We start from the raw sequence: 144,179 nt of genomic DNA on the forward strand, positions 1-144,179 counted from the left end.
GACATCATTTGTTAGGTGCCAAGAACACTATCACAGTACACACAGATCATCACAATCTCCAGTTCATGAGTTCAGCTAGACGTTTGACTCCTCGGCAATTACGCTGGATGCTGTTTTTTGCAGAGTTCGATTTTGTGGTAACTTTTCATCCTGGTAAAGACAATCGCAAAGCAGACGCCTTGTCCCGCCAAGAGTCTACCACCTTATCCACAGTCTACCGTTCCAGAACTATCATTGCTCCAGAAAAGGTCCTCTGCATCATAAGGACGGAAGAATTCTTAGAAGAAATCCATAATTCCTTCACCATTGAAAAATGTTAGACATGGGCTCAAGCAGATCCCAAAATATCAATCAAGCAAGGGCTACCTTTCTATGACGCACGTTTGTTCGTGCCCACTACCAAGCTTTGCAAGTTAGTATTTCATTGGTTGCATGTTATACCTACGGCAGGTCACCCAGGTACTCCTAAAACTCTTGAATTGATCCAACGCTACTTTTGGTGGCCTACTCTGACAAAAGCTGTCAAACAAATGGTCACTAACTGCGAAGTCTGTGCTCATATCAAGACAAGTCACTCAAAACCGAAAGGTTTGTTGCATCCACTCCCAACCCCACTTCGATCTTGGGAACACATCTCATTAGACTTCATTACAGGTCTACCAGTTGTTCAACAGCACTCAGTCATCCTTGTGGTGGTAGATAGTCTCACAAAATATGGACATTTCATTGCTTGCAAGAAATTGCCCACCTCCAGTGAACTGGCAACTATCTTTCTGAATAGAGTGGTCCGTTATCACGGGCTGCCGAGAATGATTCTCTCCGATCGAGGATCGCAATTTGCCTCCAACTTCTGGAAAACATGGTGCAAAACGCTTCAAGTTACATCCACACTATCTACTAGCCATCATCCTCAAACAGATGGTCAAACTGAGAGACTGAATCAGACATTGAAGTAATACCTCCGTGCTTACACTGAGAAAGCACTTCATTCTTGGACATCAATGCTCTGGTTTGCTGAACTAGCCTACAATAACTCGTTTCACACCTCCACTGGTGTCACACCCTTTTTCGGTTTGTTTGGCTACCATCCTGATACCTTGCCTATCACGATTCCACACGAAAGTTCTCTTACACCAGCTGTGTCAGAAACTATTCAACAATTCCATCAAACCCAGAAACTGATGCAACAGCATCTAGAAAAAGCCAAACAAAAATACAAATAGCACTACGACAAGAAACATTGTGAAGGACCTCAGTATCAACCAGGTGATAAAGTTTGGCTTTTTACATGACCTATTGACATAAAAAAAAGCACATGTTTAATCCCAAATTTATAGGTCCTTACACTGTCCAGCAAATCAATCCAGTGAACTATAAACTGCAGTTACCAGTTCACTACATATTCATCCAGTGTTCCATAATTCTCTCCTGAAAAAAGCAATCCAGAAGGTTTGCTCCCAACCAGCTCCAGTTCTAGTACAGGGGAGACTGGAATACGAAGTAAAACAGGTGCGGGATTCCAAACTTAGAGGTTGTAATCTTTGGTATCTGATCTCTTGGAAACGTTACGGTCCTGAAACCAACTCATGGGTCTCCGCATCTGACATTCATGCTCCACGACTAGTGAGGCATTTTCATCGTCTCAACCCAGGCAAACTAGGCCCTAGAGCACGCTTGGGAGAGGGGAGTACTGTCAACATCAGGACAGTGCGCATTCTACGGGTGACTAAAATGCAAAAACCCAGTCTTTATGCAAAGGCATAATTCATGCATTATATCTCTATGCAGTTTGTTAACCTTTTGTATTGCAGAGTTTAACCTTGAAAAACACTATTAATGATGTTTGCAATAACTGTTCATTTGCAAGATATTGCTGCAGGCTTACCGAGTGTGTCAGGGTGTGGTCCCTTTCTAGGACCTTCTAGAAGCTTTCCCTGCTGTATGACTGGGTGTGGTATGTGGGCTGTGCTTGACTCTATATAATGGAGCCAACCCAGCTCCACATGCTCACTATTCAGAGGTCCCGTTGCAGAGCAGCAGCAACCTCCCTGAGCTCCTGTTCCGGAGGCCTACAATGATATTTTCAGGCCTGCCCTCATTATATTGACGATCCTTCAGCAGGGCGGTATGGCGAACATCGGGCTGGGCCCCCGACCCCCGTTTTCAAAGGCATTCGAGTTTTTGGGCCTAGTTGTGAAATTCCTTGTGTGCGTGATTGTGTTTTCATGACATTTACATATTCTTGTTTTGAATCAGTAGTGTGCGCGATTCATTTCTGGCCATGATTCTTGACATTCAGATCGGGAACAGTGTGCGCGATACTTGCATGATATTTGAATTGTGTATTTCGAAGCGGCAAGGTGCGCAATTCATTTCCTGGCATTTAACCTTGACATTCAGATCGGCAGCAGTGTGTGCAATCATTTCTTGGCATTTGCATATTCTTGTTTGAATCGGCAGCAGTGTGCGCGATTCATTTCTGACATAAAAACCCTTGGCATCCAGATCGGCAGTTTGCGCAATCATTTCATGACATTAGCATTGTGAAACTTTGAATCAGCAGCAAGGTGCGCAATTCTTTTCTGGCAGTGATTTTCGGATCGGCTGTGCGTGCGATCTTTTCTTGCCATTGAATACTTTGGTGTGCAGTGTTTGTGAGGTGCATAGATTTATCCTGAGTTTTTGGTTTTCTCAAAACGCTTAATTCAAAGTGCGGCATTCTTTGTGCTAATTAAGCTCCAAGTACATTTCCTGTTGTTTTTTTTCATGGAATGTTCAGATAGCCTTTGCCCTCCTGTAAAAATGCAATGTTTATTCTGAAACCATTTTGAAGAAGGTTCTTGTATTCTAGACAGTATATGATATTTCATGAAAAGCTCAAATGAAACATTGTATTTATCCATTCTTGATTTTTCCAGGTACCTAGATTTCTTGAGGCCTAGTTATAGTCATGTCCTAGGTTATCTATGATTACAGTATAAGAATTCCTAGCACCAAAGTCTATTGAAATTCAATGTGATTATATCTTGACATTGTGTTGTTTAACCTCTTGCTTCCTTCCCAGCTGTTCCCTACCTAATCCCCTTTTCCCCCATTTGGACTCTCTCAGGCTCTGTCGTATATCTATTGAAGTTTTGGAGCTGTCTAGTGGTGGACATGTTGGGAACGTGCGCAGGCCCTAAAGGATCTGGTCTCCCTGACAGAACCATTATAATGAGGCACATGGGCGAACCACAAGAATAATTGAAAGGACCTTTGGCCTCCTGAAGTCCAGGTTCAGGTGCCTCCATCTGACAGGTGGATCCCTGTGCTACTCACCCGGGAAGGTCTGCCAGATAGTAGTGGCATGCTGCATGTTGCACAGCCTGGTCCTCAGACAATATGTGCCTTTTCTGCAGGAGGAGACTGGAGATGCCCCTGTGCCAGCAGTGGACCCTGAGGACTGTGAGGATGAGGAGGCAGAGGATGAGGATGTGGACAACAGGACATCAGTTATACGTCAATACTTCCAATGACACACAGGTGAGACAGTGGAAGTGATCATTGCTATGACTATTGATTTCATCTGTGTGACTGTAGCTTGATGGCATTCACTTCCTTTGCATCTCAACTTACTGTCACCTATGGCTTGTCATTTTACAGATGTTGGTGATATGACAACAGTGTCCTGATGTGATCACTACAGACAGTTACAGGTCATTAATTGTATGCTAGCACAGTGTTGACACATTAAATACTATGGGGGTTATTCTAACTTTGGAGGAGTGTTAATCCGTCCCAAAAGTGACGGTAAAGTGACGGATATACCACCAGCCGTATTACGAGTTCCATAGGATATAATGGACTCGTAATACGGCTGGTGGTAAATCCATCACTTTTCCGTCACTTTTGGGACGGATTAACACCTCCTCCAAAGTTAGAATAACCCCCTATCAGTCAAGTTGTGATCAAGGGTATTTATTGTAGTGCTATACAATTTAGGGAAAAGTGTAATGGAATGGGGTGATGGTAGAGGAAAGTCCAGAGTATTGGTCCAGTCTGTTTGTAGCACAGGTCCAGTGTCCAAGGGGCCTTAGGAAGGGGAGCAGAGGCAGTTCAAAGTGGACATGGTCACAGGGTGGGACACGGGGTGGACAATCAGGAGAGTCTCATTTCCTGGCGGTGGTCTTGGCAAGTGTCTCTGGCTTCTGTCTGGGTCGCAGGGAACGTTGACGGGGTGGTTCACCTTCTGAAGGAGGAGGAGCGCTGGTGGTCTGTGGGTACTGTGGTGGGACCTCTTGCCCACTAGCTGCAATGGAAGTGGTAGGCTGGTCAGTAGGCTGGCTAGTGGTAGGGGCCCGGTGATGTGCTTTCAAATCCCTCATGATGTTGGCCATGTCTGCCAGCAACCCTGCTATGGAGATCATGGAGTTGAGAGCCTGCAAGTCCTCCCTGATCTCCTGATGGTGTTCCTCCTGCAGCTGCTTGTTCTCCTGCATGTTGTCAAGGTTCTGGCCCAGTGTGTTCTGGGATTGTTGGTAGGCCCCCAGGATCTTGGTGAGTCCCTCGTGGAGAGTCAGTTCAATGTGGCCTGCCCTCCCCCTGGCATACAGCGGTCCTCCCAGTGTCCCCGTTGTCCTGTGCCTGTGTCGTCTGAACAGTGTGCCCACTGCCACTGACCCCCGAACCCTGATCTTCTTGGGTTTGAGGTGTGGACTGTGGTCCCTGTACATGTGGGCACACTGCTGATTGAGGTGCCCTGGGGACAGAGGTGTGGGGATGCTGAGTGGCTGCTATGGTGTTGGATACAGGTGGAGGTGGCTCTGTGGTGGACTGTGAGTGGGCTGGTGTGGCTGACTGTCCAGTGGTCCCTGATGGGCCAGGTTGTTCATCCATATCCAGAAGTCCAGAGTTACTGTCATCACTGGGGGCATCTTCTGTTGGGGGACTGGTTTCTTGTGGCACCTCCTCTCCGCTGACATTGGCTGAGGCACCTGCGGGGATGTAAGTGATGTATTATGCTTCACGCCTGTGACATACTGTACATCCCTAGCTTCCCCTCTACTGTTGGCGTTGCCCTGCCACCTTGGTTTGTGTATGTTGATGTATTGTGGGATTGGTAGCTCCCCTATGCTGTGCATGCTTTAGTGATGGGTGTCCATGCAGGGCTGGGAGGGCTGTCCATGCATCGGTATTGCATGCAGGGTTTGGCATTGGTGAAGTTGCATTGTGTGGGGGTTGAGTGGAATGATGGGAGTGAGGGTGAGGATGTGTGATGGCATGCAGGTATGGGGGGCGATAAGTAATAAATGTTGAGTCACCAATGTCCAGTCCTCCGGTAACTCCACTGAGTCCCTCAGGATGCAGGATTGCCAAGACTTGCTCCTCCCATGCTGTGAGTTGTGGGGGAGGAGGTTGGGGTCCACCGCCAGTCCTCTGTATGGCGAGCTGGTGCCTTGATGCTATGGAACGTACCTTCCCCCGTAGGTCATTCCACCTCTTCCTGATGTCGTCCCTTGTTTTTGGATGCTGTCTCAAAGGCGTTCACCCTGTCCACGATTCTCCGCCACAGCTCCATCTTCCTGACAATGGATATTTGCTGTACCTGTGCTCCAAACAGCTGTGGCTCTACCCTTATTATTTCCTCCACCATGACCCGCAACTCCTCATCTGTGAAACGGGGTGCCTTAGTGGGGACATGGGTGTTGTGTGGTGTGTGTAAGTGTGTGGGTGTTGGGTACTGTGGTTGGGTGTGCGTAGTGGGGTGCGTGAGCGATGTATGGGTGAATGTGGTGTGTGTGTGTAGTTGTCGCAGTGGTCTTGGTGTCAGTCTGGTGGCAATAATTTGTATTCGTAAAGGGTTGTGGGTGATGTGTGTGTGTGTTTTATAGTGCTGTGGGTGGGTGTGTGTGGTGTGTGTATGAGTGTCAGGTGTGTGTTTTTAGTATTGGACAATGTTGTGTTGTTTTGTATTTGGGTGTCCATTCTGAGTGTGCCAGTGTGTACCACCAATGGTTTACCGCCATTGAATGTCCGCCAGGTGATTTGTGGGTCATAATGTGGTGGCCGTTGTTTTGTTGACCTAATGGTATGGGTTTTCGTACTAACACTTTAACACTGACCTTTGGGCTGGTGGATATGTGTTTGTGGCAGTATTCTGTCGGTTTGGTGTGTGTGTCCTATAATATGGCGAACGGATGTTCGTCACTGCGGAGGTATGTTGGCGGCCGTCACTGTGGCGGGAAGTGGCATTTACCACCAATGTCATGATGAGGGCCATTGTGTCCCATCAAAAGGATCCCCATGCACCACAAGAGGGTCACTTCTTGTGAGGCTCGTGGTGCTCAATGGCCAGCATCATGTAAACAAAGTGATGACAAACCACATGTAGGGCCATATGTGACTAAGAATGACAGAGTGCAACGCTGCGAGAACATTGGCAGTCGGGCACTCCATCATTCTCACAACACAGGAATGCACCATTTTGAACCCAATTTGGTGCATCCCTTTATTGTCATGAAGATGGAGGACTGGGCTGCAAATTGTCCCCCAGCATGGCGTTCCGTATTTTGCACTCCATGTATGTAATACTTATGTGGAATGTAATTGGCGTGAATGCAGGTCAAGGCCAAACGTGTGCTGGCATGGAAATGGGTGTGTAAGGAATTGTATTGGCAGATCAGGTATTGATGTGTGTCTACACCTGGACAGATTAATGTAGATGTGATAGACCTATGGATACCAGCTTTCTAGTTGTCAGCCCTCTTAATACATGGTCCACTCCCTGCCTCCATGTATGAGTAGGCAAGCCTAGGTGGATGACCAGGACAATTGAGATGATGGATTGCATGGCCATCACCCCTTAGGCACAAGGAGAGAGGAATACCAAATTTGTAGGTAGATGTGATGCTCACAGTATAGGTGACGGTCATATTGATCAGGCTTGCATGTGTACCTATCAGCCTTGACTCTTTATGGTTACCTACATCATCCCATCCTCCCAATAACATGTTCAAGCTACTGGTGATGTATAGTTGAAAATTGACACAGATGATGAGGAAGTTTGGGCCTGATCTATGTGAAGTTCGCGCTGCTTTAGCATTATTACATATTATGCAAAAGCAATGTACATCTCCATGTGTTTGGTTAATATTCTTGTATTGTGTCGCTTTGGTGTCATACTCCACACAATTTTGACACTGATGGTTGCCTGTCTCCATTTAACAGTTACCAACATGACCAATGAGGAACTGTGGCCATTCCAAATGAGGGCAGTTTGGTACCGTCACATCCTGGCAGTGGAATCTGGGTCCGGAGGATGGCTCACCACTATTGTGCTGAGAAATCAACGGGGGAATGGCGAGCATTCATACAAAGGGGCCCCACACTGGCAGAGGCCACACAGAAGAGACCCAGCTCCACAACAGTGCCAGGGGGGCACAGCTGCCACCACGTCAACACCCACAACTGCAACACCTTCGGCGTCAGTGCAACAGCCCACACCACCTGCTACCATAGACCCTAAAATGCTGCAGGATCTGCAGAGGGATGTGTCCCTCATGTTGCAATGGTTGGACAGTTTGAAGAAGGAGGTGGCTGCCAATAGAAAGAGATTGTAATTTATCAAAAAACCTTCATGAAGGCCAAACTATGAGTGTCTTCGGAACTGTCACCTCCCAGTTTTGTCTCCTTTTTCCTCATTTTTATTAATTATTTTACTGGGCCTTAGGGGGTTAGTGTTAGGTTAGTGCAGGTATGTAGTTTAGATAGGCTAAGTGGCTTTTGGCGGTGGGTTTTTTACTTTTTACTTGTTAATTGGTAGGTGAGTGGGGTGTCAAGTTGGGGTATATATGTGTGTGAAGAAAAGAAAAATCTTTATATTTGGTTAGTATATGTGTAGTATGAGTATATGTTGTCCTTCATGTGTCTCGTAACTTAAGGGGGTGGGGAGCCAATGTTTAGAGTTTGGTGTTAAATGTGTTAGGTAAGTTTAGCATAGGGTAGTTAGCTTTAGTTGTTTGTTAAGTATAGTTAGAATAGGTTAGTTTAAGTTAGGATAGGTTTTCTTGATTTTTTTTTGTTTAGTTTCATAATTAATAAACATTTTTCGGTACTCCTTTTTCCTTTTGTGTCATATGCTTGTGTCTCAGGGTCTTCTCATGAGTGCACAGTGCAAATTGTGTGTTGGCCCAGGGGTTCCGTCCTGCCTCCAAATCCCTCTCCTGACATGTTTATAACGGTTAGAAATGGGGTCTTTAGTTGGCAGCGAGGTTACCCCCTGTCCAAGCAAGGACCCTCACTCAAGTCAGGGTAATGGAGAATAACTCTTGGTTAACCCCCACTCACCGCCTTAGTAGCTTGGTACGAGCAGGCAGGCTTAACTTCAGAGACCAGATGTAAGGTATTTCTACCAACACACACAGTAATACAGTAAAACACCACAAAATGACTCTTCACAGGTTTAGAAACATAGCTAATATTTATCTAAACACAACAAGACCAAAACTACCGAAATCTGACATACACAAGGCAAGTTATGAATTTTTGAAGATTAAACTTAAAAATAGCACTTAGAAACACAAAATGCTTCGATGAGGTGATAACACAGCATCTTGACGGGGTCGTTGCCAGCAATCCGACGCCAACGGCGCAAGATACGTATTCAAGCAGACCCCCAGGTACAGTACCTTAGTAAAGTGTGAAAACAAGCAGGCATGCGAAGTCGGAGACTGTGGCGTCGCTGGATCCGAGGTGGCATCAGTTCTAGTGCTACGGGGGAAAGGAGCGGAGGCGCCACAAATAGGTTCCGGGTTCTTGCTACAGAGTGGTGGAGGTGAGGAGGCATCGGTGCAAAGCGTTGAATCCATGCACTTTGGGCAGAGTCGGTCACGACGTGGTGTGGCAACTTCCACGGAGTCGCAGACTTCAGCAGGGTTGCAGCGATGTGCGGCCTGCAAGGGTCGTCGCACTACAGTGAAGACCACAAAGTCGGTTGCAGGTGGAGTCACAGGATTCAGCAGCAGTGTCAGTCCGGAGTCATCCGAAGTTTGTTTTCTTGGATTTTCTCCTTTCAAGGGCCCAGGAACTGGATAGGGCGCCACCTGTCAGGGCAGGAGTCTCAGCAGAGAGTCCAGGTCCTGATAGAGGGAGTCTTTGATGGCCCTGAGACGTCAGAACAGGGGGCAAGCTCAGTCCAAGCCCTTGGAGATTCTTCTCAAGCAGGAATGCACAACAAAGTCCAGTCTTTGACCCTTTTCAAGCAGCAACTGCAGGATAGCTCCAAAAAGTACAATCACAGACAGGGCATCACTTCTCTTCAGCTCTTCAGCTCTTCAGCTCTTCAGCTCTTCTCATTGGCAGAGGTTCCTCTTGATTTCAGAAGTGATCTAATCTTCAGGGGTTTTGGGTGCTCTTCTTACACCCCTTTCTGCCTTTGAAGTAGGCCTACTTCAAAGGAAAGTCTCTCTTGTTTGTGAGATCCTACCTTGCCCAGGCCAGGCCCCAGACACACACCAGGGGATTGGAGACTGCATTGTGTGAGGGCCGGCACAGCCCTTTCAGGTGTGAGTGACTACTACTCCCCTTCCTCCCAGCACAGATGGCTCATCAGGATAAGGAGGCTATACCACAGCTCCCTTTGTGTCAATATATACAGAGAGGTGCACTTTAGTAATATTTAAAGGCAGCCCCCATGTTAACCTATGAGAGAGATAGGCCTTGCAACAGTGAAAAACGAATTTGGCAGTATTTCACTGTTAGGACATGTAAAACACATAAGTGCATGTCCCTCTTTTAATATAAACTGCACCCTGCTCATGGGGCTACCTAGGGCCTACCTTAGGGTCGCCTTACATGTATAAAAAGGGAAGGTTTACAGGGTTACTTATGTGGGTGGCACAACCAGTGTTGCAGCTCCACTAGTAACATTTGATTTACAGGCCCTGGGCACCCCTAGCGCACTGTACTAGGGACTTACTAATAATTCAAATATGTCAATCATGGAAAGTCAATTTCACATACATTTTACATAAGAACACTTGCCCTCTAGCACTGGATAGCAGTGGTAAAGTGCCCAGAGTAACAAAAACAGCAAAAACAGAGTCCAGCATTCATCAACAACCTGGGAAACAGAGGCAAGACGTAAGGGGAGACCACACCAAGGATGCCAAGTCTAACAATCAACTGTTTACAACTGAGCTGTCACATTGGCAGCAACAACACATCTACTTGTCTATGCATTTTCCATCCAGTGTACCCACCACTCAAGGTAACTATGTTTACTTTGTATTAGACAGGCAGGTGTGGTAATTTAGCTGTCAGTGTTAGGTGCCTGTGTAGAAATTGTGGGCACTGTAGCACATCTGACAGCAGCATAAATTTAAAATCTATCCTGCAAAACTGACCAGTGGCAATTACAGATGAGGTTAAGTATATCTGTGTCACACCAATGTGTTCTACTGGTACTCCCAGCTGACGATATTGCCTGATAACTGTTTCACAGACATTTCCTGCCATATGTAGTGAGCGAATCATACATGTGTTCTACATTTTTGCCATACTCAGTGAATTGTTTGTAGGGGATAAGAGCAGCATTGTCATTTATCATGCAGGAACCTTGTGTGTAGATATGTGCCCCAATATTCCTGCACTCTTGTACTGACACTCTGTGACTAATGACATGTTTACACACATCACAATTCCTAAGCGTAGTAGATGTGTCACAATACACAAAGGCATGCTGTTTGTGTAGAAGGTTACAAGTGTCATAGTGCAATATTTACAATGTCCAGGTCAGTGACCCCATTAGTAAAATCCATACAATTGTAACAACACAAGTCCAGGGTTGAGGGACATGTCATGGGACATGCTTGGGTGAAGTGTTGTTAAGTGTGGAGGAACATGATTTGCCAATTTGTAGGTGAGAGACAATGACAGTCCATAGCAGACAGGTCAACAGTGTGTCTTTGAAGAGTGCACATATCCAACTGTGCTAACACTGGCATTATTTCACAGGAAAAAGGAAAACACTGGCCATGTGCCAAGGGGTGGTGCTACCAGGAACTCTTACGAGTGAAGATGATCTGTTCCACATCTTCATCCTCCGATGTGTGTGGTGTCTCCTCTTCCCTTGATGGTGGTGGTGGGAAGGTAGAGGGGACCACTTCAGTGGTTGGAGATGTGGACTCCCAATTCCCATTCCCGGCTGCTGCCATCTGTGGAACAACATATGGCATCACTGCAGCAAGGAGGAACTGCTGATTTTTGACGATAGCAGCAACATCCCTGTGGTAGGCAGCCATGTCTGCCTTGAGGGAGGCCACTTCCCGGTGCATGGAGTCCAGATTGTTCTCAATCATGCTGCTGCCAGTTTGGGAGGGCAGTTCTTGTGGCTCTCCCTCATGGCAGCAGCTATGTCCTTCAGACACTGCTGGACTCCATCTTTGGGGAGTGTGTGCCTCGTTTAGCTGCAGTCGGTTCATTGGCTGTAACAAGGCACATGGGCATACACTCTAGGCTTACTGCCATAGTCTGCATCCCCACCCACACCACCTTGACCAGCTCCAGCTGAACTCCTACCATTGTCCTCCCAAAGCTGGTCCCTGGGTCCTCGGAGTACTCAGCTGTGTCGGTGCTGGCAGGTCGTAGTATTGGGGTGTTATGTGGGGCATCTGGGAATGCGGCTATATTATTACTCCTCCTTGCGACTGGAGGTGGTGTCTGGAAGGATACGAGGACTTCTTGAAGGGTCTCTTGGCTGATGGCTGTCAGCTGGTCATCCAGGTCATTGGGGTACTCCAGGACAGGCGGTCAACAGGAGAGCCATCATCCTCTGCAATGAGATAAAGTAAAATGAATCTTTCTGTGTTGTGGCAGTTGATATGTCACGTCACTGACATGCTATTGGAGGCTCATTGTCATCTTGGTTCCCAAACATTGTTCCTGTACATCATGGTTGCAGTTTATCAGCCCTTTGCCCCACCTGAGTGTCAAATGAGGGGAAGCTCAGGTGGCTCAATTAGCTGTGTCATATCTACTAGGTGTGATGTATATCCATTTTGCAGCTTGACACCATGTCGTCTTTGTCAACCCTCCCTATGCATCCATTTGCATGGTGGGGTCTTGCTATGGGTGTTGCAGTGCTCAAGCCACAGCACCACACATAGCAATATGTCCCTGTCCCAGTCTCACATGTTTCACATACACCCATGCAGTACTGAAACCTTACACCACCCCAGGGATGGCATTGCCCAGACACTATGTTGTTACCTTTGATAGCTCCTCATGTTGATGTGTGTGTATGTGTGCTACATTACACAGCACACATGGACCTAGCAGAGTTCAATTTCATCTTCTGTCTGTGCAGGTAGGTGCGCCTTCCAACACACCTATGCTCTCCCCCTAAATGCAGCCATCCTTGGAGTATGATACAGGAGATGCAGCATGGTGGCAGTGCAGCTAATTTGACACAGGCGCAGGGGTAGAACCAGGGATGGCTAGCATGGGTATAATTTTTTGCTGTGTGCATCATTATGTATGTGACAGTGCCTGATGATAAAATAGTTTATGGACATAGCCAGTTAACTGGAGTTGAACTTAGGTCAGGGCCTCAAGCTAGTTTGATGGTGATTCTGCAGGTAGTCATACTGGACCCTCATTATAGGTTTGGCAGTCCTATGACCATTTGACTGCCATTATCAGGTCACAGCTCTCCTTCTACACCCCAACCCAACAGCTTTGCTCTGCCGACCTTGCCCTCGCCACCATCCCACGCATCCGCAGAACAACCGGCGGCGGCAGATCGTTCTCCTACCTTGCCGCCAAGACATGGAACACTCTTCTCACCCACCTGCGTCAGACTAAGGAACTACTTACCTTCAGGAGACTTCTCAAGACATGGCTGTTTTGAGCAGTAGCAGCCCCCCCACCTCAGCGCCTTGAGACCCTCATGATGAGTAGTGCGCTTCACAAATCCTATGATAGATTCATTGATTGTCTATATGACCACCCCCAATAGCGCAGATGGTAGTGGCAACTGTTGTCAATGGGGAATGCCCCATGGGCCAATGGCCTGGCACTGGCAGGTTTCCAGCAGATTACAGACTGGCAATGCCACCTGTCTTGTGACACCAGACCAGTATCACGTTAAATGCTACACTCCAGGTCTGTTCCTGCTTTTTCACCAGCCTTTGCATGGCAGTGAAACCCCGATTCAAAGGTTGGTGGTGATGTGGTGTGGTGTGCCCCTGGGTGCCCCCGCACAGCCTATACACCTGGCATGGGCACTGCAGGGGGTCCCCTGCCCTGCCCCATTACCCTTTCCACTACCTGATTTGCAGGGCTAAGTGGAGCGTGTCCTGTCACATCCAATGCACCCTAAAACTGGCACTGACTCTATTTGATCCATCAACAATGTGGTGCTAAGTGCCCCACAAAGTTACCATGAGCAGACAGATTTCTACCCGCCATCCCAACGTGTGACTCATAATGCCAACTGCAAAGGGTACACTACACTGGCAGTCTTACCAACACCAGACTTGCCCATGCCCCATCCCACAAATTGCGATACAGCCCCCATTCACACCTGTGGGCCTGTAGGCCCATATTTGCGATTTGTTTGCATTTCCCAAATAGCGAATTCCTAACTGTCATTTGCAATTTTGGAAATGCAAAACTCCATGGTGCTGGGGGCCTAAGGCCCCCTCTGCTGTACCCCAAAAAGTTTTTGGGGACATGTAAGGCGCACACATGCCAAAGGGGCATGTGTGCATTACATGTCAATTTTAAAAATGCATTTTTAATGCATTTTTAAAATTTGCTCATGGTTACCACCAAGTTTTACTTGGGGGTAATTGCGATTCCTTAATGCCAAATTTTCATTAAGGAATTGCTTGATACAGGTGCTTAAGAAATCGCAAATAAGGATTCCTTATTTGCGATTTCTTATTTAGAGAATCGCAATTTGTGATTCTCTAAACAGGGTCGCAAATTTAAGGAATCGCTATTTTAGCGATTTCTTAAATTTGCGTTGTGAATGCCTTTCATAAATACTGAAAGGCATTTTTGCATTCGCAAATGCAAAAACCTTTGATACATCTAGCCCATAGTGACTTGCACCTAGGCTGTATAGAGTCAGAGCTGCACATACACAAACCTTCAGGGGTCATGTAGGAATATACCCCTACACCACACTCATCGCCACTTACCAGAGCTAAAATTAAAAAGAATAATACAACAAAAAAACATGATTTAACTGCACTATCCAAAACAGAAAAAAACGTGGACTTTGTTGTTCGTGTCCAGAAGAACTGGAGCTCTGCATCAAGGAACCTGCCTTTACAAACCTGGAGGATTCTGCTCATTTGCACAGAAATGCAACCAAAAAAATTCTACTCGTGAAGAAAAAAACATGGCGGTCAGCACCTCATTTTCGTTTTTGAATACTCAAGCACAGGCAAACACCAGGCGGAGTCATCCTGAATCTGCAAACCAAAATATTTTTCTGTAAAACTATCAACCTGATTAATACAATTCTGTACACCACAATGTACAGATGTATTGATATCACATCAGCATTTTAGTTTCCTTTCGGCATTTGGTTTTTTAGTGGTCCGGTCTCATATTTTTCTTATTTTAACACACAATTTTGCAAAGAAGACCGACGGCCTGGTCACAAAGGGTGGACCTAACTTAAGACATCCTTAAGACAGTTTAAAGATTGTGTTTGACAAACAGTCTTAAGCAGTGCTTAATTTGTAAATAAAAACGTGCGGGTGCCCAAAGCCCTCCTCTTAAACACGCGGCTGCTGCACTTAAATGTGGGAACACGGAATATTGAGGCAGCGTAATCCTGCAGCTATTTCGGGCCTGTCAATCCATTTACAGCCACTCCCTGCTCCTTCAGCTCACTCTAGCAGAGTTCTACTTTCTCCTTTTGTAACGCTTTTTCGTTTTTCTCTTTCTCCGTCTTTCCCATGTGTGACTTTTTCTCGCAGCAAATGATTGAGGCAGAAGAATAAGCGCCGGCCCTCAAAAATAAGTGCTGGTGCTCAGCACCGGAAACCACAAGCACAAATTAAACACTGGTCTTAAGAGAAAAAAAAGCTGACGAAAAAACTGTGAAAATCGGACTTAATATCCTCATGCCTCTCAATAGCCAGGAAAGACACTTGTAAGACTGTACTAAACCATTTGCCACCAATTCTTTGCCTGATTAACATTGACTATCCAATGAGCCTCCCTATAATATGGTGACAAGTAATACCTATTGGGAAAAAAAGAAACTGGCTAAAACTGACATTTAAAGTACAAGTGACCAGATTCAGCCTTATGTACTTGTCAGTCCTGGAAGTCTGAAAGACACTACGTGATTGGTCCTTAGTCCGGCCACTAATATTTATGCAGGTGGCCATCATCTTTATTGTGAGCCACCACTGTAGCTTTATCTCACATTGCTCTTTAGCTGTTTTTGCCCTAAAAGTTTTTTGGTGTCCATTCTAAGTTACCCACAGTATTGTGTTGTACTCAGGCACCGGTCCGGTTCTAGCACTTATGGAGCTCCTGAATTTGCATGGCTCCGGGCAGAGCAGGAACATGCAAGGCCCCTGTAAGATGTGACATCACAGGAAGTGACATCTTAGGAGGTACATCTGTTAGCATTAATATTCTGGCATTGTTGAAGCAGCTTTGCAAAGCTAGCTCTATTACGTGGAAATACATTACATTACATTACATTATTCAAACTGGATGAAAAAGCTAGTCCTAGTTCATTCCAAAGCTGATATAGTTACAACAATGTTCACTAGCTGTTTCCATATTAGGGCATGAGTAACATTCCAAATCAGATTGTCCTTGAATGTGTGCGTGAAAAGTTTGAATTGAGTGTTTCTGTATCAGGAGCCAATGGAGTTTCCTGAGTTGTGGTGTGATGCAGGGCTATAAGTGGGTTGAAAAAAATGAGGGGTCTCCATAAATGATCGTGCCCTGGACGGACCCAGCCCACTTAAAGCTCTGGTGTAATGTGAGATCTGGGTGGGAGGTTGACAATAAGTTTGGCTGCTGAGTTCTGGATGGTTTGTAGTCTTCTAGTCAATTTGTTTATTATCCTACGATAGAGGGTGTCCCCATAGTCCAACTTGTTGGAGACTAGGGTGTCTTGTGGGGTGACTAGGGTTTGAGTGACCGTTTTGCTGGTATTGTTTAGGAGCAATGTGAAGATTTTCCTTAGTATCTTCAGGGTGTGGAAGCAAGATGCAGTGACCGCGTTGACTTTTGCAGCCATGTCGGGTGTGTGCTCTGAGTGTGGGTCAGAGTTCGGCCGGCCACAAGTTGGAGATCCCTGGTGAGGTGTTCTTGTTATCTTTCCACTCAATGCTCTACTCCTTCCCTCTCATCTTCAAACTCTGTGACCCAAGGCAAATGCTTTACTTCACTAACATACATTTTATTCATTATCACACATCAGAGCATCTTCAAATATGTGCATTCAGGAGATGCACTGTACAGACACCTATTGTGTTTGAAGTAATATTCTATATTTTGCTCCAAATTTAATAAGAATTCAGCCCAAATATAGGGTACACATGAACTCTGGCACGCCTCTTAGTCAGGGTCAATGGAATTTTGCGATTTTGCTATCAATGAATTTTCCACATAATGATGGATTTGCAATTGCCACATAATCTGTAGCTTTGAACAAAAAATGTTTCTAGCTCAAATGGATGAAACGTTACTAAAACACATCACCCCTTGTTGCTGCACAGTGAAAAGCCCTACATAATGTTTGACTGCCCATCTTTCTTGTTACTTATTATAGGAGGCTGGTTCTCTATCTAGTGTACACAAATGATGTACATTGTGCAGAAAGTCCAGGCAAGCCCACCTTGGTAATCAGAGGTAACAAATAGACCACCTAATACTCTATTTTTAATGATAGCTGTACTCTATTTTGAATGGTAGCTTGGTCAAGCAGTTAGGCTAATCTTGGAGAAGTGCTAAGCATTTGCTGTACTCACAGTATCAATAAATGTGGACACAAATGTGGACAAAAGAATATCTCAGGAACAATTTACTAAAATACTTCCGATTGTTATTAAAATTTTAAGACCAAGATCATCAAAATCAGTTACGTACTTTTTAAGTTATGATTTTTCAAAGATTGCCAAAAGTATCCTTTTGTGCATAATTAAGCACCATAGGAATCAATAGGAGAAAAATGCATAACAAATCAGGCAATGTTCTCACAAGGGTCACCTTCTGTTTCTGAGGTTGTTGAGATATCCTGTAGGCCAGCTGGAGAAATGCGAATGGTTCCCAGTTTGAGCGGAAGCGGCGGCTGAAACTCTTGGGGCTGGAGCAGAACAGAGAGGTGGACCACTTGGAAACACACTGCACAGGTGGACTTAAAGGTAAGTCTGGTGTGTCCCCTTGGAATGTAAAGGTTGCAAAGGGTTAGGGATCACTAGAGCACGGCTGGTTTTCTGATGCAGGGGCTAGGGAGGCCAGGTGCAGTGCAGATAGGTCAGCCAAGTGCTGTGCATGAAGAGAGGCTATGGAGCCACAGGCAGGTCATTTTGTAGTGTGGTTTGCAGGTCAGCAGGGCCACTCTGGAGGGTGGTTCTTTGGTGTTCTGATGTCCCTCAAATGGTGCTTGCTTCTGGTACTTGGAGAGTCCAGAGAGGGCTTTTCTTCTGGATGTCCAACGTTGGGGGTCCAGTACCCCGGGCTATGGCATGTCTCAGCCACTGGAGGATGCAGTGACACCAGACCTGGTACACTGGCAGGGTCTGTCCTCGGAGTCCTTTCAGTGGAACTTCTGGGTCTGGTTCATTGGTCAGCGACCGGTCAGTGAACTGGACTTCACTGGATCTTGCTTGCTGGTTGCAGAGAGTGATGCCTTCACCTTGAAGGGAGGTGTTTCTTAGAGTCCATCTGATGTCCAGTAGAGCCCTCAGTGGTGATTGTCAAGTCCTGGGTGCAGCAGACAGAGTTTGGCTCCTTTTGTTCCTGCAGCAGGACTTCTGTTCTCAAGCCTTGGGTCTTCTTTGTAGCTGGTCTTTTCTTGTGTCAATTAAATCTGATCTGCAGGTCTAGGGATGCCCCCTAAATAATGCATTTATTGGGCATTTAGGGGATTACATGGTAGTGGCCAATGGACCCCTTACCTCAGGGTGGCTACACCCACTATGTGACTACTTCCTGTGGGAAAACATCACATCCCTAACCCTGATAGGCTATTTTCCTACATCCAAGATGGATGAAAATTAAATGGAGTGTTCACCTCACCTGCCAAAGCTACGGTGTGGTGCAGGCTGAGTGGGGCACTCCTCCTACACTGACTAAGTTTTCCTGCCATATTTCTTGCTCAAAATGGGGGAAGAACCATTGTGCTGCCTTCTGCTGCTAAGAGCAGAGTCAGAAGTCAGATTTCAAAGGTGGTAAAGTCTTTGAAGCTGACCGCTGGACCTGTGTGCCTGCTTGGAGGAGGAGGTGTAACAACTCTGCCCAAGAAATACTTTGTGCTCTGGCTCCTGAGAGCAAAATTCCCTCACCCCAGGACTCCAGATCTGTGTCTGGTGGTGGCAGGCTGGTAAAAACCAGACAGCAACCATGCCAGAACTGGAAGATTTTGCAGGGTGCACCTCCAAGGTGCCCTCTGGGTACCTGTTATAATAAATACAGCCCTGGCTTCAGTGTGGGTTAATTATCCTAAGGAGCTGTTAGATACCACACAACCTAGTATTCAGAGAGTTCATCATGTAGCTGGAGAAATCCTAATGACCAGTGTATAGCACATGTATTTGCTATGGCTTACTGTACACTATGTCTTAAGGATTTGTAAACACACAGTAGGGGCATATCTGCTCATGCAAGCATTTGACATCACATGCATTATAGTGCACCCTGCCTTAGGGCTGTAAGGCCTGCCAGAGGGGTGACGTACCTATAGTGCATGCAGTGTTAGTGGACAGGGACACTCTTGGTGAGTTCCATGTTGAATTTGTAACTTTTAGATACACCTTGTCATGCACTTGCAATGGCAGTCTGCATGAGACTGTGGTTCTAGCTCTGGGGGAGGAGGAGCTCTTCAATACCCATGCCCTCTGTATCAGGGGTACCATTTACTAGGGACTTACAAGAGAGGCTAAAGTGCCAATACATAGTATAGTTTTCGGGAAAGAGACCTGGCCCTGGGAACCTGTTTAGCAGGGCCCCAGGGCACTTACAATTTTGAAACCACATAATTTCCAAGGCAAAAATTGGGAGGGGTCTAACCATGCAAGAAGAGACCTTTTCTTACACTCATTGATGTATTAGGGTGTCAGACTGACACTAATGAGATAAAACCATTGCTCAGATGTTACCAAAATAATGAGGCAATAATATTACCATGTGTGCTGCATTATGCCTCATAATGTGTCTTCTTTTGCTGCATAAGTTAACAAACTCTTCCAGCTGATATGGTCACACAATTCCAGTGGCCCTGCTTTTACTTCACTAATACCATTGCCATAAGGGCTGAGGCAGGATTGTTTCTCAGTTCCTGTTTAAAAACTCTAACTTTTAATAAATAAGACTCAATTGAGTGATATAATCTAGAGTCCTAAGGTAAAGCACTTCTGTGTGTTAAGGAAAAAGACTTTTTAAAATTTCCAGATCACCCTTTCCTCCTAGGTGAGTAATGCCTATTGGTGATGCAACATGATTCTTTCTTTTGTTGTGAGCCCTGCAGGACACCCTGCTTTGCATTCACACTTGCAGGGATAGAGCTCACTTCACACCGAAGGGCACTTCAAGCACCCATCTAATTGCTGTTATCAGGAAGATACAGTGGTTAGATTTCAGAAGACATTTCAGCCCTGGGCCTCATAGTGTTCCATCTCTGCCTGGTAACACTGGAGCCTTTATAAAGACAGTGCTCTGATTAGGTTAAATACTGGTGAGCAGTATTGGGGCCTCGGACAGCTGCCCACGCTGCCCATGCCTAGCACCAGCCCTGCTCAGACACGTCCCTTTCCAAATGGTATTTCTAACGGTTTTTTAGTGCTCCCCTATCATTTTTAAACATATTAATGTAAATATTAAGACCCTTGTTCAGTTCCCTGAAATTCCCAATTCAGAAAATAACAAGCATTAACATAAAGAATTGCTAATTTTAGTTTTCAGGAAACCCGTGGCTCAATTTTGCTCCTGCACATTTCACTTATTGAAGCTGACAAAACATATGAATGAAAAAAGGGCCTGGAGCAACAAATATAACATGAGAACTGGTGTGGAAGCACTGGTTCTTACTGTAGTTCATACTACTTAGAGATTAACTAGGAATGGATCAGTAGTTCCACGTTCCAGAATGAATGAATGAGGGGATTTCTAAAGTGCAACAGCTATTGCAAGAGTGTCCCAGTGCTAAGGCAGACGCCCAATAGAAGGTATCACACACCCTTCACCTTAAACAAATGAGTTTTCTAATGCTTGCTGAATGATTTATTTTCAGAGATTCATCCTATACTTGGCCGCAAGAACCAAGCAGTCTGATCCTCCCCATTTCTTCAGTTTGGTGATAGGGATGGTTAGCAACCTTGCAGATTGTGAACGTATAGTTATTTTAGGACACTATTGAACCATCCTATTGGACAGTGTTGGAGCGTAAAATTTAGTAATGATTTTAGTGAACCAGACGTCAGCATTCAATACATTTATATTCATGTTTTAAAAGCCTAAAATAGAGAAAAGGCTGCACTGTCACATACTTTGAAAGGGTTCACATTTTATATTGTGGTGGACATTGGACTTACCAGAATTGATAACGTGCTAACTGAATTAAAATAATGTTGAAGTATATTTTTAATCATTAGAGTAACTGCTAATAGAAATAATTAGATTTATAATGTTTGATGTGATTTATTAGTATAAAGTTACATGTGTACAGAAAAATAAATGCACTTCTCTGTCATACTTAATGTGATGCTTTAATAAAGAATGAAATTATTAGTGCAATATATTTACATATTCTGATGATAGTTTTCATATTACATGTATTTTATTAATAACAATATTAATGCATTATATTGTCTTGTGTTTGTGTAACTAGGTCTGAAGTCTTCATTTGCAGCCATATGAAAGTGTTTAATCATTTCTTATCCTCTAACATAAATGTTTCCATCAAGTTGTTTCTCATGAATTGTAAAAAGCCCTATTGTTCAAAGTGTAAAACTTATTTACCATTGACCTTGATTCTGGTACACTGAAACCTAGAGACTGAAAACAAAAGCAGTTGCCATTGTTTAATGGAACTTTTCTCATGTGATCTGTGGAAGTCATCTTGTACCATGAGAAGGAATGTGTATTGCAACAAGTGATGTACAAAATTATTCAACTATTGGATTCACACGGAAAGGAGAGATGAAGTCTCACCAAACCTGGGAAATTAATGTGAATTTGCAAATGTAATTTGTGCTATAGTTCCAATTGGATATTGGCGCTTTTCTGTAATGTGGACTCATCAGACTGACCAATGGAACTGTTCTGAGTATTCCCAAGTAGGGATGGGCTTACTTTGAGCAGTCTCCCTTAGAATCTTTTTCTGTTAACTTGCCCATTGGATGTTTCCTGATTTCCATGTGCAGCCCGTGTTCTGCACTTCCACCTGATGGTGCTTCTAACGCACATTGCTGATGATCTACATGTGTTTCTGATTAAACTGAATTGAATTTAACCCTAGCTGAGGTATATTCAAATGCAATGTTATTTTCCCCTGACCTGCTTTTCTTTAGTAGAAGTTAGGATGCGGACACCAGCCTATTTAATTTTGCTAGTTAGTTTAACTTAGCCCAAAATACATAATTCTCCAAATTCTTTTTGTCTTTCTTTTTTACTTTTACCTGCATGTGCGAGCCCTTTTATAATTTGGATAGCAGTAGGTTGAACGTATGTCCAAATCCTGATTTCTGAATCTTTGTAATCTGATTTGACTAATGTAGTCACAGTCTGATTTAAAGCATGTTTCTGTCCCACAAGTGATTGCTCTATTAAAATGCATTATTCTTCTTGAATGTCTAATGGTGTAGAGAAGAATAAACGTATTTCCTAGATTTGGTCGATGGTGTTTATTTACCTTTACAATTGATTTTGCACACTATTTACGTGACTTTGGCATTGTGGTTATAAAATAAGCTTTTGAAACCTTTTATTGATTGGAGTTTTCTTATGTGGCCACATGGATCATGGTGTTTAAATTTGTTCTTTGGGTTTGAATTGATTGTGTATAGTTACCACACTCTTTACTGGGCCAAAATGTCCCATCCACCTCGGGGAAGCATTTTTGAATCCTGCCCAGGATAAGAACAATGTGTTAGCAACTCTGGTAGCAGAGTGACAGGTTTGTCCCATGAGGAGGGGAATCATATATTTGTGGAATGTTAAAAGTGGCAAATCTGGCAACAGAGTGAAGTAGAGTTGTTCTATTGCTAGTTTAAGAGCTTGATGAAATTCCAGTTTTACAAGTGTACAGTGTCAGAAATGGGGTCTTTGGTTGGCAGTCAGGCTAACCCTGTCCAAGCAAGGACCCTCACTCTAGTCAGGGTAAGTCACACACAATCCAACTTATCCTGTGCCTCTGGTAGCTTGGCAGTGAGCAGTCAGGCTTAACTTAGAAAGCAATATGAAAAGTATTTGTGCAATAAATCATGCAATAACACAGTAGAACACCACAAAAATACACCACACAGTGTTTAGAAAAATATATAATATTTATCTGATAAGATGCAGGTCAAAACTATCAAGATGCAATACGTGTATGTTGCTAGATCACTGTGAAAATGATATAAAGTGTCTTTAGTCTCTTAAAAAGCAGCAATTGTCTCTTGCAAGTGCAAAGTACCTGGTTTGCGTTCAAACTCTCCGCAAGGGACCACAGAGGAGGAAATGCGTGGAAAACATGGAGGTGTGCGTCGATTTCTCCAGCCACACACAGATGATGCGTTGTTTATTTTCCATGCAGGGAAGACTTTGCGTCGATTTCCGGTGCGCAGACTTGGATCCTCTTCTGGTTGCTGGGTTTTTGGACGTCCCGGGGATGATGCATTGAATCCGGCACTTGCAGGACGAAGTCACAGGGGCTGCCTCGACCCGGTTGGCAATACATGGAAAATTCTACAGCAGGTGCTGCGTCGATTCCTTGCAGGAAGTCGGGCTGCGTCGTTATGGCTCGGCTTTTTGTCAATCCAGTGGGCAATGCGTCGAATTTCCGGTCGCAATGCTGGCACTGCATCAATCTTCTCCTCGCAAAGGTTGGCTGCGTCGTTACGGTTCGGCGTGCAGTGATTTTCTCACCGCGATGCAGACTGTGCATCATTTCTTGCAGGCTGTGCATTGATTTCGGATGCACAAGGAGATCTTTTGCAGGTCTTTCTGGTCCTGAGACTTCAGGGAACAGGATGCAAGCTCTATCCAAGCCCTTGGAGAGCACTTCTCAGCACAGCCAGAGAGCAGCAAGGCAGCACGGCAATAGCAGGGCAGCGGTCCTTTGCAGAAAAGCAGCCAGTTTAGTCCTTTGGGCAGCAAGGCATTTCTTCTTGGAAGGTTGCAGGTTCTTGTTCAGGTTTTCTTCTCCAGGAAGTGTCTGATGAAGTAGAAGTGTCTACTTCAGAAGTGTCTAAGTTGGTAGGGTCAGAGACCCTGCTTAAATACCCAACTATGCCTTTGAAGTGGGGGAGACTTCAAAGAGTGGCTTAGAAGTGCACAAGGTCCCATTTCAGTTACATCCTGCCTGCCAGGGTCCCAGTAGGGGGTGTGGCAGTCCTTTGTGTGAGGGAAGGCTACTGTCCTTTGACATGTAAGTGTCAGGCCTTCCACCCTCCTAGCCCAGGAAGACCCATTCAATATGCAGATGTGTGCAAGTGTGACTGAGCATCCTGTGTTTGGGGTTGTTTGAGTGAATGCACCAGGGAGCTGTCAACTAAACCTAGCTAGACATGGATTGGAAGGCACAGAAGGATTTAAGTGTAGAGAAATGCTCACTTTCTAAAAGTAGCGTTTCTAAAATAGTAATATAAAATCCAACTTCACCATTACGCAGGATTTTGTATCACCATTCTGGCCATACTAAATATGACCTGGCTACTCCTTTCAGATCAGAATCTACTACTGAAACAGTATATGAGGGTAGCCCTAATGCTAACCTATGAAAGGAGCAGGCCTCTCAGCAGTGTAAAATGAATTTAGGAGTTTTACACTACCAGGACATATAGAGCACACATGTTCATGTCCTGACTTTTACCTACATAGCACAATGCTCTATGGGCTACCTAGGGCCTACCTTAGGGGTGACATAAATAGAAAAAGTGGAGTTTAAGGCTTGGCAAGTACTTTTAAATGACAAGTTGAGGTGGCAGTGAAACTGCACACAAAGGCACTGCAGTGGCAGGCCTGAGACATTGTTAGGGAGCTACTTATGTGAGTGGCACAACCAGAGCCCACTAGTAGCATTTAATTTACAGGCCCTGGGTACATACAGTGCACTTGACTAGGGACTTACAAGTAAATTAAATAGGCTAATTGGGTATGAGCCATTGTCACCATGTTTTTAAGGAGAGAGCATATGCACTTTAGCACTGATTAGCAGTGGTAAAGTGTGCAGAGTCCTAAAGCCAGCAAAAATGAGGTCAGAAAAAGAGAAGGAGGAAGGCAAAACGTTTGGCGGTGACCCTGCAAAAAGGCAATTTCCAACATACGGTATACGTATAAGTAGGGATTTGCGCTTGCAGAGCTTTTTTCTATAAATTGCGGTGAAGTATGATGTTGTGAGGTGTGTGTGGAGTCATCATACTCAAAGTGATAGTGGCATTCTGTGCTAAAAAATGTCAGCGGTTTTTGTTGTTGTTGATGGGTCCGTCGCGGACTAAGACACCAGAGTAACTCACAAGTGTATGGAGACACTTGGCTAATTTATTGTCTGCAGTGAGGTATTGGTCACAATGCGCCATTTGACAGTACTAGTAGTTTTTCTTGAGTGAATGGAGTTGTTGGTTGGTATTAGGTGAATTCTTAGTGCACATGGAGGATCCATATCAACCTTGGTGAGATTTGCTGGTTAAGTTTTAATTGTGTAATTGTGGAAGCCACAGTTGGAAGTGTAGCCCATACAGCTTCAAATTGTTTGAGTTCCTACCTGTAGTGACCAGACAGATTTGTTTTTCTAGTGCTCACAATATTTTGCATTTAGTGTATGTGTGAGTAATTGTGTAAGAGACAGTTGTGAAGCGATTGCAGCTGCTGAGTGAAATGAGTGTGACGTCAGTTGTACCCCGCTGAGTTTGGTTGGTTACGAAGAAAGCTGCGTACGTATTTGTGAACAATACTGCATTGCCATTGGAGAACAACTTGCAAAAAGAATTGTTGGATTGAATTTACTTCCTAGTTTTGTCGCAATTGGTATTATTGACTGAAAATGTGTGCAAAAATGAAATTTGTTAAAGCTTTAAGAAGTACACTGAGGGGAGATGTGTTTATTCTGGTTAGGGAGGGTACACAGAAAGCACCCAAAGAAACATCAGTATATGAAGTGGCAGAAGCAAGATCACAGAGAAAGAAAGTTCATCAGCTTTCCATGTTACAGAACTTTTAAGTTGAGGATTTTAGACAATTTGACAAGATAACTGTGTGAGTTAAAGCCTCCTCCAAGACCGGCACAATTTTCCTTTGAAGTGGGGAGACTTCAAAGAGTGGGTTAGAAGTGCACAAGGTCCCATTTCAGTTACATCCTGTCTGCCAGGGTCCCAGTAGGGGGTGTGGCAGTCCTTTGTGTGAGAGCAGGCTACTGTCCTTTGACATGCAAGTGTCAGGCCCTCCACACTCCCAACCCAGGAAGACCCATTCAATATGCAGTTGTGTGCAAGTGTGACTGAGCATCCTGTGTTTGGGGTTGTTCGAGTGAATGCACCAGGGAGCTGTCAACTAAACCTAGCTAGACATGGATTGGAAGGCACAGAAGGATTTAAGTGTAGAGAAATGCTCACTTTTTAAAAGTAGCATTTCTGAAATAGTAGCCCATACAGCTAATTTGAAGCTCTTGCTATTTGGGAACTCATTGCTGGACAAAAAGAAAGGGCAACATTTCAGAATAGAGTGAGGAGAGTATAGAATAAATTGGTGGAAGCTAGATGGAAAAAGGAATAGAAAATGTGGAGAAGAGAGATGTTAGATGGGGTGAGAATGTTTCCAGCTATTACAGAAGAAGGAGATGTAAGTACAAACCCTAAAACAAAAAAGAAGCAGATAGAAAAGACAGAGCAGACAGCAGATGAGGGTAAAAAGATAGCTACGCATGAGTAACTCAAAAGATGAATTTGTGAATCAGCTTTTACTTAATTGTCCCCCTCTATATCATTCAATTGAAAGCCCTGAAGCCTGACTGTGAGTGGTGGAGGAGATTGCAGATAATCAGGTAAACTGACAATCTTCTCAATAATCTTAGAGAACCCTGGGAGAAGAAAGATGGGTCTAGCTGGGGTGCAACTCCGGACTTCCAGCCTTCACAGAAACCCAAGCCAGTCCCACCTCACCGACCACAATTCACCGGAACCACTTTGATGCCTTCTGCTCAACACCTGATCTCTCAAAAAGCATGCCACCAAACTCTAGCACACCATCTCCATCCTCGCCCCTGATTCAATTTTCATCACAGAAACCTGACTTAATCCCTCCTCTGCCCCAAACATTGCCACCACAATGCCCATTAGATACCAGATGACACACTGAGACCACCCTAACAAACAAGGAGGAGGTGTCACCATCATCCACAAGGAAACAATCCGATGTAGCACCACTGAGGACGACCCCACACCAATCATGAAACACCTCAACTGCCAGCTCCACACACATGACAGAATGATCATCAGAGGCACCCTCACCTACATACCCCCAGGACCATGCACCAGCTTCTGCAACACCCCCACTGACTTTATTGCCCCACTAGCCATCAAGTCCAAGCACTATATCTTCCTCAGAGACCTCAATTTCCACCTGGACGACCCCACTGTTACAAACTCCCTCAACCTCAACGAATGCATCAGCAATATTGGCCTGATGCAGCTGGTCTCTGTCCCCACAGATAGAGCAGGACACCCACTGGACCCAATTTGTATGGCAAGAGAGAGTCAAATACAGCCAGGCAACAGAACTCACCTGGACTAACCACTCCATTGTCCACTACTTCACCATCGCAGAATCGTGCTGCACAGCCACTTTCCGTAGCTCAAATAAAGTTAGATTGATCCAATAGATGGACTTCCTCAACACCACCAAGCCCGACCCCACAACCAACCCGGAACTAGCAGTTTTCCTCACACGTAAAACAGATACCAGTGAGAATGTGAAGAAGATTTAAGAACAATACCTAAGAAGTGCAACGTATATTGCAAGACAAAAAATATCACTTAAGAATCGCGGCTGCAAACCTCCCTCACACACAGAAGATACCATATGGACATCAAAAATGCAGCTTCTTAAACATAAACATACAGAACAGGATGATGCAAAGCAGGTTTTTCACACAGAACATGTGCCACATGGGCTTCCTGAGTTAGGCAGATACTGAAAAAGATCCCCTTAAACACATGACAGACATGGAACATGAATCAGAGCTAGCTGTCTGCACTTTCAGAACATACGTAGCATGGAAAGCAGCAAAGCAAGCTTCACAGAGAGGCAGAACAGGAATAACTCAACCAGATACACTCCAGGACCATCCCAAACGAATTTAGAGCCATTGACAATAGTGCAGTACAAACTTGACAGGTACAACATGGATTACAGCTGATATAGGTATGGAACAGGCAGCATCCTTGCAAGACACACACAACAGGTATTTTACAATACTCAGGACTGGAGAACAGATGCAGCATAAGTAGAAGTGGTCCAAACTATACACATACAGAAGAAAAATCAATGCACATGCAGGGACAATGCACCTTTGGCCAACTCATTGAACAACCACTGTTTTAACAGCATCAGTGCACGATTTCTGCAACACCGACAAAAACCCAGAATGCAGAATTCTCTCACATAAAACATATGTAGCATGGACTCTTGAAGTTCAAGAAGCAGATGCATGCGTACAGAGTTCCACCATAGACAGACGTGGTGAAAGGAATACACTCACACACATAGCACAAGCAAGATCAGTATATTATACAAACACAAGATACAATATAATTACTGTGCGCTTCCCTCAGACAGGGTAGCTGGGACCTATGAAGTACCAGTGCAAACCTACCAAAGAATGGCAAGGAACGGGCAGAGCAAACCACACTATAAAGAGGAATTACACATGCTACAATTCCTCTCTGTGCTCCACTCATATCGGCCCAAGGTGTCAGTTTAAGCCCAAAGAAGTGATTCAAATGAGCAGGAATTGCCAGGGACAGAAGTCAGAGTTCGGTTTCAGGTGTGCGCTGGCACTGGCTGGGACCCAGGTCGTGTTGAAGAGTCCCAGCGATCAGTGTAAGCCAACGGGGCAAAGAGCGGCCACAAAAAATAACACAATTATCACACAGGCACAGGGTGAGAGGGTCTCAAAGGCAGACCATGCTCACTGCTGTAGGGGAAGGGGGAGGCAGAGTCCACTCGGAATGAGCTTACCTCAGGGAAGAACTCATTTACTGAAACCAACCCCAAGCTAATCCGTTGCATCGTTTCACATGATCTGTCTCATGTTCCAGCAACGTTTTAGGATCACAGCCACTAGAGGTGTGTGCTTATCCGTTGCCTGTACAGAGAAAAATGCATCCAGTAGGTATTTCCCAGTCCGTCCTCTAGACTATTCTCATTGAAATCTTGGGGTGCTAAACATTTGACAGACCTATTCGAGGGGCTCTTACCGGTTATAGAGGGGGAGCTTCACCACAAAATCTAGATCAATAAACAGACGACCTTTGGTACTTAAGAATAGTTAGTGCTTTGCAAAAAAAAATTAGATTAAGCTCGTGGGATCTTGCACTTAAAATTGTGCTAAACATCCCTTGGCAAGCTGTGCGACGAGTCTGCTCTATTTTATCCCTATTTACGCGCGGGGTGAAGAAGGTACAGAGTCAATCTGTTCTTTACTGGGGATGAGAGGAGTCCCAACCTATGAGAAAAAGCAGTTAGTTATCTTAAGAAAGCAAATTGGTATTTATAAATTGGATGAGCTTTGTCTTAAATGGCATTGTTTACATCTTTTATGTACATAGCCCGAGTTAACTAATAAAGAACAGGATGTTTAAAACAAATGTTTAAGAGAGATTCCATTTGTGTCCTGGAAGAAGTTTACATGTTGACCTTACTGAGGCTTTCCAGCCATGATGGCACTTGTGTTACAAAATTCTTATTCTTTTACTTATGTTAACATTACAGTGGTGCTGGTTACAAATTGGCCCATCTGATTCTGCAAATACGGGCCCACTGATAATATCTGATGATGTAGTTGAGTGGCTTACTAGTTTGTATATTATGAGCGCACCAACTCTTCGCAGTAAAATGCAGCATGATATTATTGTACCAACTGTTATTGAAGGTTCACATGTGATAAAACATCACCTTTCCATTTAGGATCATACCCTCATTTTAAAATGTTTTGATTTTGTTGCAGGGAGTCTGCTCTTGCTGAATTGTGCCTTGGGACACCAGAACGTCATAATGCAGGGGCTGTGCTACTTCTGCCAAATCAATACTGTTTTACCAAAATACCTGATTAGCTCACAGTGCCTTATTTGCTCTCCTAACCTTACAGAGAGAGAAGTAATTGTGGCAGCCCAAAAGCCATGACAATCTAGCCCCCTCTCAGGTAACAGTGTAAAAACATGTCAGTCCTTTTCATACATTATCTCAGTCATACATATCCATAGCAACAATAAAACAGACACAATGAAAGTACACAATACATTTATTACAACTAACATAGTCTATTATGAAGCAAATTAGATGTGATCAAAATACTGGCAATAATTATAAAAATCATAATAGCAGTTAGAAAACTGTATAACACAAATAGCGCCACCATAATGCAAATCTAGTGGCCTGAGCTTACCCTGTAATTGTATGTGCAAAAAGAGTATTATAATTTGTGATCTCTGGGAGCAGAGAAGCCCAAACTTCTATTAGCGTAGTCAAGCAGTCCTCATAGTGGAGTGTAAACCCATGTAACACAGGCTGCATCCTCCTGAGGGCATCTGTTCAACAGACAAGCTACAATGAAAAGCTGAAGTGTTATGTCTGTAGAATCCTGGGAACTATTGCTGAATGTACAGAAAACAACACCTGCCACTTTTTGTGCCCACTGAACAGTCAGAGAATGTACAGACCAAATCCCAGGCAAGTGGCTGCACAACAAAACATGGCACAAAATAAAAAATGTGCAATGTATGACAGTGCAAAGGAAAGACATCATGATTTGTAGAGTGCTAAGAAATGAGGCAGAACTAAAGTGAGTCCATGAATAGGCCTCATGAGAACAGTTTAATATTATAACGGTAGTGGTGATTAATGATGTTTTTAGATTCTGTGGAGGTGGACCTTCAATTCCATTTTGTATTTAAGTGACTGACTCTTATCACATTATGGATGCTTTGATTTTATCTTGTCACATGCATCATGATAATGTTTAATCAAATATGCTGAAAAAACATTTAACACACAAAAATCAATGATTACTCTGCACAAGAGAACTGATAGACACATCCCTTGCAACGGCCTAGTGCATACCTATGTTACAAGAACACAATCTCAAGCAAAAATAGAAATAAATACAATGTTAATATATTTCAAAGCTTGTAAGGTATATTAACATCATCATGTTGTAGAGCCATTTTAGTAGTGTCTGTGGGCATGCTATTTTAACAACTAGGCCTCCTGCTTGTGCCATTTATCCTGGTAACGTTTTATTTTATTTCATTTTATTCTTTTAGAAATCGGCCCCACTCGTGGTGGTGTTTTATTTTCTTTATCTTATTGTCGTTTCACCTAGGACAGCATTAATTAGCATGACATTCTTTTCAATCTGTGCTTTCCTCAAGGCTGCAGCGAGATAGAATTGTCAGCACAAGTGGTACACTGGGTCTCAAACATTCACAGAAACATACATATTTTTGAACGGGGACACTTTCTCAGAACATCAGTAGGTTTATTATAAAAACACTTCCCTGTCCCATGCACATTAGTGAAAGGTTCCAGCTAGATGACCCTGACTGCAGGCTGTTTGACTCTGCTCAATTAGGCTACTGGTTCCCTGGCCTGCATGGGGTTTGGTGTCTATACATCTAACATGCTTCCCAGTCAGGTATGGGGGATGATGTCTTCTCATGGGAAAACCATGAAGGGGGGATTAGGGCTTAACTTGATGTGTTCTAACACAGCTTAGGCAGGAATTGCAACTATTGTGCATAGTGACAGTATGGTGAGACTTGTCCTGTGTTTCACTTTCCATGTCACAATTTTTCTTCTAGCATGTTTCATCATTCTAATTATTGCATTTCATGTTATTTTATCTAAAACACAGCTGATTCAATAAATCTTATTGAACCATTTCCTGCCTCTACTGTATTTGTCTTTACATGTGCTTTTAACTTTGGATCTAGGTTGCTTTACCACTTCCGAACTGACAAGAGGAGGGTGTTGTAGAGCCATTTTAGTGATACCCGTGGGCATGTTACTTTAGCAACTAGGCCTGCTGCTTGTCCCCTTTGTCCTGCTAACATTTTTTTTATTTTTTTTATTTTATTCTTTTAGAAATCGGCCACATTTGTGGTGGTGTTTCATTTTCTCTATCTTGTTGTCCTCCAGCCAAGGAAAGCCTTACATTTCTTAGCACGAAATTCGTTTCACTCTGTGCTTTCCTCAAGGCTGTTGTGAGGTACCAGTGGTACACTGCATCTGAAACATTCTCAGAAACATACATATTTTTGCATGGGGACACTTTCCCAGAACATCAGTTGTTTTATTATGAAAACACTTCCCTGTCCCATGCACGTTAGAGGAAGGTTCCAGCTAGATGACTGTGATGGCAGGCTGTTTGACTGAATTACAGTTGCTTGCTTAGACTCCCCATTCCCTGGCCTATATCAGGATGGTGCCTATACAGCTAACAGGCTTCTTCACTCAGGTATGGGGGATGATGTCTTCCCAGGGGGCAACTCTGAAGGGCGGATTAGGGCTTAACTTGATGTGTTCTAACATAGTTTAGGCATGAATTGCAACTATTGTGCATAGTGACAGTTTGATGTGACTTTTCCCGTTTCACTTTCCTTGTCAGCATTTTGCTTCAAGCATGTTTCATCATCTAAATAATGCATCTCATGTTATTTTATCTAAAACGCAGCTGATTCAATAAATCTTATTGAACCACATCCTGTCTCCATGCTTCCATGTGTGAGACTAATGTAACTGAAAGAAAAATATGAGATCTGATCCACCACAATTCCCCTGAAAAGTAATAATCAATCCTTATCTTGGGCAGAGATGAAGCACTGCGAGCTGGCCAGAAACGGATTTGGTCGACAGTTGTCACATGGTGTGGGACTGGACTCAGTTCCACATGATTCAGGTGATGCTGCTGCCCAAATCCAGCAGCCTCATTGGTATAATGGGAGCCAACGCAACACTGGAGGGTTTCTATCAGCTTAGGTGTGCATGAGACCCACCCGACAAACAACAGTTTGTGGCAATATAACCACCGCCTTATATGCAAAGTTGAGGAGGGAGGCATGCTCTTTGCAATTTATACAGTGATTTGAATTGTGTTTATCACTAAGGTTCAAAAAGTGTATAAATGGAACTACTGGAACAAAAATGTTGTTAACTACTTCAGACTGGTGAAATGACCACAGAAACAACAATATTGATTCTAATAAAACAAAGGTATGACAAGTTAATTTATTCTTAGGCCCTCATTATGACCCTGGCAGTCAATGGACTGTCTGCCGTCCCAATCCAGTAACCACATTAGGATAATTAGAACCTACGCGACATGGCACCACCACGTTTGGTCAGGCACTAATTTTCAGAACCTCCTAAGTATCTCAGTCTCACTAAAGGCTAAAGTCACCTCCATACTATATACAGAGACATCTGTGGTATTAAGGATTTCCTCCTCAGCTAAGTAAGAACACCTATCTAACGCTGTAGGTTGTCCAAGTTTGAACCTTAAAAGGCTTAATCCCCACTTGGTGTCCTTATCTCTGAACAAACACCTTTACTATTAACATCGCAAATCCACAATGGGTAGCAATAGCAGTAAATATGCAACCGCCCCTTAATTCACACTTGTTGGCAAATGGCCTAACAGCCCAGGGAGGTCAAGTTACATGGGTTGTTGAGGCTCATCCAACCTACTGAACAGAAACATTTTATTCTTGGGTCACTTTTACATTACTTAATGGGAACACAAATACATTTCATCACTGTAAAGCTACAAACATAGCTGCACAATACGGAGCTTTTGTATATTTAGAAATACCCTTACCTTATCAAGACCATAATAATTGGCTTGATGCCACCCTACCACATACAATATTATATGTTAGGTTAGGTCCCCTGAGCAATAATGGACCGACCTGGCATTTATTGGCCACATGTACGCCGCACCCTGATGCAGCAACCTTAGTGGTAGCTGAGGTTCGCCGCTTATATGCAGAGCTCACTGAAATATACAGACTGTCAATGCAGTTTGTAATGCAAACATTAAATACTAAGCCAGCACGCGTTGCCCCAGCGCAACCACATGCAGTTATGCCAGGCATTAATTCTGCAACTGTGCAATCGATCATGGGTAAAGCACCCGCCAAGCAGGAGGAAATTCTATTTTGGCTAGCTCAAAAAATAAATGCACTGGAAGCAGTTTTCCCCCATACGGGTCCTCAAGATAAACATAGAATCCTCACAATGTGCTTGCCATTTGGCATGTTTCCCACTGTAGGTAACTGCAAGACATTGGGCATGGTATTTGCCACGCTCTATACTGCCACACACGGTACACCAACACTTGCCAATCTTCCAGAGGTGTTAAAACAAATCCAAGATGAATACGGGGCTGCCCTGGCCCTGGATTTGCAGATGTAATTAATGGTCAATTTTGCCACTGTGTCTTCAATTATATTAAGTAACCTTAAAGGGGAAGCAGTTGCACTAGCAGTGCGCATGGGGCTCCGGGACGTTCCAGTACGGGATCAAGAAAGTGAGCTGCCAAGTATTATCACTGAGACCTACTCCAGCATAGGTCGAGATAGTCTGGGGGCCAGAACCATGGGTCCCTTTCCCCTGTTACACGGACCATGCCAGGTTCCAGACACAGATCACAGCAGCACATACAGTGGAGATGTTGTTGAGTGCAAAGTCAGGAATCAAATGAAGTGGTAGAAAGAAAATGGTGGTCACAGCAATGGCGGTGAACACCCTCACGACCTGCTTTGATCATCATTGGTTTCTGAACTCCACAGAACCCCATGTTAGCCAATGAGGAATTGCACAGCAATGCAGCCGCTTTCCGCCATGACACCTAATGCCGGCAAAGTGAGGTCACTTCCACCTGTCCCTGCATACAGGACAGGCAGTTGCCATTTCCTACTGCTAGTACTCATGTATTGAATTCAAATGTGCATCATTGGTGTCGACTGTACACACCTAGACAATTCTAGTGTCCTTAATTCATACATGCTTTGTGTATTCTGATGTTGTGTGTCCATAGGTCCTGTTGTCACACCCATTTTACTTTTGGCTTACTTAGATTGCAACCACTGTGGAGGAATAGGAGGAGGAGGCAAGCACCCGTGTACAAACCCCTTGTGGACTTGGCTACAGTGGAGGACAGGCACATCATATTCACCTATCGTCTGGACAGGGCCACAATAACAGAGCTGTGTGCACAATTGGATCCTCATCTGCTACCTGCTATCCGTTGCACCACAGTAATTCCCCCTCTTGTGCAGGTACTATCAATGCTCCATTTCCTGGGATCTGGTTCTTTCCAGGTGACTGTGGGCTTGGCTGCAGAAATGTCACAGACAGTGTTCTCAATTGTGCTTGGAAGGGTTTTGGCTGCCTTGCTCAAACACATGTGCAGCCACATTGCATTTCCCCATGTTGATGATTTGCCCACTGTGAAGGCTGGATTCTATGCCATGAGACACATATCACATGTGATCGGGCCACTGATGGGACCCATATAGCCTTAGTTCCTCCCAGGGCAAATGAACAGATACACAGGAATAGGAAGAGATTCCACTCTCTCAGTGCCCAGATGGTGTGCCTTGCTGACCAGTACATCTCCCACATCACTGCCAAGTATCCTGGATCTGTGCATGATGCCTTTGTCTTGAGGAATAGAGGCATCCAACAGGTGATGGCACGACTACAGAGACAGAGGCGGTCATTACAACATTGGCTGTAAATGCCACTTACCGCAATGCAGAAGACCGCCAACACACTGCCGCGGCTGCGGAAATCCGCCACAGCTATTATGACCCACAGCTCGGAATCCGCCAAAATTCAGACACCCACACAAGTCCCCCACACCAAAGGTCAGTGATAAACTGCCGAAAACAAAACCTCCACCGTCACACCAACAGAAATATGCCCACACTATCACGGCACACAAATCCACGCAGCAGTCTTTCAACCGCGGTATTCCATTGGCGGTACACACTGCCGCGCTCAAAATACACACACTCTTACAAAACACAGCCACATTGGACAATTCAAAATACACACACCTGATACACATAGACACACCACTCCCACACACCCATTACAATATAAAACACACACCCACATCACCCACAAACCCCTACAACCACAATTACCAAGAGAAGGCCAGAGAGAGACACTATAAACAACTACCAAGCATCCACAGGCACACAATACCATCACCCACATAACTTCCACGCACCTCACACAACACACCACTAAATACCACCCCACTTATCACTACACACACTACCCCACACATCACATACACCACCCCATGGCACGGCAATGACACCCCAGGTTCTTTGAGGAGGAGTTCAGGGTCTTGGTGGAGGAAATCATCCGGGTAGAGCCACAACTATTCGGATCACAGGTGCAGCACACCTCCATAGCTAGTAAGATGGAGCTATGGCGCAGAATAGTGGACAGGGTTAACGCAGTGGGACAGCACTCAAGAAATAGGGATGACATCAGGAAGAGGTGGAACGACCTACAGGGGAAGGTGCGTTCCGTGGTCTCAAGACACCACCTTGCGGATCAGCGGACTGGCGGCGGACCCCTACCTCCTCCCCCACAACTAACAACATGGGAGGAGCAGGTCTCAGCGATTCTGCATCCTGAGGGCCTCGCAGGAGTAGATGGAGGAATGGACTCTGGTAAGTCAAATCTTAAATATTACATCCCCCACCCTGCCTGAATGCTATCACATACCCCCACCCTCGCCCTCACCCTCATCACTCCAACTCCTCACAAATATCCCAATATCACAAACCACACATTTCAACACCAAGCCCTGCATGCAACAACAAAGCATGGACACCCATCAACAAAGCATGGCCACTGCACATACCCATACACCCACCTAAACCACCATCACAAGGTCCCACACAGGAATGCAAGCACTGGAGTACACGGTCACCTACCTATTGCACACCATGGCACACACAGATGTAATAAACATCCTTTTATACCCCTGCAGGACCCCTACCCAATCTCACCGGACAGGAGGGTCCACACATGTCCACACCACCAACAGAAGAGGCCCACAGTGATGACAGCAGCTCTGTCCAACTGGGTCTAGATGACCAGCCCGGCACATCGGGGACCTTGGGACAGTCGGTTCCCCTGACACAGTCACAGGCCACTACAAAGCTTCCCCCCTCTGGAAACACCAGCACAGCACCCACCCAGCGGGCCCATACCTCTGTCTCCAGGACACGTCAATCAGCAGTGTCTCCACCGCTTCAGGGAACCCAGGCTAACCCACCACCCCAATAACAACAGGGATCTGGGGGCAGTGGTAGTGGGCACACGGTCCGGGGGAACGGAGGCCCAGGAACACAGGGCAACTGGGAGGGCTGCTGTGCTACAGGGGGAGGACAGGCCAAGGGAACCCACTCTCCACGAGGCCCTCCCCAACATCATGGGAGCTTACCACCACTCCCAGGAGACGATGGCAACGGTACTGGCCAAGTTTCAGGAGACCCAGCGGCTGCAGGAGGAACAGTATTTGGGCTTCAGGGAGAAGCTCAGATCCATCAATTCCACCCTGGGCACCATCGTAGGGGTGCTGAAGGAAGTACTCAACACCAGGAGGGACACTGTGGCACAACAAGGGGCCCCTGACACTAGCCTGGACGATGAACTTCCCACCACCTCCGCCGGCACTAGTGGACAGGAACCACCGGCACAGGACCACCACACCAGCACCCCACCGCCTGAAGAAGGAGAACCACTCCGCAAATGGTCCCTGAGATCCAGGACAAAGACAGAGAATGATGCCAAGACCGCCACCAAGAAATGAGACCACCCTGAATGTGATCCTTCTGTCCCACTTTGTCACCCTGTCCATCCTCAAACTGCCCCAGCTCCACTTCCTATGCCCATTTGGGCAATGCACCTGTGAGAATAATAGACAGGACTCTGCCGTGGACATTCCTCCACCATCCCCCCTCACCATTTTACAACCCCCTCCAATAGTGAGCACTTAATTAAACACCCTTGAAGCACAAAACAATCTGGAGTCAGTCTGTGATTTCGAAATAGTGTATTAGCAATTACAGTGACAAAATGTTCTTTCAAATGTAATGTCAACATACCTATGTCACACAGCTCTAGTCCATAAGGAAACAAAGCAGATGTCACACTGTGGGACCCACATCTGTGAAATCGTAAGGGAAAGTGACAACTCAGTGACCATCCACTGGGTGAAAACGACAGACAGTAGAGAGGTAGTAGTGTTAAAGTACATGTATGAGGCAGGTTTGTCTTCTTACCTGTGTCTCACTGGAAATATTGCAGGATCACCGAGTTCCTGTTGTGGTTGTCCTCTTCTTCTGCTTCCTCGTCTTCACTGTCCACAGGCTCCACAGCTGCAACAACACAGCCATCTGGACCATCCTCCTGCAGAAAAGGCACCTGTCATCCCAAAGCTCAGTTGTGAAGCATACAGCAGGCCACGATTATCTGGCACACCTTCTTTGGTGAGTAGAATAGGGATCCACCTGTCATATGGAGGCACCTGAACCTGGCCTTCAGGAGGACTGAAGGTCCACTCTATTATCCGATTAGTTCACCCATGGGCCTCATTGTAGCGTTCCTCTGCCCTTGTCCTGGGATTCCTCACTGGGGTAAGTAGCCATGACAGGTTGGGGTAACCAGAGTCACCTGTAAATGGCGAGGGACAACTGTTAGACACACACTAACCTGTAGGGATATCCCCAGACCCAGACAACCATTCTCACTGACTTGCTCCAGGTGCTTACCTAATAGCCACACACGGTGCCTCTGGATTTGACCCATCACATAAGGGATGCTGCTATTCCGCAGGATGTAAGCGTCATGCATTGAGCCAGGGAATTTGGCATTAACATGGGAGATGTACTGGTCTGTCAAACACACCATCTGCACATTCCTGGAATGATAACTCTTCCGGTTTCTGTACACCTGTTTACTCCTGTGGGGGGGTACCAAAGACACATGTGTCCCATCAATGGCACCTATGATGTTGGGGATATGTCCCAGGGCATAGAAGTCACCTTTCACCGAAGGCAAATCCTCCACCTGAGGGAAAACGATGTAGCTCCGCATGTGTTTCAGCAGGGCAGACAACGCTCTGGACAACACGCTGGAAACATAGGCTGGGACATCCCTGATGCTATGGCCGCTGTAGTTTGAAAAGACCCACTTGCTAGGAAATGGAGTACTGACAGCACCTGCATTTGAGGGGGGATTCCTGTGGGGTGGTGGATAGCTGACATCAGGTCTGGCTCCAGCTGGGCACACAGTTCCAGGATTGTGGCACGATCAAGCCTGTAGGTGATGATCACATGTCTTTCCTCCATTGTCGACAGGTCCACCAGCAGTCTGTACACCGGAGGATGCCGCCATCTCCTCACATGTCCCAGCGGACGGTGCCTATGAAGGACAACAGCGAGCACAGAGTCAACCAACTCAGAGGTACGTACCCACAGCTTACACAGAACACAAATCATAATCTGAAATTTTGGCCTGTGTGAGTTTTGAGGCAAGGCCTAGGTGTGTGTGATGCAATTAAAAATTAAGCCATGTGGGCCCATGAAATGGCGGCTGCCTGACTTGTAAAGTGGGACAATGGGATGTGAGGTAACTGCGCTGGTGTTGTACACGTCGCTGTAGGTGGTTGAAGACCGCGGCGCAATTCTGTTTTGGTTAACATTGGACCCTGTGGGTCCCAGGAGCCAATGACAATGTACACCGGCGGTGACAGTACGCACTGCTGCGGATGTGACCGCCATTTTCTATCTGTGCAATCACTCAATACCTGATCTTCGACAGGAGAGGACCTACACTGCAAGTGCTGCTGTGACCTCGGTCTCGAAGAGACATTGGCTCGTGCGTCTGGGGAAAGTGCCACTGCCTTCACATCGGAGGAGTTGGAGAAACTCGTGGATGGGGTCCTCCCCAGTACACGCTACTCTACGGTCCTCCAGAGAAACAGGTAAGTACACTGGGAGCATGCTGTATGGGCTATGCCTGTGTGGAGTGGGGTGGATGAAAGATGGGGGGGAGATTGAGGCGTGCATGAAACAACGGTGAGTGCATGTGCATCATGGCAAGGGTAGGGATGGGGGCCAATGACTGTGATGGTGCATTTGGTCATAACTTTTCTTTTACCCCTGTACAATTCATGTATCTCAGCGCCCACCAGAAAAAAGATATTTGGTGTGCCATCGCCAAGGACGTCCAGACCCTGGGGGTCTACCACAGACGGAGCACCCACTGCCGTCAGAGATGGGAGGACATTCGCCGCTGGAGCAAGAAGACGGCGGAGGCCCAGCTTGGGATGGCCTCCCAATGTGGGAGGGGTGCCCGTCACACCATGACCCCCTGATGTTCAGGATCCTGGCGGTGGTGTACCCGGAGTTGGATACACTCTCATTCTGCTGACTTTGCACACAGTGGAGATGTCTGGGTGGGGGAGGTCGGCTGTGGGTTTCCCTAGGCCAGGGCGAGTGTGCTAGTTAGGTCCCCTTGTTCTGGCAGACCCTGTGGCAGCCCACCCCACCTGTGTACAGTGAGAAGTACACCTAGTCAGGCTCCTGTGTCATCCATGTGTGCAGATGTCGGCCATAGCCTTGTAGGCCATGTCCCAGTGATTGAACAGTGGAGCCCAAGTGTGCGGCATAGTGCAGGGGGCTTCTGTGTCTGTCGTGTCCGCCAACGGTAGCGGTAATGCATGCACTCAACATGTCTTTCTTCTGTCGTCCCCCCTCTTTTTGTGATCTCCCTGTTTTTATGTGCATTAGCATCATCAGGCGGGGGAGCAGTGGCACCAGAGCAGGAGTGAGCTACATCCCACATGGCCCTGGAGGGCGACACTACGGACTCAGAGTTCACCAGTGGACGGAGGGCGAGGGGAGCTCCACGGCGGGGACAGGAGCTGACACCAGTGACACGGACTCGTCCTCTGATGGGAGCTCCCTTGTGGTGGTGGCAACATCTGTGCCACCGCATCTACAGGTACAGCCGCCACCCCCCCTCCCAGCACCACCCTCCCAGCAGCACCTCAGCCTTTGCCCTGTGCCGCTCACCCAGGAGGGTGGGCATCACCTTCGCCCCAGGCACCTCATGCCCTGCCCCAGTCAGCCCTGCTGCCCTCAGTGAGGAGGCCATTGACCTCCTCAGGTCCCTTTCTGTTGGGCAGTCTACCATTTTGAATGCCATCCAGGGTGTAGAAAGGCATTTGCAACAAACAAATGCATTCCTGGAGGGCATTCATTCTGGTCAGGCGGCCCTTCAGCGAGCTTTTCAGACTCTGGCCTCAGCACTGATGGCAGCCATTGTCCCTGTCTCTAGCCTCCCCCCTCTAACTTCCTCCACCCAGACCAAATCACCTGTACCTCAGCCTATCCAAAGCACACATTCAGACCAGCATGCCCACACGTCAACACACAAAGGAAGCTCTGGCAAACATAAGCACCACACATCCCACAGGCACTCACACATGCATCACACACATGCAGACACACCAACATCCACTGCCTCCACTGTGTCCCCCTCCTCCTTGTCTCCCTCCCAGTCTCGTCTACACTCACACCTGCATGCACTACATCTACAGCCACTACTTCCAGCACACCCACCACCACACCTCGATCACGTGCAGTTACCACCTCCACTGCCATTCACACGTCCCCTGTATCCTCTCCCAGCCTGTCTGTGATGCCACCTCCCAAGTTTCACAAACGCAGGCACACACCCACCCAACAGCCATCCACCTCACGACAGCCTGCAGCGCATGCACCTTCACCTAAAGTCAGCAAACAAACACCTCCTACAAACACAACCTCTTCTTCCACTCCCAAACCCCCTCCAGCTACCCGTCCCAGAGTTCCCAAGAAACTTTTCCTGTCCAACCTTGACCTCTTTCCCTCACCTCCCCCACCCCGTCCGTCTCCTATGGCCCAACTCTCCAGGTCCCAACCTAGAACCTCAGCCACAACATCTCCGGGACCAGTGGTGCCTGTAGTCACAGGAATCTGAAGTGCACCGGCCACCAGGGCAGCCAGTATAGCACGGAGCCACAGCATGGACAGTTCCCCACCTGTGAACCATCAAAAGTTGGTCAGCACCCGGCGGGAGAGGGGGAAGACTCCAGCCACCAATGCCGCTCCCAGGGGTACAGGTGGGAGTGTGGAGTCAGCTGCGACACCTTCCACGGTGGGGAAGGGCGACAAGAAAGTCAGCAAGTCTGGGAAGAGCAGCACGGCGGAGAAGACCGCCATCATCCCCGCTGCCCAGGAGGCCACCGCCAGCACCAGCCCAGCTTCCCAGGAGGCGACCGCCATCATGCCCGCTGCTCAGGAGGCCACCGCCACCAGCCCTGCTGCCCAGGAGGCCACCGCCACCAGCCCTGCTGTCCAGGAGGATACCGCCACCAGCCCTGCTGCCCAGGAGGCCACCGCCACCAGCCCTGCTTCCCAGGAGGCCACCACCACCAGCCCTGCTGCCCAGGAGGCCAACGTCACCAGCCCTGCTGCCCAGGAGGCCACCACCAGCACCAGCCCAGCTGCCCAGGAGGCGACCTCCATCATCCCCACTGCCCAGGGGGCCACTGCCCAGCACCAGCTCCGCTGGGCCAGACAGGACCGCCAGCACCAGCCCCGCTAGGCCAGACAGGACCGCCAGCACCAGCCCCGCTGGGCCATGAAGGACCGCCAGCACCAGCCCCGCTGGGCCAGACAGGACTGCCAGCAGCTGAGTCACTGCAAAGGACCCCGCCACCACAAGCACCGCTGAACAGGGCACCGCCGCCACAAGTACCGCTGAACAGGGCACCGCCACAACAAGCAGCGCTGGCCCATGAGCGCCAAGGGCACTGACGCGACTGAGTCAGTCACGAGCAGGATGAAGCACTCTGGGCACCAAGCCCCCCCCAGAACCAGTGGTATATCACATCCACTACCTCTGTCCTTGGCAGGATGAAGCACTCTGGGCACAAAGCCCCCTCCAGAACCAGTGGAGAAAGGCATCCACTACCTCTGTCCTTGGCAGGATGAAGCACTCTGGGCACAAAGCCCCCTCCAGAACCAGCGGAGTATCACATCACCACCTCTGTCCTTGGCAGGATGAAGCACTCTGGGCACAAAGCCCCCTCCAGAACCAGTGGAGTATCACATCCACTACCTCTGTCCTTGGCAGGATGAAGCACTCTGGGCACAAAGCGCCCTCCAGAACCAGTGGAGAAAGGCATCCACTTGAGAAACTGTGGCTTTGCACTCCCCAGGATTGCACAGTGGGCAAACCACCCACTGTAGAGACTTGAGAGACTGTGGCTTTGAACTCCCCAGGATGGAACAGTGGGCAAACCACCCACTGTAGAGACTTTAGAGACTGTGGCTTTGCACTCCCCAGGATGGAACAGTGGGCAAACCATCCACTGTAGAGACATGAGAGACTGTGGCTTTGCACTCCCCAGGATGGAACAGTGGGCAAACCACCCATTGTAGAGACTTGAGAGACTGTGGCTTTGCACTCCCCAGGATGGAACAGTGGGCAAACCACCCACTGTTAGAGCCTTGAGAGACTGTGGCTTTGCACTCCCCAGGATTGAACAGTGGGCAAACCACCCATTGTAGAGACTTGAGAGTCTGCGGCTTTGCACTCCCCAGGATTGAACAGTGGGCAACCTACCCACTGTAGAGACTTGAGAGACTGTGGCTTTGCACTCCCCAGGATTGCACAGTGGGCATGTGGCCCCCTCCTGGATTTGGCATTGTGCACTCAACCGGCTGAGATGCCCCATTTCCCTTCCCCCTGAGGTGCCTGTTTTATTGCTATCTGATGCCCCTGCAGTGTTCTCTCCGTCATGTTCGGCGATTGAGTGTGGGCCTCGCCCATACCATGTGGGCCCAGAGTTCCACTGACTTCAATGGAGCACTACCTGGGCTACTATTCTTGGTGTACATTTTTTTTATAGTGTATATATATATATTTTTGCGTATTGGATTTTAATATATTGGTTACACTCATTTTCTTTGGTCTTTGCATTCTTCTGGGGGGGTTGCTGGGTGTAACTGTAATGTATCATGCTGTATTAGTGTGTGTGTTGTCGTGGGGAGGGTGGGGGTGTTGCATAGTGTCCCTGTTTTTTCCCTCCCCCTCCCCTGTGTCGTAGGTGCAGTACTCACCATTGTCTTCGCCGCCGGCGTTTGTGCTCCTGGTAGAGGAGCAAGAAGTTAAGGGCTGGCAGGATCTGGAGCTTGGGTTCCATGGCATCCGGATTTCTCGTGGGGTGTGTAGAGGTGAGCATTTTCCCTTCGAAGTCCTGTTTCCGCGGTGTTTTTGTCCGCTTTGAATCCGCCCCAGGAAAATGGCGGATTGGTAGGTTGTGATGCTGTGGGCGGTACATTGTCCTCCGCCTGTCTGTTGGCAGTGACCGCCAATCTGTTTGTTTGTACCGCCGTGGCGGTCTGAGTGTTAAAGTGGCTGTCTTTGTTGGCGGTCTCCGCCACGGTCGTGATTCCATTTTTGTTCCGCCGGCCTGTTTGAGGTTTTACCGCTGCTTTAACACCGACCGCCAGGGTTGTAATGACCACCAGAGTGTTGCTTATAGGTGAGCTTGAGTTCCCACCCAATGTATGTCAGTGTATGCCTACTGGAGTCATACCCCATGCCATTGTGCATTGCTAATGTGTGTCTCTCACTCCTTCCAAGTGACTCCGACTACCCAAACCTGTCCTGGCAGTTGACCCCTGTTAGGAATCTGAGAACAGGGGCTGAAAATTGGTACAATGATGCTCATGGGCGTACCAGGAGGATTTTGGAACGCACCATCGGTCTTCTGAAAGCCAGATTCAGGTGTCTCCATTTGACTGGTGGATCCCTGTGCTACTCCCCTGAAAAGGTCTGACAGATTGTGGTGGTCTGCTGCCTGCTGCACAATTTGGCCCTCAGATGCCATGTGCCCTATCTGCAGGGGGGAGAGTGACAATACACCTGTGGCAGGACAGTGAGGAGGAGGAAGAGAAGGAGGATGTGGATAACAGGACACATATCATTCAGCAGTAATTCCAATGACACTCAGGGAAGACTGTTGATCTATACATGTGTCCATTTAAGTGATGCGCTGTGTGGCTGTAGTATTATGCCAGTCACTACCTTTGCATCACAATTGACTGTCACCTATGCCTTCCCTTATTGCAGATGCTGATGTGGTGACTACAGGCCGCTGATACACATTTGTTGGATGGATTCACACATTACAGGGCATTTGCACAGGATCATGCAGTTCAATACAGTTCAATACATTGCACATTTCTTTCTGATAAAACACTATTACTCCAATAGTGTTCAAGGGTGTTTATTTGTAAATAAGATATTCAATGCAAAGTGTATTTGAGTAGGTTGTGAAAAGTCCAGAGTAGTGGGCCATCCTGTTTGTAGCACAGGTCCAGTGTCCAAGGGGCCATAGGAAGAGGAGCAATGGCAGTCCAAAGTGAACAAGGTGACTCAGTGGAACATAAGGGGGAAATTCTAGAGGGGCTTATTTCCTGACGGTGGTCTTGGCAACTGTCTCTGGTATCTGGCTGGGTCGCAGGGAACATTTGCAGGGTGGTTCACCTTCTGCGGGGAGAGGGGTGATGGTGGCCTGTGAGTTCTGTGTCCACTAGCTACAGCTGATGTGAAGGGCTGGTCAGTACACTGGCTAGTGGTAGGGGCCCGCTGGTGTGCTGTATGCTATCGCATGATGTTCGCCATGTCACTCAGCACCCCTGAAATGGAGGCCATGGTGGTATTCCAAGCCTGTAATTGTTGCATGACCTCCTGGTGGTGGTCCCCCTGCAGCCGCTGGTTCTCCTGCATGATGTTGAGCACCTGACCCATCCTGTCCTGGTATTGTTGGTATGCCCCCAGGACATTTGTGAGTGCCTTCTGGGCAGTCGGTTCCCTGGGCCCATCCTCCCTCTGTTGCACAGCTGTCCTCCGCCTGCCCCTGGCTCCCTGTGCCTGTGTTCCCTGAACAGAGTGCCCACTCCCACTTACACTAGGACCCTCATCGTCTTGTCTGTGTGGTGTGGCCTCGATTGCCTGTACAGGTGGGAACACTACTGATTGACGTGTCCTAGGGACAGAGGTTTGGGGGTGTTGGCTGGCTGCTGTGATGTTTCAGTCTGAGGAGGGACCATGTGGTGGACAGACTGTGGGATGTGGTAGCCGACTGACCAGTAGTCCCAGATGGGCCAGGAACTTCATCCAGATCGAGACCTTCAGAGTTGCTTCATCACTGAGGGTATCTTCTGGTGGGGGACTGGGTTTCCGTGGCACCTCCTCCCTGCTGACATTGGCTGGGTCAACTATGGGGATGTAAGTGATGTGGTAGGGTAATTGTCTGTGACATATTTCAAATTTCTAGCTTTCCCTATGATATTACTCTTGTCCTCCCACCATTGGTAGTGTATGGTGATGTATTGTTGGATTGGTAGTTCTCAATGCTATCCATGCATTTGTGGTGGGTGTGCATGCAGAGCTGGGAGGGGTGTGCTTGCAGTGGGTATGTTATGCAGGGGTTGACATTTACGTGTGGTAATTGGGATAGTGCACTGTGTAGGATGGAGTGGGATGAAGGGAGTCAGGGTGAGGGGTGAGATGGCATGCAGGTATCAGGTGGTGGTAGGTTGTTAATGGTGACTCACCAGTGTCCAGTCCCACAGCTACTCCAGTGAGTCCCTCAGGATGCAGTATTACCAAGACTTGCTCCTCCCATGCTGTAAGCTGTGGGGGAGGAGGTGGGACCCACCGCCAGTCCTCTTGATGGCGAGCTGGTGCCTAGATGCAATGGAATGCACCTTCCCCCGTAGGTCGTTCCATCTTATCCGAATGTTATCCCTTGTGCATGGACATTGTCCCACGGCATTCACCCTGTCCACGATTCTCCGCCATAGCTCCATCTTCCTGGCAATGGAGATCTGCTGTACCTGTGCAACAAACGGCTGTGGCTCTACCCTGAGTATTTCCTCCACCATGACCCGTAACTCCTCATCAGTGAAACGGGGTGCCTTTGTGGGGACATGGGTGTTGTGTGTTTGTTGTGCAGAGGGTGATGAGTGATGTGGTGAGGTGTGTGGTGTGTGGTGCATGACGGATGTATGGGTAGTTGTGGTATGTGTGTGTGTGCATTTGTTTCTGGGAATGGCATGGCAAGGTGTAGCAGTCTTCTCATATTTGCAAATGGTTGTGGGTGTTGTGGGGGATGTTTTATAGTGCTGCTGGTGGGTGTGTAGGGTGTGTGTATTTGTGTCAGGTTTGTTTTTCTGGTTCTGGCCAATGTTGTCTTGTTTTGTTTTTGGGTGACCATTTCTGCCTTGGCAGTGTGCACCGCCAATGGTTTACCGCCGTTGAATGTCCGCTGTGGTGATTCGTGGGTTATTATTTGGAGGGCGTTGTTTTGGTGGCATAACGGTATGTGTGCTAGTTCCAACAGTTTATCAGTTCGTCGGGTCTGGCGGTTTTGTGGTTGTGGCTTGTTTCTGTTGGTTTTGTGTGTGTATGTCATAAATTGTCAGACGGATGTTCACGTCTGCGGAGGTATGTTGGTGGCAGTCACCACAGCAGTATTCGGAATTTACTGCCAATGTCATAATGAGTGTCATAGTGTCATGCCACTTGCAGTTGATGGCATCTCTGCCGTTCGACCAGGGCTTTATAATCAACCAGCCCAAAGTTCACCTGTGGCCCTCCCAGTGAATATTTCAGAGGGGCAGTACTGAACACCGCCCTTAATACCTTTCCTCCATTACAAAAAATACAGAACACTCAGGAAATGGTTCCATCCTTTCAGAACAGTACAAGAGTTCAAGTCCAGAGAGTACTGAGATTCCTGGGACTGCTGGCTTCCTGCATCCTCCTAGTCATGCATGCACCTTGGTACTTGATGGGTCTACAGTCGTGCCTCCTCAGGCAGTGGTTTCAGCATGGGGAAGACCTGTCGGCCTCCATCGTTATCTACTCCAGCACAACAAGTGGCTTAATGGGGAAATGAGGAGAACCTGACTTGTGAGATAACCTTCATTACCCCTCCAGAGGTAACTATGGTAGTGATGGATGCTTTCACCCTATGGTGTGGAGCCTATTTGCCTATTTGCCTTATCTAGAGATCAGGGGCATCTGGTTTCTGGAGGAGCAGGTGCTTTACATCAATCTGCTGGAACTGGGGGAGATTCAGCTGGTGCTTAAGGCCTTCCTTCCTTCCATCTTGGGTTGGTCCACTGAGATCTTCACTACCAACACAACTGCAATGTGGTATGTGAACAAGAAGAGGGGAGTAGGGTCTCACCACTCTTGCCTGTAAGCATTGAGATAATGGACTTGGGCACCACACTAAAAGATCTAGGGGCATCCTTACATGCTTTACCTTCTTCTCTAAAGTGTGAACACCATTTAGGGGGTTATTCTAACTTTGGAGGAGGTGTTAATCCGTTCCAAAAGTGACGGAAAAGTGACGGATTTACCACCAGCCGTATTACGAGTCCATTATATCCTATGGAACTCGTAATACGGCTGGTGGTATATCCGTCACTTTACCGTCATTTTTGGGACGGATTAACACTCCTCCAAAGTTAGAATAACGCCCTTAGTGTTCTTTTGGATCTAGCAAACTCTACACATGTGCCACTATTTTTGCCCTTCCAACTGGTGCTGTTCAGAGCTGTACCTTCAAATCTATCTCACCACGTGGATGCAGCGCTCTGCTTCTCTGCACCACAACTAATGTCCTAGATGATGCCACTTCTACCTCCACCACTTCTGACACCTCCTCCCTCTGTGCCAGATTTAATTTTGCTGGTGCTGCATTCAAGTGGTGAGCCCCAGTTCACTCTTGTAGAGTGGCCCAGTGATTGCTGGAAGAGGAGGGTTACAGATTTAGGTGGTCATTACAACCTCAGCGGTCTTTTCACAAGACCGCTGAGGGACCGCCGTGTGGAAGACCGCCAGTAGTGGCGGTTTGCCGCTCGGCGTATTATGACTGTTGGCTGCTCACCGTCTGTTTTCTGACGGGGATCCACCAACAGCCATACTGGCGGCCGGCAGCGAGGTGGAGGTTGCTCCACCTCCACCGCCACGCTAACAGAACACCGCCCCACCGAATCACGTCCTGTGATTCGGCGTGGCGGTGTTCTGTTGGCGGTGTGGTGTTGGCGGAGCAGTTCCCATGGCTCCCGTCCCCTCCCGGAGGATCTACGGAACAGGTAAGTCGATCTTCCGTTAGGGGAGGGGGTGGGGGGTGTTGCATGGGTGCATGGGGGTGTGCATCTGTGTATGTAGAGGGGGTGTGTGAGTGCATGTATGCTTGCAGGGCTGTTGCGTGTTTGGTAATGGGTGCGTGTATGTCTGTTATGGATGTGTGCGTGTATGTTTGAATGTGGGTATGCGTGTCTGACTGTGTGTGTGGATGTTTGCATTTATGTCGGTGTGTTTGCATGTATGTGTGTTGGTGGTGCCTGCGTGCGTGTCGTGTGTGTATGAATGATGTTATGTTGGGGGTCGGGGTGGGGAGGGGGGTCTTGGGGGATGGCAGCAGGTGGTGGGGGGGTAGGGGAGGGAGTCGGGTGGGGGTAGGGGCCGGGGGAGACCCCTATCAGTGCCAGGGAAGGTATTCCCTGGCACGGATAGTGCTTACCGCCTTGGATTTCATGGCGGTTCAAAGCGCTGGAAATCCACGCCGGTAAGCCGGGTCAAAATACCGCCGGCGGTATAGTGACGGCCGCCGGGCTGGAGACCCAGGTCTCCAGCCCGGTGGTCATCTCCGCCCTGGCTGGCAGAACGGGGAAGCGGCGGATGACCATGGCGGTAACTGCCATGGTCATAATACCAAAAAAAAGACAGACAGCCTGTTGGCAGTCTTACTGCGGCTTCTCCACCGTCCGCCAGGGTCATAATGACCCCCTTAGTCTCTAAGATTTTTGGGATGGATTCAAAATACTATAAATTATGATACTTGTGCTATTCAGCAACTGGAACCTTTTGAATTCCAGGGTCTATCTTCGGCCAGGGGCTTGGAAATGTACCTTGAGTTAGCCTTGTAGTTTAAGGGCACCAGCACCAGAATTCGTCTCATTGCACAAAATTGTGCTGAAGGCAGCAGAGGTTTTGGATTTACAACTACCTACCACTGAAACAAAGACTTATGTCCTCACTGAAGTTCTCCTGCCGTCTTTGGCCTCCTCAGAACCCATTCTCTTCTTCCATTGTCATGCGGCTCCTACTTTGGTAATTGAACTGCGTTTTTAGGATAACAGGACAATAAAGTGTGGGAGGCTGAGTCAGTCCACACAGTGAGTAACTACCGGCCTAACTCCTGGTTAGCACACAGTGCCTCTCCCGAACATTCAAACCCACTGGAGTAAAGGTTAAATGGCAACCAGAGCATGACATTCCTACTCACCAGGGAAGTTGTGGAAACAGATTGTACCACTTTCACTCAGTTACTCATGCACGCTGAGGTGAGACAAAGATGCAAGAAAAGTTTTCAAAACGTCTATTGAAAGAATCGTAATCTGGTATATAATGAATGCGCTGCCATAATCGGACAGCTAAAGCTAAGCAAAGAATTCAGCATTAGAAACATTGCAAATAAGCTAAATAGTCAGATCATGATATATGTGGTTCTAGGGGTTCTAGAGAGTCTAGAGATTCCTACAGAACGCTATGTATATCTCTGAGAGCATAGTGGTTGTAACCTTCTGCCTGGCTCGATCTAAGAGACAACCCCTGGACCCATACATGAATACGATATAAGGAGTCAGTCTGTCATAAAGATGGCAGTCCTTTCACACAGCATGATTCCCAGGGATCATCATTGCTAGAATGTCCTAAAGCCTACTTGGAGTAGTGCACAGTTTTTTTTAACTAAAGCATACTACATTAGAAACACAGTTCTGATAGAAGCTGTCTTCAAAATGGGTAACACTAGATAGCATATTGTGTACCTCACGTAACAGCTTTGGACAAGTCTTGGACAAGTAGTGCCAATTATATTTGATTGGGGTCAGATTGAGACATTCTATTTTAAAATTATATTTTAAAAGTACAGGACATTTTATTTACTGGCTTCAGAAGCCAGTTTTAACCTCGGAAGGTGAGGGGGCCTGTTAAAGCCCTCCTCTCCATTAATGTTCGTACTATCGGTTACAACTCAGGTTAGCTGTCTAGCTGCTGCCGGTCACGTGAGCCTGTGTGTCTGAGAGCCAGTGCTCTTATTTCAGACCCGATGCGACCGTAAGCTACTTGTAGTGTAAGTGTTCACGCGTGTGAATTTTTAATGGGGTCAGATTGGGACATTCTATTTTAAAAGTACAGGACATTTTAATTACTGCCTTCAGAAGGCGGTTTTAACCGCGGAAGGTGAGGGGGCCTGTCAGAGCCCTCCCTTCCATTATTTCTCTTACTATTGTTTACAACTCAGGTTAGCAGTCTAGCTGCTGCCAGTTACGTGATCCTGTGCGTCTGAGAGCCGGTGGTCTTATTTCAGACCCGGTGCGGCCATGCAGTGGACGAGGGCAGCGGGCGCGCAGCAGGCACGCCTAGGGAAAGCCCGTCTGCACCCATCTGCGCCTGACCGGGGCCGGGGGCCAGTGATCATGCCCCAACCCAAGCAATTTTGGGCTGTATCTCCTATTCTTCTCAAACCCTCCATTCTTTAGCGGGAGGCCTGCTATGCAGGCGCTTGCTCAAGATTGTCCCAGACAAACTGAAAGAGTGGGGCTTCAAACACCACAGTTGGTCACCCCAGATTGCATGCAACACTATGGCACCTTGCAGTTCTTCATATGAGGGTGGCAAGAGTTTAAAAAGGGGAGTGGCCCTAACAACCGACCCTCTAATTTACACTTTAATTAATGCACACTCTTTAATTAAACATAAGATGGAAATTGAATATTTAATCGGTCATCATAACTTAGACTGCCTTTTTATTACTGACACTTGGGCAAAAGCTGATTCTAACCCGGATTATATAGCCGTTACGCCTCCGGGATATACATTTTATAGACTGGACAGAATCATTGGCAGAGGAGGAGGATTAGCTATTATCTGCAGGTTCTATCTCTCTTGCCAGTGAAATGTGGTCAATCCCACATCAGAGATTTGTGAGTGAATGTACTTTAAAATTTGTCAAAATAATTCTGTATTATTTGAAGGACTCTTGGTTTATCGCCCGTCAGGACCTTATTCCAATTTTCTGCAGCATTGGCCAAATTTAGTTGAACCGATGACCATGTCCACGAAATGCATTATATTAGGGGATTTCGATCTTCATTTTGACGACAGCCAGAACCCACATATTAAGGAATTTCTAAGTCTTATGGCGGTCTTTGACTGGGAATTAAAAGTTAAAACAGCTACTCACACAGCAGGCCATTTGTTAGACAGGATATTTGCCCGTCCTGAGGATCTGGTGATGTTGACAAATAAACTGCTTGATTGGACTGATCATCATCATCTTTTAACCTTCAGACACTGGAACCGTATTAAAAAGCAACAGCTAGGCCCGGCTCTGGTTGCATGTTGGGAAGCAGCTGGAAGCCTTCCTCTGTCAGCTACGGACAGTTTTAATTATGGAATTAATAACTCAATCAATCAACTTGCCCCACTTAGGACCTCTGCCTCTTCAGAAAAAAAAAACAGATGCCTCTGGTTTAATAAGGACCTCAAGCAATTACAAAGAAAATATTGCCAACAAGAACAGAGATGGAAGTTAGATCCAAATTCAGCTGAGAAAGATAAACTAAGAGTTGCCCTTAGGGCTTACAAAGATGCTAGTATTAAAGCTAAATCCGATTATTTTACTCAAAAGATTAAGGAAGCATTAAATGCCCCCAGAGAACTTTTTAAAGTGGTACGTTTCTTGACGGCTCTCCCTACTACCCATAGGCTGGAAAACTCACAAAAATGTTGTAATAAGGTGGCAACTTTCTTTGCAAATAAAGTTTTACAAATTAATTTGAGCTTTAGTCACTCTGAAGGGACATTCTGCCCTTTTGATGTCTCTAATAGCACCTCAGATAAAGATTGTCCTTTGCTAACCAATTTTCAGCCATTACCTCCTGAAAGGATTAAGGAGATTATGTTGGGAATTAAGTCAGGTTCCCCTAGCGATCCATGCCCCCCCATCCCTCCCCACATCTTACAGCAGGTTCCTGAACTAGTTTCCACAGCCCTTGCTCCGGTTTTTCAGGAGATTTTAACCTCAGGAGTTTTTCCTCCATCTTGGAGGGAAGCAACAGTGGTCCCTCTGATAAAGAAACCTGACGGAGCAGCACATGATTTACATAATTTGAGGCCTATTGCTTTACTCCCTGTTCAGGCTAAGCTCTTTGAGAAACACATTAATAAAGAACTAGCCAACTTTCTTCATAATTCGGGAGGCTTAGATTCCTCTCAACATGGTTTTAGGAAGGCCCATAGTACTGAATCTGCGCTCATTACCACTTCAGACACTATTTGTAGTAACCTTTTGACTGCTAGTACTTCTAAGCACTGTTTTCATATTTAGGGACTGATTTAGATCTGTGTGGTAATGGTCCAACTGTTGATTTTCCATCAGATTTCCAGTCTACAACCTTGGCAGTCCACTCACTCTCTTTAGATGTTGGCAGGTTTATAGATGAAAGAATGCTGATGAACCGCTGTCACCACCATGAATTTCCACCCATCTTGACGGCACCAAAGACAAAAGAGGCCGGGAGCAGGACTCCAGCTCCCTTTCCTCCTGAGCCAATCATGATGTGCCTTCCCACGGAAGCAGCTATGGCTCTTAAACCTCCACACTTGAGTTGGGGGACTGGTATGAAACACACCTTTTTTCAAAATTATCTCATTTCCTGCCACCATAAACCCAGTCATACAAGTCCTGCCATTGCTGCTGCTCCAGGACCAAGATGAAAATCAACCCCTTTTTTGCTAGAACAGAAGGTAAGTCACTGTATTATCCATTGTTAGACTTTTCATCCTTGGTGTGGTCTCCCTTAACTTTTTGCCTCTGTTCCCCAGGTTGTTGATATGTGCTGGGCTCTGATTTTGCTGTTTTTGTTACTCTGGGTACTTTGCCACACCCGTCATCCTCGGAATTGCTTGTGTACATTAGAACTGAACTTGAACACCTCCCGCATCCCCCCACCTCCTTCTCCATCCGTTTTTCCTTTCCATTTCTGAGCCCCTGACGCTGCATCCCCGTGGCCCCTCCCGCCTCCCCCACCTCCTTCTCCATCCATTTTCCTTTCCAATTTGTTTTTCCTCTGTGGCCCCATCCCCCCAGCCTTCTCATTCGCCCAGCCCTTCTTCCTCCCAGCTGCCACTACCTCCCTCCTCCCCATTTATGGCAGGCGTGGCGCGGTAACAAGGAGCAACCCTTGACCCTGCTTCCAGTAGGCAGGTCGCTCCTCGTGCTGCCGCCCGCCTCCTTCTCCATCAGTTTTTTCCTTTCCATTTCTTAGCCCCTGCCGCTGCGTCCCTGCGGCCCCTCCCGCCTCCCTCCACCTCCTTCTCCATCCATTTTTCCTTTCCATTTCTTAGCCCCTGCCGCTGCGTCCCCGTAGCCCCTCCCGCGTCCCCCACCTCCTTCTCCATCCGTTTTCCTTTCCAATTTGTTTTCCCCACCGCTGCCATCCCCTGCAGCCCCACCCCCCCAGCCCTCCCATTCGCCCAGCCCTCCCTCCTCCCAGCTGCCACTCCCTCCCTCCTCCCCATTTATGGCAGCCGCGGCACTGTAAAGAGGAGCAACCCTTGACCCTGCTTCCAGCAGGCAGGTCGCTCCTCGGGCCGCCTCCTTCTCCATCCGTTTTTCCTTTCCATTTCTTAGCCCCTGCCACTGCGTCCCTGTTGCCCCTCCCGCCTCCCCCCACCTCCTTCTCCACCCTTTTTCCTTTCCAAATTGTTTTTCCCGACACTGCCATTCCCTGCAGCCCTACCCCCCGAGCCTTCCCATTTGCCCAGCCCTCCCTCTTCCCAGCTGCCACTCCCTCCCTCCTACCCATTCATGGCAGCCGCAGTGCGGTAACGAGGAGCAACCCTTGACCCTACTTCCAGCAGGCAGGTCGCCCCTCGCGCCGCCGCCCCGTGCCGCATCCTTCTCCATCTGTTTTTTCCTTTCCATTTCTTAGGCCCTGCTGCTGCGTCCTCGCGGCCCATCCCGCCTCCCCCCACCTCCTTCTCCATCAGTTTTTCCTTTCCATTTCTTAGCCCTTGCCGCCCCTCTCACCTCTCCCACCTCCTTCTCCATCCGTTTTCCGTTCCAATTTGTTTTTCCCGCCGCTGCCATCCCTTGCGGCCCCACCCCCCCAGCCCTCCCTCCTCCCAGGTGCAACTCCCTCTTTCCTCCCCATTTATGGCAGCCGCGGCATGATAAGGAGGAGCAACACTTGACCCTGCTTCCAGCAGGCAGGTCACTCCTCGCGCCACCGCCCCGCGCTGCCTCCTTCTCCATCTGTTTTTTTCTTTCCATTTCTTAGCCCCTTCTGCTGCGTCCCCGCGGCCAGTCCCGTCTCCCCCACCTCCTTCTCCATCGGTTTTTCCTTTCCATTTCTTAGCCCCTGCCGTTGCGTCCCACGGCCCCTCCTGCCTCCCTCCACCTCCTTCTCCATCCGTTTTCCTTTCCAATTTGTTTTTCCAGCCGCTGCCATCCCCTGCAGCCCCACCCCCCAAGCCTTCCTAGTCGCCCAGCCGTCCCTCCTCCCAGCTGCCTCTGCCTCAATCCTCCCCATTTATGGCAGCCGCGGCGCGGTAACGAGGAGCAACCCTTGACCCTGCTTCCAGCAGGCAGGTCGCTCCTTGCGCCGCCGCACCGCTCCACCACCTTCTCCATACGTTTTTTCCTTTCCCTTTCTTAGCCCCTGCCGCTGCATCCCCGTGGCCTCTCCCGCCTCCCCCACCTCCTTCTCCATCCGTTTTCCTTTCTAATTTGTTTTTCCTGACGCTCCCATCCCCTGGGGCCCCACCCCCGCAGCCTTCCCATTCGCCCAGCCCTACCTCCTCCCAGCTGCCACTCCCTCCCTCCTCCCCATGAAGGCGCGCCAAAGGCAAGCCCGTCTGCGCCCGTCCGCGCCAAGACCGCACCCAGCGCCAGTCCCCCTGGCCCCCTTCAGACAAATCTACTCCCCCCTCACCCTCCACTCAATCAACCCAGGCCCTCGCCCCACCTGCACCCTTCTCAGCCATACACACACCCATGGCCCCTTCACCTGCTACACCTGTCATTTTTCCTGCTCCTCATCCCTCACACCACACACCAACCATAACCACCCTCCCAACAACAAACACAACACCCCCAACGCAATTCTCACCTGCTCTGCCCCCACCAACCAGCCATGCCGCACACTACCCCACAGCCAGAACACACCCTGCAACAACACCCTCATGCACCACACCAACACCACCCACCACAACCATCTCAACTGCCTGCTCCTCAAAACCCGCTCCCTTCACAAACATGTCATAGAACTCTGGAACCTCATCACATCACACTCACCAGACATCACCTTCCTCATGGAAACCTGGACCAACCCCTCCTCGGAACCTGATATAGCCATCGCCACCCCAAAGGGATACAAACTCTTACGCAAAGACCGCCTCAACAGGCCAGGTGGTGGCACAGCCATCCTACACAGGGACACCATCAAAGTCACCACCAGCTCTCAAGACACTATCGACAACACAGAACACATGTACTTCCTAATCCACATTACCAACAACTCCATCCTCAGAGGTACACTAATCTACAGACCACCAGGACCACACTCCGCCTTCTGCGACACCATTGCCGGCACCATCAGCTCGCACTCCCTCACCTCCACAGACTACATCCTCCTCGGTGATTTCAACTTTCACCTGGAGAACCTTCAAGACCACGACTCAACCTCCCTTATAGACAACCTCACCAACCTCGGACTCAAACAACTGGTCACCGCACCCACCCACTCAGCAGGACACACGCTTGATGAAATTTTCACCTCAAGCCAACACATAGCCTACTCCCACACCACCAAGCTCCACTGGACTGACCACCACTGCGTCCACTTCTCCTTCACCAAACCCCCCACACACCACCATCAACACACCACACCCTACTGCATGTGGGACAAGATCCCCACAGAACGCCTGAACTCCCAACTCGCTCACAACCTCCCCCCCACACCAACGACCCCAACGCAGGAGCACACAACCTCTCTAAATGGATCACTATCTAGCACCCCTCAGAAAACACATTGCCACCCGCAACATCAAGAACACCCCATGGTTCACCCCCGAACTCCAAGACTCCAAGGGCAAATGCCGCCAAGCGGAGAAAATATGGCGACAAGAACCTACTACAACCAACTTCTCTGCCCTCAAAACTATAATTCGCACCCATCACCAACTCATACGCACCACCAAAAGAGATCACTACCAGACACGCCTTGAAAACAAGTCCCAAAACAGCAAAGAACTCTTCACCATCATTAAAGAGCTAGCCAAACCCAAAGCCAGCAACATAGACCCCCTACACACACACTGCCGCTATGTGACGCCCTCTCCAACCACTTCCACAACAAAATCCTGGACATCCACAACAGCTTCATACCACACACACCCACCACACACAACCCGCACTCACCCAACTCAACCCCCACTCATGACCCCCCAACCACACTCACCACCTGGGCTCCCACCACACACGAAGAAACTGAAAAAACCATGAACTCCATCCACTCCGGATCCCCCTCCGGCCCCTTTTCTCAATGCATCTACACAAAGCCAGCCCAACCATCGCCCCCATACTCCGCGACATAATCAACTCCTCTTTCGACTCCGCCACCTACCCAGACTCCTGGAAGCATGCAGAAATCACTGCTCTCCTAAAAAAAAAACAAAGCCGACCTGGAGGCCCTCTCCAAGTATTGCTCATCTCCCTCCTCCCTTTCCCCGCCAAGGTTGCCGAGAAACTAGTCAACGCCCGCCTATCCCACTTTCTCGAAGAAAACAACACTCTTGACCCCTCACAATCCGGGTTCCACAAGAACCACAGCACGGAAACCTCCCTCATCGCATGCACTGACGACATCAGGACCAAAGTCGACAAAGGCGAAACCGTCTCTCTCATCCTCCTAGACCTCTCCGCAGCCTTTGACACTGTCTGCTACCACACACTCCGCACACATCTCCACAACACAGGAATTCGCCCAAAGCCTTAGATTGGCTCACCTCCTTCCTCACCGACCAGACCCAAAGAGTCTGCCTTCCACCTTTCCACTCCACCGCCACCAAGATCATCTGCAGAGTCCCCCAAGGGTCCTCAACCTCAAGACATGGTTGTTCGAACAGTAACCCCTCCCTCACCCCCCCCCCACAGGCGCCTTGAGACCCTCACGGGTGAGTAGCGCGCTCTATAAATTTTTTTGATTGATTGATTGATTGATTGAAACTCCAAACGAGTCAGAGATGTGTGAAAGGCACATGTCCCCTTGGTGTGTGTAATTTAGGTCAAACATTAGATGTGTTTTAACTCTAAAGTGTCTTTTGTTCTGTGTAATGCATATGTGTATATTAGTAACACATCATGTGAAAATAAACACACATGCATTCTCCATGCAAAATTAAAAAAACTCGTGCAATTTTGGTCCAAGTGCCCAGCAACATGGTGAATGCTTGCACCAAAAATAACATGTTGATCACAAATGTACAATAGAAAAGCATACATCATAAAAAATATTTAAAGAATAAAATCTGTGCTTCCCACTGGCAAAAATGAGGGTAAGTGCATAGCTCATACAAAAGCAGAAATTACATTATCAGCAAACAATTTGTAACAATTACCGAAATAATGCCAGTGAAAAGTATTGTAAAGAAATAAAAAAAGTAACAAAAATTGAGATACATCTTTCAATATATATAGTCACAACAATATGCGCCTGTATAACAAATATTTTTTGCAAGGGTCACAATTCTGAGTTGCATGCCCAGAACTTGCCTCCTATTTCCAGTGCTAATTATAACCTCCTCAGGAAGGGGCATCTATTGGGCAGAGAGAAGGCACCTCAATGATCTTTCTTGGGAGGTCTTTGGGTTTTGGGAGGGGTGGGTTTGGTTTTGGGAGGGGTGCATTTGGATTTGGGAGAGGTAGGTTTGGATTTGGGGGTGGGTTTGGATTTGGGGGGGAGCGAGGGGTGGGTTTACGTTTGGGAGCTGTGGCTTAGGATGTGGTAGGGGTAAGGTGGTTGGAATGGAGTTCTAGTTCAGAGTTAGAGGGAGTGGCAGTGGGTGATGTGCATGTGTCTGTTGATGGTGCAGTTGCCTGTGGGTCTGGTGTATGTGGTGCAGATTTTGGTTTGTCTTTCTTACTGGGTGTCTGTTGTTTGCGTGATTGTGGGCATTTGTGCACAGCGCGTGTAATGTACAGTATTTGTTTGTGTGTGGATGGGTGTGCTGTGGAGTTGCTGTGTGTGGTTGTGGTACCTGGGCATATTCTTGTGCATGTGTGTGTATGGTACTGGTTGTGGATATTTGTGTGGTGGTGGTGGGTGTGGTGATTGTGGATGTTTTTGTATTTGAGGGTGTGGTGTCTGTGTGTGGTGGTGGTGAATGTGCATGTTTGTGTGCTGGTAAGTGTGGTCTCTGTGCTTGTGGTGGCTGTGCATATGGGCGTGGTGGTGTGTGTTATGTCTGTGCTTATGTGTGTGCTGGTTGTGAAGGGTGTGGTGTCTGTGTTTTTGATGTGTTTGTGTGGATGTGCTGCTTGAGTGTGTTGGAGTGGGTGCATGCAAAGTGGAGCATGCGCTTTGGATAGGGCTGAGAATAGGGATTTGGGATGGGGAAGAGGTGGAAGTTGGGGCATGAGGCTGGGATGGGTGAGAGGCTGTGGTCATCGAGGAGGCCAGACCTTGGATTGACCTCTGTAGGCCAGACATTGAACTGTGAATGCCATCTTGGTAAGCTAGCATTTGTGTCATCTGCCCACTAAGGCCCTGGATGGCATTCACTAGTGCAGTCTGGCCTACAGAGATAGTCTGCAATAGGTCACTAACCTCCTCACTGAGCACATCCTGGGAGACATGGGCAGGGAGAGGTGCCTGCAGCAAAGGTAATGCCACCCCGTTTGGTTGGGCGGGTACGGCCAACAGGCGGGAGCAAGAGAGAGAGTGGAGATGGGAATGTGGGTGGTGGACAATGATGTAGAATGGGAATTATGCAGTAGGGTCTACCACCACTAGGGGCTAGTCTTGTGTGGAGGCCTCCGAAGATGATGATGAATCACTGGTGGCCTCTGTGCCAGTCCCCTCACCCTCCATGTCACTGAGTCCCTCGGTATCGGTGGTGTCTGCACCAGTGCCACAGTGCCCAGCCGTTCTGGAATTCAAGGATTTATTGACTGGAACGAACTGCGCACACGGTTTCTGATCCAAACAAGAATATGCAAATGACATGAAACGATCGTGCACACTGTTGCCGATCTGAAAATTCGAAGTTTAAATGCCAGAAAATGAATTGCGCACACAGCAGATTCAAACAAGAATATGCAAATGCCATAAAACAATTGCGCACAATGTTGGCGATCTGAACATCAAAGTTTTAAATGCTAGAAATGAATCGCGCACACTGCTGATTTAAAGAAGAATATGCAAATGCCATGAAACGATCGCGCACACTGTGGTCGATCTGAACATCAAAGTTTAAATGCCAGAAATGAAATGTGCACACTGCCGATTCAAACAAGAAGATGGAAATGCCTTGCAACGATCGCGCACCCTGTTGCTGATCTGAACATCTAGGTCTAAATGCCAGAAATGAATCACGCACACTGCTGATTCAAACAAGAATATGCAAATGCCATGAAACGATTGCGCACACTGTTGCCAATCTGAACATCAAGGTCTAAATGCCAGAAATGAATCGCGCACACTGCCGATTCAAACAAGAATATGCAAATGCCATGAAACGATCGCGCACCCTGTTGCCGATCTGAACATCAAGGTCTAAATGCCAGAAATGAATCGCGCACACTGCCGTTCAAACAAGAATATGCAAATGCCATGAAACGATCGGGCACCCTGTTGGCGATCTGAACATCATGGTCTAATTGCTAGAAATGAATCACGCACACTGCTGATTCAAACAAGAATATGCAAATGCCATGAAACGATCACGCACCCTCTTGCCGATCTGAACATCAATGTCTAAATGCCAGAAATGAATCGCGCACACTGCTGATTCAAACAAGAATATGCAAATGCCATAAAAAACGATTGTGCACTCACGCACACAAAGAGTTTTCACAAACTAGGCTCAAGACTCAAATGACTTTGAAAACGGGGTCAGGGGCCAAGCCCAACCTCCGCCTTACCGCCCTGCTCAAAGACCATCAGAAAACTGAGGGCACGCCTGGAATGCCAAAGTAGGCCTCCAGGACAGGAGCTCAGGAAATTGCTGCTGCTCTGCGCACCCTGTTGCCGATCTGAACATCAAGGTCTAAATGCTAGAAATGAATTGCGCACACTGCCGATTCAAACAAGAAAATGCAAATGCCATGAAACGACCGCGCACCCTGTTGCCGATATGAACATCAAGGTCTAAATTCCAGAAATGAATTGCGCACACAGCAGATTCAAACAAGAATATGCAAATGCCATAAAACAATTGCGCACAATGTTGGCGATCTGAACATCAAAGTTTTAAATGCTAGAAATGAATCGCGCACACTGCTGATTTAAAGAAGAATATGCAAATGCCATGAAACGATCGCGCACACTGTGGTCGATCTGAACATCAAAGTTTAAATGCCAGAAATGAAATGTGCAAACTGCCGATTCAAACAAGAAGATGGAAATGCCTTGCAACGATCGCGCACCCTGTTGCTGATCTGAACATCTAGGTCTAAATGCCAGAAATGAATCACGCACACTGCTGATTCAAACAAGAATATGCAAATGCCATGAAACGATTGCGCACACTGTTGCCAATCTGAACATCAAGGTCTAAATGCCAGAAATGAATCGCGCACACTGCCGATTCAAACAAGAATATGCAAATGCCATGAAACGATCACGCACCCTCTTGCCGATCTGAACATCAATGTCTAAATGCCAGAAATGAATCGCGCACACTGCTGATTCAAACAAGAATATGCAAATGCCATAAAAAACGATTGTGCACTCACGCACACAAAGAGTTTTCACAAACTAGGCTCAAGACTCAAATGACTTTGAAAACGGGGTCAGGGGCCAAGCCCAACCTCCGCCTTACCGCCCTGCTCAAAGACCATCAGAAAACTGAGGGCACGCCTGGAATGCCAAAGTAGGCCTCCAGGACAGGAGCTCAGGAAATTGCTGCTGCTCTGCATCGGGACCTCTGAATGGTGAGCATGTGGAGCTGGGCAGTCTCCCTTATATAAAGTCAAGCCCAGCCCACAAACCATACCCAGTGATGCTGCAGGGAAAGCTTCTAGAAGGTCCAAGAAAGGGACCACACCCTGACACACTCAGTAAGCCTGCAGCAATACCTTGCAAATGAACAGTTATTGCAAACATCATTAATGGTATTTTTCAAGGTTAAACTCTGCAATGCAAAAGGTTAACAGACTGCATATAAACACAATGCATGAATTATACTCTTGCATAAGGACTGGGTTTTTTCCTTTTTGTCGCCCGTAGAGTGTGCACTGTCCTGATGTTGACAGTAGATAAGAATTCCACAAACCATTTGCTCACAGTCTTGAAATTCCCCATGCTAACTCCTTCATCATGTATGCCTGTGTCTCTTCTGTACTTGTACTTTTATTTCTCTGCACAAACTGTTTCACTCCTCCGCTATGTCCCCAAAATTCACAGTAGCCCTAAATACACTTGTACAGCGGGTTTAAAAAGTCAAATAAACTGCATCATGTATATTCACCAAAAGTTATATAAGTATGTATATAGTGTGTCCATAAATACTGCAATGTTGTACCAAGTTGTCTGTGAACTGAAAACCTGTTTCCTTTAGCAGCCATTTCACATTGGTAATACTTACTCCAAGTAGCTAAAGTATATTGTACCACATATCATGTGGAATCTGCTTTGAATTAATGTAGTTATGTATTGTGCACTATGCACATACCAATGCTGTTGAAGATATTTACTAAAATGTTTTTGTGGTGGAATGAGAAACGGCTTTCACATCATGAGTAAATACATAGGCCTTGATACATTACTAACCCACTTCAGTACAGAGCAAAAACATATTCACATTTCCAAAAGATTCATGTTTTGGGCCTGATATTGACTTTACAAGATGGGATACTCCAACATCTATGTGATGTAACCTTCCATCTGCAAATGTCTCTTTAAGTATTACATTTCTCACCATCATTGAGTTCCCATCTGGACATAACTAAGGAAATTAAAACATTGTTTGGCGTATGTGTAGCTCTGTCACCAATGTGGATACAATGCTGTCTGTTTCAATCAATAAAGTTCAGCTTAAACATTAAAGTTGGTTGACACAGCCTGACTTACAACCACATTTGTGAAGGACTAAGGGTTCATACCAATCTGCTACTGTCTACATAAACTGGCTTGAATCTTGCTGTAAAAACATATTTCTAAAGTTTCAAATAAGTAATGATGCAATTTTACACGTTTCCAGTCCTTTTGGACCACGTGCTAATTATAATTTGGTCATTGACCCAACTTACCAACGTAAAGTCTGAAACATCAATAAGTGATCAGAGTGCCATGTCACGAGTAATGGTGTTGTGTAGCCACTTTAGTCATAGCTCCATGCATGTCATTTTAACACACTAGGCCACTGTGCACTTTAACCTAGATATATTTTATTCAACTTCCTTTTATTATTATTACAAAAAACATTTTTTACGGTCTTGTTTTATTTTCCATTTCTCTAACTGTTTTTGCCTAGGCCAGCACTCAGTTCTCAAACATGACATTCTTGATCACTCTGTGCTTCTTCCAAGGCTACAGCATGGTACATTTCTGGTGAACGTGGTTGAAGTTTAGTCTCTAAAATTCGTAGAAAATAGACATCCTTACGTAGGGATATTTTCTCAGAATGTCCGTTGGTTTGTTATAAAATCACTTCCTTGTCCCTTACATGTTAGATGGAGATTACAGCCAGGGAACCACGACTGTATGCTGATTGCTGAATGTTTTGTTACAGATGCTAACACAGACTGCAGGCCTTTGCTCCGGTATGGGGGTTGATGTCTTCCCAGGGGAACCTGAAGGGCAGAATTAGAGCTTAACATGCTGTGCTCTATCTTAGCCTAGGTAGGAGCTAGTCCATTGATTATAGTGAAAATATGAGAGTGTTACTCTTATGTTTCAGTCTGCTAGTCACCGTTTTAATACTGTCATGTTGTGTTGTCCTGGTTGTTGCAGCTCACGCTTTCCTACCTAAGATGCAGTTGTTTTATTAACCTGTTCTGTGCCTTGGACGAGATGATCTCGTCCAAGGCTACAGTTCCCCTGTGCCTTGGACGAGATCATCTCGTCCATGGCACAGGGGAGCTTGGGGGCGCTATAGCGCGCCCCCCGTGCACCCCCCTCCCCCCCCAAGTCGGGGATGGAAGGGGAAGACCTTCCCCTTCCACCCCCGACCGCCCCCCACCCCCCCTGTGACGTCAGCGCGCGCGCGCTTGCGCGCGCTTGCGCGCGCTGATTAGTCACAGGGGCCTCCCTCGTCGCGCTGGAAGCTCTGCTTCCAGCGCGATTGAAAGAGAAATGCAAAAGCATTTCTCTTTCAATCACTGGGGAGGCCCGGAGGGGCTTCAAAGGGAAGGAAAAGTATTTCCTTTCCGTTGAAGTCTCACGAGGGTTTCAAAAGCCGGATTGCTTGCAATCCGGCTTTTGAAACCCCACTAGACACCAGGGATTTTTTTTTTTTTACTGTTATTGATAAAAGGGAGCGACCCCTTGGGCAAGGGTCGCTCCCAGGGGGGGCATATTTTCGGGAAGGCCTTTTCTGCCCCCCCTGGGGGCAGATCGGCCTCTTATTAGGCCGATCTGCCCCCAGGGGGGGCAGAAACCTCTAGGCACCAGGGACCATTCCCAACATGTCCACCACAAGACAGCTCTAAAACTCCAATAGATGTACCAAGGAGCCTGAAATAGTCTAAGTGGGGGAAAAGGTGATTAGGTAGGAAACAGCTGGGAAGGAGAACTGTAGGAAGTAAGAGGTTAAACTATACAATGTAAAAATATAATCACACTGTATTCCAATAGACTATGGTACTAAAAATACTTATACTGTAATCTTGGATAACCTAGGACAAGACCCTAACTAGGCCTCAAGAAATCTAGGTACCTGGAAAAATCAAGAATGGGTTAATACAATGTTTCATATGAGCTTTTCAGGAAATATCATATACTGTTAAGAATTCAAGAACCTCCTGCAGTCATTTTTCAGAATAAACATTGCATTCTTACATGAGGACAAAAGCTATCTGAACAGCCCCTGAAAACAATAGGAACTGTTCTTGGAACTTAATATGCACAAAGAATGTCGCACTCTGAATAAAGCTTTTCAAACAAAACCCAAAACCTCAGGATAAATGTGTGCACTTTAACAAACACGACACATCAGAGTTTTTAATACCATGAAAAGATCACACGCACAGCCGATCTGGAATTCAAGAGTTTACTGACTGGAATGAATCACGCACACGGTTGCCGATTCAAACAAGAATATGCAAATGTCATGAAACGATTGCGCACCCTGTTGCCGATCTGAACATCAAGGTCTAAATGCTAGAAATGAATTGCGCACACTGCCGATTCAAACAAGAAAATGCAAATGCCATGAAACGACCGCGCACCCTGTTGCCGATATGAACATCAAGGTCTAAATTCCAGAAATGAATTGCGCACACTGCTGATTCAAACAAGAATATGCAAATGCCATGAAACGATCGCGCACCCTGTTGCCGATCTGAACATCAAGGTCTAATTGCTAGAAATGAATCACGCACACTGCTGATTCAAACAAGAATATGCAAATGCCATGAAACGATCACGCACCCTCTTGCCGATCTGAACATCAATGTCTAAATGCCAGAAATGAATCGCGCACACTGCTGATTCAAACAAGAATATGCAAATGCCATAAAAAACGATTGTGCACTCACGCACACAAAGAGTTTTCACAAACTAGGCCCAAGACTCAAATGACTTTGAAAAAGGGGTCAGGGGGCCAAGCCCAACCTCCGCCTTACCTCCCTGCTCAAAGACCATCAGAAAACTGAGGGCACGCCTGGAATGCCAAAGTAGGCCTCCAGGACAGGAGCTCAGGAAATTGCTGCTGCTCTGCATCGGGACCTCTGAATGGTGAGCATGTGGAGCTGGGCAGGCTCCCTTATATAGAGTCAAGCCCAGCCCACAAACCATACCCAGTGATGCTGCAGGGAAAGCTTCTAGAAGGTCCAAGAAAGGGACCACACCCTGACACACTCAGTAAGCCTGCAGCAATACCTTGCAAATGAACAGTTATTGCAAACATCATTAATGGTATTTTTCAAGGTTAAACTCTGCAATGCAAAAAGTTAACAGACTGCATATAAACACAATGCATGAATTATACTCTTGCATAAGGACTGGGTTTTTGCATTTTTTTCGCCCGTAGAGTGTGCACTGTCCTGATGTTGACAGTAGGTAAGAATTCCACAAACCATTTGCTCACAGTCTTGAAATTCCCCATGCTAACTCCTTCATCATGTATGCCTGTGTCTCTTCTGTACTTGTACTTTTATTTCTCTGCACAAACTGTTTCACTCCTCCGCTATGTCCCCAAAATTCACAGTAGCCCTAAATACACTTGTACAGCGGGTTTAAAAAGTCAAATAAACTGCATCATGTATATTCACCAAAAGTTATATAAGTATCAATGTGTGTCCATAAATACTGCAATGTTGTACCAAGTTGTCTGTGAACTGAAAACCTGTTTCCTTTAGCAGCCATTTCACATTGGTAATACTTACTTCAAGTAGCTAAAGTATATTGTACCACATATCATGTGGAATCTGCTCTGAATTAATGTAGTTATGTATTGTGCACTATGCACATACCAATGCTGTTGAAGATATTTACTAAAATGTTTTTGTGGTGGAATGAGAAACGGCTTTCACATCATGAGTAAATACATAGGCCTTGATACATTACTAACCCACTTCAGTACAGAGCAAAAACATATTCACATTTCCAAAAGATTCATGTTTTGGGCCTGATATTGACTTTACAAGATGGGATACTCCAACATCTATGTGATGTAACCTTCCATCTGCAAATGTCTCTTTAATTATTACATTTCTCACCATCATTGAATTCCCATCTGGACATAACTAAGGAAATTAAAACATTGTTTGGCGTATGTGTAGCTCTGTCACCAATGTGGATACAGTGCTGTCTGTTTCAATCAATACAGTTCAGCTTAAACATTAAAGTTGGTTGACACAGCCTGACTTACAACCACATTTGTGAAGGACTAAGGGTTCATACCAATCTGCTACTGTCTACATAAACTGGCTTGAATCTTGCTGTAAATACATATTTCTAAAGTTTCAAATAAGTAATGATGCAATTTTACACGTTTCCAGTCCTTTTGGACCACGTGCTAATTATAATTTGGTCATTGACCCAACTTACCAACGTAAAGTCTGAAACATCAATAAGTGATCAGAGTGCCATGTCACGAGTAATGGTGTTGTGTAGCCACTTTAGTCATAGCTCAATGCATGTTATTTTAACACACTAGGCCACTGTGCACTTTAACCTACATATATTTTATTCAACTTCCTTTTATTATTATTACAAAAAACATTTTTTACGGTCTTGTTTTATTTTCCATTTATCTAACTGTTTTTGTCTAGGCCAGCACTCAGTTCTCAAACATGACATTTTTGATCACTCTGTGCTTCTTCCAAGGCTACAGCATGGTACATTTCTGGTGAACGTGGTTGAAGTTTAGTCTCTAAAATTCGTAGAAAATAGACATCCTTACGTAGGGATATTTTCTCAGAATGTCCGTTGGTTTGTTATAAAATCACTTCCTTGTCCCTTACATGTTAGATGGAGATTACAGCCAGGGAACCACGACTGTATGCTGATTGCTGAATGTTTTGTTACAGATGCTAACACAGACTGCAGGCCTTTGCTCCGGTATGGGGGTTGATGTCTTCCCAGGGGAACCTGAAGGGCAGAATTAGAGCTTAACATGCTGTGCTCTATCTTAGCCTAGGTAAGAGCTAGTCCATTGATTATAGTGAAAATATGAGAGTGTTACTCTTATGTTTCAGTCTGCTAGTCACCGTTTTAATACTGTCATGTTGTGTTGTCCTTGTTGTTGCAGCTCACGCTTTCCTACCTAAGATGCAGTTGTTTTATTAACCTGTTCTGTGCCTTGGACGAGATGATCTCGTCCAAGGCCACAGTTCCCCTGTGCCTTGGACGAGATCATCTCGCCCATGGCACAGGGGAACTTGGGGGCGCGCTAGCGCGCCCCGTGCACCCCCCTCGCCCCCCCAAGTCGGGGATGGAAGGGGAAGACCTTCCCCTTCCACCCCCAACCCCCCCCCACCCCCCCTGTGACGTCAGCGCGCGCGTGCGCTGATTAGTCACAGGGGCCTCCCTCGTCGCGCTGGAAGCTCTGCAGGGATTTTTTTTACTGTTATTAATAAAAGGGAGCGACCCCTTGGGCAAGGGTCACTCCCAGGGGGGGCATATTTTCAGGAAGGCCTTTTCTGCCCCCAGGGGGGGCAGAAACCTCTAGGCACCAGGGACCATTTTTTTTTTTTTTTTTTTTTAGGTTTCAGTTAAAAAAAATTTGGTGGGGAGCGACCCCTTAGGCAAGGGTCGCTCCCCTTGGGGGAAAATTATATTTTGGCCATTTCTGCCCCCCTGGGGGCAGATTGGCCTATTTTGATGAGGCCAATCTGCCCCCAAGGGGGGTAGAAACCACTAGACACCAGGGAGTTTTTTCTTTGCGTGAATTTCATGCAAAGGGAGCGACCCCTTAGGCAAGGGTCGCTCCCTGGGGGGAAGGGTAATTTATTTTAGGCCATTTCTGCCCCCCCTGGGGGCAGATCGGCCTATTATTAGGCCGATCTGCCCCCAGGGGGGGCAGAAACCTCTGGGCGCCAGGGAATTTTTTTTTTTTTTTTGTTTGTTTTTTTAGAGATGGGGAGCGACCCATCAGGCAAGGGTCGCTCCCCTTGGGGGGCAAATTGTATTTAGGCCATTTCTGCCCCCCTGGGGGCAGAAACCACTAGGCACCTGGGATTTGTTTTTTGGCGCCAATGTCATGCAGGGGGAGCGACCCCGTAGGAAAGGGTCGCTCCCGGGGGGGGGGCAAATTTATTTTAGGCCATTTCTGCCCCCCCTGGGGCAAATCGGCCTAATATTAGGCCGATCTGCCCCCAGGGGGGGGCAGAAACCTCTAGGCGCCAGGGCAAATTTTTTTTTGTGTTTTTTTTTTGGTTTGTTTGTTTTTTTAGAGATGGGGAGTGACCCATCATGCAAGGGTCGCTCCCCTGGGGGGCAAATTGTATTTAGGCCATTACTGCCCCCCTTGGGGGCAGATTGGCCGATTTTAGGTCAATCTGCCCCCAAAGGGGGCAGAAACCACTAGGCACCTGGGATTTGTTTTTTGGCGCCAATGTCACGCAGGGGGAGCGACCCCGTAGGCAAGGGATGTTCCCGGGCAGGGGCAGGGGGGGCTTGGGGGGGGGGGTGGGTGGGTAAAATTTGTTTTAGGGCATTTCTGCCCCCCCCCTCCCGGGGCCGGCTGAGCTAGAGGCCAAACTCCACAGGTAGGCACTTTGCAAAAAACACCTCTGATTTCTGTGAAAAAATATGTTCTGTCCACGTTGTGTTTTGGGCCATTTCCTTTTGTGGGCGCTAGGCCTACCCACAGAAGTGAGGTACCATTTTTATCGAGAGACTGAGGGGAACGCTGGGTGGAAGGAAATTTGTGGCTCCTCTCAGATTCCAGAACTTTCTGCCACAGAAATGTGAGGAACATCTGTTTTTTTTGCCAAATTTTGAGGTTTGCAAAGGATTCTGGGTAACAGAACCTGGTCCGAGCCCCGCAAGTCACCCCTCCTTGGATTCCCCTAGGTCTCTAGTTTTCAGAAATGCACAGGTTTCGTAGGTTTCCCGAGGTGCTGGCTGAGCTAGAGGCCAAAATCTACAGGTAAGCACTTCGCAAAAAACACCTCTGTTTTCTTCCAAAAATTTGGATGTGTCCACGTTGCGCTTTGGGGCGTTTCCTGTCCCGGGCGCTAGGCCTACCCACACAAGTGAGGTATCATTTTTATCGGGAGACTTGGGGGAACGCTGGGTGGAAGGAAATTTGTGGCTCCACTCAGATTCCCGAACTTTCTGCCACAGAAATGTGAGGAACATGTGTTTTTTTAGCCAAATTTTGAGGTTTGCAAAGGATTCTGGGTAACAGAACCTGGTCCGAGCCCCGCAAGTCACCCCTCCTTGGATTCCCCTAGGTCTCTAGTTTTCAGAAAAGCACAGGATTGGTAGGTTTTCCTGGGTGCCGGCTGAGCTAGAGGCCAAAATCTACAGGTAGGCAATTCGCAAAAAACACCTCTGTTTTCTTCCAAAAAATTTGGATGTGTCCACGTTGCGCTTTGGGGCGTTTCCTGTCACGGGCGCTATGCCTACCCACACAAGTGAGGTATCATTTTTATCGGGAGACTTGGGGGAATGCTGGGTGGAAGGAAATTTGTGGCTCCTCTCAGATTCCAGAACTTTCTGCCACAGAAATGTGAGGAACATGTGTTTTTTTAGCCAAATTTTGAGGTTTGCAAAGGATTCTGGGTAACAGAACCTGGCCCGAGCCCCGCAAGTCACCCCTCCTTGGATTCCCCTAGGTCTCTAGTTTTCAGAAACGCCCAGGTTTGATAGGTTTCCCTAGGTGCCGGCTGAGGTAGAGGCCAAAATCTACAGGTAGGCACTTCGCAAAAAACACCTCTGTTTTCTTCCAAAAATTTGGATGTGTCCACGTTGAGCTTTGGGGCGTTTCCTGTCGCGGGCGCTAGGCCTACCCACACAAGTGAGGTATCATTTTTATCGGGAGACTTGGGGGAACGCTGGGTGGAAGGAAATTTGTGGCTCCTCTCAGATTCCCGAACTTTCTGCCACAGAAATGTGAGGAACATCTGTTTTTTTTGCCAAATTTTGAGGTTTGCAAAGGATTCTGGGTAACAGAACCTGGTCCGAGCCCCGCAAGTCACCCCTCCTTGGATTCCCCTAGGTCTCTAGTTTTCAGAAATGCACAGGTTTCGTAGGTTTCCCGAGGTGCTGGCTGAGCTAGAGGCCAAAATCTACAGGTAGGCACTTCGCAAAAAACACCTCTGTTTTCTTCCCAAAAATTTGGACGTGTCCACGTTGCGCTTTGGGGCATTTCCTGTCGCGGGCGCTAGGCCTACCCACACAAGTGAGGTATTATTTTTATCGGGAGACTTGGGGGAACGCTGGGTGGAAGGAAATTTGTGGCTCCTCTCAGATTCCAGAACTTTCTGCCACAGAAATGTGAGGAACATGTGTTTCTTTAGCCAAATTTTGAGGTTTGCAAAGGATTCTGGGTAACAGAACCTGGTCCGAGCCCCGCAAGTCACCCCTCCTTGGATTCCCCTAGGCCTCTAGTTTTCAGAAATGCACAGGTTTGGTAGGTTTCCCTAGGTGCCGGCTGAGCTAGAGGCCAAAATCTACAGGTAGGTACTTTGCAAAAAACACCTCTGTTTTCTTCCAAAAATTTGGATGTGTCCACGTTGCGCTTTGGGGCGTTTCCTGTCGCGGGCGCTAGGCCTACCCACACAAGTGAGGTATCATTTTTATCGGGAGCCTTGGGGGAACGCTGGGTGGAAGGAAATGTGTGGCTCCTCTCAGATTCCCGAACTTTCTGCCACAGAAATGTGAGGAACATCTGTTTTTTTTGCCAAATTTTGAGGTTTGCAAAGGATTCTGGGTAACAGAACCTGGTCCGAGCCCCGCAAGTCACCCCTCCTTGGATTCCCCTAGGTCTCTAGTTTTCAGAAATGCACAGGTTTTGTAGGTTTCCCGAGGTGCTGGCTGAGCTAGAGGCCAAAATCTACAGGTAGGCACTTCGCAAAAAACACCTCTGTTTTCTTCCCAAAAATTTGGATGTGTCCACGTTGCGCTTTGGGGCATTTCCTGTCGCGGGCGCTAGGCCTACCCACACAAGTGAGGTATTATTTTTATCGGGAGACTTGGGGGAACGCTGGGTGGAAGGAAATTTGTGGCTCCTCTCAGATTCCAGAACTTTCTGCCACAGAAATGTGAGGAACATGTGTTTCTTTAGCCAAATTTTGAGGTTTGCAAAGGATTCTGGGTAACAGAACCTGGTCCGAGCCCCGCAAGTCACCCCTCCTTGGATTCCCCTAGGCCTCTAGTTTTCAGAAATGCACAGGTTTGGTAGGTTTCCCTAGGTGCCGGCTGAGCTAGAGGCCAAAATCTACAGGTAGGTACTTTGCAAAAAACACCTCTGTTTTCTTCCAAAAATTTGGATGTGTCCACGTTGCGCTTTGGGGCGTTTCCTGTCGCGGGCGCTAGGCCTACCCACACAAGTGAGGTATCATTTTTATCGGGAGCCTTGGGGGAACGCTCGGTGGAAGGAAATTTGTGGCTCCTCTCAGATTCCCGAACTTTCTGCCACAGAAATGTGAGGAACATGTGTTTTTTTAGCCAAATTTTGAGGTTTGCAAAGGATTCTGGGTAACAGAACCTGGTCCGAGCCCCGCAAGTCACCCCTCCTTGGATTCCCCTAGGTCTCTAGTTTTCAGAAAAGCACAGGTTTGGTAGGTTTTCCTGGGTGCCGGCTGAGCTAGAGGCCAAAATCTACAGGTAGGCACTTCGCAAAAAACACCTCTGTTTTCTTCCCAAAAATTTGGATGTGTCCACGTTGCGCTTTGGGGCGTTTCCTGTCGCGGGCGCTAGGCCTACCCACACAAGTGAGGTATCATTTTTATCGGGAGACTTGGGGGAACGCTGGGTGGAAGGAACTTTGTGGCTCCTCTCAGATTCCAGAACTTTCTGCCACAGAAATGTGAGGAACATGTGTTTTTTTAGCCAAATTTTGAGGTTTGCAAAGGATTCTGGGTAACAGAACCTGGTCCGAGCCCCGCAAGTCACCCCTCCTTGGATTTCCCTAGGTCTCTAGTTTTCAGAAATGCACAGGATTGGTAGGTTTCCCCAGATGCCGGCTGAGCTTGAGGCCAAAATCTACAGGTAGGTACTTTGCAAAAAACACCTCTGTTTTCTTCCAAAAATTTGGATGTGTCCACGTTGCGCTTTGGGGCGTTTCCTGTCGCGGGCGCTAGGCCTACCCACACAAGTGAGGTAGCATTTTTATCGGGAGACTTGGGGGAACGCTGGGTGGAAGGAAATTTGTGGCTCCTCTCAGATTCCAGAACTTTCTGCAACAGAAATGTGAGGAACATGTGTTTTTTTAGCCAAATATTGAGGTTTGCAAAGGATTCTGGGTAACAGAACCTGGTCCGAGCCCCGCAAGTCACCCCTCCTTGGATTCCCCTATGTCTCTAGTTTTCAGAAATGCACAGGATTGGTAGGTTTCCCCAGATGCCGGCTGAGCTAGAGGCCAAAATCTACAGGTAGGCACTTCGCAAAAAACACCTCTGTTTTCTTCCAAAAATTTGGATGTGTCCACGTTGCGCTTTGGGGCGTTTCCTGTCGCGGGCGCTATGCCTACCCACACAAGTGAGGTATCATTTTTATCGGGAGACTTGGGGGAACGCTGGGTGGAAGGAAATTTGTGGCTCCTCTCAGATTCCAGAACTTTCTGCCACAGAAATGTGAGGAACATGTGTTTTTTTAGCCAAATTTTGAGGTTTACAAAGGATTCTGGGTAACAGAACCTGGTCCGTGCCCCGCAAGTCACCCATCCTTGGATTCCCCTAGGTCTCTAGTTTTCAGAAATGCACAGGTTTGGTAGGTTTCCCTAGGTGCCGGCTGAGCTAGAGGCCAAAATATACAGGTAGGTACTTTGCAAAAAACACCTCCGTTTTATTCCAAAAATTTGGATGTGTCCTCGTTGCGCTTTGGGGCGTTTCCTGTCGCGGGCGCTAGGCCTACCCACACAAGTGAGGTATCATTTTTATCGGGAGACTTGGGGGAACGCTGGGTGGAAGGAAATTTGTGGCTCCTCTCAGATTCCCGAACTTTCTGCCACAGAAATTTGAGGAACATGTGTTTTTTTAGCCAAATTTTGAGGTTTGCAAAGGATTCTGGGTAACTGAACCTGGTCCGAGCCCCGCACGTCACCCCTCCTTGGATTCCCCTAGGTCTCTAGTTTTCAGAAATGCACAGGTTTGGTAGGTTTCCCTATGTGCCGGCTGAGCTAGAGGCCAAAATCTACAGGTAGGCACTTCGCAAAAAACACCTCTGTTTTCTTCCAAAAATTTGGATGTGTCCTCGTTGCGCTTTGGGGCGTTTCCTGTCGCGGGCGCTAGGCCTACCCACACAAGTGAGGTATCATTTTTATCGGGAGACTTGGGGGAACGCTGGGTGGAAGGAAATTTGTGGCTCCTCTCAGATTCCCGAACTTTCTGCCACAGAAATGTGAGGAACATGTGTTTTTTTAGCCAAATTTTGAGGTTTGCAAAGGATTCTGGGTAACAGAACCTGGTCCGAGCCCCGCAAGTCACCCCTCCTTAGATTCCCCTAGGTCTCTAGTTTTCAGAAATGCACAGGTTTGGTAGGTTTCCCTAGGTGCCGGCTGAGCTAGAGGCCAAAATCTACAGGTAGGCACTTCGCAAAAAACACCTCTGTTTTCTTCCAAAAAATTTGGATGTGTCCACGTTGCGCTTTGGGGCGTTTCCTGTCGCGGGCGCTATGCCTACCCACACAAGTGAGGTATCATTTTTATCGGGAGACTTGGGGGAACGCTGGGTGGAAGGAAATTTGTGGCTCCTCTCAGATTCCCGAACTTTCTGCCACAGAAATGTGAGGAACATCTGTTTTTTTTGCCAAATTTTGAGGTTTGCAAAGGATTCTGGGTAACAGATCCTGGTCCGAGCCCCGCAAGTCACCCCTCCTTGGATTCCCCTAGGTCTCTAGTTTTCAGAAATGCACAGGTTTTGTAGGTTTCCCGAGGTGCTGGCTGAGCTAGAGGCCAAAATCTACAGGTAGGCACTTCGCAAAAAACACCTCTGTTTTCTTCCCAAAAATTTGGATGTGTCCACGTTGCGCTTTGGGGCATTTCCTGTCGCAGGCGCTATGCCTACCCACACAAGTGAGGTATTATTTTTATCGGGAGACTTGGGGGAACGCTGGGTGGAAGGAAATTTGTGGCTCCTCTCAGATTCCAGAACTTTCTGCCACAGAAATATGAGGAACATGTGTTTTTTTAGCCAAATTTTGAGGTTTGCAAAGGATTCTGGGTAACAGAACCTGGTCCGAGCCCCGCAAGTCACCCCTCCTTAGATTCCTCTAGGTCTCTAGTTTTCAAAAATGCACAGGTTTGGTAGGTTTCCCTAGGTGCCGGCTGAGCTAGAGGCCAAAATCTACAGGTAGGCACTTCGCAAAAAACACCTCTGTTTTCTTCCCAAAAATTTGGATGTGTCCACGTTGCGCTTTGGGGCATTTCCTGTCGCAGGCGCTAGGCCTACCCACACAAGTGAGGTATTATTTTTATCGGGAGACTTGGGGGAACGCTGGGTGGAAAGAAATTTGTGGCTCCTCTCAGATTCCAGAACTTTCTGCCACAGAAATGTGAGGAACATGTGTTTCTTTAGCCAAATTTTGAGGTTTGCAAAGGATTCTGGGTAACAGAACCTGGTCCGAGCCCCGCAAGTCACCCCTCCTTGGATTCCCCTAGGTCTCTAGTTTTCAGAAATGCACAGGTTTGGTAGGTTTCCCTAGGTGCCGGCTGAGCTAGAGGCCAAAATCTACAGGTAGGTACTTTGCAAAAAACACCTCTGTTTTCTTCCAAAAATTTGGATGTGTCCACGTTGCGCTTTGGGGCGTTTCCTGTCGCGGGTGCTAGGCCTACCCACACAAGTGAGGTATCATTTTTATCGGGAGACTTGGGGGAACGCTGGGTGGAAGGAAATTTGTGGCTCCTCTCAGATTCCCGAACTTTCTGCCACAGAAATGTGAGGAACATGTGTTTTTTTAGCCAAATTTTGAGGTTTGCAAAGGATTCTGGGTAACAGAACCTGGTCCGAGCCCCGCAAGTCACCCCTCCTTAGATTCCCCTAGGTCTCTAGTTTTCAGAAATGCACAGGTTTGGTAGGTTTCCCTAGGTGCCGGCTGAGCTAGAGGCCAAAATCTACAGGTAGGCACTTCGCAAAAAACACCTCTGTTTTCTTCCAAAAAATTTGGATGTGTCCACGTTGCGCTTTGGGGCGTTTCCTGTCGCGGGCGCTATGCCTACCCACACAAGTGAGGTATCATTTTTATCGGGAGACTTGGGGGAACGCTGGGTGGAAGGAAATTTGTGGCTCCTCTCAGATTCCCGAACTTTCTGCCACAGAAATGTGAGGAACATCTGTTTTTTTTGCCAAATTTTGAGGTTTGCAAAGGATTCTGGGTAACAGATCCTGGTCCGAGCCCCGCAAGTCACCCCTCCTTGGATTCCCCTAGGTCTCTAGTTTTCAGAAATGCACAGGTTTTGTAGGTTTCCCGAGGTGCTGGCTGAGCTAGAGGCCAAAATCTACAGGTAGGCACTTCGCAAAAAACACCTCTGTTTTCTTCCCAAAAATTTGGATGTGTCCACGTTGCGCTTTGGGGCATTTCCTGTCGCAGGCGCTATGCCTACCCACACAAGTGAGGTATTATTTTTATCGGGAGACTTGGGGGAACGCTGGGTGGAAGGAAATTTGTGGCTCCTCTCAGATTCCAGAACTTTCTGCCACAGAAATATGAGGAACATGTGTTTTTTTAGCCAAATTTTGAGGTTTGCAAAGGATTCTGGGTAACAGAACCTGGTCCGAGCCCCGCAAGTCACCCCTCCTTAGATTCCCCTAGGTCTCTAGTTTTCAAAAATGCACAGGTTTGGTAGGTTTCCCGAGGTGCTGGCTGAGCTAGAGGCCAAAATCTACAGGTAGGCACTTCGCAAAAAACACCTCTGTTTTCTTCCCAAAAATTTGGATGTGTCCACGTTGCGCTTTGGGGCATTTCCTGTCGCAGGCGCTATGCCTACCCACACAAGTGAGGTATTATTTTTATCGGGAGACTTGGGGGAACGCTGGGTGGAAGGAAATTTGTGGCTCCTCTCAGATTCCCGAACTTTCTGCCACAGAAATGTGAGGAACATGTGTTTTTTTAGCCAAATTTTGAGGTTTGCAAAGGATTCTGGGTAACAGATCCTGGTCCGAGCCCCGCAAGTCACCCCTCCTTGGATTCCCCTAGGTCTCTAGTTTTCAGAAATGCACAGGTTTTGTAGGTTTCCCGAGGTGCTGGCTGAGCTAGAGGCCAAAATCTACAGGTAGGCACTTCGCAAAAAACACCTCTGTTTTCTTCCCAAAAATTTGGATGTGTCCACGTTGCGCTTTGGGGCATTTCCTGTCGCAGGCGCTATGCCTACCCACACAAGTGAGGTATTATTTTTATCGGGAGACTTGGGGGAACGCTGGGTGGAAGGAAATTTGTGGCTCCTCTCAGATTCCAGAACTTTCTGCCACAGAAATATGAGGAACATGTGTTTTTTTAGCCAAATTTTGAGGTTTGCAAAGGATTCTGGGTAACAGAACCTGGTCCGAGCCCCGCAAGTCACCCCTCCTTAGATTCCCCTAGGTCTCTAGTTTTCAAAAATGCACAGGTTTGGTAGGTTTCCCTAGGTGCCGGCTGAGCTAGAGGCCAAAATCTACAGGTAGGCACTTCGCAAAAAACACCTCTGTTTTCTTCCCAAAAATTTGGATGTGTCCACGTTGCGCTTTGGGGCATTTCCTGTCGCAGGCGCTAGGCCTACCCACACAAGTGAGGTATTATTTTTATCGGGAGACTTGGGGGAACGCTGGGTGGAAAGAAATTTGTGGCTCCTCTCAGATTCCAGAACTTTCTGCCACAGAAATGTGAGGAACATGTGTTTCTTTAGCCAAATTTTGAGGTTTGCAAAGGATTCTGGGTAACAGAACCTGGTCCGAGCCCCGCAAGTCACCCCTCCTTGGATTCCCCTAGGTCTCTAGTTTTCAGAAATGCACAGGTTTGGTAGGTTTCCCTAGGTGCCGGCTGAGCTAGAGGCCAAAATCTACAGGTAGGTACTTTGCAAAAAACACCTCTGTTTTCTTCCAAAAATTTGGATGTGTCCACGTTGCGCTTTGGGGCGTTTCCTGTCGCGGGCGCTAGGCCTACCCACACAAGTGAGGTATCATTTTTATCGGGAGACTTGGGGGAACGCTGGGTGGAAGGAAATTTGTGGCTCCTCTCAGATTCCCGAACTTTCTGCCACAGAAATGTGAGGAACATGTGTTTTTTTAGCCAAATTTTGAGGTTTGCAAAGGATTCTGGGTAACAGAACCTGGTCCGAGCCCCGCAAGTCACCCCTCCTTGGATTCCCCTATGTCTCTAGTTTTCAGAAAAGCACAGGTTTGGTAGGTTTCCCTCGGTGCCGGTTGAGCTAGAGGCCAAAATCTACAGGTAGGAACTTCGCAAAAAACATCTCTGTTTTCTTCCCAAAAATTTGGAAGTGTCCACGTTGCGCTTTGGGGCATTTCCTGTCGCGGGCGCTAGGCCTACCCACACAAGTGAGGTATCATTTTTATCGGGAGACTTGGGGGAACGCTGGGTAGAAGGAAATTTGTGGCTCCTCTCAGATTCCAGAACTTTCTGCCACAGAAATGTGAGGAACATGTGTTTTTTTAGCCAAATTTTGAGGTTTGCAAAGGATTCTGGGTAACAGAACCTGGTCCGAGCCCCGCAAGTCACCCCTCCTTGGATTTCCCTAGGTCTCTAGTTTTCAGAAATGCACAGGATTGGTAGGTTTCCCCAGATGCCGGCTGAGCTAGAGGCCAAAATCTACAGGTAGGTACTTTGCAAAAAACACCTCTGTTTTCTTCCAAAAATTTGGATGTGTCCACGTTGCGCTTTGGGGCGTTTCCTGTCGCGGGCGCTAGGCCTACCCACACAAGTGAGGTATCATTTTTATCGGGAGACGTGGGGGAACGCTGGGTGGAAGGAAATTTGTGGCTCCACTCAGATTCCCGAACTTTCTGCCACAGAAATGTGAGGAACATGTGTTTTTTTAGCCAAATTTTGAGGTTTGCAAAGGATTCTGGGTAACAGAACCTGGTCCGAGCCCCGCAAGTCACCCCTCCTTGGATTTCCCTAGGTCTCTAGTTTTCAGAAATGCACAGGATTGGTAGGTTTCCCCAGATGCCGGCTGAGCTAGAGGCCAAAATCTACAGGTAGGTACTTTGCAAAAAACACCTCTGTTTTCTTCCAAAAATTTGGATGTGTCCACGTTGCGCTTTGGGGCGTTTCCTGTCGCGGGCGCTAGGCCTACCCACACAAGTGAGGTATCATTTTTATCGGGAGACTTGGGGGAACGCTGGGTGGAAGGAAATTTGTGGCTCCTCTCAGATTCCCGAACTTTCTGCCACAGAAATGTGAGGAACATCTGTTTTTTTTGCCAAATTTTGAGGTTTGCAAAGGATTCTGGGTAACAGAACCTGGTCCGAGCCCCGCAAGTCACCCCTCCTTGGATTCCCCTAGGTCTCTAGTTTTCAGAAATGCACAGGTTTCGTAGGTTTCCTGAGGTGCTGGCTGAGCTAGAGGCCAAAATCTACAGGTAAGCACTTCGCAAAAAACACCTCTGTTTTCTTCCCAAAATTTGGATGTGTCCACGTTGCGCTTTGGGGCGTTTCCTGTCCCGGGCGCTAGGCCTACCCACACAAGTGAGGTATTATTTTTATCAGGAGACTTGGGGGAACGCTGGGTGGAAGGAAATTTGTGGCTCCTCTCAGATTCCAGAACTTTCTGCCACAGAAATGTGAGGAGCATGTGTTTTTTTAGCCAAATTTTGAGGTTTGCAAAGGATTCTGGGTAACATAACCTGGTCCGAGCCCCGCAAGTCACCCCTCCTTAGATTCCCCTAGGTCTCTAGTTTTCAAAAATGCACAGGTTTGGTAGGTTTCCCTAGGTGCCGGCTGAGCTAGAGGCCAAAATCTACAGGTAGGCACTTCGCAAAAAACACCTCTGTTTTCTTCCCAAAAATTTGGATGTGTCCACGTTGCGCTTTGGGGCATTTCCTGTCGCACGCGCTAGGCCTACCCACACAAGTGAGGTATTATTTTTATCGGGAGACTTGGGGGAACGCTGGGTGGAAGGAAATTTGTGGCTCCTCTCAGATTCCCGAACTTTCTGCCACAGAAATGTGAGGAACATGTGTTTTTTTAGCCAAATTTTGAGGTTTGCAAAGGATTCTGGGTAACTGAACCTGGTCCGAGCCCTGCACGTCACCCCTCCTTGGATTCCCCTAGGTCTCTAGTTTTCAGAAATGCACAGGTTTGGTAGGTTTCCCTAGGTGCCGGCTGAGCTAGAGGCCAAAATATACAGGTAGGCACTTCGCAAAAAACACCTCTGTTTTCTTCCAAAAAATGTGGATGTGTCCACGTTGCGCTTTGGGGCGTTTCCTGTCGCGGGCGCTAGGCCTACCCACACAAGTGAGGTATCATTTTTATCGGGAGACTTGGGGGAACGCTGGGTGGAAGGAAATTTGTGGCTCCACTCAGATTCCCGAACTTTCTGCCACAGAGATTTGAGGAACATGTGTTTTTTTAGCCAAATTTTGAGGTTTGCAAAGGATTCTGGGTAACTGAACCTGGTCCGAGCCCCGCACGTCACCCCTACTTGGATTCCCCTACGTCTCTACTTTTCAGAAATGCACAGGTTTGGTAGGTTTCCCTAGGTGCCGGCTGAGCTAGAGGCCAAAATCTACAGGTAGGCACTTGGCAAAAAACACCTCTGTTTTCTTCCAAAAATTTGGATGTGTCCTCGTTGCGCTTTGGGGCGTTTCCTGTCGCGGGCGCTAGGCCTACCCACACAAGTGAGGTATCATTTTTATCGGGAGACTTGGGGGAACGCTGGGTGGAAGGAAATTTGTGGCTCCTCTCAGATTCCCGAACTTTCTGCCACAGAAATGTGAGGAACATGTGTTTTTTTAGCCAAATTTTGAGGTTTGCAAAGGATTCTGGGTAACTGAACCTGGTCCGAGCCCTGCACGTCACCCCTCCTTGGATTCCCCTAGGTCTCTAGTTTTCAGAAATGCACAGGTTTGGTAGGTTTCCCTAGGTGCCGGCTGAGCTAGAGGTCAAAAGCTACAGGTAGGCACTTCGCAAAAAACACCTCTGTTTTCTTCCAAAAAATGTGGATGTGTCCACGTTGCGCTTTGGGGCGTTTCCTGTCGCGGGCGCTAGGCCTACCCACACAAGTGAGGTATCATTTTTATCGGGAGACTTGGGGGAACGCTGGGTGGAAGGAAATTTGTGGCTCCTCTCAGATTCCAGAACTTTCTGCCACAGAAATGTGAGGAACATGTGTTTTTTTAGCTAAATTTTGAGGTTTGCAAAGGATTCTGGGTAACAGAACCTGGTCCGAGCCCCGCAAGTCACCCCTCCTTGGATTCCCCTAGGTCTCTAGTTTTCAGAAACGCCCAGGTTTGGTAGGTTTCCCTAGGTGCCGGCTGAGGTAGAGGCCAAAATCTACAGGTAGGCACTTCGCAAAAAACACCTCTGTTTTCTTCCAAAAATTTGGATGTGTCCGCGTTGCGCTTTGGGGCGTTTCCTGTCGCGGGCGCTAGGCCTACCCACACAAGTGAGGTATCATTTTTATCGGGAGACTTGGGGGAACGCTGGGTGGAAGGAAATTTGTGGCTCCTCTCAGATTCCCGAACTTTCTGCCACAGAAATGTGAGGAACATCTGTTTTTTTTGCCAAATTTTGAGGTTTGCAAAGGATTCTGGGTAACAGAACCTGGTCCGAGCCCCGCAAGTCACCCCTCCTTGGATTCCCCTAGGTCTCTAGTTTTCAGAAATGCACAGGTTTCGTAGGTTTCCCGAGGTGCTGGCTGAGCTAGAGGCCAAAATCTACAGGTAGGCACTTCGCAAAAAACACCTCTGTTTTCTTCCAAAAATTTGGATGTGTCCACGTTGCGCTTTGGGGCGTTTCCTGTCCCGGGCGCTAGGCCTACCCACACAAGTGAGGTATTATTTTTATCGGGAGACTTGGGGGAACGCTGGGTGGAAGGAAATTTGTGGCTCCTCTCAGATTCCAGAACTTTCTGCCACAGAAATGTAAGGAACATGTGTTTTTTTAGCCAAATTTTGAGGTTTGCAAAGGATTCTGGGTAACAGAACCTGGTCCGAGCCCCGCAAGTCACCCCTCCTTAGATTCCCCTAGGTCTCTAGTTTTCAAAAATGCACAGGTTTGGTAGGTTTCCCTAGGTGCCGGCTGAGCTAGAGGCCAAAATCTACAGGTAGGCACTTCGCAAAAAACACCTCTGTTTTCTTCCCAAAAATTTGGATGTGTCCACGTTGCGCTTTGGGGCGTTTCCTGTCCCGGGCGCTAGGCCTACCCACACAAGTGAGGTATTATTTTTATCGGGAGACTAGGGGGAACGCTGGGTGGAAAGAAATTTGTGGCTCCTCTCAGATTCCAGAACTTTCTGCCACAGAAATGTAAGGAACATGTGTTTTTTTAGCCAAATTTTGAGGTTTGCAAAGGATTCTGGGTAACAGAACCTGGTCCGAGCCCCGCAAGTCACCCCTCCTTAGATTTCCCTAGGTCTCTAGTTTTCAAAAATGCACAGGTTTGGTAGGTTTCCCTAGGTGCCGGCTGAGCTAGAGGCCAAAATCTACAGGTAGGCACTTCGCAAAAAACACCTCTGTTTTCTTCCCAAAAATTTGGATGGGTCCACGTTGCGCTTTGGGGCATTTCCTGTTGCGGGCGCTAGGCCTACCCACACAAGTGAGGTATTATTTTTATCGGGAGACTTGGGGGAACGCTGGGTGGAAGGAAATTTGTGGCTCCTCTCAGATTCCAGAACTTTCTGCCACAGAAATGTGAGGAACATGTGTTTCTTTAGCCAAATTTTGAGGTTTGCAAAGGATTCTGGGTAACAGAACCTGGTCCGAGCCCCGCAAGTCACCCCTCCTTGGATTCCCCTAGGTCTCTAGTTTTCAGAAATGCACAGGTTTGGTAGGTTTCCCTAGGTGCCGGTTGAGCTAGAGGCCAAAATCTACAGGTAGGCACTTCGCAAAAAACACCTCTGTTTTATCCCAAAAATTTGGATCTGTCCACGTTGCGCTTTGGGGCGTTTCCTGTCGCAGGCGCTAGGCCTACCCACACAAGTGAGGTATCATTTTTATCGGGAGACTTGGGGGAACGCTGGGTGGAAGGAAATTTGTGGCTCCTCTCAGATTCCAGAACTTTCTGCCACAGAAATGTGAGGAACATGTTTTTAGCCAAATTTTGAGGTTTGCAAAGGATTCTGGGTAACAGAACCTGGTCCGAGCCCCGCAAGTCACCCCTCCTTGGATTTCCCTAGGTCTCTAGTTTTCAGAAATGCACAGGATTGGTAGGTTTCCCCAGATGCTGGCTGAGCTAGAGGCCAAAATCTACAGGTAGGCACTTCGCAAAAAACACCTCTGTTTTCTTCCAAAAATTTGGATGTGTCCACGTTGCGCTTTGGGGCGTTTCCTGTCGCGGGCGCTATGCCTACCCACACAAGTGAGGTATAATTTTTATCGGGAGACTTGGGGGAACGCTGGGTGGAAGGAAATTTGTGGTTCCTCTCAGATTCCCGAACTTTCTGCCACAGAAATGTGAGGAACATGTGTTTTTTTAGCCAAATTTTGAGGTTTACAAAGGATTCTGGGTAACAGAACCTGGTCCGAACCCCGCAAGTCACCCCTCCTTGGATTCCCCTAGGTCTCTAGTTTTCAGAAATGCACAGGTTTGGTAGGTTTCCCTAGGTGCCGGCTGAGATAGAGGCCAAAATATACAGGTAGGTACTTTGCAAAAAACACCTCAGTTTTCTTCCAAAAATTTGGATGTGTACTCGTTGCGCTTTGGGGCGTTTCCTGTCGCGGGCGCTAGGCCTACCCACACAAGTGAGGTATCATTTTTATCGGGAGACTTGGGGGAACGCTGGGTGGAAGGAAATTTGTGGCTCCTCTCAGATTCCCGAACTTTCTGCCACAGAAATTTGAGGAACATGTGTTTTTTTAGCCAAATTTTGAGGTTTGCAAAGGATTCTGGGTAACTGAACCTGGTCCGAGCCCCGCACGTCACCCCTCCTTGGATTCCCCTAGGTCTCTAGTTTTCAGAAATGCACAGGTTTGGTAGGTTTCCCTAGGTGCCGGCTGAGCTAGAGGCCAAAATCTACAGGTAGGCACTTCGCAAAAAACACCTCTGTTTTCTTCCAAAAAATGTGGATGTGTCCACGTTGCGCTTTGGGGCGTTTCCTGTCGCGGGCACTAGGCCTACCCACACAAGTGAGGTATCATTTTTATCGGGAGACTTGGGGGAACGCTGGGTGGAAGGAAATTTGTGGCTCCTCTCAGATTCCCGAACTTTCTGCCACAGAAATGTGAGGAACATGTGTTTTTTTAGCCAAATTTTGAGGTTTGCAAAGGATTCTGGGTAACAGAACCTGGTCCGAGCCCCGCAAGTCACCCCTCCTTAGATTCCCCTAGGTCTCTAGTTTTCAGAAATCCACAGGTTTGGTAGGTTTCCCTAGGTGCCGGCTGAGCTAGAGGCCAAAATCTACAGGTAGGCACTTCGCAAAAAACACCTCTGTTTTCTTCCAAAAAATTTGGATGTGTCCACGTTGCGCTTTGGGGCGTTTCCTGTCGCGGGCGCTATGCCTACCCACACAAGTGAGGTATCATTTTTATCGGGAGACTTGGGGGAACGCTGGGTGGAAGGAAATTTGTGGCTCCTCTCAGATTCCAGAACTTTCTGCCACAGAAATGTGAGGAACATGTGTTTTTTTAGCTAAATTTTGAGGTTTGCAAAGGATTCTGGGTAACAGAACCTGGTCCGAGCCCCGCAAGTCACCCCTCCTTGGATTCCCCTAGGTCTCTAGTTTTCAGAAACGCCCAGGTTTGGTAGGTTTCCCTAGGTGCCGGCTGAGGTAGAAGCCAAAATCTACAGGTAGGCACTTCGCAAAAAACACCTCTGTTTTCTTCCAAAAATTTGGATGTGTCCACGTTGCGCTTTGGGGCGTTTCCTGTCGCGGGCGCTAGGCCTACCCACACAAGTGAGGTATCATTTTTATCGGAAGACTTGGGGGAACGCTGGGTGGAAGGAAATTTGTGGCTCCTCTCAGATTCCCGAACTTTCTGCCACAGAAATTTGAGGAACATGTGTTTTTTTAGCCAAATTTTGAGGTTTGCAAAGGATTCTGGGTAACAGAACCTGGTCCGAGCCCCGCAAGTCACCCCTCCTTGGATTCCCCTATGTCTCTAGTTTTCAGAAAAGCACAGGTTTGGTAGGTTTCCCTAGGTGCCGGTTGAGCTAGAGGCCAAAATCTACAGGTAGGCACTTCGCAAAAAACACCTCTGTTTTATCCCAAAAATTTGGATGTGTCCACGTTGCGCTTTGGGGCGTTTCCTGTCGCAGGCGCTAGGCCTACCAACACAAGTGAGGTATCATTTTTATCGGGAGACTTGGGGGAACGCTGGGTGGAAGGAAATTTGTGGCTCCTCTCAGATTCCAGAACTTTCTGCCACAGAAATGTGAGGAACATGTTTTTAGCCAAATTTTGAGGTTTGCAAAGGATTCTGGGTAACAGAACCTGGTCCGAGCCCCGCAAGTCACCCCTCCTTGGATTTCCCTAGGTCTCTAGTTTTCAGAAATGCACAGGATTGGTAGGTTTCCCCAGATGCCGGCTGAGCTATACCGCAAAATCTACAGGTAGGCACTTCGCAAAAAACACCTCAGTTTTCTTCCAAAAATTTGGATGTGTCCACGTTGCGCTTTGGGGCGTTTCCTGTCGCGGGCGCTATGCCTACCCACACAAGTGAGGTATAATTTTTATCGGGAGACTTGGGGGAACGCTGGGTGGAAGGAAATTTGTGGTTCCTCTCAGATTCCAGAACTTTCTGCCACAGAAATGTGAGGAACATGTGTTTTTTTAGCCAAATTTTGAGGTTTACAAAGGATTCTGGGTAACAGAACCTGGTCCGAACCCCGCAAGTCACCCCTCCTTGGATTCCCCTAGGTCTCTAGTTTTCAGAAATGCACAGGTTTGGTAGGTTTCCCTAGGTGCCGGCTGAGATAGAGGCCAAAATATACAGGTAGGTACTTTGCAAAAAACACCTCCGTTTTCTTCCAAAAATTTGGATGTGTCCTCGTTGCGCTTTGGGGCGTTTCCTGTCGCGGGCGCTAGGCCTACCCACACAAGTGAGGTATCATTTTTATCGGGAGACTTGGGGGAACGCTGGGTGAAAGGAAATTTGTGGCTCCTCTCAGATTCCCGAACTTTCTGCCACAGAAATTTGAGGAACGTGTTTTTTTAGCCAAATTTTGAGGTTTGCAAAGGATTCTGGGTAACTGAACCTGGTCCGAGCCCCGCACGTCACCCCTCCTTGGATTCCCCTAGGTCTCTAGTTTTCAGAAATGCACAGGTTTGGTAGGTTTCCCTAGGTGCCGGCTGAGCTAGAGGCCAAAATCTACAGGTAGGCACTTCGCAAAAAACACCTCTGTTTTCTTCCAAAAAATGTGGATGTGTCCACGTTGCGCTTTGGGGCGTTTCCTGTCGCGGGCACTAGGCCTACCCACACAAGTGAGGTATCATTTTTATCGGGAGACTTGGGGGAACGCTGGGTGGAAGGAAATTTGTGGCTCCTCTCAGATTCCCGAATTTTCTGCCACAGAAATGTGAGGAACATGTGTTTTTTTAGCCAAATTTTGAGGTTTGCAAAGGATTCTGGGTAACAGAACTTGGTCCGAGCCCCGCAAGTCACCCCTCATTAGATTCCCCTAGGTCTCTAGTTTTCAGAAAAGCACAGGTTTGGTAGGTTTCCCTAGGTGCCGGTTGAGCTAGAGGCCAAAATCTACAGGTAGGCACTTCGCAAAAAACACCTCTGTTTTCTTCCCAAAAATGTGGATGTGTCCACGTTGCGCTTTGGGGCATTTCCTGTCGCGGGCGCTAGGCCTACCCACACAAGTGAGGTATCATTTTTATCGGGAGACTTGGGGGAACGCTGGGTGGAAGGAAATTTGTTGCTCCTCTCAGATTCCAGAACTTTCTGCCACAGAAATGTGAGGAACATGTGTTTTTTTAGCCAAATTTTGAGTTTTGCAAAGGATTCTGGGTAACAGAACCTGGTCCGAGCCCCGCAAGTCACCCCTCCTTGGATTTCCCTAGGTCTCTAGTTTTCAGAAATGCACAGGTTTGGTAGGTTTCCCTAGGTGTCGGCTGAGCTAGAGGCCAAAATCTACAGGTAGGCACTTCGCAAAAAACACCTCTGTTTTCTTCCAAAAATTTGGATGTGTCCTCGTTGCGCTTTGGGGCGTTTCCTGTCCCGGGCGCTAGGCCTACCCACACAAGTGAGGTATTATTTTTATCGGGAGACTTGGGGGAACGCTGGGTGGAAGGAAATTTGTGGCTCCTCTCAGATTCCAGAACTTTCTGCCACAGAAATGTGAGGAACATGTGTTTTTTTAGCCAAATTTTGAGGTTTGCAAAGGATTCTGGGTAACAGAACCTGGTCCGAGCCCCGCAAGTCACCCCTCCTTGGATTCCCCTAGGTCTCTAGTTTTCAGAAAAGCACAGGTTTGGTAGGTTTTCCTGGGTGCCGGCTGAGCTAGAGGCCAAAATCTACAGGTAGGCACTTCGCAAAAAACACCTCTGTTTTCTTCCCAAAAATTTGGATGTGTCCACGTTGCGCTTTGGGGCGTTTCCTGTCCCGGGCGCTAGGCCTACCCACAAAAGTGAGGTATTATTTTTATCGGGAGACTTGGGGGAACGCTGGGTGGAAGGAAATTTGTGGCTCCTCTCAGATTCCAGAACTTTCTGCCACAGAAATGTAAGGAACATGTGTTTTTTTAGCCAAATTTTGAGGTTTGCAAAGGATTCTGGGTAACAGAACTTGGTCCGAGCCCCGCAAGTCACCCCTCCTTAGATTCCCCTAGGTCTCTAGTTTTCAAAAATGCACAGGTTTGGTAGGTTTCCCTGGGTGCCGGCTGAGCTAGAGGCCAAAATCTACAGGTAGGCACTTCGCAAAAAACACCTCTGTTTTCTTCTCAAAAATTTGGATGTGTCCACGTTGCGCTTTGGGGCATTTCCTGTCGCGGGCGCTAGGCCTACCCACACAAGTGAGGTATTATTTTTATCGGGAGACTTGGGGGAACGCTGGGTGGAAGGAAATTTGTGGCTCCTCTCAGATTCCAGAACTTTCTGCCACAGAAATGTGAGGAACATGTGTTTCTTTAGCCAAATTTTGAGGTTTGCAAAGGATTCTGGGTAACAGAACCTGGTCCGAGCCCCGCAAGTCACCCCTCCTTGGATTCCCCTAGGTCTCTAGTTTTCAGAAATGCACAGGTTTGGTAGGTTTCCCTAGGTGCCGGTTGAGCTAGAGGCCAAAATCTACAGGTAGGCACTTCGCAAAAAACACCTCTGTTTTCTTCCCAAAAATTTGGATGTGTCCACGTTGCGCTTTGGGGCGTTTCCTGTCGCAGGCGCTAGGCCTACCCACACAAGTGAGGTATCATTTTTATCGGGAGACTTGGGGGAACGCTGGGTGGAAGGAAATTTGTGGCTCCTCTCAGATTCCCGAACTTTCTGCCACAGAAATGTGAGGAACATCTGTTTTTTTTGCCAAATTTTGAGGTTTGCAAAGGATTCTGGGTAACAGAACCTGGTCCGAGCCCCGCAAGTCACCCCTCCTTGGATTCCCCTATGTCTCTAGTTTTCAGAAAAGCACAGGTTTGGTAGGTTTCCCTAGGTGCCGGTTGAGCTAGAGGCCAAAATCTACAGGTAGGCACTTCGCAAAAAACACCTCTGTTTTATCCCAAAAATTTGGATGTGTCCACGTTGCGCTTTGGGGCGTTTCCTGTCGCAGGCGCTAGGCCTACCAACACAAGTGAGGTATCATTTTTATCGGGAGACTTGGGGGAACGCTGGGTGGAAGGAAATTTGTGGCTCCTCTCAGATTCCAGAACTTTCTGCCACAGAAATGTGAGGAACATGTTTTTAGCCAAATTTTGAGGTTTGCAAAGGATTCTGGGTAACAGAACCTGGTCCGAGCCCCGCAAGTCACCCCTCCTTGGATTTCCCTAGGTCTCTAGTTTTCAGAAATGCACAGGATTGGTAGGTTTCCCCAGATGCCGGCTGAGCTATACCGCAAAATCTACAGGTAGGCACTTCGCAAAAAACACCTCAGTTTTCTTCCAAAAATTTGGATGTGTCCACGTTGCGCTTTGGGGCGTTTCCTGTCGCGGGCGCTATGCCTACCCACACAAGTGAGGTATAATTTTTATCGGGAGACTTGGGGGAACGCTGGGTGGAAGGAAATTTGTGGTTCCTCTCAGATTCCAGAACTTTCTGCCACAGAAATGTGAGGAACATGTGTTTTTTTAGCCAAATTTTGAGGTTTACAAAGGATTCTGGGTAACAGAACCTGGTCCGAACCCCGCAAGTCACCCCTCCTTGGATTCCCCTAGGTCTCTAGTTTTCAGAAATGCACAGGTTTGGTAGGTTTCCCTAGGTGCCGGCTGAGATAGAGGCCAAAATATACAGGTAGGTACTTTGCAAAAAACACCTCCGTTTTCTTCCAAAAATTTGGATGTGTCCTCGTTGCGCTTTGGGGCGTTTCCTGTCGCGGGCGCTAGGCCTACCCACACAAGTGAGGTATCATTTTTATCGGGAGACTTGGGGGAACGCTGGGTGAAAGGAAATTTGTGGCTCCTCTCAGATTCCCGAACTTTCTGCCACAGAAATTTGAGGAACGTGTTTTTTTAGCCAAATTTTGAGGTTTGCAAAGGATTCTGGGTAACTGAACCTGGTCCGAGCCCCGCACGTCACCCCTCCTTGGATTCCCCTAGGTCTCTAGTTTTCAGAAATGCACAGGTTTGGTAGGTTTCCCTAGGTGCCGGCTGAGCTAGAGGCCAAAATCTACAGGTAGGCACTTCGCAAAAAACACCTCTGTTTTCTTCCAAAAAATGTGGATGTGTCCACGTTGCGCTTTGGGGCGTTTCCTGTCGCGGGCACTAGGCCTACCCACACAAGTGAGGTATCATTTTTATCGGGAGACTTGGGGGAACGCTGGGTGGAAGGAAATTTGTGGCTCCTCTCAGATTCCCGAATTTTCTGCCACAGAAATGTGAGGAACATGTGTTTTTTTAGCCAAATTTTGAGGTTTGCAAAGGATTCTGGGTAACAGAACTTGGTCCGAGCCCCGCAAGTCACCCCTCATTAGATTCCCCTAGGTCTCTAGTTTTCAGAAAAGCACAGGTTTGGTAGGTTTCCCTAGGTGCCGGTTGAGCTAGAGGCCAAAATCTACAGGTAGGCACTTCGCAAAAAACACCTCTGTTTTCTTCCCAAAAATGTGGATGTGTCCACGTTGCGCTTTGGGGCATTTCCTGTCGCGGGCGCTAGGCCTACCCACACAAGTGAGGTATCATTTTTATCGGGAGACTTGGGGGAACGCTGGGTGGAAGGAAATTTGTTGCTCCTCTCAGATTCCAGAACTTTCTGCCACAGAAATGTGAGGAACATGTGTTTTTTTAGCCAAATTTTGAGTTTTGCAAAGGATTCTGGGTAACAGAACCTGGTCCGAGCCCCGCAAGTCACCCCTCCTTGGATTTCCCTAGGTCTCTAGTTTTCAGAAATGCACAGGTTTGGTAGGTTTCCCTAGGTGTCGGCTGAGCTAGAGGCCAAAATCTACAGGTAGGCACTTCGCAAAAAACACCTCTGTTTTCTTCCAAAAATTTGGATGTGTCCTCGTTGCGCTTTGGGGCGTTTCCTGTCCCGGGCGCTAGGCCTACCCACACAAGTGAGGTATTATTTTTATCGGGAGACTTGGGGGAACGCTGGGTGGAAGGAAATTTGTGGCTCCTCTCAGATTCCAGAACTTTCTGCCACAGAAATGTGAGGAACATGTGTTTTTTTAGCCAAATTTTGAGGTTTGCAAAGGATTCTGGGTAACAGAACCTGGTCCGAGCCCCGCAAGTCACCCCTCCTTGGATTCCCCTAGGTCTCTAGTTTTCAGAAAAGCACAGGTTTGGTAGGTTTTCCTGGGTGCCGGCTGAGCTAGAGGCCAAAATCTACAGGTAGGCACTTCGCAAAAAACACCTCTGTTTTCTTCCCAAAAATTTGGATGTGTCCACGTTGCGCTTTGGGGCGTTTCCTGTCCCGGGCGCTAGGCCTACCCACAAAAGTGAGGTATTATTTTTATCGGGAGACTTGGGGGAACGCTGGGTGGAAGGAAATTTGTGGCTCCTCTCAGATTCCAGAACTTTCTGCCACAGAAATGTAAGGAACATGTGTTTTTTTAGCCAAATTTTGAGGTTTGCAAAGGATTCTGGGTAACAGAACTTGGTCCGAGCCCCGCAAGTCACCCCTCCTTAGATTCCCCTAGGTCTCTAGTTTTCAAAAATGCACAGGTTTGGTAGGTTTCCCTGGGTGCCGGCTGAGCTAGAGGCCAAAATCTACAGGTAGGCACTTCGCAAAAAACACCTCTGTTTTCTTCTCAAAAATTTGGATGTGTCCACGTTGCGCTTTGGGGCATTTCCTGTCGCGGGCGCTAGGCCTACCCACACAAGTGAGGTATTATTTTTATCGGGAGACTTGGGGGAACGCTGGGTGGAAGGAAATTTGTGGCTCCTCTCAGATTCCAGAACTTTCTGCCACAGAAATGTGAGGAACATGTGTTTCTTTAGCCAAATTTTGAGGTTTGCAAAGGATTCTGGGTAACAGAACCTGGTCCGAGCCCCGCAAGTCACCCCTCCTTGGATTCCCCTAGGTCTCTAGTTTTCAGAAATGCACAGGTTTGGTAGGTTTCCCTAGGTGCCGGTTGAGCTAGAGGCCAAAATCTACAGGTAGGCACTTCGCAAAAAACACCTCTGTTTTCTTCCCAAAAATTTGGATGTGTCCACGTTGCGCTTTGGGGCGTTTCCTGTCGCAGGCGCTAGGCCTACCCACACAAGTGAGGTATCATTTTTATCGGGAGACTTGGGGGAACGCTGGGTGGAAGGAAATTTGTGGCTCCTCTCAGATTCCAGAACTTTCTGCCACAGAAATGTGAGGAACATGTTTTTAGCCAAATTTTGAGGTTTGCAAAGGATTCTGGGTAACAGAACCTGGTCCGAGCCCCGCAAGTCACCCCTCCTTGGATTTCCCTAGGTCTCTAGTTTTCAGAAATGCACAGGATTGGTAGGTTTCCCCAGATGCCGGCTGAGCTAGAGGCCAAAATCTACAGGTAGGCACTTCGCAAAAAACACCTCTGTTTTCTTCCAAAAATGTGGATGTGTCCACGTTGCGCTTTGGGGCGTTTCCTGTCGCGGGCGCTATGCCTACCCACACAAGTGAGGTATCATTTTTATCGGGAGACTTGGGGGAACGCTGGGTGGAAGGAAATTTGTGGCTCCTCTCAGATTCCAGAACTTTCTGCCACAGAAATGTGAGGAACATGTGTTTTTTTAGCCAAATTTTGAGGTTTGCAAAGGATTCTGGGTAACTGAACCTGGTCCGAGCCCCGCATGTCACCCCTCCTTGGATTCCCCTAGGTCTCTAGTTTTCAGAAATGCACAGGTTTGGTAGGTTTCCCTAGGTGCCGGCTGAGCTAGAGGCCAAAATCTACAGGTAGGCACTTCGCAAAAAACACCTCTGTTTTCTTCCAAAAAATGTGGATGTGTCCACGTTGCGCTTTGGGGCGTTTCCTGTCGCGGGCGCTAGGCCTACCCACACAAGTGAGGTATCATTTTTATCGGGAGACTTGGGGGAACACTGGGTGGAAGGAAATTTGTGGCTCCTCTCAGATTCCCGAACTTTCTGCCACAGAAATGTGAGGAACATGTGTTTTTTTAGCCAAATTTTGAGGTTTGCAAAGGATTCTGGGTAACTGAACCTGGTCCGAGCCCCGCACGTCACCCCTCCTTGGATTCCCCTAGGTCTCTAGTTTTCAGAAATGCACAGGTTTGGTAGGTTTCCCTAGGTGCCGGCTGAGCTAGAGGCCAAAATCTATAGGTAGGCACTTCGCAAAAAAAACCTCTGTTTTCTTCCAAAAAATGTGGATGTGTCCACGTTGCGCTTTGGGGCGTTTCCTGTCGCGGGCGCTAGGCCTACCCACACAAGTGAGGTTTCATTTTTATCGGGAGACTTGGGGGAACGCTGGGTGGAAGGAAATTTGTGGCTCCTCTCAGATTCCCGAACTTTCTGCCACAGAAATGTGAGGAACATGTGTTTTTTTAGCCAAATTTTGAGGTTTGCAAAGGATTCTGGGTAACAGAACCTGGTCCGAGCCCCGCAAGTCACCCCTCCTTAGATTCCCCTAGGTCTCTAGTTTTCAGAAATGCACAGGTTTGGTAGGTTTCCCTAGGTGCCGGCTGAGCTAGAGGCCAAAATCTACAGGTAGGCACTTCGCAAAAAACACCTCTGTTTTCTTCCAAAAAATTTGGATGTGTCCACGTTGCGCTTTGGGGCGTTTCCTGTCGCGGGCGCTATGCCTACCCACACAAGTGAGGTATCATTTTCATCGGGAGACTTGGGGGAACGCTGGGTGGAAGGAAATTTGTGGCTCCTCTCAGATTCCAGAACTTTCTGCCACAGAAATGTGAGGAACATGTGTTTTTTTAGCCAAATTTTGAGGTTTGCAAAGGATTCTGGGTAACAGAACCTGGTCCGAGCCCCGCAAGGCACCCCTCCTTGGATTTCGCTAGGTCTCTAGTTTTCAGAAATGCACAGGATTGGTAGGTTTCCCCAGATGCCGGCTGAGCTAGAGGCCAAAATCTACAGGTAGGTACTTTGCAAAAAACACCTCTGTTTTCTTCCAAAAATTTGGATGTGTCCACGTTGCGCTTTGGGGCGTTTCCTGTCGCGGGCGCTAGGCCTACCCACACAAGTGAGGTATCATTTTTATCGGGAGACTTGGGGGAACGCTGGGTGGAAGGAAATTTGTGGCTCCACTCAGATTCCCGAACTTTCTGCCACAGAAATGTGAGGAACATGTGTTTTTTTAGCCAAATTTTGAGGTTTGCAAAGGATTCTGGGTAACAGAACCTGGTCCGAGCCCCGCAAGGCACCCCTCCTTGGATTTCGCTAGGTCTCTAGTTTTCAGAAATGCACAGGATTGGTAGGTTTCCCCAGATGCCGGCTGAGCTAGAGGCCAAAATCTACAGGTAGGTACTTTGCAAAAAACACCTCTGTTTTCTTCCAAAAATTTGGATGTGTTCACGTTGCGCTTTGGGGCGTTTCCTGTCGCGGGCGCTAGGCCTACCCACACAAGTGAGGTATCATTTTTATCGGGAGACTTGGGGGAACGCTGGGTGGAAGGAATTTTGTGGCTCCACTCAGATTCCCGAACTTTCTGCCACAGAAATGTGAGGAACATGTGTTTTTTTAGCCAAATTTTGAGGTTTGCAAAGGATTCTGGGTAACAGAACCTGGTCCGAGCCCCGCAAGTCACCCCTCCTTGGATTTCCCTAGGTCTCTAGTTTTCAGAAATGAACAGGATTGGTAGGATTCCCCAGATGCCGGCTGAGCTAGAGGCCAAAATCTACAGGTAGGTACTTTGCAAAAAACACCTCTGTTTTCTTCCAAAAATTTGGATGTGTCCACGTTGCGCTTTGGGGCGTTTCCTGTCGCGGGCGCTAGGCCTACCCACACAAGTGAGGTATCATTTTTATCGGGAGACTTGGGGGAACGCTGGGTGGAAGGAAATTTGTGGCTCCTCTCAGATTCCCGAACTTTCTGCCACAGAAATGTGAGGAACATCTGTTTTTTTTGCCAAATTTTGAGGTTTGCAAAGGATTCTGGGTAACAGAACCTGGTCCGAGCCCCGCAAGTCACCCCTCCTTGGATTCCCTTAGGTCTCTAGTTTTCAGAAATGCACAGGTTTCGTAGGTTTCCCGAGGTGCTGGCTGAGCTAGAGGCCAAAATCTACAGGTAAGCACTTCGCAAAAAACACCTCTGTTTTCTTCCAAAAATTTGGATGTGTCCACGTTGCGCTTTGGGGCGTTTCCTGTCCCGGGCGCTAGGCCTACCCACACAAGTGAGGTATTATTTTTATCAGGAGACTTGGGGGAACGCTGGGTGGAAGGAAATTTGTGGCTCCTCTCAGATTCCAGAACTTTCTGCCACAGAAATGTGAGGAACATGTGTTTTTTTAGCCAAATTTTGAGGTTTGCAAAGGATTCTGGGTAACATAACCTGGTCCGAGCCCCGCAAGTCACCCCTCCTTAGATTCCCCTACGTCTCTAGTTTTCAAAAATGCACAGGTTTGGTAGGTTTCCCTAGGTGCCGGCTGAGCTAGAGGCCAAAATCTACAGGTAGGCACTTCGCAAAAAACACCTCTGTTTTCTTCCCAAAAATTTGGATGTGTCCACGTTGCGCTTTGGGGCGTTTCCTGTCGCGGGCGCTATGCCTACCCACACAAGTGAGGTATCATTTTTATCGGGAGACTTGGGGGAACGCTGGGTGAAAGGAAATTTGTGGCTCCTCTCAGATTCCCGAACTTTCTGCCACAGAAATTTGAGGAACATGTGTTTTTTTAGCCAAATTTTGAGGTTTGCAAAGGATTCTGGGTAACTGAACCTGGTCCGAGCCCCGCACGTCACCCCTCCTTGGATTCCCCTAGGTCTCTAGTTTTCAGAAATGCACAGGTTTGGTAGGTTTCCCTAGGTGCCGGCTCAGCTAGAGGCCAAAATCTACAGGTAGGCACTTCGCAAAAAACACCTCTGTTTTCTTCCAAAAAATGTGGATGTGTCCACGTTGCGCTTTGGGGCGTTTCCTGTCGCGGGCACTAGGCCTACCCACACAAGTGAGGTATCATTTTTATCGGGAGACTTGGGGGAACGCTGGGTGGAAGGAAATTTGTGGCTCCTCTCAGATTCCCGAATTTTCTGCCACAGAAATGTGAGGAACATGTGTTTTTTTAGCCAAATTTTGAGGTTTGCAAAGGATTCTGGGTAACAGAACCTGGTCCGAGCCCCGCAAGTCACCCCTCATTAGATTCCCCTAGGTCTCTAGTTTTCAGAAAAGCACAGGTTTGGTAGGTTTCCCTAGGTGCCGGTTGAGCTAGAGGCCAAAATCTACAGGTAGGCACTTCGCAAAAAACACCTCTGTTTTCTTCCCAAAAATGTGGATGTGTCCACGTTGCGCTTTGGGGCATTTCCTGTCGCGGGCGCTAGGCCTACCCACACAAGTGAGGTATCATTTTTATCGGGAGACTTGGGGGAACGCTGGGTGGAAGGAAATTTGTTGCTCCTCTCAGATTCCAGAACTTTCTGCCACAGAAATGTGAGGAACATGTGTTTTTTTAGCCAAATTTTGAGTTTTGCAAAGGATTCTGGGTAACAGAACCTGGTCCGAGCCCCGCAAGTCACCCCTCCTTGGATTTCCCTAGGTCTCTAGTTTTCAGAAATGCACAGGTTTGGTAGGTTTCCCTAGGTGTCGGCTGAGCTAGAGGCCAAAATCTACAGGTAGGCACTTCGCAAAAAACACCTCTGTTTTCTTCCAAAAATTTGGATGTGTCCTCGTTGCGCTTTGGGGCGTTTCCTGTCCCGGGCGCTAGGCCTACCCACACAAGTGAGGTATTATTTTTATCGGGAGACTTGGGGGAACGCTGGGTGGAAGGAAATTTGTGGCTCCTCTCAGATTCCAGAACTTTCTGCCACAGAAATGTGAGGAACATGTGTTTTTTTAGCCAAATTTTGAGGTTTGCAAAGGATTCTGGGTAACAGAACCTGGTCCGAGCCCCGCAAGTCACCCCTCCTTGGATTCCCCTAGGTCTCTAGTTTTCAGAAAAGCACAGGTTTGGTAGGTTTTCCTGGGTGCCGGCTGAGCTAGAGGCCAAAATCTACAGGTAGGCACTTCGCAAAAAACACCTCTGTTTTCTTCCCAAAAATTTGGATGTGTCCACGTTGCGCTTTGGGGCGTTTCCTGTCCCGGGCGCTAGGCCTACCCACACAAGTGAGGTATTATTTTTATCGGGAGACTTGGGGGAATGCTGGGTGGAAGGAAATTTGTGGCTCCTCTCAGATTCCAGAACTTTCTGCCACAGAAATGTAAGGAACATGTGTTTTTTTAGCCAAATTTTGAGGTTTGCAAAGGATTCTGGGTAACAGAACTTGGTCCGAGCCCCGCAAGTCACCCCTCCTTAGATTCCCCTAGGTCTCTAGTTTTCAAAAATGCACAGGTTTGGTAGGTTTCCCTGGGTGCCGGCTGAGCTAGAGGCCAAAATCTACAGGTAGGCACTTCGCAAAAAACACCTCTGTTTTCTTCTCAAAAATTTGGATGTGTCCACGTTGCGCTTTGGGGCATTTCCTGTCGCGGGCGCTAGGCCTACCCACACAAGTGAGGTATTATTTTTATCGGGAGACTTGGGGGAACGCTGGGTGGAAGGAAATTTGTGGCTCCTCTCAGATTCCAGAACTTTCTGCCACAGAAATGTGAGGAACATGTGTTTCTTTAGCCAAATTTTGAGGTTTGCAAAGGATTCTGGGTAACAGAACCTGGTCCGAGCCCCGCAAGTCACCCCTCCTTGGATTCCCCTAGGTCTCTAGTTTTCAGAAATGCACAGGTTTGGTAGGTTTCCCTAGGTGCCGGTTGAGCTAGAGGCCAAAATCTACAGGTAGGCACTTCGCAAAAAACACCTCTGTTTTCTTCCCAAAAATTTGGATGTGTCCACGTTGCGCTTTGGGGCGTTTCCTGTCGCAGGCGCTAGGCCTACCCACACAAGTGAGGTATCATTTTTATCGGGAGACTTGGGGGAACGCTGGGTGGAAGGAAATTTGTGGCTCCTCTCAGATTCCAGAACTTTCTGCCACAGAAATGTGAGGAACATGTTTTTAGCCAAATTTTGAGGTTTGCAAAGGATTCTGGGTAACAGAACCTGGTCCGAGCCCCGCAAGTCACCCCTCCTTGGATTTCCCTAGGTCTCTAGTTTTCAGAAATGCACAGGATTGGTAGGTTTCCCCAGATGCCGGCTGAGCTAGAGGCCAAAATCTACAGGTAGGCACTTCGCAAAAAACACCTCTGTTTTCTTCCAAAAATGTGGATGTGTCCACGTTGCGCTTTGGGGCGTTTCCTGTCGCGGGCGCTATGCCTACCCACACAAGTGAGGTATCATTTTTATCGGGAGACTTGGGGGAACGCTGGGTGGAAGGAAATTTGTGGCTCCTCTCAGATTCCAGAACTTTCTGCCACAGAAATGTGAGGAACATGTGTTTTTTTAGCCAAATTTTGAGGTTTGCAAAGGATTCTGGGTAACTGAACCTGGTCCGAGCCCCGCATGTCACCCCTCCTTGGATTCCCCTAGGTCTCTAGTTTTCAGAAATGCACAGGTTTGGTAGGTTTCCCTAGGTGCCGGCTGAGCTAGAGGCCAAAATCTACAGGTAGGCACTTCGCAAAAAACACCTCTGTTTTCTTCCAAAAAATGTGGATGTGTCCACGTTGCGCTTTGGGGCGTTTCCTGTCGCGGGCGCTAGGCCTACCCACACAAGTGAGGTATCATTTTTATCGGGAGACTTGGGGGAACACTGGGTGGAAGGAAATTTGTGGCTCCTCTCAGATTCCCGAACTTTCTGCCACAGAAATGTGAGGAACATGTGTTTTTATAGCCAAATTTTGAGGTTTGCAAAGGATTCTGGGTAACTGAACCTGGTCCGAGCCCCGCACGTCACCCCTCCTTGGATTCCCCTAGGTCTCTAGTTTTCAGAAATGCACAGGTTTGGTAGGTTTCCCTAGGTGCCGGCTGAGCTAGAGGCCAAAATCTACAGGTAGGCACTTCGCAAAAAAAACCTCTGTTTTCTTCCAAAAAATGTGGATGTGTCCACGTTGCGCTTTGGGGCGTTTCCTGTCGCGGGCGCTAGGCCTACCCACACAAGTGAGGTTTCATTTTTATCGGGAGACTTGGGGGAACGCTGGGTGGAAGGAAATTTGTGGCTCCTCTCAGATTCCCGAACTTTCTGCCACAGAAATGTGAGGAACATGTGTTTTTTTAGCCAAATTTTGAGGTTTGCAAAGGATTCTGGGTAACAGAACCTGGTCCGAGCCCCGCAAGTCACCCCTCCTTAGATTCCCCTAGGTCTCTAGTTTTCAGAAATGCACAGGTTTGGTAGGTTTCCCTAGGTGCCGGCTGAGCTAGAGGCCAAAATCTACAGGTAGGCACTTCGCAAAAAACACCTCTGTTTTCTTCCAAAAAATTTGGATGTGTCCACGTTGCGCTTTGGGGCGTTTCCTGTCGCGGGCGCTATGCCTACCCACACAAGTGAGGTATCATTTTCATCGGGAGACTTGGGGGAACGCTGGGTGGAAGGAAATTTGTGGCTCCTCTCAGATTCCAGAACTTTCTGCCACAGAAATGTGAGGAACATGTGTTTTTTAGCCAAATTTTGAGGTTTGCAAAGGATTCTGGGTAACAGAACCTGGTCCGAGCCCCGCAAGGCACCCCTCCTTGGATTTCGCTAGGTCTCTAGTTTTCAGAAATGCACAGGATTGGTAGGTTTCCCCAGATGCCGGCTGAGCTAGAGGCCAAAATCTACAGGTAGGTACTTTGCAAAAAACACCTCTGTTTTCTTCCAAAAATTTGGATGTGTCCACGTTGCGCTTTGGGGCGTTTCCTGTCGCGGGCGCTAGGCCTACCCACACAAGTGAGGTATCATTTTTATCGGGAGACTTGGGGGAACGCTGGGTGGAAGGAAATTTGTGGCTCCACTCAGATTCCCGAACTTTCTGCCACAGAAATGTGAGGAACATGTGTTTTTTTAGCCAAATTTTGAGGTTTGCAAAGGATTCTGGGTAACAGAACCTGGTCCGAGCCCCGCAAGGCACCCCTCCTTGGATTTCGCTAGGTCTCTAGTTTTCAGAAATGCACAGGATTGGTAGGTTTCCCCAGATGCCGGCTGAGCTAGAGGCCAAAATCTACAGGTAGGTACTTTGCAAAAAACACCTCTGTTTTCTTCCAAAAATTTGGATGTGTCCACGTTGCGCTTTGGGGCGTTTCCTGTCGCGGGCGCTAGGCCTACCCACACAAGTGAGGTATCATTTTTATCGGGAGACTTGGGGGAACGCTGGGTGGAAGGAAATTTGTGGCTCCACTCAGATTCCCGAACTTTCTGCCACAGAAATGTGAGGAACATGTGTTTTTTTAGCCAAATTTTGAGGTTTGCAAAGGATTCTGGGTAACAGAACCTGGTCCGAGCCCCGCAAGTCACCCCTCCTTGGATTTCCCTAGGTCTCTAGTTTTCAGAAATGAACAGGATTGGTAGGTTTCCCCAGATGCCGGCTGAGCTAGAGGCCAAAATCTACAGGTAGGTACTTTGCAAAAAACACCTCTGTTTTCTTCCAAAAATTTGGATGTGTCCACGTTGCGCTTTGGGGCGTTTCCTGTCGCGGGCGCTAGGCCTACCCACACAAGTGAGGTATCATTTTTATCGGGAGACTTGGGGGAACGCTGGGTGGAAGGAAATTTGTGGCTCCTCTCAGATTCCCGAACTTTCTGCCACAGAAATGTGAGGAACATCTGTTTTTTTTGCCAAATTTTGAGGTTTGCAAAGGATTCTGGGTAACAGAACCTGGTCCGAGCCCCGCAAGTCACCCCTCCTTGGATTCCCTTAGGTCTCTAGTTTTCAGAAATGCACAGGTTTTGTAGGTTTCCCGAGGTGCTGGCTGAGCTAGAGGCCAAAATCTACAGGTAAGCACTTCGCAAAAAACACCTCTGTTTTCTTCCAAAAATTTGGATGTGTCCACGTTGCGCTTTGGGGCGTTTCCTGTCCCGGGCGCTAGGCCTACCCACACAAGTGAGGTATTATTTTTATCAGGAGACTTGGGGGAACGCTGGGTGGAAGGAAATTTGTGGCTCCTCTCAGATTCCAGAACTTTCTGCCACAGAAATGTGAGGAACATGTGTTTTTTTAGCCAAATTTTGAGGTTTGCAAAGGATTCTGGGTAACATAACCTGGTCCGAGCCCCGCAAGTCACCCCTCCTTAGATTCCCCTACGTCTCTAGTTTTCAAAAATGCACAGGTTTGGTAGGTTTCCCTAGGTGCCGGCTGAGCTAGAGGCCAAAATCTACAGGTAGGCACTTCGCAAAAAACACCTCTGTTTTCTTCCCAAAAATTTGGATGTGTCCACGTTGCGGTTTGGGGCATTTCCTGTCGCAGGCGCTAGGCCTACCCACACAAGTGAGGTATTATTTTTATCGGGAGACTTGGGGGAACGCTGGGTGGAAGGAAATTTGTGGCTCCTCTCAGATTCCAGAACTTTCTGCCACAGAAATGTGAGGAACATGTGTTTCTTTAGCCAAATTTTGAGGTTTGCAAAGGATTCTGGGTAACAGAACCTGGTCCGAGCCCCGCAAGTCACCCCTCCTTGGATTCCCCTAGGTCTCTAGTTTTCAGAAATGCACAGGTTTGGTAGGTTTCCCTAGGTGCCGGCTGAGCTAGAGGCCAAAATCTACAGGTAGGTACTTTGCAAAAAACACCTCTGTTTTCTTCCAAAAATTTGGATGTGTCCACGTTGCGCTTTGGGGCGTTTCCTGTCGCGGGCGCTAGGCCTACCCACACAAGTGAGGTTTCATTTTTATCGGGAGACTTGGGGGAACGCTGGGTGGAAGGAAATTTGTGGCTCCTCTCAGATTCCCGAACTTTCTGCCACAGAAATGTGAGGAACATGTGTTTTTTTAGCCAAATTTTGAGGTTTGCAAAGGATTCTGGGTAACAGAACCTGGTCCGAGCCCCGCAAGTCACCCCTCCTTAGATTCCCCTAGGTCTCTAGTTTTCAGAAATCCACAGGTTTGGTAGGTTTCCCTAGGTGCCGGCTGAGCTAGAGGCCAAAATCTACAGGTAGGCACTTCGCAAAAAACACCTCTGTTTTCTTCCAAAAAATTTGGATGTGTCCACGTTGCGCTTTGGGGCGTTTCCTGTCGCGGGCGCTATGCCTACCCACACAAGTGATGTATCATTTTTATCGGGAGACTTGGGGGAACGCTGGGTGGAAGGAAATTTGTGGCTCCTCTCAGATTCCAGAACTTTCTGCCACAGAAATGTGAGGAACATGTGTTTTTTTAGCTAAATTTTGAGGTTTGCAAAGGATTCTGGGTAACAGAACCTGGTCCGAGCCCCGCAAGTCACCCCTCCTTGGATTCCCCTAGGTCTCTAGTTTTCAGAAACGCCCAGGTGTGGTAGGTTTCCCTAGGTGCCGGCTGAGGTAGAAGCCAAAATCTACAGGTAGGCACTTCGCAAAAAACACCTCTGTTTTCTTCCCAAAAATTTGGATGGGTCCACGTTGCGCTTTGGGGCATTTCCTGTTGCGGGCGCTAGGCCTACCCACACAAGTGAGGTATTATTTTTATCGGGAGACTTGGGGGAACGCTGGGTGGAAGGAAATTTGTGGCTCCTCTCAGATTCCAGAACTTTCTGCCACAGAAATGTGAGGAACATGTGTTTCTTTAGCCAAATTTTGAGGTTTGCAAAGGATTCTGGGTAACAGAACCTGGTCCGAGCCCCGCAAGTCACCCCTCCTTGGATTCCCCTAGGTCTCTAGTTTTCAGAAATGCACAGGTTTGGTAGGTTTCCCTAGGTGCCGGTTGAGCTAGAGGCCAAAATCTACAGGTAGGCACTTCGCAAAAAACACCTCTGTTTTATCCCAAAAATTTGGATGTGTCCACGTTGCGCTTTGGGGCGTTTCCTGTCGCAGGCGCTAGGCCTACCCACACAAGTGAGGTATCATTTTTATCGGGAGACTTGGGGGAACGCTGGGTGGAAGGAAATTTGTGGCTCCTCTCAGATTCCAGAACTTTCTGCCACAGAAATGTGAGGAACATGTGTTTTTTTAGCCAAATTTTGAGGTTTACAAAGGATTCTGGGTAACAGAACCTGGTCCGAACCCCGCAAGTCACCCCTCCTTGGATTCCCCTAGGTCTCTAGTTTTCAGAAATGCACAGGTTTGGTAGGTTTCCCTAGGTGCCGGCTGAGATAGAGGCCAAAATATACAGGTAGGTACTTTGCAAAAAACACCTCCGTTTTCTTCCAAAAATTTGGATGTGTACTCGTTGCGCTTTGGGGCGTTTCCTGTCGCGGGCGCTAGGCCTACCCACACAAGTGAGGTATCATTTTTATCGGGAGACTTGGGGGAACGCTGGGTGGAAGGAAATTTGTGGCTCCTCTCAGATTCCCGAACTTTCTGCCACAGAAATTTGAGGAACATGTGTTTTTTTAGCCAAATTTTGAGGTTTGCAAAGGATTCTGGGTAACTGAACCTGGTCCGAGCCCCGCACGTCACCCCTCCTTGGATTCCCCTAGGTCTCTAGTTTTCAGAAATGCACAGGTTTGGTAGGTTTCCCTAGGTGCCGGCTGAGCTAGAGGCCAAAATCTACAGGTAGGCACTTCGCAAAAAACACCTCTGTTTTCTTCCAAAAAATGTGGATGTGTCCACGTTGCGCTTTGGGGCGTTTCCTGTCGCGGGCACTAGGCCTACCCACACAAGTGAGGTATCATTTTTATCGGGAGACATGGGGGAACGCTGGGTGGAAGGAAATTTGTGGCTCCTCTCAGATTCCCGAACTTTCTGCCACAGAAATGTGAGGAACATGTGTTTTTTTAGCCAAATTTTGAGGTTTGCAAAGGATTCTGGGTAACAGAACCTGGTCCGAGCCCCGCAAGTCACCCCTCCTTAGATTCCCCTAGGTCTCTAGTTTTCAGAAATCCACAGGTTTGGTAGGTTTCCCTAGGTGCCGGCTGAGCTAGAGGCCAAAATCTACAGGTAGGCACTTCGCAAAAAACACCTCTGTTTTCTTCCAAAAAATTTGGATGTGTCCACGTTGCGCTTTGGGGCGTTTCCTGTCGCGGGCGCTATGCCTACCCACACAAGTGAGGTATCATTTTTATCGGGAGACTTGGGGGAACGCTGGGTGGAAGGAAATTTGTGGCTCCTCTCAGATTCCAGAACTTTCTGCCACAGAAATGTGAGGAACATGTGTTTTTTTAGCTAAATTTTGAGGTTTGCAAAGGATTCTGGGTAACAGAACCTGGTCCGAGCCCCGCAAGTCACCCCTCCTTGGATTCCCCTAGGTCTCTAGTTTTCAGAAACGCCCAGGTTTGGTAGGTTTCCCTAGGTGCCGGCTGAGGTAGAAGCCAAAATCTACAGGTAGGCACTTCGCAAAAAACACCTCTGTTTTCTTCCAAAAATTTGGATGTGTCCACGTTGCGCTTTGGGGCGTTTCCTGTCGCGGGCGCTAGGCCTACCCACACAAGTGAGGTATCATTTTTATCGGAAGACTTGGGGGAACGCTGGGTGGAAGGAAATTTGTGGCTCCTCTCAGATTCCCGAACTTTCTGCCACAGAAATTTGAGGAACATGTGTTTTTTTAGCCAAATTTTGAGGTTTGCAAAGGATTCTGGGTAACAGAACCTGGTCCGAGCCCCGCAAGTCACCCCTCCTTGGATTCCCCTATGTCTCTAGTTTTCAGAAAAGCACAGGTTTGGTAGGTTTCCCTAGGTGCCGGTTGAGCTAGAGGCCAAAATCTACAGGTAGGCACTTCGCAAAAAACACCTCTGTTTTATCCCAAAAATTTGGATGTGTCCTGTCGCAGGCGCTAGGCCTACCCACACAAGTGAGGTATCATTTTTATCGGGAGACTTGGGGGAACGCTGGGTGGAAGGAAATTTGTGGCTCCTCTCAGATTCCAGAACTTTCTGCCACAGAAATGTGAGGAACATGTTTTTAGCCAAATTTTGAGGTTTGCAAAGGATTCTGGGTAACAGAACCTGGTCCGAGCCCCGCAAGTCACCCCTCCTTGGATTTCCCTAGGTCTCTAGTTTTCAGAAATGCACAGGATTGGTAGGTTTCCCCAGATGCCGGCTGAGCTATACCGCAAAATCTACAGGTAGGCACTTCGCAAAAAACACCTCTGTTTTCTTCCAAAAATTTGGATGTGTCCACGTTGCGCTTTGGGGCGTTTCCTGTCGCGGGCGCTATGCCTACCCACACAAGTGAGGTATAATTTTTATCGGGAGACTTGGGGGAACGCTGGGTGGAAGGAAATTTGTGGTTCCTCTCAGATTCCAGAACTTTCTGCCACAGAAATGTGAGGAACATGTGTTTTTTTAGCCAAATTTTGAGGTTTACAAAGGATTCTGGGTAACAGAACCTGGTCCGAGCCCCGCAAGTCACCCCTCCTTGGATTCCCCTAGGTCTCTAGTTTTCAGAAATGCACAGGTTTGGTAGGTTTCCCTAGGTGCCGGCTGAGATAGAGGCCAAAATATACAGGTAGGTACTTTGCAAAAAACACCTCCGTTTTCTTCCAAAAATTTGGATGTGTCCTCGTTGCGCTTTGGGGCGTTTCCTGTCGCGGGCGCTAGGCCTACCCACACAAGTGAGGTATCATTTTTATCGGGAGACTTGGGGGAACGCTGGGTGGAAGGAAATTTGTGGCTCCTCTCAGATTCCCGAACTTTCTGCCACAGAAATTTGAGGAACATGTGTTTTTTTAGCCAAATTTTGAGGTTTGCAAAGGATTCTGGGTAACTGAACCTGGTCCGAGCCCCGCACGTCACCCCTCCTTGGATTCCCCTAGGTCTCTAGTTTTCAGAAATGCACAGGTTTGGTAGGTTTCCCTAGGTGCCGGCTGAGCTAGAGGCCAAAATCTACAGGTAGGCACTTCGCAAAAAACACCTCTGTTTTCTTCCAAAAAATGTGGATGTGTCCACGTTGCGCTTTGGGGCGTTTCCTGTCGCGGGCACTAGGCCTACCCACACAAGTGAGGTATCATTTTTATCGGGAGACTTGGGGGAACGCTGGGTGGAAGGAAATTTGTGGCTCCTCTCAGATTCCCGAATTTTCTGCCACAGAAATGTGAGGAACATGTGTTTTTTTAGCCAAATTTTGAGGTTTGCAAAGGATTCTGGGTAACAGAACCTGGTCCGAGCCCCGCAAGTCACCCCTCATTAGATTCCCCTAGGTCTCTAGTTTTCAGAAAAGCACAGGTTTGGTAGGTTTCCCTAGGTGCCGGTTGAGCTAGAGGCCAAAATCTACAGGTAGGCACTTCGCAAAAAACACCTCTGTTTTCTTCCCAAAAATGTGGATGTGTCCACGTTGCGCTTTGGGGCATTTCCTGTCGCGGGCGCTAGGCCTACCCACACAAGTGAGGTATCATTTTTATCGGGAGACTTGGGGGAACGCTGGGTGGAAGGAAATTTGTTGCTCCTCTCAGATTCCAGAACTTTCTGCCACAGAAATGTGAGGAACATGTGTTTTTTTAGCCAAATTTTGAGTTTTGCAAAGGATTCTGGGTAACAGAACCTGGTCCGAGCCCCGCAAGTCACCCCTCCTTGGATTTCCCTAGGTCTCTAGTTTTCAGAAATGCACAGGTTTGGTAGGTATCCCTAGGTGTCGGCTGAGCTAGAGGCCAAAATCTACAGGTAGGCACTTCGCAAAAAACACCTCTGTTTTCTTCCAAAAATTTGGATGTGTCCTCGTTGCGCTTTGGGGCGTTTCCTGTCCCGGGCGCTAGGCCTACCCACACAAGTGAGGTATTATTTTTATCGGGAGTCTTGGGGGAACGCTGGGTGGTAGGAAATTTGTGGCTCCTCTCAGATTCCAGAACTTTCTGCCACAGAAATGTGAGGAACATGTGTTTTTTTAGCCAAATTTTGAGTTTTGCAAAGGATTCTGGGTAACAGAACCTGGTCCGAGCCCCGCAAGTCACCCCTCCTTGGATTCCCCTAGGTCTCTAGTTTTCAGAAAAGCACAGGTTTGGTAGGTTTTCCTGGGTGCCGGCTGAGCTAGAGGCCAAAATCTACAGGTAGGCACTTCGCAAAAAACACCTCTGTTTTCTTCCCAAAAATTTGGATGTGTCCACGTTGCGCTTTGGGGCGTTTCCTGTCCCGGGCGCTAGGCCTACCCACACAAGTGAGGTATTATTTTTATCGGGAGACTTGGGGGAACGCTGGGTGGAAGGAAATTTGTGGCTCCTCTCAGATTCCAGAACTTTCTGCCACAGAAATGTAAGGAACATGTGTTTTTTTAGCCAAATTTTGAGGTTTGCAAAGGATTCTGGGTAACAGAACTTGGTCCGAGCCCCGCAAGTCACCCCTCCTTAGATTCCCCTAGGTCTCTAGTTTTCAAAAATGCACAGGTTTGGTAGGTTTCCCTGGGTGCCGGCTGAGCTAGAGGCCAAAATCTACAGGTAGGCACTTCGCAAAAAACACCTCTGTTTTCTTCTCAAAAATTTGGATGTGTCCACGTTGCGCTTTGGGGCATTTCCTGTCGCGGGCGCTAGGCCTACCCACACAAGTGAGGTATTATTTTTATCGGGAGACTTGGGGGAACGCTGGGTGGAAGGAAATTTGTGGCTCCTCTCAGATTCCAGAACTTTCTGCCACAGAAATGTGAGGAACATGTGTTTCTTTAGCCAAATTTTGAGGTTTGCAAAGGATTCTGGGTAACAGAACCTGGTCCGAGCCCCGCAAGTCACCCCTCCTTGGATTCCCCTAGGTCTCTAGTTTTCAGAAATGCACAGGTTTGGTAGGTTTCCCTAGGTGCCGGTTGAGCTAGAGGCCAAAATCTACAGGTAGGCACTTCGCAAAAAACACCTCTGTTTTCTTCCCAAAAATTTGGATGTGTCCACGTTGCGCTTTGGGGCGTTTCCTGTCGCAGGCGCTAGGCCTACCCACACAAGTGAGGTATCATTTTTATCGGGAGACTTGGGGGAACGCTGGGTGGAAGGAAATTTGTGGCTCCTCTCAGATTCCAGAACTTTCTGCCACAGAAATGTGAGGAACATGTTTTTAGCCAAATTTTGAGGTTTGCAAAGGATTCTGGGTAACAGAACCTGGTCCGAGCCCCGCAAGTCACCCCTCCTTGGATTTCCCTAGGTCTCTAGTTTTCAGAAATGCACAGGATTGGTAGGTTTCCCCAGATGCCGGCTGAGCTAGAGGCCAAAATCTACAGGTAGGCACTTCGCAAAAAACACCTCTGTTTTCTTCCAAAAATTTGGATGTGTCCACGTTGCGCTTTGGGGCGTTTCCTGTCGCGGGCGCTATGCCTACCCACACAAGTGAGGTATCATTTTTATCGGGAGACTTGGGGGAACGCTGGGTGGAAGGAAATTTGTGGCTCCTCTCAGATTCCCGAACTTTCTGCCACAGAAATGTGAGGAACATGTGTTTTTTTAGCCAAATTTTGAGGTTTGCAAAGGATTCTGGGTAACTGAACCTGGTCCGAGCCCCGCATGTCACCCCTCCTTGGATTCCCCTAGGTCTCTAGTTTTCAGAAATGCACAGGTTTGGTAGGTTTCCCTAGGTGCCGGCTGAGCTAGAGGCCAAAATCTACAGGTAGGCACTTCGCAAAAAACACCTCTGTTTTCTCCAAAAAATGTGGATGTGTCCACGTTGCGCTTTGGGGCGTTTCCTGTCGCGGGCGCTAGGCCTACCCACACAAGTGAGGTATCATTTTTATCGGGAGACTTGGGGGAACACTGGGTGGAAGGAAATTTGTGGCTCCTCTCAGATTCCCGAACTTTCTGCCACAGAAATGTGAGGAACATGTGTTTTTTTAGCCAAATTTTGAGGTTTGCAAAGGATTCTGGGTAACTGAACCTGGTCCGAGCCCCGCACGTCACCCCTCCTTGGATTCCCCTAGGTCTCTAGTTTTCAGAAATGCACAGGTTTGGTAGGTTTCCCTAGGTGCCGGCTGAGCTAGAGGCCAAAATCTACAGGTAGGCACTTCGCAAAAAAAACCTCTGTTTTCTTCCAAAAAATGTGGATGTGTCCACGTTGCGCTTTGGGGCGTTTCCTGTCGCGGGCGCTAGGCCTACCCACACAAGTGAGGTTTCATTTTTATCGGGAGACTTGGGGGAACGCTGGGTGGAAGGAAATTTGTGGCTCCTCTCAGATTCCCGAACTTTCTGCCACAGAAATGTGAGGAACATGTGTTTTTTTAGCCAAATTTTGAGGTTTGCAAAGGATTCTGGGTAACAGAACCTGGTCCGAGCCCCGCAAGTCACCCCTCCTTAGATTCCCCTAGGTCTCTAGTTTTCAGAAATGCACAGGTTTGGTAGGTTTCCCTAGGTGCCGGCTGAGCTAGAGGCCAAAATCTACAGGTAGGCACTTCGCAAAAAACACCTCTGTTTTCTTCCAAAAAATTTGGATGTGTCCACGTTGCGCTTTGGGGCGTTTCCTGTCGCGGGCGCTATGCCTACCCACACAAGTGAGGTATCATTTTCATCGGGAGACTTGGGGGAACGCTGGGTGGAAGGAAATTTGTGGCTCCTCTCAGATTCCAGAACTTTCTGCCACAGAAATGTGAGGAACATGTGTTTTTTTAGCCAAATTTTGAGGTTTGCAAAGGATTCTGGGTAACAGAACCTGGTCCGAGCCCCGCAAGGCACCCCTCCTTGGATTTCGCTAGGTCTCTAGTTTTCAGAAATGCACAGGATTGGTAGGTTTCCCCAGATGCCGGCTGAGCTAGAGGCCAAAATCTACAGGTAGGTACTTTGCAAAAAACACCTCTGTTTTCTTCCAAAAATTTGGATGTGTCCACGTTGCGCTTTGGGGCGTTTCCTGTCGCGGGCGCTAGGCCTACCCACACAAGTGAGGTATCATTTTTATCGGGAGACTTGGGGGAACGCTGGGTGGAAGGAAATTTGTGGCTCCACTCAGATTCCCGAACTTTCTGCCACAGAAATGTGAGGAACATGTGTTTTTTTAGCCAAATTTTGAGGTTTGCAAAGGATTCTGGGTAACAGAACCTGGTCCGAGCCCCGCAAGGCACCCCTCCTTGGATTTCGCTAGGTCTCTAGTTTTCAGAAATGCACAGGATTGGTAGGTTTCCCCAGATGCCGGCTGAGCTAGAGGCCAAAATCTACAGGTAGGTACTTTGCAAAAAACACCTCTGTTTTCTTCCAAAAATTTGGATGTGTCCACGTTGCGCTTTGGGGCGTTTCCTGTCGCGGGCGCTAGGCCTACCCACACAAGTGAGGTATCATTTTTATCGGGAGACTTGGGGGAACGCTGGGTGGAAGGAAATTTGTGGCTCCACTCAGATTCCCGAACTTTCTGCCACAGAAATGTGAGGAACATGTGTTTTTTTAGCCAAATTTTGAGGTTTGCAAAGGATTCTGGGTAACAGAACCTGGTCCGAGCCCCGCAAGTCACCCCTCCTTGGATTTCCCTAGGTCTCTAGTTTTCAGAAATGAACAGGATTGGTAGGTTTCCCCAGATGCCGGCTGAGCTAGAGGCCAAAATCTACAGGTAGGTACTTTGCAAAAAACACCTCTGTTTTCTTCCAAAAATTTGGATGTGTCCACGTTGCGCTTTGGGGCGTTTCCTGTCGCGGGCGCTAGGCCTACCCACACAAGTGAGGTATCATTTTTATCGGGAGACTTGGGGGAACGCTGGGTGGAAGGAAATTTGTGGCTCCTCTCAGATTCCCGAACTTTCTGCCACAGAAATGTGAGGAACATCTGTTTTTTTTGCCAAATTTTGAGGTTTGCAAAGGATTCTGGGTAACAGAACCTGGTCCGAGCCCCGCAAGTCACCCCTCCTTGGATTCCCTTAGGTCTCTAGTTTTCAGAAATGCACAGGTTTCGTAGGTTTCCCGAGGTGCTGGCTGAGCTAGAGGCCAAAATCTACAGGTAAGCACTTCGCAAAAAACACCTCTGTTTTCTTCCAAAAATTTGGATGTGTCCACGTTGCGCTTTGGGGCGTTTCCTGTCCCGGGCGCTAGGCCTACCCACACAAGTGAGGTATTATTTTTATCAGGAGACTTGGGGGAACGCTGGGTGGAAGGAAATTTGTGGCTCCTCTCAGATTCCAGAACTTTCTGCCACAGAAATGTGAGGAACATGTGTTTTTTTAGCCAAATTTTGAGGTTTGCAAAGGATTCTGGGTAACATAACCTGGTCCGAGCCCCGCAAGTCACCCCTCCTTAGATTCCCCTATGTCTCTAGTTTTCAAAAATGCACAGGTTTGGTAGGTTTCCCTAGGTGCCGGCTGAGCTAGAGGCCAAAATCTACAGGTAGGCACTTCGCAAAAAACACCTCTGTTTTCTTCCCAAAAATTTGGATGTGTCCACGTTGCGCTTTGGGGCATTTCCTGTCGCAGGCGCTAGGCCTACCCACACAAGTGAGGTATTATTTTTATCGGGAGACTTGGGGGAACGCTGGGTGGAAGGAAATTTGTGGCTCCTCTCAGATTCCAGAACTTTCTGCCACAGAAATGTGAGGAACATGTGTTTCTTTAGCCAAATTTTGAGGTTTGCAAAGGATTCTGGGTAACAGAACCTGGTCCGAGCCCCGCAAGTCACCCCTCCTTGGATTCCCCTAGGTCTCTAGTTTTCAGAAATGCACAGGTTTGGTAGGTTTCCCTAGGTGCCGGCTGAGCTAGAGGCCAAAATCTACAGGTAGGTACTTTGCAAAAAACACCTCTGTTTTCTTCCAAAAATTTGGAGGTGTCCACGTTGCGCTTTGGGGCGTTTCCTGTCGCGTGCGCTAGGCCTACCCACACAAGTGAGGTTTCATTTTTATCGGGAGACTTGGGGGAACGCTGGGTGGAAGGAAATTTGTGGCTCCTCTCAGATTCCCGAACTTTCTGCCACAGAAATGTGAGGAACATGTGTTTTTTTAGCCAAATTTTGAGGTTTGCAAAGGATTCTGGGTAACAGAACCTGGTCCGAGCCCCGCAAGTCACCCCTCCTTAGATTCCCCTAGGTCTCTAGTTTTCAGAAATCCACAGGTTTTGTAGGTTTCCCTAGGTGCCGGCTGAGCTAGAGGCCAAAATCTACAGGTAGGCACTTCGCAAAAAACACCTCTGTTTTCTTCCAAAAAATTTGGATGTGTCCACGTTGCGCTTTGGGGCGTTTCCTGTCGCGGGCGCTATGCCTACCCACACAAGTGAGGTATCATTTTTATCGGGAGACTTGGGGGAACGCTGGGTGGAAGGAAATTTGTGGCTCCTCTCAGATTCCAGAACTTTCTGCCACAGAAATGTGAGGAACATGTGTTTTTTTAGCTAAATTTTGAGGTTTGCAAAGGATTCTGGGTAACAGAACCTGGTCCGAGCCCCGCAAGTCACCCCTCCTTGGATTCCCCTAGGTCTCTAGTTTTCAGAAACGCCCAGGTTTGGTAGGTTTCCCTAGGTGCCGGCTGAGGTAGAAGCCAAAATCTACAGGTAGGCACTTCGCAAAAAACACCTCTGTTTTCTTCCAAAAATTTGGATGTGTCCACGTTGCGCTTTGGGGCGTTTCCTGTCGCGGGCGCTAGGCCTACCCACACAAGTGAGGTATCATTTTTATCGGGAGACTTGGGGGAACGCTGGGTGGAAGGAAATTTGTGGTTCCTCTCAGATTCCAGAACTTTCTGCCACAGAAATGTGAGGAACATGTGTTTTTTTAGCCAAATTTTGAGGTTTACAAAGGATTCTGGGTAACAGAACCTGGTCCGAGCCCCGCAAGTCACCCCTCCTTGGATTCCCCTAGGTCTCTAGTTTTCAGAAATGCACAGGTTTGGTAGGTTTCCCTAGGTGCCGGCTGAGATAGAGGCCAAAATATACAGGTAGGTACTTTGCAAAAAACACCTCCGTTTTCTTCCAAAAATTTGGATGTGTCCTCGTTGCGCTTTGGGGCGTTTCCTGTCGCGGGCGCTAGGCCTACCCACACAAGTGAGGTATCATTTTTATCGGGAGACTTGGGGGAACGCTGGGTGGAAGGAAATTTGTGGCTCCTCTCAGATTCCCGAACTTTCTGCCACAGAAATTTGAGGAACATGTGTTTTTTTAGCCAAATTTTGAGGTTTGCAAAGGATTCTGGGTAACTGAACCTGGTCCGAGCCCCGCACGTCACCCCTCCTTGGATTCCCCTAGGTCTCTAGTTTTCAGAAATGCACAGGTTTGGTAGGTTTCCCTAGGTGCCGGCTGAGCTAGAGGCCAAAATCTACAGGTAGGCACTTCGCAAAAAACACCTCTGTTTTCTTCCAAAAAATGTGGATGTGTCCACGTTGCGCTTTGGGGTGTTTCCTGTCGCGGGCACTAGGCCTACCCACACAAGTGAGGTATCATTTTTATCGGGAGACTTGGGGGAACGCTGGGTGGAAGGAAATTTGTGGCTCCTCTCAGATTCCCGAATTTTCTGCCACAGAAATGTGAGGAACATGTGTTTTTTTAGCCAAATTTTGAGGTTTGCAAAGGATTCTGGGTAACAGAACCTGGTCCGAGCCCCGCAAGTCACCCCTCATTAGATTCCCCTAGGTCTCTAGTTTTCAGAAAAGCACAGGTTTGGTAGGTTTCCCTAGGTGCCGGTTGAGCTAGAGGCCAAAATCTACAGGTAGGCACTTCGCAAAAAACACCTCTGTTTTCTTCCCAAAAATGTGGATGTGTCCACGTTGCGCTTTGGGGCATTTCCTGTCGCGGGCGCTAGGCCTACCCACACAAGTGAGGTATCATTTTTATCGGGAGACTTGGGGGAACGCTGGGTGGAAGGAAATTTGTTGCTCCTCTCAGATTCCAGAACTTTCTGCCACAGAAATGTGAGGAACATGTGTTTTTTTAGCCAAATTTTGAGTTTTGCAAAGGATTCTGGGTAACAGAACCTGGTCCGAGCCCCGCAAGTCACCCCTCCTTGGATTTCCCTAGGTCTCTAGTTTTCAGAAATGCACAGGTTTGGTAGGTTTCCCTAGGTGTCGGCTGAGCTAGAGGCCAAAATCTACAGGTAGGCACTTCGCAAAAAACACCTCTGTTTTCTTCCAAAAATGTGGATGTGTCCTCGTTGCGCTTTGGGGCGTTTCCTGTCCCGGGCGCTAGGCCTACCCACACAAGTGAGGTATTATTTTTATCGGGAGACTTGGGGGAACGCTGGGTGGAAGGAAATTTGTGGCTCCTCTCAGATTCCAGAACTTTCTGCCACAGAAATGTGAGGAACATGTGTTTTTTTAGCCAAATTTTGAGGTTTGCAAAGGATTCTGGGTAACAGAACCTGGTCCGAGCCCCGCAAGTCACCCCTCCTTGGATTCCCCTAGGTCTCTAGTTTTCAGAAAAGCACAGGTTTGGTAGGTTTTCCTGGGTGCCGGCTGAGCTAGAGGCCAAAATCTACAGGTAGGCACTTCGCAAAAAACACCTCTGTTTTCTTCCCAAAAATTTGGATGTGTCCACGTTGCGCTTTGGGGCGTTTCCTGTCCCGGGCGCTAGGCCTACCCACACAAGTGAGGTATTATTTTTATCGGGAGACTTGGGGGAACGCTGGGTGGAAGGAAATTTGTGGCTCCTCTCAGATTCCAGAACTTTCTGCCACAGAAATGTAAGGAACATGTGTTTTTTTAGCCAAATTTTGAGGTTTGCAAAGGATTCTGGGTAACAGAACTTGGTCCGAGCCCCGCAAGTCACCCCTCCTTAGATTCCCCTAGGTCTCTAGTTTTCAAAAATGCACAGGTTTGGTAGGTTTCCCTGGGTGCCGGCTGAGCTAGAGGCCAAAATCTACAGGTAGGCACTTCGCAAAAAACACCTCTGTTTTCTTCTCAAAAATTTGGATGTGTCCACGTTGCGCTTTGGGGCATTTCCTGTCGCGGGCGCTAGGCCTACCCACACAAGTGAGGTATTATTTTTATCGGGAGACTTGGGGGAACGCTGGGTGGAAGGAAATTTGTGGCTCCTCTCAGATTCCAGAACTTTCTGCCACAGAAATGTGAGGAACATGTGTTTCTTTAGCCAAATTTTGAGGTTTGCAAAGGATTCTGGGTAACAGAACCTGGTCCGAGCCCCGCAAGTCACCCCTCCTTGGATTTCCCTAGGTCTCTAGTTTTCAGAAATGCACAGGATTGGTAGGTTTCCCCAGATGCCGGCTGAGCTAGAGGCCAAAATCTACAGGTAGGCACTTCGCAAAAAACACCTCTGTTTTCTTCCAAAAATTTGGATGTGTCCACGTTGCGCTTTGGGGCGTTTCCTGTCGCGGGCGCTATGCCTACCCACACAAGTGAGGTATCATTTTTATCGGGAGACTTGGGGGAACGCTGGGTGGAAGGAAATTTGTGGCTCCTCTCAGATTCCAGAACTTTCTGCCACAGAAATGTGAGGAACATGTTTTTAGCCAAATTTTGAGGTTTGCAAAGGATTCTGGGTAACAGAACCTGGTCCGAGCCCCGCAAGTCACCCCTCCTTGGATTTCCCTAGGTCTCTAGTTTTCAGAAATGCACAGGATTGGTAGGTTTCCCCAGATGCCGGCTGAGCTAGAGGCCAAAATCTACAGGTAGGCACTTCGCAAAAAACACCTCTGTTTTCTTCCAAAAATTTGGATGTGTCCACGTTGCGCTTTGGGGCGTTTCCTGTCGCGGGCGCTATGCCTACCCACACAAGTGAGGTATCATTTTTATCGGGAGACTTGGGGGAACGCTGGGTGGAAGGAAATTTGTGGCTCCTCTCAGATTCCAGAACTTTCTGCCACAGAAATGTGAGGAACATGTGTTTTTTTAGCCAAATTTTGAGGTTTGCAAAGGATTCTGGGTAACTGAACCTGGTCCGAGCCCCGCATGTCACCCCTCCTTGGATTCCCCTAGGTCTCTAGTTTTCAGAAATGCACAGGTTTGGTAGGTTTCCCTAGGTGCCGGCTGAGCTAGAGGCCAAAATCTACAGGTAGGCACTTCGCAAAAAACACCTCTGTTTTCTTCCAAAAAATGTGGATGTGTCCACGTTGCGCTTTGGGGCGTTTCCTGTCGCGGGCGCTAGGCCTACCCACACAAGTGAGGTATCATTTTTATCGGGAGACTTGGGGGAACACTGGGTGGAAGGAAATTTGTGGCTCCTCTCAGATTCCCGAACTTTCTGCCACAGAAATGTGAGGAACATGTGTTTTTTTAGCCAAATTTTGAGGTTTGCAAAGGATTCTGGGTAACTGAACCTGGTCCGAGCCCCGCACGTCACCCCTCCTTGGATTCCCCTAGGTCTCTAGTTTTCAGAAATGCACAGGTTTGGTAGGTTTCCCTAGGTGCCGGCTGAGCTAGAGGCCAAAATCTACAGGTAGGCACTTCGCAAAAAAAACCTCTGTTTTCTTCCAAAAAATGTGGATGTGTCCACGTTGCGCTTTGGGGCGTTTCCTGTCACGGGCGCTAGGCCTACCCACACAAGTGAGGTTTCATTTTTATCGGGAGACTTGGGGGAACGCTGGGTGGAAGGAAATTTGTGGCTCCTCTCAGATTCCCGAACTTTCTGCCACAGAAATGTGAGGAACATGTGTTTTTTTAGCCAAATTTTGAGGTTTGCAAAGGATTCTGGGTAACAGAACCTGGTCCGAGCCCCGCAAGTCACCCCTCCTTAGATTCCCCTAGGTCTCTAGTTTTCAGAAATGCACAGGTTTGGTAGGTTTCCCTAGGTGCCGGCTGAGCTAGAGGCCAAAATCTACAGGTAGGCACTTCGCAAAAAACACCTCTGTTTTCTTCCAAAAAATTTGGATGTGTCCACGTTGCGCTTTGGGGCGTTTCCTGTCGCAGGCGCTATGCCTACCCACACAAGTGAGGTATCATTTTCATCGGGAGACTTGGGGGAACGCTGGGTGGAAGGAAATTTGTGGCTCCTCTCAGATTCCAGAACTTTCTGCCACAGAAATGTGAGGAACATGTGTTTTTTTAGCCAAATTTTGAGGTTTGCAAAGGATTCTGGGTAACAGAACCTGGTCCGAGCCCCGCAAGGCACCCCTCCTTGGATTTCGCTAGGTCTCTAGTTTTCAGAAATGCACAGGATTGGTAGGTTTCCCCAGATGCCGGCTGAGCTAGAGGCCAAAATCTACAGGTAGGTACTTTGCAAAAAACACCTCTGTTTTCTTCCAAAAATTTGGATGTGTCCACGTTGCGCTTTGGGGCGTTTCCTGTCGCGGGCGCTAGGCCTACCCACACAAGTGAGGTATCATTTTTATCGGGAGACTTGGGGGAACGCTGGGTGGAAGGAAATTTGTGGCTCCACTCAGATTCCCGAACTTTCTGCCACAGAAATGTGAGGAACATGTGTTTTTTTAGCCAAATTTTGAGGTTTGCAAAGGATTCTGGGTAACAGAACCTGGTCCGAGCCCCGCAAGTCACCCCTCCTTGGATTTCCCTAGGTCTCTAGTTTTCAGAAATGAACAGGATTGGTAGGTTTCCCCAGATGCCGGCTGAGCTAGAGGCCAAAATCTACAGGTAGGTGCTTTGCAAAAAACACCTCTGTTTTCTTCCAAAAATTTGGATGTGTCCACGTTGCGCTTTGGGGCGTTTCCTGTCGCGGGCGCTAGGCCTACCCACACAAGTGAGGTATCATTTTTATCGGGAGACTTGGGGGAACGCTGGGTGGAAGGAAATTTGTGGCTCCTCTCAGATTCCCGAACTTTCTGCCACAGAAATGTGAGGAACATCTGTTTTTTTTTCCAAATTTTGAGGTTTGCAAAGGATTCTGGGTAACAGAACCTGGTCCGAGCCCCGCAAGTCACCCCTCCTTGGATTCCCTTAGGTCTCTAGTTTTCAGAAATGCACAGGTTTCGTAGGTTTCCCGAGGTGCTGGCTGAGCTAGAGGCCAAAATCTACAGGTAAGCACTTCGCAAAAAACACCTCTGTTTTCTTCCAAAAATTTGGATGTGTCCACGTTGCGCTTTGGGGCGTTTCCTGTCCCGGGCGCTAGGCCTACCCACACAAGTGAGGTATTATTTTTATCAGGAGACTTGGGGGAACGCTGGGTGGAAGGAAATTTGTGGCTCCTCTCAGATTCCAGAACTTTCTGCCACAGAAATGTGAGGAACATGTGTTTTTTTAGCCAAATTTTGAGGTTTGCAAAGGATTCTGGGTAACATAACCTGGTCCGAGCCCCGCAAGTCACCCCTCCTTAGATTCCCCTACGTCTCTAGTTTTCAAAAATGCACAGGTTTGGTAGGTTTCCCTAGGTGCCGGCTGAGCTAGAGGCCAAAATCTACAGGTAGGCACTTCGCAAAAAACACCTCTGTTTTCTTCCCAAAAATTTGGATGTGTCCACGTTGCGCTTTGGGGCATTTCCTGTCGCAGGCGCTAGGCCTACCCACACAAGTGAGGTATTATTTTTATCGGGAGACTTGGGGGAACGCTGGGTGGAAGGAAATTTGTGGCTCCTCTCAGATTCCAGAACTTTCTGCCACAGAAATGTGAGGAACATGTGTTTCTTTAGCCAAATTTTGAGGTTTGCAAAGTATTCTGGGTAACAGAACCTGGTCCGAGCCCCGCAAGTCACCCCTCCTTGGATTCCCCTAGGTCTCTAGTTTTCAGAAATGCACAGGTTTGGTAGGTTTCCCTAGGTGCCGGCTGAGCTAGAGGCCAAAATCTACAGGTAGGTACTTTGCAAAAAACACCTCTGTTTTCTTCCAAAAATTTGGATGTGTCCACGTTGCGCTTTGGGGCGTTTCCTGTCGCGGGCGCTAGGCCTACCCACACAAGTGAGGTATCAATTTTATCGGGAGACTTGGGGGAACGCTGGGTGGAAGGAAATTTGTGGCTCCTCTCAGATTCCCGAACTTTCTGCCACAGAAATGTGAGGAACATGTGTTTTTTTTTGCCAAATTTTGAGGTTTGCAAAGGATTCTGGGTAACAGAACCTGGTCCGAGCCCCGCAAGTCACACCTCCTTGGATTCCCCTATGTCTCTAGTTTTCAGAAAAGCACAGGTTTGGTAGGTTTCCCTAGGTGCCGGTTGAGCTAGAGGCCAAAACCTACAGGTAGGCACTTCGCAAAAAACACCTCTGTTTTCTTCCCAAAAATTTGGATGTGTCCACGTTGCGCTTTGGGGCATTTCCTGTCGCGGGCGCTAGGCCTACCCACACAAGTGAGGTATCATTTTTATCGGGAGACTTGGGGGAACGCTGGGTGGAAGGAAATTTGTGGCTCCTCTCAGATTCCAGAACTTTCTGCCACAGAAATGTGAGGAACATGTGTTTTTTTAGCCAAATTTTGAGGTTTGCAAAGGATTCTGGGTAACAGAACCTGGTCCGAGCCCCGCAAGTCACCCCTCCTTGGATTTCCCTAGGTCTCTAGTTTTCAGAAATGCACAGGATTGGTAGGTTTCCCCAGATGCCGGCTGAGCTAGAGGCCAAAATCTACAGGTAGGTACTTTGCAAAAAACACCTCTGTTTTCTTCCAAAAATTTGGATGTGTCCACGTTGCGCTTTGGGGCGTTTCCTGTCGCGGGCGCTAGGCCTACCCACACAAGTGAGGTATCATTTTTATCGGGAGACTTGGGGGAACGCTGGGTGGAAGGAAATTTGTGGCTCCACTCAGATTCCCGAACTTTCTGCCACAGAAATTTGAGGAACATGTGTTTTTTTAGCCAAATTTTGAGGTTTGCAAAGGATTCTGGGTAACTGAACCTGGTCCGAGCCCCGCACGTCACCCCTACTTGGATTCCCCTACGTCTCTAGTTTTCAGAAATGCACAGGTTTGGTAGGTTTCCCTAGGTGCCGGCTGAGCTAGAGGCCAAAATCTACAGGTAGGCACTTCGCAAAAAACACCTCTGTTTTCTTCCAAAAATTTGGATGTGTCCTCGTTGCGCTTTGGGGCGTTTACTGTCGCGGGCGCTAGGCCTACCCACACAAGTGAGGTATCATTTTTATCGGGAGACTTGGGGGAACGCTGGGTGGAAGGAAATTTGTGGCTCCTCTCAGATTCTAGAACTTTCTGCCACAGAAATGTGAGGAACATGTGTTTTTTTAGCCAAATTTTGAGGTTTGCAAAGGATTCTGGGTAACATAACCTGGTCCGAGCCCCGCAAGTCACCCCTCCTTAGATTCCCCTACGTCTCTAGTTTTCAAAAATGCACAGGTTTGGTAGGTTTCCCTAGGTGCCGGCTGAGCTAGAGGCCAAAATCTACAGGTAGGCACTTCGCAAAAAACACCTCTGTTTTCTTCCCAAAAATTTGGATGTGTCCACGTTGCGCTTTGGGGCATTTCCTGTCGCAGGCGCTAGGCCTACCCACACAAGTGAGGTATTATTTTTATCGGGAGACTTGGGGGAACGCTGGGTGGAAGGAAATTTGTGGCTCCTCTCAGATTCCAGAACTTTCTGCCACAGAAATGTGAGGAACATGTGTTTCTTTAGCCAAATTTTGAGGTTTGCAAAGGATTCTGGGTAACAGAACCTGGTCCGAGCCCCGCAAGTCACCCCTCCTTGGATTCCCCTAGGTCTCTAGTTTTCAGAAATGCACAGGTTTGGTAGGTTTCCCTAGGTGCCGGCTGAGCTAGAGGCCAAAATCTACAGGTAGGTACTTTGCAAAAAACACCTCTGTTTTCTTCCAAAAATTTGGATGTGTCCACGTTGCGCTTTGGGGCGTTTCCTGTCGCGGGCGCTAGGCCTACCCACACAAGTGAGGTATCAATTTTATCGGGAGACTTGGGGGAACGCTGGGTGGAAGGAAATTTGTGGCTCCTCTCAGATTCCCGAACTTTCTGCCACAGAAATGTGAGGAACATGTGGTTTTTTTTGCCAAATTTTGAGGTTTGCAAAGGATTCTGGGTAACAGAACCTGGTCCGAGCCCCGCAAGTCACCCCTCCTTGGATTCCCCTATGTCTCTAGTTTTCAGAAAAGCACAGGTTTGGTAGGTTTCCCTAGGTGCCGGTTGAGCTAGAGGCCAAAATCTACAGGTAGGCACTTCGCAAAAAACACCTCTGTTTTCTTCCCAAAAATTTGGATGTGTCCACGTTGCGCTTTGGGGCATTTCCTGTCGCGGGCGCTAGGCCTACCCACACAAGTGAGGTATCATTTTTATCGGGAGACTTGGGGGGAACGCTGGGTGGAAGGAAATTTGTGGCTCCTCTCAGATTCCAGAACTTTCTGCCACAGAAATGTGAGGAACATGTGTTTTTTTAGCCAAATTTTGAGGTTTGCAAAGGATTCTGGGTAACAGAACCTGGTCCGAGCCCCGCAAGTCACCCCTCCTTGGATTTCCCTAGGTCTCTAGTTTTCAGAAATGCACAGGATTGGTAGGTTTCCCCAGATGCCGGCTGAGCTAGAGGCCAAAATCTACAGGTAGGTACTTTGCAAAAAACACCTCTGTTTTCTTCCAAAAATTTTGATGTGTCCACGTTGCGCTTTGGGGCGTTTCCTGTCGCGGGCGCTAGGCCTACCCACACAAGTGAGGTATCATTTTTATCGGGAGACTTGGGGGAACGCTGGGTGGAAGGAAATTTGTGGCTCCACTCAGATTCCCGAACTTTCTGCCACAGAAATTTGAGGAACATGTGTTTTTTTAGCCAAATTTTGAGGTTTGCAAAGGATTCTGGGTAACTGAACCTGGTCCGAGCCCCGCACGTCACCCCTACTTGGATTCCCCTACGTCTCTAGTTTTCAGAAATGCACAGGTTTGTTAGGTTTCCCTAGGTGCCGGCTGAGCTAGAGGCCAAAATCTACAGGTAGGCACTTCGCAAAAAACACCTCTGTTTTCTTCCAAAAATTTGGATGTGTCCTCGTTGCGCTTTGGGGCGTTTCCTGTCGCGGGCGCTAGGCCTACCCACACAAGTGAGGTATCATTTTTATCGGGAGACTTGGGGGAACGCTGGGTGGAAGGAAATTTGTGGCTCCTCTCAGATTCCCGAACTTTCTGCCACAGAAATGTGAGGAACATGTGTTTTTTTAGCCAAATTTTGAGGTTTGCAAAGGATTCTGGGTAACTGAACCTGGTCCGAGCCCTGCACGTCACCCCTCCTTGGATTCCCCTAGGTCTCTAGTTTTCAGAAATGCACAGGTTTGGTAGGTTTCCCTAGGTGCCGGCTGAGGTAGAGGCCAAAATCTACAGGTAGGCACTTCGCAAAAAACACCTCTGTTTTCTTCCAAAAATTTGGATGTGTCCGCGTTGCGCTTTGGGGCGTTTCCTGTCGCGGGCGCTAGGCCTACCCACACAAGTGAGGTATCATTTTTATCGGGAGACTTGGGGGAACGCTGGGTGGAAGGAAATTTGTGGCTCCTCTCAGATTCCCGAACTTTCTGCCACAGAAATGTGAGGAACATCTGTTTTTTTTGCCAAATTTTGAGGTTTGCAAAGGATTCTGGGTAACAGAACCTGGTCCGAGCCCCGCAAGTCACCCCTCCTTAGATTCCCCTAGGTCTCTAGTTTTCAGAAATGCACAGGTTTGGTAGGTTTCCCTAGGTGCCGGTTGAGCTAGAGGCCAAAATCTACAGGTAGGCACTTCGCAAAAAACACCTCTGTTTTATCCCAAAAATTTGGATGTGTCCACGTTGCGCTTTGGGGCGTTTCCTGTCGCAGGCGCTAGGCCTACCCACACAAGTGAGGTATCATTTTTATCGGGAGACTTGGGGGAACGCTGGGTGGAAGGAAATTTGTGGCTCCTCTCAGATTCCAGAACTTTCTGCCACAGAAATGTGAGGAACATGTGTTTTTTTAGCCAAATTTTGAGGTTTGCAAAGGATTCTGGGTAACAGAACCTGGTCCGAGCCCCGCAAGGCACCCCTCCTTGGATTTCGCTAGGTCTCTAGTTTTCAGAAATGCACAGGATTGGTAGGTTTCCCCAGATGCCGGCTGAGCTAGAGGCCAAAATCTACAGGTAGGTACTTTGCAAAAAACACCTCTGTTTTCTTCCAAAAATTTGGATGTGTCCACGTTGCGCTTTGGGGCGTTTCCTGTCGCGGGCGCTAGGCCTACCCACACAAGTGAGGTATCATTTTTATCGGGAGACTTGGGGGAACGCTGGGTGGAAGGAAATTTGTGGCTCCACTCAGATTCCCGAACTTTCTGCCACAGAAATGTGAGGAACATGTGTTTTTTTAGCCAAATTTTGAGGTTTGCAAAGGATTCTGGGTAACAGAACCTGGTCCGAGCCCCGCAAGTCACCCCTCCTTGGATTTCCCTAGGTCTCTAGTTTTCAGAAATGAACAGGATTGGTAGGTTTCCCCAGATGCCGGCTGAGCTAGAGGCCAAAATCTACAGGTAGGTACTTTGCAAAAAACACCTCTGTTTTCTTCCAAAAATTTGGATGTGTCCACGTTGCGCTTTGGGGCGTTTCCTGTCGCGGGCGCTAGGCCTACCCACACAAGTGAGGTATCATTTTTATCGGGAGACTTGGGGGAACGCTGGGTGGAAGGAAATTTGTGGCTCCTCTCAGATTCCCGAACTTTCTGCCACAGAAATGTGAGGAACATCTGTTTTTTTTGCCAAATTTTGAGGTTTGCAAAGGATTCTGGGTAACAGAACCTGGTCCGAGCCCCGCAAGTCACCCCTCCTTGGATTCCCTTAGGTCTCTAGTTTTCAGAAATGCACAGGTTTCGTAGGTTTCCCGAGGTGCTGGCTGAGCTAGAGGCCAAAATCTACAGGTAAGCACTTCGCAAAAAACACCTCTGTTTTCTTCCAAAAATTTGGATGTGTCCACGTTGCGCTTTGGGGCGTTTCCTGTCCCGGGCGCTAGGCCTACCCACACAAGTGAGGTATTATTTTTATCAGGAGACTTGGGGGAACGCTGGGTGGAAGGAAATTTGTGGCTCCTCTCAGATTCCAGAACTTTCTGCCACAGAAATGTGAGGAACATGTGTTTTTTTAGCCAAATTTTGAGGTTTGCAAAGGATTCTGGGTAACATAACCTGGTCCGAGCCCCGCAAGTCACCCCTCCTTAGATTCCCCTACGTCTCTAGTTTTCAAAAATGCACAGGTTTGGTAGGTTTCCCTAGGTGCCGGCTGAGCTAGAGGCCAAAATCTACAGGTAGGCACTTCGCAAAAAACACCTCTGTTTTCTTCCCAAAAATTTGGATGTGTCCACGTTGCGCTTTGGGGCATTTCCTGTCGCAGGCGCTAGGCCTACCCACACAAGTGAGGTATTATTTTTATCGGGAGACTTGGGGGAACGCTGGGTGGAAGGAAATTTGTGGCTCCTCTCAGATTCCAGAACTTTCTGCCACAGAAATGTGAGGAACATGTGTTTCTTTAGCCAAATTTTGAGGTTTGCAAAGGATTCTGGGTAACAGAACCTGGTCCGAGCCCCGCAAGTCACCCCTCCTTGGATTCCCCTAGGTCTCTAGTTTTCAGAAATGCACAGGTTTGGTAGGTTTCCCTAGGTGCCGGCTGAGCTAGAGGCCAAAATCTACAGGTAGGTACTTTGCAAAAAACACCTCTGTTTTCTTCCAAAAATTTGGATGTGTCCACGTTGCGCTTTGGGGCGTTTCCTGTCGCGGGCGCTAGGCCTACCCACACAAGTGAGGTATCAATTTTATCGGGAGACTTGGGGGAACGCTGGGTGGAAGGAAATTTGTGGCTCCTCTCAGATTCCCGAACTTTCTGCCACAGAAATGTGAGGAACATGTGTTTTTTTTTGCCAAATTTTGAGGTTTGCAAAGGATTCTGGGTAACAGAACCTGGTCCGAGCCCCGCAAGTCACACCTCCTTGGATTCCCCTATGTCTCTAGTTTTCAGAAAAGCACAGGTTTGGTAGGTTTCCCTAGGTGCCGGTTGAGCTAGAGGCCAAAATCTACAGGTAGGCACTTCGCAAAAAACACCTCTGTTTTCTTCCCAAAAATTTGGATGTGTCCACGTTGCGCTTTGGGGCATTTCCTGTCGCGGGCGCTAGGCCTACCCACACAAGTGAGGTATCATTTTTATCGGGAGACTTGGGGGAACGCTGGGTGGAAGGAAATTTGTGGCTCCTCTCAGATTCCAGAACTTTCTGCCACAGAAATGTGAGGAACATGTGTTTTTTTAGCCAAATTTTGAGGTTTGCAAAGGATTCTGGGTAACAGAACCTGGTCCGAGCCCCGCAAGTCACCCCTCCTTGGATTTCCCTAGGTCTCTAGTTTTCAGAAATGCACAGGATTGGTAGGTTTCCCCAGATGCCGGCTGAGCTAGAGGCCAAAATCTACAGGTAGGTACTTTGCAAAAAACACCTCTGTTTTCTTCCAAAAATTTGGATGTGTCCACGTTGCGCTTTGGGGCGTTTCCTGTCGCGGGCGCTAGGCCTACCCACACAAGTGAGGTATCATTTTTATCGGGAGACTTGGGGGAACGCTGGGTGGAAGGAAATTTGTGGCTCCACTCAGATTCCCGAACTTTCTGCCACAGAAATTTGAGGAACATGTGTTTTTTTAGCCAAATTTTGAGGTTTGCAAAGGATTCTGGGTAACTGAACCTGGTCCGAGCCCCGCACGTCACCCCTACTTGGATTCCCCTACGTCTCTAGTTTTCAGAAATGCACAGGTTTGGTAGGTTTCCCTAGGTGCCGGCTGAGCTAGAGGCCAAAATCTACAGGTAGGCACTTCGCAAAAAACACCTCTGTTTTCTTCCAAAAATTTGGATGTGTCCTCGTTGCGCTTTGGGGCGTTTCCTGTCGCGGGCGCTAGGCCTACCCACACAAGTGAGGTATCATTTTTATCGGGAGACTTGGGGGAACGCTGGGTGGAAGGAAATTTGTGGCTCCTCTCAGATTCCAGAACTTTCTGCCACAGAAATGTGAGGAACATGTGTTTTTTTAGCCAAATTTTGAGGTTTGCAAAGGATTCTGGGTAACATAACCTGGTCCGAGCCCCGCAAGTCACCCCTCCTTAGATTCCCCTACGTCTCTAGTTTTCAAAAATGCACAGGTTTGGTAGGTTTCCCTAGGTGCCGGCTGAGCTAGAGGCCAAAATCTACAGGTAGGCACTTCGCAAAAAACACCTCTGTTTTCTTCCCAAAAATTTGGATGTGTCCACGTTGCGCTTTGGGGCATTTCCTGTCGCAGGCGCTAGGCCTACCCACACAAGTGAGGTATTATTTTTATCGGGAGACTTGGGGGAACGCTGGGTGGAAGGAAATTTGTGGCTCCTCTCAGATTCCAGAACTTTCTGCCACAGAAATGTAAGGAACATGTGTTTCTTTAGCCAAATTTTGAGGTTTGCAAAGGATTCTGGGTAACAGAACCTGGTCCGAGCCCCGCAAGTCACCCCTCCTTGGATTCCCCTAGGTCTCTAGTTTTCAGAAATGCACAGGTTTGGTAGGTTTCCCTAGGTGCCGGCTGAGCTAGAGGCCAAAATCTACAGGTAGGTACTTTGCAAAAAACACCTCTGTTTTCTTCCAAAAATTTGGATGTGTCCACGTTGCGCTTTGGGGCGTTTCCTGTCGCGGGCGCTAGGCCTACCCACACAAGTGAGGTATCAATTTTATCGGGAGACTTGGGGGAACGCTGGGTGGAAGGAAATTTGTGGCTCCTCTCAGATTCCCGAACTTTCTGCCACAGAAATGTGAGGAACATGTGTTTTTTTTTGCCAAATTTTGAGGTTTGCAAAGGATTCTGGGTAACAGAACCTGGTCCGAGCCCCGCAAGTCACCCCTCCTTGGATTCCCCTATGTCTCTAGTTTTCAGAAAAGCACAGGTTTGGTAGGTTTCCCTAGGTGCCGGTTGAGCTAGAGGCCAAAATCTACAGGTAGGCACTTCGCAAAAAACACCTCTGTTTTCTTCCCAAAAATTTGGATGTGTCCACGTTGCGCTTTGGGGCATTTCCTGTCGCGGGCGCTAGGCCTACCCACACAAGTGAGGTATCATTTTTATCGGGAGACTTGGGGGGAACGCTGGGTGGAAGGAAATTTGTGGCTCCTCTCAGATTCCAGAACTTTCTGCCACAGAAATGTGAGGAACATGTGTTTTTTTAGCCAAATTTTGAGGTTTGCAAAGGATTCTGGGTAACAGAACCTGGTCCGAGCCCCGCAAGTCACCCCTCCTTGGATTTCCCTAGGTCTCTAGTTTTCAGAAATGCACAGGATTGGTAGGTTTCCCCAGATGCCGGCTGAGCTAGAGGCCAAAATCTACAGGTAGGTACTTTGCAAAAAACACCTCTGTTTTCTTCCAAAAATTTGGATGTGTCCACGTTGCGCTTTGGGGCGTTTCCTGTCGCGGGCGCTAGGCCTACCCACACAAGTGAGGTATCATTTTTATCGGGAGACTTGGGGGAACGCTGGGTGGAAGGAAATTTGTGGCTCCACTCAGATTCCCGAACTTTCTGCCACAGAAATTTGAGGAACATGTGTTTTTTTAGCCAAATTTTGAGGTTTGCAAAGGATTCTGGATAACTGAACCTGGTCCGAGCCCCGCACGTCACCCCTACTTGGATTCCCCTACGTCTCTAGTTTTCAGAAATGCACAGGTTTGGTAGGTTTCCCTAGGTGCCGGCTGAGCTAGAGGCCAAAATCTACAGGTAGGCACTTCGCAAAAAACACCTCTGTTTTCTTCCAAAAATTTGGATGTGTCCTCGTTGCGCTTTGGGGCGTTTCCTGTCGCGGGCGCTAGGCCTACCCACACAAGTGAGGTATCATTTTTATCGGGAGACTTGGGGGAACGCTGGGTGGAAGGAAATTTGTGGCTCCTCTCAGATTCCCGAACTTTCTGCCACAGAAATGTGAGGAACATGTGTTTTTTTAGCCAAATTTTGAGGTTTGCAAAGGATTCTGGGTAACTGAACCTGGTCCGAGCCCTGCACGTCACCCCTCCTTGGATTCCCCTAGGTCTCTAGTTTTCAGAAATGCACAGGTTTGGTAGGTTTCCCTAGGTGCCGGCTGAGGTAGAGGCCAAAATCTACAGGTAGGCACTTCGCAAAAAACACCTCTGTTTTCTTCCAAAAATTTGGATGTGTCCGCGTTGCGCTTTGGGGCGTTTCCTGTCGCGGGCGCTAGGCCTACCCACACAAGTGAGGTATCATTTTTATCGGGAGACTTGGGGGAACGCTGGGTGGAAGGAAATTTGTGGCTCCTCTCAGATTCCCGAACTTTCTGCCACAGAAATGTGAGGAACATCTGTTTTTTTTGCCAAATTTTGAGGTTTGCAAAGGATTCTGGGTAACAGAACCTGGTCCGAGCCCCGCAAGTCACCCCTCCTTGGATTCCCCTAGGTCTCTAGTTTTCAGAAATGCACAGGTTTTGTAGGTTTCCCGAGGTGCTGGCTGAGCTAGAGGCCAAAATCTACAGGTAGGCACTTGGCAAAAAACACCTCTGTTTTCTTCCAAAAATTTGGATGTGTCCACGTTGCGCTTTGGGGCGTTTCCTGTCCCGGGCGCTAGGCCTACCCACACAAGTGAGGTATTATTTTTATCGGGAGACTTGGGGGAACGCTGGGTGGAAGGAAATTTGTGCCTCCTCTCAGATTCCAGAACTTTCTGCCACAGAAATGTAAGGAACATGTGTTTTTTTAGCCAAATTTTGAGGTTTGCAAAGGATTATGGGTAACAGAACCTGGTCCGAGCCCCGCAAGTCACCCCTCCTTAGATTCCCCTAGGTCTCTAGGTTTCAGAAATGCACAGGTTTGGTAGGTTTCCCTAGGTGCCGGCTGAGCTAGAGGCCAAAATCTACAGGTAGGCACTTCGCAAAAAACACCTCTGTTTTCTTCCCAAAAATTTGGATGTGTCCACGTTGCGCTTTGGGGCGTTTCCTGTCCCGGGCGCTAGGCCTACCCACACAAGTGAGGTATTATTTTTATCGGGAGACTAGGGGGAACGCTGGGTGGAAGGAAATTTGTGGCTCCTCTCAGATTCCAGAACTTTCTGCCACAGAAATGTAAGGAACATGTGTTTTTTTAGCCAAATTTTGAGGTTTGCAAAGGATTCTGGGTAACAGAACCTGGTCCGAGCCCCGCAAGTCACCCCTCCTTGGATTCCCCTAGGTCTCTAGTTTTCAGAAATGCACAGGTTTGGTAGGTTTCCCTAGGTGCCGGTTGAGCTAGAGGCCAAAATCTACAGGTAGGCACTTCGCAAAAAACACCTCTGTTTTATCCCAAAAATTTGGATGTGTCCACGTTGCGCTTTGGGGCGTTTCCTGTCGCAGGCGCTAGGCCTACCCACACAAGTGAGGTATCATTTTTATCGGGAGACTTGGGGGAACGCTGGGTGGAAGGAAATTTGTGGCTCCTCTCAGATTCCAGAATTTCTGCCACAGAAATGTGAGGAACATGTTTTTAGCCAAATTTTGAGGTTTGCAAAGGATTCTGGGTAACAGAACCTGGTCCGAGCCCCGCAAGTCACCCCTCCTTGGATTTCCCTAGGTCTCTAGTTTTCAGAAATGCACAGGATTGGTAGGTTTCCCCAGATGCCGGCTGAGCTAGAGGCCAAAATCTACAGGTAGGCACTTCGCAAAAAACACCTCTGTTTTCTTCCAAAAATTTGGATGTGTCCACGTTGCGCTTTGGGGCGTTTCCTGTCCGGGCGCTATGCCTACCCACACAAGTGAGGTATCATTTTTATCGGGAGACTTGGGGGAACGCTGGGTGGAAGGAAATTTGTGGTTCCTCTCAGATTCCAGAACTTTCTGCCACAGAAATGTGAGGAACATGTGTTTTTTTATCCAAATTTTGAGGTTTACAAAGGATTCTGGGTAACAGAACCTGGTCCGAGCCCCGCAAGTCACCCCTCCTTGGATTCCCCTAGGTCTCTAGTTTTCAGAAATGCACAGGTTTGGTAGGTTTCCCTAGGTGCCGGCTGAGATAGAGGCCAAAATATACAGGTAGGTACTTTGCAAAAAACACCTCCGTTTTCTTCCAAAAATTTGGATGTGTACTCGTTGCGCTTTGGGGCGTTTCCTGTCGCGGGCGCTAGGCCTACCCACACAAGTGAGGTATCATTTTTATCGGGAGACTTGGGGGAACGCTGGGTGGAAGGAAATTTGTGGCTCCTCTCAGATTCCCGAACTTTCTGCCACAGAAATTTGAGGAACATGTGTTTTTTTAGCCAAATTTTGAGGTTTGCAAAGGATTCTGGGTAACTGAACCTGGTCCGAGCCCCGCACGTCACCCCTCCTTGGATTCCCCTAGGTCTCTAGTTTTCAGAAATGCACAGGTTTGGTAGGTTTCCCTAGGTGCCGGCTGAGCTAGAGGCCAAAATCTACAGGTAGGCACTTCGCAAAAAACACCTCTGTTTTCTTCCAAAAAATGTGGATGTGTCCACGTTGCGCTTTGGGGCGTTTCCTGTCGCGGGCACTAGGCCTACCCACACAAGTGAGGTATCATTTTTATCGGGAGACTTGGGGGAACGCTGGGTGGAAGGAAATTTGTGGCTCCTCTCAGATTCCCGAACTTTCTGCCACAGAAATGTGAGGAACATGTGTTTTTTTAGCCAAATTTTGAGGTTTGCAAAGGATTCTGGGTAACAGAACCTGGTCCGAGCCCCGCAAGTCACCCCTCCTTGGATTCCCCTAGGTCTCTAGTTTTCAGAAACGCCCAGGTTTGGTAGGTTTCCCTAGGTGCCGGCTGAGGTAGAAGCCAAAATCTACAGGTAGGCACTTCGCAAAAAACACCTCTGTTTTCTTCCAAAAATTTGGATGTGTCGACGTTGCGCTTTGGGGCGTTTCCTGTCGCGGGCGCTAGGCCTACCCACACAAGTGAGGTATCATTTTTATCGGAAGACTTGGGGGAACGCTGGGTGGAAGGAAATTTGTGGCTCCTCTCAGATTCCCGAACTTTCTGCCACAGAAATTTGAGGAACATGTGTTTTTTTAGCCAAATTTTGAGGTTTGCAAAGGATTCTGGGTAACAGAACCTGGTCCGAGCCCCGCAAGTCACCCCTCCTTGGATTCCCCTATGTCTCTAGTTTTCAGAAAAGCAGAGGTTTGGTAGGTTTCCCTAGGTGCCGGTTGAGCTAGAGGCCAAAATCTACAGGTAGGCACTTCGCAAAAAACACCTCTGTTTTCTTCCCAAAAATTTGGATGTGTCCACGTTGCCCTTTGGGGCATTTCCTGTCGCGGGCGCTAGGCCTACCCACACAAGTGAGGTATCATTTTTATCGGGAGACTTGGGGGAACGCTGGGTGGAAGGAAATTTGTTGCTCCTCTCAGATTCCAGAACTTTCTACCACAGAAAAGTGAGGAACATGTGTTTTTTTAGCCAAATTTTGAGTTTTGCAAAGGATTCTGGGTAACAGAACCTGGTCCGAGCCCCGCAAGTCACCCCTCCTTGGATTTCCCTAGGTCTCTAGTTTTCAGAAATGCACAGGTTTGGTAGGTTTCCCTAGGTGCCGGCTGAGCTAGAGGCCAAAATCTACAGGTAGGCACTTCGCAAAAAACACCTCTGTTTTCTTCCAAAAATTTGGATCTGTCCTCGTTGCGCTTTGGGGCGTTTCCTGTCGCGGGCGCTAGGCCTACCCACACAAGTGAGGTATCATTTTTATCGGGAGACTTGGGGGAACGCTGGGTGGAAGGAAATTTGTGGCTCCTCTCAGATTCCAGAACTTTCTGCCACAGAAATGTAAGGAACATGTGTTTTTTTAGCCAAATTTTGAGGTTTGCAAAGGATTCTGGGTAACAGAACTTGGTCCGAGCCCCGCAAGTCACCCCTCCTTAGATTCCCCTAGGTCTCTAGTTTTCAAAAATGCACAGGTTTGGTAGGTTTCCCTAGGTGCCGGCTGAGCTAGAGGCCAAAATCTACAGGTAGGCACTTCGCAAAAAACACCTCTGTTTTCTTCCCAAAAATTTGGATGTGTCCACGTTGCGCTTTGGGGCATTTCCTGTCGCGGGCGCTAGGCCTACCCACACAAGTGAGGTATTATTTTTATCGGGAGACTTGGGGGAACGCTGGGTGGAAGGAAATTTGTGGCTCCTCTCAGATTCCAGAACTTTCTGCCACAGAAATGTGAGGAACATGTGTTTCTTTAGCCAAATTTTGAGGTTTGCAAAGGATTCTGGGTAACAGAACCTGGTCCGAGCCCCGCAAGTCACCCCTCCTTGGATTCCCCTAGGTCTCTAGTTTTCAGAAATGCACAGGTTTGGTAGGTTTCCATAGGTGCCGGTTGAGCTAGAGGCCAAAATCTACAGGTAGGCACTTCGCAAAAAACACCTCTGTTTTCTTCCCAAAAATTTGGATGTGTCCACGTTGCGCTTTGAGGCGTTTCCTGTCGCAGGCGCTAGGCCTACCCACACAAGTGAGGTATCATTTTTATCGGGAGACTTGGGGGAACGCTGGGTGGAAGGAAATTTGTATCTCCTCTCAGATTCCAGAACTTTCTGCCACAGAAATGTGAGGAACATGTTTTTAGCCAAATTTTGAGGTTTGCAAAGGATTCTGGGTAACAGAACCTGGTCCGAGCCCCGCAAGTCACCCCTCCTTGGATTTCCCTAGGTCTCTAGTTTTCAGAAATGCACAGGATTGGTAGGTTTCCCCAGATGCCGGCTGAGCTAGAGGCCAAAATCTACAGGTAGGCACTTCGCAAAAAACACCTCTGTTTTCTTCCAAAAATTTGGATGTGTCCACGTTGCGCTTTGGGGCGTTTCCTGTCGCGGGCCCTATGCCTACCCACACAAGTGAGGTATCATTTTTATCAGGAGACTTGGGGGAACGCTGGGTGGAAGGAAATTTGTGGCTCCTCTCAGATTCCAGAACTTTCTGCCACAGAAATGTGAGGAACATGTGTTTTTTTAGCCAAATTTTGAGGTTTGCAAAGGATTCTGGGTAACTGAACCTGGTCCGAGCCCCGCACGTCACCCCTCCTTGGATTCCCCTAGGTCTCTAGTTTTCAGAAATGCACAGGTTTGGTAGGTTTCCCTAGGTGCCGGCTGAGCTAGAGGCCAAAATCTACAGGTAGGCACTTCGCAAAAAACACCTCTGTTTTCTTCCAAAAATTTGGATCTGTCCTCGTTGCGCTTTGGGGCGTTTCCTGTCGCGGGCGCTAGGCCTACCCACACAAGTGAGGTATCATTTTTATCGGGAGACTTGGGGGAACGCTGGGTGGAAGGAAATTTGTGGCTCCTCTCAGATTCCCGAACTTTCTGCCACAGAAATGTGAGGAACATGTGTTTTTTTAGCCAAATTTTGAGGTTTGCAAAGGATTCTGGGTAACTGAACCTGGTCCGAGCCCCGCATGTCACCCCTCCTTGGATTCCCCTAGGTCTCTAGTTTTCAGAAATGCACAGGTTTGGTAGGTTTCCCTAGGTGCCGGCTGAGCTAGAGGCCAAAATCTACAGGTAGGCACTTCGCAAAAAACACCTCTGTTTTCTTCCAAAAAATGTGGATGTGTCCACGTTGCGCTTTGGGGCGTTTCCTGTCGCGGGCGCTAGGCCTACCCACACAAGTGAGGTATAATTTTTATCGGGAGACTTGGGGGAACGCTGGGTGGAAGGAAATTTGTGGCTCCTCTCAGATTCCCGAACTTTCTGCCACAGAAATGTGAGGAACATGTGTTTTTTTAGCCAAATTTTGAGGTTTGCAAAGGATTCTGGGTAACAGAACCTGGTCCGAGCCCCGCAAGTCACCCCTCCTTAGATTCCCCTAGGTCTCTAGTTTTCAGAAATCCACAGGTTTGGTAGGTTTCCCTAGGTGCCGGCTGAGCTAGAGGCCAAAATCTACAGGTAGGCACTACGCAAAAAACACCTCTGTTTTCTTCCAAAAAATTTGGATGTGTCCACGTTGCGCTTTGGGGCGTTTCCTGTCGCGGGCGCTATGCCTACCCACACAAGTGAGGTATCATTTTTATCGGGAGACTTGGGGGAACGCTGGGTGGAAGGAAATTTGTGGCTCCTCTCAGATTCCAGAACTTTCTGCCACAGAAATGTGAGGAACATGTTTTTAGCCAAATTTTGAGGTTTGCAAAGGATTCTGGGTAACAGAACCTGGTCCGAGCCCCGCAAGTCTCCCCTCCTTGGATTTCCCTAGGTCTCTAGTTTTCAGAAATGCACAGGATTGGTAGGTTTCCCCAGATGCCGGCTGAGCTAGAGGCCAAAATCTACAGGTAGGCACTTCGCAAAAAACACCTCTGTTTTCTTCCAAAAATTTGGATGTGTCCACGTTGCGCTTTGGGGCGTTTCCTGTCGCGGGCCCTATGCCTACCCACACAAGTGAGGTATCATTTTTATCAGGAGACTTGGGGGAACGCTGGGTGGAAGGAAATTTGTGGCTCCTCTCAGATTCCAGAACTTTCTGCCACAGAAATGTGAGGAACATGTGTTTTTTTAGCCAAATTTTGAGGTTTGCAAAGGATTCTGGGTAACTGAACCTGGTCCGAGCCCCGCACGTCACCCCTCCTTGGATTCCCCTAGGTCTCTAGTTTTCAGAAAGGCACAGGTTTGGTAGGTTTCCCTAGGTGCCGGCTGAGCTAGAGGCCAAAATCTACAGGTAGGCACTTCGCAAAAAACACCTCTGTTTTCTTCCAAAAATTTGGATCTGTCTTCGTTGCGCTTTGGGGCGTTTCCTGTCGCGGGCGCTAGGCCTACCCACACAAGTGAGGTATTATTTTTATCGGGAGACTTGGGGGAACGCTGGGTGGAAGGAAATTTGTGGCTCCTCTCAGATTCCCGAACTTTCTGCCACAGAAATGTGAGGAACATGTGTTTTTTTAGCCAAATTTTGAGGTTTGCAAAGGATTCTGGGTAACTGAACCTGGTCCGAGCCCCGCATGTCACCCCTCCTTGGATTCCCCTAGGTCTCTAGTTTTCAGAAATGCACAGGTTTGGTAGGTTTCCCTAGGTGCCGGCTGAGCTAGAGGCCAAAATCTACAGGTAGGCACTTCGCAAAAAACACCTCTGTTTTCTTCCAAAAAATGTGGATGTGTCCACGTTGCGCTTTGGGGCGTTTCCTGTCGCGGGCGCTAGGCCTACCCACACAAGTGAGGTATAATTTTTATCGGGAGACTTGGGGGAACGCTGGGTGGAAGGAAATTTGTGGCTCCTCTCAGATTCCCGAACTTTCTGCCACAGAAATGTGAGGAACATGTGTTTTTTTAGCCAAATTTTGAGGTTTGCAAAGGATTCTGGGTAACAGAACCTGGTCCGAGCCCCGCAAGTCACCCCTCCTTAGATTCCCCTAGGTCTCTAGTTTTCAGAAATCCACAGGTTTGGTAGGTTTCCCTAGGTGCCGGCTGAGCTAGAGGCCAAAATCTACAGGTAGGCACTACGCAAAAAACACCTCTGTTTTCTTCCAAAAAATTTGGATGTGTCCACGTTGCGCTTTGGGGCGTTTCCTGTCGCGGGCGCTATGCCTACCCACACAAGTGAGGTATCATTTTTATCGGGAGACTTGGGGGAACGCTGGGTGGAAGGAAATTTGTGGCTCCTCTCAGATTCCAGAACTTTCTGCCACAGAAATGTGAGGAACATGTGTTTTTTTAGCCAAATTTTGAGGTTTACAAAGGATTCTGGGTAACAGAACCTGGTCCGAGCCCCGCAAGTCACCCCTCCTTGGATTCCCCTAGGTCTCTAGTTTTCAGAAACGCCCAGGTTTGGTAGGTTTCCCTAGGTGCCGGCTGAGGTAGAAGCCAAAATCTACAGGTAGGCACTTCGCAAAAAACACCTCTGTTTTCTTCCAAAAATTTGGATGTGTCCACGATGCGCTTTGGGGCGTTTCCTGTCGCGGGCGCTAGGCCTACCCACACAAGTGAGGTATCATTTTTATCGGGAGACTTGGGGGAACGCTGGGTGGAAGGAAATTTGTGGCTCCTCTCAGATTCCAGAACTTTCTGCCACAGAAATTTGAGGAACATGTGTTTTTTTAGCCAAATTTTGAGGTTTACAAAGGATTCTGGGTAACAGAACCTGGTCCGAACCCCGCAAGTCACCCCTCCTTGGATTCCCCTAGGTCTCTAGTTTTCAGAAATGCACAGGTTTGGTAGGTTTCCCTAGGTGCCGGCTGAGATAGAGGCCAAAATATACAGGTAGGTACTTTGCAAAAAACACCTCAGTTTTCTTCCAAAAATTTGGATGTGTACTCGTTGCGCTTTGGGGCGTTTCCTGTCGCGGGCGCTAGGCCTACCCACACAAGTGAGGTATCATTTTTATCGGGAGACTTGGGGGAACGCTGGGTGGAAGGAAATTTGTGGCTCCTCTCAGATTCCCGAACTTTCTGCCACAGAAATTTGAGGAACATGTGTTTTTTTAGCCAAATTTTGAGGTTTGCAAAGGATTCTGGGTAACTGAACCTGGTCCGAGCCCCGCACGTCACCCCTCCTTGGATTCCCCTAGGTCTCTAGTTTGCAGAAATGCACAGGTTTGGTAGGTTTCCCTAGGTGCCGGCTGAGCTAGAGGCCAAAATCTACAGGTAGGCACTTCGCAAAAAACACCTCTGTTTTCTTCCAAAAATTTGGATCTGTCCTCGTTGCGCTTTGGGGCGTTTCCTGTCGCGGGCGCTAGGCAAACCCACACAAGTGAGGTATCATTTTTATCGGGAGACTTGGGGGAACGCTGGGTGGAAGGAAATTTGTGGCTCCCCTCAGATTCCCGAACTTTCTGCCACAGAAATGTGAGGAACATGTGTTTTTTTAGCCAAATTTTGAGGTTTGCAAAGGATTCTGGGTAACAGAACCTGGTCCGAGCCCCGCAAGTCACCCCTCCTTGGATTTCCCTAGGTCTCTAGTTTTCAGAAATGCACAGGTTTGGTAGGTTTCCCTAGGTGCCGGCTGAGCTAGAGGCCAAAATCTACAGGTAGGCACTTCGCAAAAAACACCTCTGTTTTCTTCCAAAAATTTGGATGTGTCCTCGTTGCGCTTTGGGGCGTTTCCTGTCCCGGGCGCTAGGCCTACCCACACAAGTGAGGTATTATTTTTATCAGGAGACTTGGGGGAACGCTGGGTGGAAGGAAATTTGTGGCTCCTCTCAGATTCCAGAACTTTCTGCCACAGAAATGTGAGGAACATGTTTTTAGCCAAATGTTGAGGTTTGCAAAGGATTCTGGGTAACAGAACCTGGTCCGAGCCCCGCAAGTCACCCCTCCTTGGATTTCCCTAGGTCTCTAGTTTTCAGAAATGCACAGGATTGGTAGGTTTCCCCAGATGCCGGCTGAGCTAGAGGCCAAAATCTACAGGTAGGCACTTCGCAAAAAACACCTCTGTTTTCTTCCAAAAATTTGGATGTGTCCACGTTGCGCTTTGGGGCGTTTCCTGTCGCGGGCGCTATGCCTACCCACACAAGTGAGGTATCATTTTTATCGGGAGACTTGGGGGAACGCTGGGTGGAAGGAAATTTGTGGCTCCTCTCAGATTCCAGAACTTTCTGCCACAGAAATGTGAGGAACATGTGTTTTTTTAGCCAAATTTTGAGGTTTGCAAAGGATTCTGGGTAACTGAACCTGGTCCGAGCCCCGCACGTCACCCCTCCTTGGATTCCCCTAGGTCTCTAGTTTTCAGAAATGCACAGGTTTGGTAGGTTTCCCTAGGTGCCGGCTGAGCTAGAGGCCAAAATCTACAGGTAGGCACTTCGCAAAAAACACCTCTGTTTTCTTCCAAAAATTTGGATCTGTCCTCATTGCGCTTTGGGGCGTTTCCTGTCGCGGGCGCTAGGCCTACCCACACAAGTGAGGTATCATTTTTATCGGGAGACTTGGGGGAACGCTGGGTGGAAGGAAATTTGTGGCTCCTCTCAGATTCCCGAACTTTCTGCCACAGAAATGTGAGGAACATGTGTTTTTTTAGCCAAATTTTGAGGTTTGCAAAGGATTCTGGGTAACAGAACCTGGTCCGAGCCCCGCAAGTCACCCCTCCTTAGATTCCCCTAGGTCTCTAGTTTTCAGAAATCCACAGGTTTGGTAGGTTTCCCTAGGTGCCGGCTGAGCTAGAGGCCAAAATCTACAGGTAGGCACTTCGCAAAAAACACCTCTGTTTTCTTCCAAAAAATTTGGATGTGTCCACGTTGCGCTTTGGGGCGTTTCCTGTCGCGGGCGCTAGGCCTACCCACACAAGTGAGGTATCATTTTTATCGGGAGACTTGGGGGAACGCTGGGTGGACGGAAATTTGTGGCTCCTCTCAGATTCCAGAACTTTCTGCCACAGAAATTTGAGGAACATGTGTTTTTTTAGCCAAATTTTGAGGTTTACAAAGTATTCTGGGTAACAGAACCTGGTCCGAGCCCCGCAAGTCACCCCTCCTTGGATTCCCCTAGGTCTCTAGTTTTTTAGAAATGCACAGGTTTGGTAGGTTTCCCTAGGTGCCGGCTGAGATAGAGGCCAAAATATACAGGTAGGTACTTTGCAAAAAACACCTCCGTTTTCTTCCAAAAATTTGGATGTGTACTCGTTGCGCTTTGGGGCGTTTCCTGTCGCGGGCGCTAGGCCTACCCACACAAGTGAGGTATCATTTTTATCGGGAGACTTGGGGGAACGCTGGGTGGAAGGAAATTTGTGGCTCCTCTCAGATTCCCGAACTTTCTGCCACAGAAATTTGAGGAACATGTGTTTTTTTAGCCAAATTTTGAGGTTTGCAAAGGATTCTGGGTAACTGAACCTGGTCCGAGCCCCACACGTCACCCCTCCTTGGATTCCCCTAGGTCTCTAGTTTTCAGAAACGCCCAGGTTTGGTAGGTTTCCCTAGGTGCCGGCTGAGGTAGAAGCCAAAATCTACAGGTAGGCACTTCGCAAAAAACACCTCTGTTTTCTTCCAAAAATTTGGATGTGTCCACGTTGCGCTTTGGGGCGTTTCCTGTCGCGGGCGCTAGGCCTACCCACACAAGTGAGGTATCATTTTTATCGGAAGACTTGGGGGAACGCTGGGTGGAAGGAAATTTGTGGCTCCTCTCAGATTCCCGAACTTTCTGCCACAGAAATTTGAGGAACATGTGTTTTTTTAGCCAAATTTTGAGGTTTGCAAAGGATTCTGGGTAACAGAACCTGGTCCGAGCCCCGCAAGTAACCCCTCCTTGGATTCCCCTATGTCTCTAGTTTTCAGAAAAGCACAGGTTTGGTAGGTTTCCCTAGGTGCCGGTTGAGCTAGAGGCCAAAATCTACAGGTAGGCACTTCGCAAAAAACACCTCTGTTTTCTTCCCAAAAATTTGGATGTGTCCGCGTTGCGCTTTGGGGCATTTCCTGTCGCGGGCGCTAGGCCTACCCACACAAGTGAGGTATCATTTTTATCAGGAGACTTGGGGGAACGCTGGGTGGAAGGAAATTTGTGGCTCCTCTCAGATTCCAGAACTTTCTGCCACAGAAATGTGAGGAACATGTGTTTTTTTAGCCAAATTTTGAGTTTTGCAAAGGATTCTGGGTAACAGAACCTGGTCCGAGCCCTGCAAGTCACCCCTCCTTGGATTTCCCTAGGTCTCTAGTTTTCAGAAATGCACAGGTTTGGTAGGTTTCCCTAGGTGCCGGCTGAGCTAGAGGCCAATATCTACAGGTAGGCACTTCGCAAAAAACACCTCTGTTTTCTTCCAAAAATTTGGATGTGTCCTCGTTGCGCTTTGGGGCGTTTCCTGTCCCGGGCGCTAGGCCTACCCACACAAGTGAGGTATTATTTTTATCGGGAGACTTGGGGGAACGCTGGGTGGAAGGAAATTTGTGGCTCCTCTCAGATTCCAGAACTTTCTGCCACAGAAATGTGAGGAACATGTGTTTTTTTAGCCAAATTTTGAGGTTTGCAAAGGATTCTGGGTAACAGAACCTGGTCCGAGCCCCGCAAGTCACCCCTCCTTGGATTCCCCTAGGTCTCTAGTTTTCAGAAAAGCACAGGTTTGGTAGGTTTTCCTGAGTGCTGGCTGAGCTAGAGGCCAAAATCTACAGGTAGGCACTTCGCAAAAAACACCTCTGTTTTCTTCCCAAAAATTTGGATGTGTCCACGTTGCGCTTTGGGGCGTTTCCTGTCCCGGGCGCTAGGCCTACCCACACAAGTGAGGTATTATTTTTATCGGGAGACTTGGGGGAACGCTGGGTGGAAGGAAATTTGTGGCTCCTCTCAGATTCCAGAACTTTCTGCCACAGAAATGTAAGGAACATGTGTTTTTTTAGCCAAATTTTGAGGTTTGCAAAGGATTCTGGGTAACAGAACCTGGTCCGAGCCCCACAAGTCACCCCTCCTTAGATTGCCCTAGGACTCTAGTTTTCAATAATGCACAGGTTTGGTAGGTTTCCCTAAGTGCCGGCTGAGCTAGAGGCCAAAATCTACAGGTAGGCACTTCGCAAAAAACACCTCTGTTTTCTTCCCAAAAATTTGGATGTGTCCACGTTGCGCTTTGGGGCATTTCCTGTCGCGGGCGCTAGGCCTACCCACACAAGTGAGGTATTATTTTTATCGGGAGACTTGGGGGAACGCTGGGTGGAAGGAAATTTGTGGCTCCTCTCAGATTCCAGAACTTTCTGCCACAGAAATGTGAGGAACATGTGTTTCTTTAGCCAAATTTTGAGGTTTGCAAAGGATTTTGGGTAACAGAACCTGGTCCGAGCCCCGCAAGTCACCCCTCCTTGGATTCCCCTAGGTCTCTAGTTTTCAGAAATGCACAGGTTTGGTAGGTTTCCCTAGGTGCCGGTTGAGCTACAGGCCAACATCTACAGGTAGGCACTTCGCAAAAAACACCTCTGTTTTCTTCCCAAAAATTTGGATGTGTCCACGTTGCGCTTTGGGGCGTTTCCTGTCGCAGGCGCTAGGCCTACCCACACAAGTGAGGTATCATTTTTATCGGGAGACTTGGGGGAACGCTGGGTGGAAGGAAATTTGTGGCTCCTCTCAGATTCCAGAACTTTCTGCCACAGAAATGTGAGGAACATGTTTTTAGCCAAATTTTGAGGTTTGCAAAGGATTCTGGGTAACAGAACCTGGTCCGAGCCCCGCAAGTCACCCCTCCTTGGATTTCCCTAGGTCTCTAGTTTTCAGAAATGCACAGGATTGGTAGGTTTCCCCAGATGCCGGCTGAGCTAGAGGCCAAAATCTACAGGTAGGCACTTCGCAAAAAACACCTCTGTTTTCTTCCAAAAATTTGGATGTGTCCACGTTGCGCTTTGGGGCGTTTCCTGTCGCGGGCGCTAGGCCTACCCACACAAGTGAGGTATCATTTTTATCGGGAGACTTGGGGGAACGCTGGGTGGAAGGAAATTTGTGGCTCCTCTCAGATTCCAGAACTTTCTGCCACAGAAATGTGAGGAACATGTGTTTTTTTAGCCAAATTTTGAGGTTTGCAAAGGATTCTGGGTAACTGAACCTGGTCCGAGCCCCGCACGTCACCCCTCCTTGGATTCCCCTAGGTCTCTAGTTTTCAGAAATGCACAGGTTTGGTAGGTTTCCCTAGGTGCCGGCTGAGCTAGAGGCCAAAATCTACAGGTAGGCACTTCGCAAAAAACACCTCTGTTTTCTTCCAAAAAATTTGGATCTGTCCTCGTTGCGCTTTGGGGCGTTTCCTGTCGCGGGCGCTAGGCCTACCCACACAAGTGAGGTATCATTTTTATCGGGAGACTTGGGGGAACGCTGGGTGGAAGGAAATTTGTGGCTCCTCTCAGATTCCCGAACTTTCTGCCACAGAAATGTGAGGAACATGTGTTTTTTTAGCTAAATTTTGAGGTTTGCAAAGGATTCTGGGTAACAGAACCTGGTCCGAGCCCCGCAAGTCACCCCTCCTTGGATTCCCCTAGGTCTCTAGTTTTCAGAAACGCCCAGGTTTGCTAGGTTTCCCTAGGTGCCGGCTGAGGTAGAAGCCAAAATCTACAGGTAGGCACTTCGCAAAAAACACCTCTGTTTTCTTCCAAAAATTTGGATGTGTCCACGTTGCGCTTTGGGGCGTTTCCTGTCGCGGGCGCTAGGCCTACCCACACAAGTGAGGTATCATTTTTATCGGAAGACTTGGGGGAACGCTGGGTGGAAGGAAATTTGTGGCTCCTCTCAGATTCCCGAACTTTCTGCCACAGAAATTTGAGGAACATGTGTTTTTTTAGCCAAATTTTGAGGTTTGCAAAGGATTCTGGGTAACAGAACCTGGTCCGAGCCCCGCAAGTCACCCCTCCTTGGAGTCCCCTATGTCTCTAGTTTTCAGAAAAGCACAGGTTTGGTAGGTTTCCCTAGGTGCCGGTTGAGCTAGAGGCCAAAATCTACCGGTAGGCACTTCGCAAAAAACACCTCTGTTTTCTTCCCAAAAATTTGGATGTGTCCACGTTGCGCTTTGGGGCATTTGCTGTCGCGGGCGCTAGGCCTACCCACACAAGTGAGGTATCATTTTTATCGGGAGACTTGGGGGAACGCTGGGTGGAAGGAAATTTGTTGCTCCTCTCAGATTCCAGAACTTTCTGCCACAGAAATGTGAGGAACATGTGTTTTTTTAGCCAAATTTTGAGTTTTGCAAAGGATTCTGGGTAACAGAACCTGGTCCGAGCCCCGCAAGTCACCCCTCCTTGGATTTCCCTAGGTCTCTAGTTTTCAGAAATGCACAGGTTTGGTAGGTTTCCCTAGGTGTCGGCTGAGCTAGAGGCCAAAATCTACAGGTAGGCACTTCGCAAAAAACACCTCTGTTTTCTTCCAAAAATTTGGATGTGTCCTCGTTGCGCTTTGGGGCGTTTCCTGTCCCGGGCGCTAGGCCTACCCACACAAGTGAGGTATTATTTTTATCGGGAGACTTGGGGGAACGCTGGGTGGAAGGAAATTTGTGGCTCCTCTCAGATTCCAGAACTTTCTGCCACAGAAATGTGAGGAACATGTGTTTTTTTAGCCAAATTTTGAGGTTTGCAAAGGATTCTGGGTAACAGAACCTGGTCCGAGCCCCGCAAGTCACCCCTCCTTGGATTCCCCTAGGTCTCTAGTTGTCAGAAATGCACAGGTTTGGTAGGTTTTCCTGGGTGCCGGCTGAGCTAGAGGCCAAAATCTACAGGTAGGCACTTCGCAAAAAACACCTCTGTTTTCTTCCCAAAAATTTGGATGTGTCCACGTTGCGCTTTGGGGCGTTTCCTGTCCCGGGCGCTAGGCCTACCCACACAAGTGAGGTATTATTTTTATCGGGAGACTTGGGGGAACGCTGGGTGGAAGGAAATTTGTGGCTCCTCTCAGATTCCAGAACTTTCTGCCACAGAAATGTAAGGAACATGTGTTTTTTTAGCCAAATTTTGAGGTTTGCAAAGGATTCTGGGTAACAGAACCTGGTCCGAGCCCCACAAGTCACCCCTCCTTAGATTCCCCTAGGTCTCTAGTTTTCAAAAATGCACAGGTTTGGTAGGTTTCCCTAGGTGCCGGCTGAGCTAGAGGCCAAAATCTACAGGTAGGCACTTCGCAAAAAACACCTCTGTTTTCTTCCCAAAAATTTGGATGTGTCCACGTTGCGCTTTGGGGCATTTCCTGTCGCGGGCGCTAGGCCTACCCACACAAGTGAGGTATTATTTTTATCGGGAGACTTGGGGGAACGCTGGGTGGAAGGAAATTTGTGGCTCCTCTCAGATTCCAGAACTTTCTGCCACAGAAATGTGAGGAACATGTGTTTCTTTAGCCAAATTTTGAGGTTTGGAAAGGATTCTGGGTAACAGAACCTGGTCCGAGCCCCGCAAGTCACCCCTCCTTGGATTCCCCTAGTTCTCTAGTTTTCAGAAATGCAAAGGTTTGGTAGGTTTCCCTAGGTGCCGGTTGAGCTAGAGGCCAAAATCTACAGGTAGGCACTTCGCAAAAAACACCTCTGTTTTCTTCCCAAAAATTTGGATGTGTCCACGTTGCGCTTTGGGGCGTTTCCTGTCGCAGGCGCTAGGCCTACCCACACAAGTGAGGTATCATTTTTATCGGGAGACTTGGGGGAACGCTGGGTGGAAGGAAATTTGTGGCTCCTCTCAGATTCCCGAACTTTCTGCCACAGAAATGTGAGGAACATCTGTTTTGTTTGCCAAATTTTGAGGTTTGCAAAGGATTCTGGGTAACAGAACCTGGTCCGAGCCCCGCAAATCACCCCTCCTTGGATTCCCCTAGGTCTCTAGTTTTCAGAAATGCACAGGTTTCGTAGGTTTCCCGAGGTGCTGGCTGAGCTAGAGGCCAAAATCTACAGGTAGGCACTTCGCAAAAAACACCTCTGTTTTCTTCCAAAAATTTGGATGTGTCCACGTTGCGCTTTGGGGCGTTTCCTGTCCCAGGGCGCTAGGCCTACCCACACAAGTGAGGTATTATTTTTATCGGGAGACTTGGGGGAACGCTGGGTGGAAGGAAATTTGTGGCTCCTCTCAGATTCCCGAACTTTCTGCCACAGAAATGTGAGGAACATGTGTTTTTTTAGCCAAATTTTGAGGTTTGCAAAGTATTCTGGGTAACAGAACCTGGTCCGAGCCCCGCAAGTCACCCCTCCTTAGATTCCCCTAGGTCTCTAGTTTTCAGAAATGCACAGGTTTGGTAGGTTTCCCTAGGTGCCGGCTGAGGTAGAGGCCAAAATCTACAGGTAGGCACTTCGCAAAAAACACCTCTGTTTTCTTCCAAAAATTTGGATGTGTCCACGTTGCGCTTTGGGGCGTTTCCTGTCGCGGGCGCTAGGCCTACCCACACAAGTGAGGTATCATTTTTATCGGGAGACTTGGGGGAACGCTGGGTGGAAGGAAATTTGTGGCTCCCCTCAGATTCCCGAACTTTCTGCCACAGAAATGTGAGGAACATGTGTTTTTTTAGCCAAATTTTGAGGTTTGCAAAGGATTCTGGGTAACAGAACCTGGTCCGAGCCCCGCAAGTCACCCCTCCTTGGATTTCCCTAGGTCTCTAGTTTTCAGAAATGCACAGGTTTGGTAGGTTTCCCTAGGTGCCGGCTGAGCTAGAGGCCAA

The sequence above is a fragment of the Pleurodeles waltl genome, chromosome 6 (assembly GCF_031143425.1).
Source record: "Pleurodeles waltl isolate 20211129_DDA chromosome 6, aPleWal1.hap1.20221129, whole genome shotgun sequence".
NCBI lineage: Eukaryota > Metazoa > Chordata > Amphibia > Caudata > Salamandridae > Pleurodeles > Pleurodeles waltl.